Source organism: Pteronotus mesoamericanus, unplaced genomic scaffold (assembly GCF_021234165.1).
Source record: "Pteronotus mesoamericanus isolate MK-2021 breed Mesoamerican mustached bat unplaced genomic scaffold, CSHL_Meso_final contig_101, whole genome shotgun sequence".
NCBI classification, from domain to species: domain Eukaryota; kingdom Metazoa; phylum Chordata; class Mammalia; order Chiroptera; family Mormoopidae; genus Pteronotus; species Pteronotus mesoamericanus.
Window position 1 is genome coordinate 14,989,511 of NW_026555001.1, and position 116,144 is coordinate 15,105,654.

The 116,144-nt window shown below is 40.0% G+C and overlaps 5 protein-coding genes across 15 annotated transcripts; 1 reads left to right on the forward strand and 4 right to left on the reverse strand.

Moving 5' to 3' along the window:
• Positions 1-749: 749 nt before the first annotated feature.
• On the reverse strand, positions 750-25,219 carry SLC4A1AP (solute carrier family 4 member 1 adaptor protein). Of its 4 annotated transcripts, none has more exons than XR_008528714.1 (15): positions 24,433-25,175; positions 24,023-24,218; positions 22,331-22,453; positions 21,468-21,528; positions 20,737-20,876; positions 14,312-14,472; positions 13,197-13,266; positions 12,607-12,793; positions 10,788-10,899; positions 8,723-8,957; positions 6,903-6,989; positions 5,918-5,985; positions 4,460-4,529; positions 2,237-2,400; positions 750-1,511 (listed from the first exon to the last, which is right to left on the reverse strand). XR_008528714.1 is itself a non-coding variant. In XM_054568483.1 (14 exons), exons 1-14 carry the CDS (start codon positions 25,090-25,092, stop codon positions 2,351-2,353), a joined length of 2,220 nt encoding a protein of 739 aa, XP_054424458.1. In that variant the 5' UTR covers positions 25,093-25,175; the 3' UTR covers positions 2,074-2,350. The 4 variants fall into 4 exon arrangements, 2 of the variants coding, with proteins under 2 accessions (XP_054424458.1, XP_054424476.1); XR_008528715.1 differs by having other exon boundaries at positions 2,201-2,400; XM_054568483.1 differs by lacking the exon at positions 750-1,511 and having other exon boundaries at positions 2,074-2,400.
• A 123-nt stretch (positions 25,220-25,342) lies between these two features.
• Positions 25,343-34,461, forward strand: SUPT7L (SPT7 like, STAGA complex subunit gamma). 6 transcript variants are annotated; one of them, XM_054568531.1, is made up of 5 exons: positions 25,343-25,649; positions 27,095-27,706; positions 31,005-31,329; positions 32,023-32,260; positions 33,469-34,461. In XM_054568531.1, exons 2-5 carry the CDS (start codon positions 27,294-27,296, stop codon positions 33,729-33,731), a joined length of 1,239 nt encoding a protein of 412 aa, XP_054424506.1. In that variant the 5' UTR covers positions 25,343-25,649; positions 27,095-27,293; the 3' UTR covers positions 33,732-34,461. The 6 variants fall into 6 exon arrangements, with proteins under 6 accessions (XP_054424506.1, XP_054424497.1, XP_054424487.1 ...); XM_054568522.1 differs by having other exon boundaries at positions 25,343-25,644; positions 26,374-27,706; XM_054568512.1 differs by having other exon boundaries at positions 25,343-25,644.
• Positions 34,462-35,552: 1,091 nt separating this feature from the next.
• GPN1 (GPN-loop GTPase 1) lies at positions 35,553-53,196 on the reverse strand. Of its 2 annotated transcripts, none has more exons than XM_054568573.1 (14): positions 53,057-53,196; positions 51,562-51,655; positions 50,165-50,204; positions 49,320-49,386; positions 48,535-48,572; positions 46,133-46,211; positions 45,840-45,934; positions 44,893-44,938; positions 44,071-44,217; positions 42,057-42,139; positions 40,690-40,729; positions 39,957-40,047; positions 38,315-38,422; positions 35,553-37,076 (listed from the first exon to the last, which is right to left on the reverse strand). In XM_054568573.1, the coding sequence occupies exons 1-14, from the start codon at positions 53,165-53,167 to the stop codon at positions 36,991-36,993; spliced, it is 1,125 nt and encodes a 374-aa protein (XP_054424548.1). In that variant the 5' UTR covers positions 53,168-53,196; the 3' UTR covers positions 35,553-36,990. The 2 variants fall into 2 exon arrangements, with proteins under 2 accessions (XP_054424548.1, XP_054424553.1); XM_054568578.1 differs by having other exon boundaries at positions 44,131-44,217; positions 53,057-53,185.
• Positions 53,197-56,501: 3,305 nt separating this feature from the next.
• On the reverse strand, positions 56,502-83,354 carry ZNF512 (zinc finger protein 512). Of its 2 annotated transcripts, none has more exons than XM_054568592.1 (14): positions 83,248-83,354; positions 82,667-82,725; positions 71,813-71,994; positions 71,055-71,150; positions 70,676-70,759; positions 69,887-70,011; positions 69,322-69,408; positions 68,817-68,915; positions 68,059-68,226; positions 64,825-65,019; positions 61,485-61,586; positions 60,110-60,172; positions 58,890-58,988; positions 56,502-58,172 (listed from the first exon to the last, which is right to left on the reverse strand). In XM_054568592.1, the coding sequence occupies exons 1-14, from the start codon at positions 83,275-83,277 to the stop codon at positions 57,861-57,863; spliced, it is 1,701 nt and encodes a 566-aa protein (XP_054424567.1). In that variant the 5' UTR covers positions 83,278-83,354; the 3' UTR covers positions 56,502-57,860. The 2 variants fall into 2 exon arrangements, with proteins under 2 accessions (XP_054424567.1, XP_054424562.1); XM_054568587.1 differs by having other exon boundaries at positions 71,813-71,997.
• Positions 83,355-83,821: 467 nt separating this feature from the next.
• On the reverse strand, positions 83,822-106,420 carry SPATA31H1 (SPATA31 subfamily H member 1). Its single transcript, XM_054565705.1, has 7 exons — positions 106,277-106,420; positions 98,681-98,759; positions 98,021-98,075; positions 97,722-97,802; positions 95,518-97,313; positions 89,754-94,395; positions 83,822-89,669 (listed from the first exon to the last, which is right to left on the reverse strand). The coding sequence occupies exons 1-7, from the start codon at positions 106,418-106,420 to the stop codon at positions 83,822-83,824; spliced, it is 12,645 nt and encodes a 4,214-aa protein (XP_054421680.1).
• Positions 106,421-116,144: the final 9,724 nt, after the last annotated feature.

Here is a 116,144-nt window from a genome sequence, read left to right on the forward strand (position 1 = left end):
AACCATACATCTGTTTCTGAGAAAGGAGACTGAATTACCTTGATTTCTGGGAACCATAAACTGTGATCATTCAGAAGGGGATAATAAGTCTTTCAAACAAAAACTTTCCATGTTTCCATGGACAGCAATACACGTTACTTCCTGAAGATCCTGTAAGATACATCTTTAAGCAGATGAGACCTTGAAAAATTAGCCAGGAGCAGGGGTTGGCCAACTATGACCTGTGGGCCAAATCTGGCCTGCCATCTGTTCTCATAAATAAATATTTGCTGGAACACAGTCACACTCACTGTTTGTGGATTGTCTAGCCGCTGGTACTCCAATAGCAGAGTTGACTAGTTACAACAGAGACTGTATGGCTTGCAAAGCCTAAAGGACCTGGCCATTACCGGGAATGGTTAGTTGGCCATGTTCTAGAGGTTCTCTGCTACAGTCTGCACATTAAAACCGCCTCCAGTGCTTTTAAATGGGTTCACCTCAGAGATTCTGATTATCTGAGGTAGGATCCAAACACTGGAATTAAAAACTTAAAGTTCCCTAGGTGATTTGTCTCCTTTCTGTAATGAATACCAACTACTGATATCTACAAAGCCCTGTAGAGCACATCACACATTACCTTATTTGATCCTCAGAACAAATCTGAGGCTCAAAGAACAGGAAGCACTGTCGTCTCTGCTTCGCCCATGAAAGAACTGAGGCTCAGAGAACGTAAGTCATATCCCCAAAGTCTCCTATTTAGTAAAGGGGAGCTAAGACTCATGGGCAGGTCTTCTGAATCAAGTCCACTGACCACTGACATTAATTATACAAGTTACATAATCTATAATTTTGCCATATGGAGTACTATTTGCTTCGGCGTCTCTAGGCGTGGGACCATGCCTTCCTCCCCAGGATGCTTAGAAATCTGCCTTCCTGAAGCAGACGACACTCTGTGGAGCCCCCAGGATCCTTCAGGGTCACTGTGAGGAGGAGAGAATGTGCGCATGCGGTGTGTGCACACCCAATCTCCGTGCCCTTACTTCCACCATAGCGGGCATATTTTTACCTGTTCGAATATTAGGATCCCACATACAATTTTTTTTGGAATAAAGAGTTATACCTTTGAAGACCACTGATCTAGTTCAGACCCCTGTCCACTGCTTTCATACAAGATGGCGTGGTAAGTCTGTCCCAAAATTCCTGTTACTTCTTATATCATTAACAAGTTCTTCCCTGTTGCCCTAAATGAAGTTCAAAACAATATTTTTTTCACAATACCAATCTTGGTATTGTTTTTGGAGAAATGAAAGACACCACTTTGAGCAGACCAGACTTGCCACAGCTGTTGGGGTAACTGAAGTCTCTTACTACCGCTTCTTGCCTACCTCGTGCACGCCGCATAGTCCACAGTCCGCGGAAAGCACCATCCTGGTCCGCTCTCCTGCTGGGCCACAGCATTTCTCCTGCCTGCTCACTGCCTCCTGCCCAGGCCACGGGCTCTCTACCTGCTTCCGTGCTTAGGCTTTCCTTTCCTGCGGAAGTGAGGCATTAGTGATGGGGGTGGAATGGGCTGAGATAAGACATCTTCTTGTACCTCTTCATGCTTCCAGGGAGAAAGGAACTTCTATTCCCCTCTCCACAGAGGTGAAAAGCCCCACACTGGGCGAGACACATCCAGCTTTTCATTCTATGACCTATTTGCACCTCTCCACAGGAGAAGGAGTAACTAATCTGATTGGTCAGAGTCCAAGACATTCAAAGGGCTGAGTTTTTATCAGGGCTGTGTACAAGGCGCGCTATTGTCCTGAACTGGGTCCTGATAAGTCAGGGTCTGTCCTCAAACCTGCCAGGAGGATTACAGTGGGAAGGGTAGGAAACCCCCCGCCGTGCATCTACTTTTCAGTTCCAAGCATGACAGGGCCACCCAGGGTCACACCCGTGGCATGACCTTATATTTCAACACTATTTGAGGAGGCAATATCAGTGACTTCTAGAGCCTCCCTGCCGAAAGCACCCTATTGCTCAGGAAAGACACAGTCCCCAGAACTTAATGAAAGACACTGTGGCCTTAAACAAACATGAGACATCTTCAACTTCTCATTTTAACAGAGTCATGTCTATTACTTTACTAATTCTCAAAATATGTGGTTCCTTTTTACATACATACACAAACACTTTTAAACATAAATACCAAATTCAAGAGAATCGGATGGGTAGATACATTTAGGAAGCCAACAGCATAGAATAGGCCAGTCACCAGATTTCACAAATGATCATCTGAACTCCTTCTCGGGACATTCAACTTGATATGCTGTCCTAAATATCCCACGCCACATGGTCCTCCAGGTCTTCCTTCAGGATTCTGAAGCAATCAATAGCCATACTTGTCATTAAGGTGGGTCCTGCCATCTCCACTTTGACCTACATCAGAGTATAAAGAAAGAGAGAATGTAATACATTCAGTTTTCCAAAGTCAGGAGGGAAAAGACATCAGTGGGCCAAAGAGTGAAACAAATAAAGGTTTCTTCCATAATAAAAACTTGATTTTTTACATACAATTTCAAAATATAGCCCTCTCTTCAACTTCTACCCTAACACTTATTAGCAAAAAAACAAACATTTCTAATAATTAAATTTCTCTTAATATATTAGAAACCCAATCCACAGAAAAAGCAAACTGTGATGAGCATACGGGAAACAAGCATGTTCTCTATTGCCTTAAGGATATATGTATGAATGTAAACTGGTACAATGTGATTTAAAATATCTTTAAAATGTTCACAGCTTCTGATCGAACATGTTAACTTTCACGAATTTTTTTCTACATGTGTACCTCTACACTTGCAGAATTATATACGTTAGAGGTTACTGATTGCAGAGTTGTTTATAAAGGCAAGAGGAGAAACGCAGCGAACAGTCACTGAGGAATCTGGTTAAGTAAGTAGCGGTATATCCACACCATAAAAAAGAACTATGCGCGCGCGTGCACGCACACGCGCACACACACACACACACACAAATCTATAAATAACTATAAAAGGGTGTCCATATAATGTTAAATGCAAAATAGCAAGGCATAGAATATACTTCCAATTTTGCAAATGACACTGTTTGACTTATCTGGAATAAGAAAAACATTTATATGAATAAACATTCAAAGTGACATAATTAGAAAATATTTTATTGTAGAAAACCCTAGTAACACTCCTTTCTGCCTTTTTTGTAAAACATCTCAATATTTCCTACTATAAATTTTGTGTAGTGTGAAGAGAGGGTTGATTAATAGGATAAACTTATTTCTATGATATCCTAACTGAGAAACAACATAACTATTCTTATTTTGACTAGTATATACTTCTCTTAAATACCAGAACTAATTAAACTCTTAATTCAGTTAACAAAACAATTAACACAATCTAATTAACTGAAGTTGCAGTGCTATTCATCAAGGTGAATACTTGTACTAGGTACTTACTTGAACTTGGGAAATAATAAATAAATTTAAAAAGGCATGTCATGGGTTTCATTTGGTGTTGTCTGTAACAGAGCCTACTACTGTCATGAATTTAGTTATTCTGAATGACAGATGATGCTCTTAAATAAATCTACAGAGGAAAAAAGAACATGCTTCCATTTGTGTAAAAAAAGTGGTGAAATATTATGTATGTTATTGCTTCCATAGGCATTTTATACATTTTATGTAATATATATAAGAAGCCATAAGAAACTGGTATTTAGTTGCCTTTAGAGGAAATAAACTGAGTAACTGAGGCAGAGCCAGATTTTTTTTTTTTCAACTTTAAAGAAAATTGAAAATATGAAAGTAAAGAGAAGGATATAATGAACCTCCTTGAGCCCATCACCAAGCTTTAACAATTATCAAGATATGGCAAACTCTGTCTTATCTATCACCCCTCCCCACCTTCCCTCATGCTCCACCACTGGATTATTTTAAGGCAAATATCATTCCATCTGTGAACACTTCTGTACATATTCCTAGAATATAAGGACTTTTTCTTAAAAAAAATGGAACTCAACATCACTCACACTTTTAAAAAATTAGCAATAATTTCCTAATATCCTCAAATATCTAGGCTAGTGTTTAAAATTATCTGGCTTATAACTTTTTCTTTTTTAATAGTAGTTTGTCTGAATAAGGATCCAGAATCTACAAATTATATTTGATTGATGTGTCTCTTTAGATCTTTTAATTTACCTGTTCCCCCAGAAGGGAGATCATTCCACTATATACTCTTGTAATTTTCTTATTTTGAACCTTAAATATATAGAAGTTAGCAAAAGTAGATTTACAGTTGTGAATACATGTACTACAGAGTTTATTCTCATATTGATTATTGTATTGATTGTACTGTTTATTTGTATTACAACTGTAAACCGACTTTTGCCTACCCCTGTAAATTACATATTCATAAATATACATAACTAAATCTTAGAGTAAAAATAAGTAAAAACAATCTACCTTCAGGTGGGACCCACACACAGTAGTCTGGGTCATCTTCTGGATATTTGGAGGAAAGTGCTGGTGGAGGCTGCAAAGAAAAGATAAAATTATTTTAAATAAAATAACCTAACTCTAAGATTATTGTTCCTATGCCTGTCAGCAAACAAAAACTAAGAAAGAACAGTTTTCCATTAATGACCTCAACAAAGTAAACAAAAACGGGTGAGCATTCTCTCTCTAAACCTTGACTTTTTTTTTTTAAGCCTCAAAGAGTTGATTTCAGTCAGTGAGAGTGATGTTTTTTAAAGGGGCAGTTAACACAGGTCTGACTCCCTTCCCTCAGAGGGAAGTTCGGCACTGGCCTTTCGCTCAAGGTGCAGGAACACGTTCTGCATAGCAAGCCTGGCTGCTATCCTTCGAAAGGCCTGTTTGTGAGCTGGCCCTTAGCTGGCATCTGGGAACTTGGATTTTGGGAGGGTTCCCACTATCCTAACTGATAAGAGGGGCTCACCATGCCTAAACCATTAGTAAAAACAAAGTGATTTGTACTGAACACCTGCATCCCTTCCTGAGAGTGCAACTGGGTACATGCCAGGCAAGGGATGCACCTAGTGATTTCAGTCCTCAATAAAGGTCCGGGTCATGCATCTCTAATGAGCTTCCATGGTTAGCAACAATTCACAAATTGTCACAATTCCTTGTTAGAGGAATTAAGCATATCCTATGTGACTCCACTGGAAAAGGACCTTTGGAAGCTTGCGCCTGGTTTCCCCAGATTTCACCCAATGTGCCTTTTCCTTTTGCTGACTGTGCTTGGTACGTACTTTGCTGTAGCAAATCACTGCAGAGAATACAACGGACATGCTGAGTCCTGTGAGGTCTCTTGTGAATTACCTAGCCTGAGGGTAGTCTCAAAGGCCTCCTGGGGAGACAACCTAGCAATCCCATTTCTGGGAACTGACCATATGCATACAAAATCATGTATATACAAAGTTACTCATAACGCTGTTGTAATAAAAGACAACCCAACAACCCAAGGGACTATCTACAGGGAACTGCTAAATAGGGTACATCAACATAGTAGGAAGCTCTTGGTGTACTTATATACAATGATTTCCACAATAGGTTAAAAAAAAACACCCCAAGATGGAGAATGTAGTACATTACATTCTATCTTCTGAGTAATAGAAGGAGAAAAATAAGAACATACTACTCAAATATCTTGGTATGGCATACTAGAATGTGAAAATTCGCTAATTAATGAAAGAGGTATGTGAGCAGTTACTGAGTAGATGGAGACAAGAATACAGAATTCGAAAGAGAAAATTAAAAAATAAAAATAAAATACAGCCCAGAAGAGGGGGTACGAGGCAGCTGGGAACTCTGCTAAGACAATCCTTAAAGACTCACTCATCAGGATGTGAGGGGATTCATTTTTACCTCAAGAGAAGTGAAGGTTATAACTAAAGTACTTACTTTGCCTGGACCGGGAGCTTTCTTTTTCTTCAATTCATCTCTGCTTTTCTCATGTTCATTCTTTAATGCTAATTTAAGAAAAAGGGAAAAACAAGAGGCAATGGCTATTTCAGAATAAGTAAAATAGAAAAACATCTTAAGATAGCATTATAATTCTTGAAGAAAAAGTAACAATCAAATTCTCAAAAATTCTTTCTACTATTATAAAGACTGTATATTAGAAGAATTTTCCCTTCAGTAATCACCTGGTTTTCCAATCCTAAGGCTATTCTACAAGCTTGAATATAATCACACCACTTGAATAAGTGAAGGGAAATGGGGCTGACTTTACTATACTACCATTTACCCATGACAGTTAGAAGCAGTAGAAAATCAGAAAAAAAGCCCTTTGAAAAGGCCAAACTTTTTTTTTTTTTTTTTAAAAGGTTTTATTTATTGTTTAGAGAGAGGAGAGGAGGGAGAAAGAGAGGAAGAGAAACATCAGTGTACAAGAGATTACCCCTTGCGCACCCCCAGCCTGGAACCTGGCCAGAAACCCAGGCATGTTCCTCACCAGGAATTGATCTTTTGGTTGTGGGATGAGACTCAACCCACTGATCCACACCAGTCAGGGCTGAATAGGCCAAACTTCCAACCAATTTCTTTGAATAGTTTTGAAATGATTCCCATGATAGGCACATATTCAACTCTGGGAACTGTAAAATTGTGGAGGGGGCTCTGCGGGGCCAGAAGGAAGCCGAAAAGCATTAGGCCCTTTGTGGGCCAGGGAGAGGAAACCCCAGGAGGCAGAAGAGGAATGAAGAAAGGCAAGCACGATGGCACCGAACATACACCTCTCATCTATGCCAGTTCTCTCCAGGGCCCTGGCAGCAGCACCTGCCAGTGTCTTAAAGGCCATTCTCTGCTGCTTCAGGTCAGCTGCCGCCCCTCCTCTAGGACACCCTAAGGCTGCTTGTGTGTGGAGTTGCAAGGAGCCGTCACTTGCCTGAGGGTTCCCCCTGTGATGCAGCTGTTTCGCTAATTTCTTGGTAATCTTTATTCTGTTCCACTTGGCTGAGTTGAGACATGTTATCTATAAAACGCAGAGCCAAAGCGTATTGTTATGATTTCACTCATGGTGGGGAACCAGGCAAACAAAAACAAAAGCAAAAAAAAGCTAAGTACATACACAATCATCCAGGTTTACTATCTTTAGCTTCAACTAAAATTAAGTTTTCAATAAATGCACCTTCAGATGTCTAACAGAGAATTGCTAATTTTCCACTTGAAAACTGGCCACCTTGGAGATAAAACTTTTAGCAATATTTAGCAAAACCTTAAAAATGTACATATTCTTAGAAATTCTACTTCTAGGAACATATTAAAAAAATAATCAGAGCTGAGTACCAAGATTTATTATATACAACTATGTTTAAAATAGCCAAAATGAACAAATAACTTAGGTGTGTAACAACAGGAAGTTCATTAAATAAGTTATGGCACATGCATATGATAGGCCACAATGCCCCTTATTAAAACCACATTTTAAAAGAATATTTAAAACATATTTTTTAAAAAAATTATAAACAGCATATGCAGTATGACTCCAATATTCTAAAACAAACAAAATAGCCTGAAGTAATCCTAATCAACTGCAGATTTATTAACTAATGCATCTTATAAACCAATTTTAAAATCTGCTATTTTTACACATATATTTGTTTTGGTCCCTTAAACAAAACAAAACAAAACAAAAAAATACAATACTTACTGCTCCCTTTCCTGTTCTATGGATCTAATGTATGGATCAAAGACCAGATTCAGAAAAAGTACGTATAAGGACCTTTTTTAAAAAGGCCAACCATTTTGCCAATAACTAAACAAAGGAAAATGCAAAAAAAACCAAAAGATTTACCTCTCTTGGGGGAGGAAATGGTAATTTTTTAACAACTGAAGGTGATTCAAGAGAATGTCTACATACCACGCCTGGTGTTTCATGCAGACAAGCTTGGTGTGCCTTGGATGAAGACATGCACAGATTCCCACACACATTAAATGCCAGTTGTTCCCCGCCCCCCTTGCTCCCTATCTGCTTTGCAGACTTAACCTTGCTAAACAGTCTGGCCAACCTGCAGGAAAATAACCCCTGCGGTTGCCAAGGGATGAGAGGATTCTGAAAAGATAAACAGTTTATGTTTCGGGATGAGATTGTGGGAGATTTCTCGCTTCTTCTTCGGACTTTTATGTATGATTCAGTTTCTAAATAAACATATATTCCTTTATAATCAGAAGAAAATACATTTAAAAACCACTCAATTCCCCTTCTCATCAAACCCTCGCTGTGGTTGGTAAATACTATGTTCCAGGTTCTCTGCTAGGCACCATGGACAAAAAAAAGAATGTCATGATGCTTCTTCCTGAGAAGTATGTCCAATGTGTACAATTACGCACAGTGTCTGATTTAGGATGGGTGGGGAATGAGCCAGGGGAGGCTTATCCTGAGACCACCTAATCAGGCCTCACTGCCCACCATATTCCACTGCCCTCCAATCATACAATAGCACAGGACTGACCACAGTAGCTGGGGTTTCAGATTCCACAGCTTTCCATTTTCCATAATTCTGAAACAGACTGGAAATACGTGCCCTTATTTTGCAATGAGGATAAAAAATGACTGACAGTTGAAGTATGTTTACACAGAGCCAGCTGTATCACACATCACAAAGTATTCCGAAGTCAAAAAATGCACAGGCAAGAACTGGCTTTGCTTTTCAAAGCTATCCACAACGAATGCAAACGTATTATATAAATAAATAAAGACATCACCGTGCTGTTTTGCTTCTTTAGAACACGTCAGATCTGTGGGCAGACTCACTCCTTGCACTGCCTCTTCTGGCCCTCTCTCCTGCTGAAGCCCACTGCTTCCAGCCTCCGGTTTTTTGGTTTCCTCATCTTCCTTTTCTTTCTCCTCTTCTTCTTCCTCTTCTTCCTCTTCTACTTCAGGCTCATCCTTCATTCTCATTAGAGCTGGAGGGAGTTCAGGACGCTTGGGGGGTAACTTCTGTAAGGAAACAAAACCAGAAACAAGTAGTTTTACATAATGATAAAGAAACGTACCTCTCCCAGGGGGTTATGCTAAATGCATAGAATGTCTAACCTCTGTATGTTGATAAACCCTGCCAAAGTTTGCTGGAAGTAGGACTTACACATGAAATTTTATCCATCTATGGACCCTTAACAAGTATCTCTATTAGTGTATAGGGCCAAAGGGATATTAAGTATAAAACATTGGACAGTGCCTGTAAGGAATTTAAAAATCATTCCAGGTGAGTATCGGCTGCAGGAATTCTGTCCTGTTACCCCTTCATGATGTTAAAGGGTCTTAACTCATTACCAGATCTTCTAGAGAATAAATCGGACATACATTTCTAAGAAATAAATCATTTGTACAGCCTTTTCATTTTAGATTTAACACAACTTCAAGGAAATAAGACATGTAAGTAAGTAAAACAGATCCTGAGGAAAGAGAAGACATTTCTTGAAGAATAAGGCTAACTATTCTAATCAAGACCTTTCAATAAAATTATTAGAAAAAGTTGGTCACAGCTTAAAGAAGACAGAAAAGGTACCAAAGTATATTTTGGGTATATCATGTTTTAGTTATAGGATTTATTTCAGTAATCATCTAAGAAGAGCTTTTTAGTACAGAGGTTTTTCTTCTAACTAAAGCACAAGTAACCCCTGCTTCCCGCACCCTAACACACACAACACAGAAAAGCTTCCCCATCTCAGGTGAACCACCTACTTACTCAGAACAAATGGCTGGGACTTCAGAACTCTGCCACCAGAGGGCAGTTTACCCTGGCTCAGTAAAAATAAGGCTGTTAGGATGGAGCCCTAATGCAATGTGATTGGTGTCCTTAGAGGATCAAATGCACGAAAGGATGACCGTGTGCAGATGAAGCAAGAGTGCAGCCACCTACAAGCCAAGGAAGAAGGCCTCAGAGGAAACCAACCCTGCTCACTTGTTGATCATGGACTCCTAGCTCCAGAATTGTGAGAAAATAAATTTCTGTTGTTTAGGCCAACCCAGTCTGTGGTATTTTGTTATGGCAGCCCTAGCACACTGATACACAAGCTTCAGCTCTTTGGGGTGATGAAAACCTTTTAAAGGCTGAAACTACAAATAGGGATGTACCTAAAGCAAAGCATACATCCGTGAACTATTAGAGAACAGTAGAAAGGTCACAAAACTCAAGAGACAGAATACCTGGATTTGATGGCCAGTCTAATTACATACTGATGGTGTGGTGTCATCTTGTATTTAACCTCTCTGACTGTTTTCTCACCAGGGAGAGGTAATAATTTCCACACGTGACAAGGCATTAGAGGGATTAAATGAAGCAAGGAAGGACCACAAGGCAGAGCCAGGTGCATAGACTGTTACCGACAAATATTAGTTGAGTCTGAGTATTACAACACCTATCCACCAGGACAGAAGCATTTAATGTAGAAGAGCTGTTCTTAAATGTAACATTCACCACAAATTAATCAACTGGCATTCTAATTTATAAATCAGTTACATGCAAATTGATGGGCATAAATCAATTTATTCTTTTTGTTTTTTAATTTTCTTTTCTTTTTATTTTGTTGTATTTTTTTTGCCCCCTCCTCCTGCCCCCATTAATTCTTGATAACCCTAAACTGAAAAGAAAAATCCAAGAACCAAGACCTGACAAAGATGGGGTCATACCAAGTCCACAGCCCTTTTTCACATTACTATGAAAAAAATGACTCATAACATGAAATGAGTCATCTGAACTTTGAAAGGAGGAAAATTAGCTCAAATAACTCAAAAGCCAGAAGTTTAACACCCTGACCCACAACTTACCCCTACTGTTCCAGTTTTTAATTTGAACTTGCTTCCTCCTTTCATGGCACCAAAGAGAGGCAATGGAAGCTTTTTAGCTTTATTTTCAGCATCTACAGTGTGATTTTCAGTCCTAGGAAGAAAGAATAATCATATACATCTATTGCAGTGAGGACAAGAATTTACGTAAAAACACCATGACACTGACAAAGAAACTTTTATCAGAACAAAAATTTCTACAAAATGAATATTTAAGCACATACCAATATGAAAGAGGTATTCGGGCAAACAGAATTAGAGTGGACAATGACACTACAGATTGTCATGGACACAAGAGTTATTAAAGGCAACATGAGGCTCCTACCTTAAGTCTAGTAATTTACACCATGCCAAATGCTTTCACACTCATAAAATGATGCTTATAGGACAAAGGCCACTAGCAATGTGTAATCACTACCTCATCCCCCCCACTAAGCGGCAGGAGATGGATCCATGGTGAAAGCCCTATTTTCACCAACATCTCAAGAGGACTCAAAGTACCTTTCTTTCCTAGTGTCTACGCTTACAACCACACAAAACAGCTCTGAGCACAGAAGTGTAAAACAAAATGTGTGTCTGTCCGTGTGTATATGTGCGTCGGGGGCAGGAGGAAGGACACCCTGTGTAGTGAGTAATGACAAAGGCATAATGAGAGATTGTGCAATGATGAGTTTGTCAAAGTTCTCGTTGGCCAGACATAGTTACAAAGGCTAAGCCCACTATCCCTGGCTAGTGTGCTTCAGTGGATTGAGTGCCGGCCTGCAAACCAAAAGGTCACCAATTTGCTTCCCAGTCAGGGCACATGCCTGGGTTGTGAGCCAGGTCCCCATTTGGGGGTGAGCGAGAGGCAACTGATGGATGTATCTCTTGCACACTAATGTTTCTCTCTCTCTCTTTCCCCCTCTCTGTAAATAAATCAAAAAAGCTAAGCCAGGTAAAGCTGAGGAAAGTCAAAATGAACATCTTGTAGAAAGAGATTGCAGAAATTAGGAAAAAAAACAAAACAGAGCAGCCCTGACTAGCGTGGCAGTTGGTTGGGTGTCATCCTGCAAAGCAAAGGTCACCAGCTCAATTTCCAGTCAGGGCACATGCCTAGACTGCAGTTCAGTCCCTGGTCAGGACACGTGCAAGAGGCAACCAATCGATGTTTCTCTCTCACATCAATGTTTCTCCCCCTTCCTTCCTCTCTCTCAAAAAATCCTATAGCAATGTATATTTCACAAATGAAATAGGTTTTTAGTTACTCTATGAAACCACAGTCTTCTGTACTTTAAAGAATTTGTCATACAATATTTCTATTAAAAACTGATTATCTACAAAGATAAAAATATAATTCAAAATGTCATCTTTGCAAACATGCTTATTTAAAATTCCAAGTGCGTATTGCAGTGATCACTTCATAAATTATATAAATGTCTAATAAGCCCTTGCTGAGTACCTCAGTTGGTTGGAGCATTGTCCCTGATACACCAAGGTTATGGGTTCGATCCCCGGTCACGGCACATACAAGAGTCAACCACTGAATATATAAACAAGTGGAACAACAAATCGATGTCTCTCCCTCTCTCTCCCCCTACCCTTTCTCTCTCTAAAAAGTCAACAAAAAAAATTTTTAAAAATAAATAAATGTCTAACCACTGTGTTGTACACCTGAAACTAATATAATATTGCATGTTAACTGTAAGTGAAAAATTAAAAAAAAATTTAAAAACACAAATAGTGATTACACAGAAAAAAGATTTTTTTACAAAATTCCAAAAAACAATAAATAAATAAATAAAATACCAAGTATAAGACTTACTTTTTTAGTTCTGGAATCTCCGCTGGCTTTACAATTTTTATCAACCCTTTCAGTCTCTGTTGTTCTTTCCTCAGCTCAAAAGTTCTCAGATGAAGTTTCTTCCGGGACACACCATCTAACGCACTCCCTGATTTCATTTCCGACATGAACGCATCTAATGAGTCCTGAGACGGTGACTCTGATAGAGCTGTCAGGAGAGAGAGAATACATGTTTAGAAAGATGGCTGCAAATGTTTTAAAGTTCAGCCAAAGTTTCCATAGAAAAGTCACTAACATAGAGCTGGACAAAGGGCATTCCTGACATTAGGAATAAGGAAGCAGGTTATAGCTGGGAGACCATGGGACATCACCTTGCCTCAATGGGTTCACTCCCCTCATATACTGAATAAAGAGGTTGCACCAAATAAGTTATAATGTTCTTTCTACAAGTTCCAAAATGCTATGTTGTTCCAAAATGCTATGTTGTTCCTTAGAAAGGCTCCACATTCTGTATGATGTATCTTATTAACCAATGTAGCCCAGTGTCTAGCATAGTGCAAACTATATGGTAAGTGCTTGATAAATATTTAATGAGTCATTCATTGCCTTACCTTTGCTTGAGGCTTTCAGTCTCTCAGAAATTTCAGAGAGTTCCCTTTCAGCATCGTTTAACTTTGCAACCTATAACACAAATTAACAGGGTTAGCAAATGTTTTTCTTCTTTCAAAATACTGCAGCTTTCTCCTCATATTTCTGCTATTGTTATAAGTTTTAAGAGGATCAATTCAAAGTCTAGTTAAATCTGTTCCTTACGGAGTTAACATTTTTCATTTGTTTATTTAATGCTAATCAAATTAATTTCTGAATTAAAGAACTCAGAATTAAAGAGAATAAGTGTATAGAACACAGACTTTATTTTGCTCAAAAGAAAAAGCTTAAGATATTTGTTTTCAATGATAAATCAAAAGCATAGATGCTGGGTAGTGTTTTAAGCTCCAAATACTACTTAATATAGTGAAAACACCTACTACCTTATGATAATTTCATGAAGGATACACTGTTTAAGACTATTATCAAACTATACTACTCAAAATTCCTTTCATGTTTTTTGACTGCTAGAAGCCTAAAGTCAAATTCACCTCAGACTATCCCCATTTCTAACTTTTTCCTTTCTTTTTTGGCAGGGTAACATCATATCCTAAGAATGCTCACTAATGGACCACTATCCACCTAGAGGTGGATAGACTCGAGCAGCAAGCCAAACTTTTTTCCAACTTACTTAAGATTTGTTGTTACTATCAACTGCAGACCACAAAAGTTACACTTTAGTACCAGATTTTGATGCTACTGCTTTAAAAATTATAATTATAAATAAATTTAAATAGCCCTGGCCAGTGTGACTCAGATGGTTGGAGCATCATCCTGTAGACCAAAAAGTTACGGGTTCATTTCCCAGTCAGGGCACATACGCAGGCTGTGGGTTCAATCCCTGGTTGGGGTGTATATGAGAAGGCAACCAATTAATGTTTCTCTCTCTCTGTCCCCCTCCACCGCACCCCACCCCCCGCCCCCGGCTCCTGTCTCTCCAAAAAAGTGAGAAAATGTTCTTGGGTGAAGATAAAAAAAAATAAAATAAAATTTAAAAATAAATAAAAAGTTTAAACAATACATTATTTTACTTTTAAAAAATTAAACTACTACAGCTACTTCTATAAATAAAACTTGCCAATGATTCAAATGTCTCTGGCTTTTCATCGATCTTCCCAGCCTTCTTCATTCGGTTCAGACGCTTCTTCTCAACCAGGCCAGTTCGATCAAGAAATGTGTCATCATCACTATCATAAAAGTCTTCATCTTCCCAGTTCTTTGCTTTCCTTTTCCGAGATACTAGAGATAGACAAAATAAATGGTAATAAAATTAGTTTAAAGAAAAGAAAAAGAAAGCAAATCGCTTAAAATGTCACCATCGAGGCCAAGATGGAAGCATAGGTAGATATGCTTCACTTCCTCACACTTCCAAAAGAAGGATAACAACCAATTTAAAAACAAAAACAGAACTGCCGGAAAATCAAACTGTATGGAAGTCTGACAACAAAGAGGTTAAAAAAGATACATTCATCCAGGTGGGTAGGAGGGACAGAGACAGGCAGCCAGGGTGGAGAGAAAGCACAGCAAGGTGGCAGATGGCAGAACCCACATTTGCATGTGGATAAACCAGGAGGAAAAACTGGGGAGCAAGACAGACCATGCAACCCAGCTTTCCAGTATAGGAAAAGAAAGCCTCAAAACCTCTGGCTGTAAAAACCTGTGGGGGTTGCAGCAGTCAGAGGCACTCCCAGTCTCACAGGAGAGTCCACTGGAGGGACCCATGGGGTCCTAATATGTACACGAACCCACCCACCCAGGAATCAGCACCAGAAGGGCCCAATTCACTTATGGGTAGCGGGGTAAGTGACTGAAAGCAGGCAAGAGGCACTGTTCCCTCTCGGACCCTGCACCCACATACAGCACCACAAACACAGCAAAGTCGGTTGCACTGCCCGGGTGAATATCTAAGGCTCCACCCCTTACAATGTAACAGGTGTGCCAAGACAAAGAAATATGGCCCAGATGAAAGAACAGATCAAAACTCCAGAAAAAGAACTAAGCAACAAGGTGATAGCCAACCTATCAGATGCAGAGTTCATAACACTGGTAATCAGGGTGTTCACAGATATGATTGACTACAGATGCAAAATAAAGGAAGAAGTGAAGTCTATACAAAGTAAAATAAAGAAAAATAGAGAGAGAGCCAACAGTGAAGGGAAGGAAACTGGGGATCAAATCAACAATTTGGAGCAGAAAGAAGAAATAAACATTCAACCAGAACAGAAAGAAGAAACAAGAATTCAAAAAAATGAGGAGAGGCTTAGGAACCTCTGGGACAATTTAAACATTCAACATCCAAATCATAGGGGTGCCAGAAGGAGAGGAGGAAGAGCAAGAAGCTGAAAACATATCTGAAAAAATAATGAAGGGAAACTTCCCCAATCTGGTAAAGAAAGTGGACTTCAAGGAGATCTAGGAAGCTCAAAGAGTTCCAAAGAAGTTGGACCCAAGGAAGCACACACTAAGATATATAATAATTAAATTATACAAAATTAAAGATAAGGAGAGAATCTTAATAGCAGCAAGAGAAAAGGAGACAGTTACCTACAAAGGAATTCCCATAAGACTTATCGGCTGATGGCCCATAAAACTATCTTTCTTACAGGCAAGGAGGGGCTGGAAAGAAGTATTCAAAGTCATGAAAAGCAAAGATCTACATCCAAGATTACTCTATCCAGCAAAGCTATCATTTAGAATGGAAGGGCAGATAAAGTGCTTCCCAGATAATGTAAAGTTAAAGGAGTTCATCATTTCATATAATAAAGCCTTATTATATGAAAAATAAGGCTTTATTATATGAAATGTTAAAGGGGCTTATCTAAGAAAAAGATAAAAACTACGAAGAGTAAAATGACAACAAACTCACAACGATCAACAACTGAACCTAAAGAACAAAAACAAACTAAGCAAACAAACAATTAGAACAGGAACAGAATCACAGAAATGGAGATCACACGGAGGGTTATCAGTGGGGAGGGGGGAGAAGGGAGGAAAAGGTACAAGGAATAAGAAGGATAATTGGTAGGTACTAAAAAGAGGAAGGTTAAGAATAGTATAGGAAACGCAGAAGCCAAAGAACTTATGTGTACGACCCATGAACATGAACTAAGGGGTGGGAAACACTGGAGGGAGGGGGTATGTATGCAGGGAGGGCAGAAAGGGATAAAGGGGAAAAATAATATTTGGGACAACTGTAATAGCATAATCAATATAATATACTTAAAAAATAAAAATAATTTTGTAACTATTAATGACGACTTATTGTCATTTTGCAACATAGACACACATTGAATCATTACATTGTATACATGAAACTAATATGTTTTGTCAATTATTACTCAATAAAAATAGAGTATTTTTTAAAATGTCACCACTGATTATTAAAAGGCAAGATTCAACAAGGTACCAAACTATATGTGAAAACAAAAGACTACACCTGGGAGACACCATGCTAAGTGAAATAAACCAGATACAAAAGATATATATTGCATGATTCCACTCACAGGAGGTACCTAGAGTAGTTAAATTCATAGAGACAGAAAGTAGAACAGTGGTTACCAGGAACCAAAGGGGATGAAGAAGGGGAAGTTGGTGTTTAATGGGTACAAAGTTCTGAAGATGACCGTGGCCAGGTCGCTCAGTTGGTTAGAGCATCATCTAGATACACCAAGGTTGTGAGTATGATCCCCAGTCAAGGCAAATACAAGAACCAACCAATGAATATATAAATAAGTGCAATAACAAATCATGTCTCTTACTCTCTCTTCCTTCCTCTATGTCTAAAATCAATAAATTTTAAAAAAATTTTTTTAAAGTTCTGGAGATGGACAGCAGTGATGATTTCATAACAATATGAATGTATATGATGCCACTGACCTTTACATTTAAATATGCTTAAAATGATAAATTTTGTCATGTATATTTTACCACAATAAAAAATTAAAACAAAGGCTAATTTATTTAATAAGCAAAAGGCTCTTAAAAAATCAGCAAGTAAAAAAGGAAAAAGAAAAATGAGGAAAACGACAATAACCCAAAAGAAAATTTGAAAAAGAATAATAAAAGCAGTTTATATTTTAAGAAATACCAATGGTCAAAAAACATTCGAAAAAATGTTAAACTTTTAAAACTACAAATTAAAACAATGAGATACAACTTCTCACCTATCAGACTAGAAAAAATCATAAAAAGGTTAATAATAACCAATTTGGCAAGGGTATGGGGAAATGGACTCTCGAACAGTTGGTGGGAATGTACACTGATAGAATCTTTTTCACGTTCAATATTACAGCATCTGTCAACATTAAAATACAGTGATCCGGCACTTCTACTTCTAGGAGTTTATACTATAGATATAAAGGATCATTATTTACAAGAGCAAAAATCTGGAAAGTCCATCACCAGAGGACTATGATAGCTATTAGTTTTTTGTCTGCTCTTATATCATCATACTCTCCTTTGCTGTAATAAAAGTACCCCCTTTCCTCTAGAAAACTCCTTCCCCATTCCACTTTGATTAAGGCTGTCATGGGACCAAAGCTGCGCACTAAGAATTCTTCCCTCCCATTTATATTTAAATATAGGGCAAAAAGGCTCTCTTCCAATGAGGTTATTAAATTAAGAGGCTATAAATCCATGGCATAAGAATCTGTCTGCAAAATAAACTATGCACTCCTTAGACAGACCTGCTTACAGATAAACATACACATAGTTTCTATGTGTCCTGGTTTGGTCAGACTAAGTTCTGCTTCCAGAACTTAAGGTCCTGATTCATGGAGTTCTGCCTTCAGTCCTGTGAGCTGTTCTTCCCAGTTTCTGGAGCCAATAGCCTTTCCCCCTAAGCTTGTATAAATTAGGTTCCTATTATTTGCAACCAAAATAGTCCTTGTTAATATAAGTCTGATAATTTCCAGGTTAAGATGATACACTGAACCTAAGATACTAAATTTTACTTTCTACCCAAACCCCACTAAAATTGCAGTAAAGTGATCTTTTCTACAGGCACTAATCCATCAGACAGAGAAGAAAGGGGAAGAGGTAGCAACATCATATTTTTGGATATTAGAAAGCAAACAGATATGTGGAAACTAACTAAGCAGAACTGAAAAGACAAATCCTAAAGCAGCTGTGGGGAGAGCTGAGAGGCAATGTGGTTACAGCCCAGAATCCTCAAAAGGATCTGGAGTTGGTGATGGACAGAGTGCTGAAAAAGGAGGGCCAAGCACGGCGGGGTGAGAAACAGACCCTCCTCCCGCCTACTCATCTCCTTCCCATCCCCCGAAAACACTCAGAGGTTAATCTCTAGAAAGGGTAGGACAGAGGGTCTCTGGACTGTGAGTGGACTGCTACAGTTGAGGGCATGGGTGCTACACCCCAGAAGCAGCGCTGTCCTGAAAGCAGCTGAGTGCTGAGAAGCCCCTCAGCCAGCTCCTGCTACAGAGCTCGAGGCACGCTGGCAGCCAGGCCCTTCCTGTCATGCAGGAGCCTGGGAGAACTCCTCTTGGGGGAATCTTGCCAGAACAAAAGGAAAGACCTAGGGATACTTATATGAGAAGTTCCCACTTAAATACGCCAAGCTATCACTCACCTCTTTCATCCCAAAATAAGAATCTACAACAAGGGACTGCATGACACCTGAGAAAATCCTCTAAAATGCAGAATAGACATCAAACAAACAAAAAGAAAAAGCAACCCGGAGAAAACAGATTAGCGGAGAAATGAGATAATTCCAAGAAATAACAACCAGATATTATCTTTTAAAAATGAAAATTCAAAGATAATGAGCTTTGGGAACTAAGATCTTGAGAGCAAAACAGAGACTGAAATATAAAGGTGCAGAAATCTCCCACGAAAAACAAGAACACATAGAGAACGAAAAAAAGACAAGAAACTTAGATGGTTAGTACAAGAGGTTCAGTATCTAAATAACCGAATTCCAGAGAAACAAAGCAAACAGAGAAATGAACTAATCAATGGTACAATTCCAGAAATGTTCCTGAACTGCCAAGGTTTCCAGTTGTAAAGGACCCAATAAGCACCCAGGAAGTGGGCAAATAGACCCATAGAAAGTTATACCATGGATAGTGAAAGGTAGTGAAGTTTCGGAACCTTGAGAACAAAGGGAAACTCTTGCAAGCTTCTAGTGAGAGAGGAATAGTGCTCTTCAGGAGAAATGTTTCCCCCAAATATTAGAATTGATTGAATTCTAATCGCAAATTACTTAATGTGATTGACCATGTCAAAAAACATACTAAAAAAATCTTGAAAGATGTGGGAAGAATGAGCAAGAAGTACAAAAAAAAAATCAAACACATGAAAAACAAACACAATTATTAATTAAAATATAGTTAATATAAAATATTATATTAGTTTCAGGTATACAACATAGCTAGCTGTTCAACATTTATATACCTAATGAAGTGATAGCCAAGTTAAGTCTAGTAACCATCTGACCCCATACAAGGTTATTACGATAATGACTATAGTCCCCATGGTGTACATTTCATCCCCGTGGTTTATTAATTTTTTAACTGTAAATTGGTACCTCTTATTCCCCTTCATTATTTTGGCCCTTCCCCTCACACCCTTTCCCTTGGCAACCATCAGTGTGTTCTCTATGTCTATGAATCTGTTTGTTTTGTTTTGTTTGTTCATTTAAAACAAACACAATTATTAATTTTGGGAAAAATAAAAAGAATTAAAAACTACTCAGTTGTGACTAACACTTGCATAAGCACAATCACACAACTACTAACCCTAATTTAACAGAGACAACAGATGACTAGACGACTAGGGGTGAGGACGGAGGGACAGGGCAAGGAGCAGGTGTATTTTGTTATAAGCCTTTGGTAGTTTAAAACGATACATAAGCTACAATAATAAAAAAATAATTTTAGAATAAAATGTAAGCCTTATCAGTAAATGACTGTATAGCCAGTTTTTTAAAATGCAGTAAACAACGTAATGATGTGGATAATTTCCCTGATACACTCTTATTAAAAAAAATAAGTCACTAAAGAATATAAATAATGTAGCCGCATTTGTCTATAGGTGTTTTTTGTTTAAAGATCTAGTTCTGAACACACATCTGTGTGCACAGAAAATGTCTGGGAGAATATAAACAATGGCTATCTTAGGGTATTGAAATACAGAATTTTTCCTTTTCACTTCATAGAATTCTGTACAATATACATTTTCCTTCTAAAAAGAGGTACTAGCCCTGGCTGGTATGGCTCAGTGGATTGAGTGTCAGCCTGTGAACCAAAGAGTCACCGGTTTGATTCCCAGTCAGGACACATCCTGGGTTGCAGGCCAGGTCCCCAGTTGGGGACATGCAAGAGGCAACTGACTGATGTACCTCTCACACATCAATGTTTCTCTCCCTCTTTCTCCCTCCCTTCCCTCCCTCTAAAAATAAATAAATAAATTCTTTAAAATAAAATAAAATAAAATCCCCTCCTTTCTTCTTCTTTCTTTTAAAAAAAAAAAAGTTACCACACTCACCTGCCTCCTGCCGCAGCAATCCCAGAGTGTCAAGGATTCGACAAGCTTCCAGGGAGCACTGGATCATTGCTTCTTTTTTCTTTCCTGAGTGAATAGCCTCGGCCACCAGTTGTTTTCCAGTTGAATCATCCACAGGTAATCTGCATTGGTTTAGAGGGCATTATAGCACAGCACTTTAGGCTCCAATTCTAACATAAAAAATTAATGTTATGGTAATAGTCATTTTTTTGTGATGGCTTTTCAATCTCTTGGTTCATTTTGCTCTATCTTGCCAAGGTTAGATTTCAAATTTTTTCCTTCCAACTCTTATTCCTGTTCCACCCTACCCCCCAATAATATAAGTGTTATATGTTATATGTATATATAACATATACAACATATATAATATATAATATATATGTTATATGTCCCTGTTCCACCCCACCCCCCAATAATATAAGTATTACTAAACTATAAAGATCCCAAATCAGGAACAGCCTAAAATTAAAACTAAAGTTACTCTTTGGACTGTTTTGTTTTGTTTTTTTTTCTTTTTTCTTCTTTTCCTGTGTTGCCATCTCATCCTCTGGAGCTCAGGCAAGTAATGTCAGCTCCCCTTCAACTAGAGGCAAGGAGCCCCTGCCAGACACCGCCTGCTATCTGGGGAGCTCCTGGACTGTTGACTACTACCATAAATTAAACCAGAAATTGGCCACTTTCCAGAAATGGACATGAATGAGAAGAGAACATACCTCACCCTGCACAGCCAAGTGCTATGTCCCTGTTCATCAAATTCATATTCTAATTCTTCTCCTTTGAGAGGAAGAAAGACAAGGCAATTTTAATAGGATCTAAAAAAGTTGATACAAAGGGTAAAGAAAACGAAAGTTAAATAAAGAGTATCAAGATCCCCTACCACACTGAAAACTAAGTTTCAACCCATTTCAGTTCTTACTCCTATGGATTATTATGTGATAATAAAATTAGGATAAGCATGATGCAGGAAAAAAAGCAAACTCTAACCAAAACAATCAACTCTCCATATATAGCTTTGTCCACTGTACAGTAGCTTTCACATTTTTAATAAATTGTAGACATAAGTTATTAAATTGTAAAAACTGCCTGGTTTTTAGAAGCATCAATATTAAACAAAGAGTACAACCAATTCATCTTATTCATTGACTAAACACTCACACATCTATCCATACACATGCACACACACAGATGTTCCTTCAACACATCACTAATGAAACAATCCTCAGTGGAATTATTTTTTAAATCCTATAAAGTCAAAATCCATGCTAAGAATTACAAAATATCAGGTGAATTAGAAAGAGAAAATTACAAGAAGTTAGATCAATCTCCCGCCACCAAAGTCTAGGATTGTTTTAAAAAAATGAGGAGAGCCAAAAAAAAAATCCTTTTTTCCAAGATGAGAAAAACTAACAAAACTTTTAGTATTTTAAAAGTAAACCTGACACAACTGACCACAAAGGCAAGTACCTCAACCAGGAAGATAGCAGATAAAATATGGCATTTCTAAACACCTAAAGACCTAGAAAACAACACTGCTGAGGACATATTCCACCAGGAGGGTCAGAAAATGTTTACATACCTTCTCGGTCGAAAAAACCTTGCAGAGCCTTTTTTGGGTCCTTTATATAAAAGGCCTCCCTTTCCTGCTGAAACTCTAAAACAATGGGGTTCTCTTCAGCCTCATCCTCTACAGCATCTTCTCCTACAGGATATGAAAATGAAAGCAAAGACAGTCAAAGAAGAGACCATCTGAATGATACTCACTATCCTTTCAGCCTTCATAAAGATACAGGTATCAGTGATGAAAAGGAGAGGTGGTAGGGAGAACCACCAAAAACTACCACTAGAGACATCTTCAGGTTTTCTAAATTGTGTGAGAAGTTAAAACTTGTTTTTGTGCCACTTTTTTCCCCTCTATCACTCTATTTTATTTTTTTAAAGATTTTATTTATTTATTTTAAACAAAGGGGAAGGGAGGGACAATGAGAGGGAGAGAAATATCAATGTGTGGTTGCCTCTCATGTGCCCCCTACTGGGGACCTGGCCCACAACCCAGGCATGTGCCCTGACTGGGAATCGAACCAGCGATTCTTTGGTTCACAGGCTGGTGCTCAATCTACTGAACCACACCAGCCAGGACTATCACTGAATTTTAAAAGCAAAATTACCTACCACATTTTCTATGGAAAAAATATCTAAGCTCCAGGTCTCATATTTTGTCTCGAATATAATTTCCTAATGCTTCTTACATCTGCCAAATAAGACTAGTCTATTCATTCATTACTCCCTTAAAATCAAACCCTGCCCTGAACACCATTCCTTTCAGCTTCCTAAGGGCTACTTTTTATTTCCTTCAAGTCCCTGCTCAAAAACCTCCTGCTTATAAACTTTCCCAAAGATCTAAGTCAGTGCTGCCCAACAGAAATGAAATAAAAGCCATATATGTAATCTAACGTTTTCTTGTATCCATATTAAAAAAAGAGAACAGGTGAAATTATTATCAGGTTACCTATATTAAACATTACCAATGAGATAGTTCACATTCTTTTTTCACACTAAGTCTTCGATATCCAGGGTGTTTTTTACATTTACAGCACAGGTTGACTTGGACTAGCCACACTGTGAGTGTCCACTAACCACACGTGGTTAGTGGCTGCCAGACTGGACAGTGCAGGGCTAAGTCCTCAGTGATTGCTCCCTTCTCTGAACCCTCACTCTGGCATGGTTTCTAAATTTTGTTTGGCACTTACCACTGTAACTTCCTATTTATCCTGTCCTCCCAACAACATTTTAAGGACTTTTCTATCGTCTTATAGTCCTAGCTCCTCAATACCCATTCCTAGCTCCTCTGGCTAAGGGACCAGCTTTCTCTAATTAGGTATTTCACATTTCAGGATATTTACATAACATACCAAAAAATTCAAGGGACTATCCTACCCTGAATATTCCAATTTATTTGCTTAAGTGCAGTTCCAGCTTCTTCAGTGATAATCAAGGTCAGTACTTAATTTTAAAAAATATTTTGAAATGGTAGAAAGTACCAAAGGAAGCACTTTCCACAAAGGAGTGAACTGTAAATAAAACTTATTAAAAGAAATCCGTAGTGCCCATAATTCAATGTTTTGACTTCAGGAAAGTAAATGAAGTTTTGGTAACCTCTTGCGAAAATTTTATTTAGAGTCATTAAAACTTGCTTGATAAAAAACATCTGAGGGTACCCCTGGTAATAATTTTAAAATCTTAACCTCTTCCAGCAATTTTAATGCCTTACCCATTCCCCAGGTGCAGCCCATTTCGTCCTCCTGACTACTAGCATTTCTCTTCGTTTCAGGGGTATCCATTTCCTCATCTTCATCCGAGTCTTCTCCTAGCATCTTCTTTTCCAACATCACTTGCTGCTTCTTGCGCAATTCCTTCAACTGCGTTACTGTCAACTCGGATTCTGCCTCTTGGTCTTCCTCTGGTCCCTGATGAACCAAGCGAAAGAATTCTTTTAGCGTTCAGGAGGATTGAAGTCGCTTTCAGAAATACTGCAGCGTGTCCTGAAGCTTGGGGATGGGCCAGATTCCTCCGCTTTTTATCAGCGACTAGGAGGGCTTCCCTCCTCAGCGAAAGCTTACGGAGTTCCGGACCCCAGCCCGCGGCGCTCCAGAGATTCCATTCCTAGGTTTCTCTACTTACCTGAAGAAGGAAGAGCCTGGTGCTGCCGCCGAAGCGCAGAACGTGCCCGACGTGGACCCGGCAATAGGTGCGGGGTGGGATGCGGGTTTTGTTGAGAAAGGTGCCGTGGGTGCTTCCCAGGTCATACAGGTAGAAGCCGGGCCCGTGGCCGTCGCATTCGCCGTCGGGCCCAGACGGCCCGTGCTGCAGCACGGCGTGGTACCGAGACACCGAAGGGTGCTCCAGGCACACGTCGCAGCTCGACAGCCTCCCGAAGAGGCAGCAACTGGTCCCTTTCAAGCTACGGGTGCCAAGGATCGTGCCGCCCTTCAGGGTCTCTAAGCTGTAGGGGGCCGTGGCGGGGCCACCCCACGGCGGCTCCCGGTAAGGCGGAGCCCGGGCCGGGCCGCCAGGCGCGGGAGCCGCGGTGAGGGGCCGCGGCCGCGCCTCCCGGGGGCCCCTGGTCTCCGTGCCTTCCGGCCGGGGCGGAGGCACGTCAGGCTCCCCGGAATCCGGGTCCTGCAGGGCTGTGGGCCTCTCCTTCACTTCCTCGGGGTTTGCAGGACTGGCAGCCGGGAACTGGCCCCGCACCGGCGGGGGCACCGGCAGGGCTGGCTTTTTGAAGTCGCCATTGAGTTCTTGCGAAGCCGTTGGCTCGGACAGAGGGGCATTATCGGCCATCCTTAATCTGGTGCGGCCTCGAAATTCGGTCCTGGGAAACCTCACCTTGCGGTCTCTGCGTTCCCCTCCGCATCTGCCTCTCCCCGGCCCCCAGCGGCTCCTTTGGGCTGCGGTGGTGGAGTTGCGTGAAGAGGTGCGTGTGATCGCACGGTCTTGATAAGAGAAAAACCAAAAAAGTGGTCGGGATACTGTCAGAACAGGGACATGTTTAGAGGTTGCACACCGGGTTCTAAGGACTTCCTATGGCAGAGCCTGACTGCAAGAAGCGCTTCCGGCAGCCTCGGCCCACTAATCCACAGCCAGCCTTCCGGCCGCGATGTAATCCTCGCCTCAGGCCCTTCGGAGTGGATCCGTACCCCCAGCCCCGCTCCCGCGACGGCCGTGAATAGTGGCGCCTTCTCGCGTCGGTCCGGGCCCAGACCGCCTCGTCTCCTCGTTGCCTCGGGCGTCAGGCGACTCCAGGACCCTGTGATCTGTGCCTGCGCCTGCTGAAGAGCCCTCGAGGCCCCGGGCATTCCTTGGGCTTGGAGCCTGTTCTTCGTACTCCTTTCGGTGAAGTTAGGGAAGAGGGCAATTTTTTGATCCCTTCGTTCATTCATTAATTCGTTCATTCTTTTATTCTTTCCAGAACCAATTGTTGAGGCAGCATGTGTAGCAGTTAACAGTGCAGACTCTGGGGCCTGTCTCGATTTTTCCCCTTGGCCATTTGTGACAAGTGGGCAAGACAGTGGGTCTCAGCTTCCACATATGAAAAAGAGGATGATATCATTATCTACCTCATTGGGTAGTTGAGAAAGTGGAATTAAACAATTAAGGCAAAGTCTGGCATGTAGTAAGCACTCAGTAAATGCCAGATATTACTGTGAACCAGACACTGTACAAAGATCATGGTTTTGAGAGAGAGATGGGAGAATAAAATCAGTTGAGATAAGTATTAGTTTAAATCCAGGGATAAGTGCCTTGAGAATATGATGGAGGGAGATGTACTGGGAAGGTCACGGAGAGTGGCCTTAAGCTATAGGTAAGAATGAGTACAAGTCCACCAGGGATATGATGGGTGCTGGGGAAATTTCTGGCAGAAAAATTCTTTTAAAGAGTCAACTGTGGAAATGTGTGGCATTCTCAAGAAACTACTGGTATGATGTTGTTAGAACTGAGATGGTCATCTCCTCCAGGAAGCTCCTCTGGACTTCCACTGCACCATGTCTGTGCCTCCAGAACAGCGCTTTCCACACGGTTTCATATTGAAATTTTTTTTTATGGTTCTCTCCTTCACCTCAGGTCAGGAATCTTGCACTGGTCTTTGCCCCCTCCCCTAATGCCCGGCATTTGATAAATGTTTGTTGAATTTCAAGAGACATTATGAGCAATGAATCTGAAAAGGTGGGTTGAAGCCAGATTGTGAATTTTGTTGAGTGGTAGACCAAAGAATTCTGACTGGCTTTTTCCGATAGGCAATGGGAAGCCATTAACCTGAGTTTTTAAAAGAGTAAGCATAGCAGTGCTGGAGAGTAAATTAGACACGAGAAGAGATCGGAGGAAAGCAATACCAGTTAAAAGTCAGTAGAAGTCTCTCAGATTTTTCCTGTATGTATATCAGAAATTGAATGCATTAAGACCATTTAGATTACTGGTTAACACACTTTTCCAACCGGGACCAGTCTAAAGGTTCCCATACGCAACACACAGAATAAGAACCACCTCTTCCTATTTTAACTCTACTCTTTTTCCTCCTGCTGATCCAGGACATACGTGTCAGGATAAGAAATATTTCAGGTCTTAATTAAATGACTGGCTTTGCAGATTGTTCAGGATTGGGAATGATGATAGATCTCAGAGTGAGTTAGTAAAGTAAGAGGGAAAATAGAGTCCCAGACACTACTGCAGCTATTAGTCTCCTAACAACCCAAACTTCACTGTGTGGTTCAGTCCACTAGGAATTGTCATTGGGTATGATTTGATGACCATCATCTAAGACTTGTATTTCTCTCGATTTCTTCAGGGAGAACACCTTTGGTTCTACAGTGTGGCGGGCACTGATGTTTTTCTAAGTGGTCTTGAACGGCCTACTTTTTATGTAAATAACAGCTAGACTTCATATTTTTCACTTCAGAAACCTATAATCTACGGTTGGCAGAGATTTAAAACACTACTTTTAGGATATTCTCTACATTTGACTTGAAAACTCTTCTTGTTCCAAAATGTTGAGATACTGGGGAGAGATACCAATCTCATCAAGCCAGACCAACAGAAGTTCCTTCGATTTGCTGCCCCGGGAGTTCCGTCTGGTGGAAGTCCATGACCCGCCCCTGCACCAACCCTCAGCCAACAAGCCCAAGCCCCCCACCATGTTGGATGTCCCGTCAGAGCCATGCAGCCTCACCATCCATACCATCCAGCTTATCCAGCACAACCGACGCCTGCGCAACCTCATTGCTACAGCTCAGGCCCAGAATCAGCAGCAGACGGAAGGTGTAAAGACTGAAGAGAGTGAACCTCTTCCCTCGTGTCCTGGGTCACCTCCTCTTCCTGATGACCTCTTGCCTTTAGATTGTAAGAATCCCAATGCTCCATTCCAGATTCGGCACAGTGACCCAGAGAGTGACTTTTATCGGTAAGTCAAGTCTTTGCTGTATCTTACTTTTCTCAAAAAATTTTTTCCAACAACCTTCTTAAGCACATAATAACATTTCCATGAGGAAACTGAGAATAAGGGTCATGCACTTGGCCAAAGTTGCTCAGGTAATTAATGGGAAGTCTGAGACTTGAACCCTGATCTTCAAAACCCAAAGTCTGTATTTTTTTATTTTCTGATGCAATATTTATTGAGTTCCACTAGGTACCAAGCACTTTACTAGGAGCAGGATACTACACTGGTATGTAAAACAGGCCCTGGCCTCATAGTCCTCAGAATCTAGTCTGTCTCTCACTTAAAATGTGTATCATGGATTTAGCTCAGTGTCCTCAAGTTGAGATTCATAGACTTATTCTGGTATTATTAGGAACCCGCAAATTCTATACAAGAATTTTTTAATTGCATATTTTCATTTTGATAACATAGTTTAAGGAATAGCAGTATAAAAACATTCTTAATCCTTGCTACTCACAATCTGGTTGACCACTGGCAGCATCAACATCACCTGGGAGCTTGTTAGAAATGCAGTCTCAGGCCCCACCCAGACCCACAGGGTTAGAATCCCCACTGTGACAAATCTCCAGGAGATTCATGTGTGTATTTAAGTTGGAGAAGCCCTGCTCCAGATGCTTTGAATGACTGACATAACCTAGTGTTACTACTAGATTTCAGTTAAGTTTGCATTTGCTGCCAAATAACTACTTTTTTCTTTTCATTTTGAAATTTGTCAGACCTTCAGAAAAGTTTAAATAATAGTACAGTGAACTATTACCCTTAACATGGATTCACCAATAGTTAACATTCTGCCATATTTACTTACTCCCATATGTGTGTGTACACACAAATACGTATACACAAACATTTTTTTGGCAGAACGTTGCAGACATCACATTTCATGTCTAAATTTTTCACCTTATCCTAAGAATAAGGAAATTTTTCTACATAATCCCAATGTTATTATTACACCAAAGTAAATGAACACTAATTAAATTATATCATATAATAAGTCCATATTCAGGTTTCTCCATTTGTCCCCAAAATATCATTTGTAGATAAATTTTCCCCAATCCAGGACCTAACAAAGATTCATATATTGCATTTGGTTTATGCCATTTTAGTGTCTTTTAAGCCAGAATAGCATCCTCCTTTATATTATTATTTTTGTTTATTTATTTATTTGAGTTTATTGGGATGACATTAGTTAAGCTTCCTTCTTTTTAAAAAACATGATATTAATCTTAAGAGTTCAGGTCATTTCCCTTCTAGAATATCCCACTTACTGGATTTGCCAATATCTCAAGATTAGATTCAAGTTAAATATGGCAAAAATTCTGCATAAGTAATATTGTATATCACTTATTGCACTGGCCTATTGATGATAATAGTTAGTACTATTTTAATTGTCCCAAACTAATGAGAAAAGAACGAAATAGACTTAATATGTAAAAGTTGCAGTTGGGCCGATGAAGGCCAGATGTCACAGTGAAGTTGGAATCGTGAATAGGGCAGAAATAATTATGTTTGGCACATATTTTTATAGGTATGTCCAACTTAAAAATACTTGCTCTGTACAATCAGTACCATTTCAAGAGCAATTTAGTTGTAACAAAATAGTATTGTCCATCGTATTAAACTGATGCTGTTATTTAGAATTTTGTACTTCTGTGTTAAATTTCTAACTTTATTGTTAGGAAGAACTATAAACATCAAAGGTTCATACCTAGTTTGTTTTATACATATTTAAAAACTGTGTAACAAAAATAATTTACATCAGTCATGAGGGTGCCAAAAAATCATTTTCCTTTGAAAATAAATAGGTCCATGCCTTGACTGGTGTGGCTCAGTGGATTGAGCACCGGCCTGCGAACTGAAGATACACAGGTCCACATATTATTCAAGTAAAGCAATACTATTTAGCTCTCTGTTTTTTGGCACTTCTGAGGCCTAACACATTTGGCCCAGAAAGAACACCTAGGAAATGATGATGAAATAGTGAATGAAAAATTATTTCGCAATTGGTTTTCTTACATCCCAACTATTATGTGAATTGCAGTAGATGCTATGAGCAGATAAGAGTAGAGTGGGTGGGTCATTCCTCAGCACTAGTTGTACAGCAAGTGCTGGCCCATGCCAAGCATGGAGCAGGGAAGAGTAATTTTCTGTAGCCTATTTTAGTTTTATGTATTTTAACTGTTTACTTCCTTTGTCAAGAGGAAGCAGGAGATAGGAAATTTCAGGAAATAAGTACATTATTAGAAGCTGTTAGAAGTTATTTTTAGGAGATCAGACAGCTTTTTGAAATTTTTTGCTTGGAAAAATGAAGATTTCTGCAATAGTGATTAGATATACAATGATGTGTTATGAAGAACATGGGATCTGGAGTTAGAAGCTCCATGTGGCACTTATTAATAACACCTAAACAACCTTAGGCAAGTCAGCCCCCTGAACCTCAATTTCTTCACCTGCCAAATAGAAATAATAATATGGACCCTACCCATTTCACAGCACAGGAGAGGATTAAAAAGCTTTGGCCCTGGCTGGTGTGGTTCAGTGGATTGAGCGCCGGCCTGTGAACCAAAGCGTTGCTGGTTCGATTCCCAGTATAGGGCACATGCCTGAACTGCAGGCCAGGTCCCCAATAGGGGGTGCGGAAGATAACAACCACACATAGATGTTTCTCTCCCTCTCTTTCTCTCTCCCTTCCTTCTGTAAAAATAAATAAAATATATATTTTTAAAAAGCCTTTGTAAGCTGTGTATGTTCTAAATTGCTTTTGTAAAATTGAGCTGCTTTCCCAGTTTTACAAATGTTCTGTTGCAGTTACGTTACAGTCTCCTAATTGGGACTGTAAATTTTTGAAAGGCCATATGTTGCCCAGCACATGAGGAAACTGTTCTGGTTAAGTAAGTAGAGCACCACTGAGCATATCTGAGCTACACTGTTAAAATTAATCAGATCCTACAAGTGATCAAAATTGAGCAGTTTGTGTAAGAAGGATTCTTCCTTTTCACTAGGTACCCTTTTATACTCTCTCTTACAGGCATGTATTGCCTATTCAAACTTTAATATAATTGAAGGAGCTCAGAGATATGACTGTGGGTTGCTTACACCTGCTCTGACAGCAGCAAAGATGGACCTAGGTTATGTAACCTGCATAGAATTTTCCTGGAAAGCTGGGCCAGTGGTTTGATTCGCATTGTAAAACTTGTAGGGAGACAGGACAGGTCACACTTTAGCAAGAACACTAATAACACTACTACCATGTATTTGTTTTCAGTGGGAAAGGGGAGCCTGTGACCGAACTCAGCTGGCACTCCTGCCGGCAGCTCCTCTACCAGGCAGTGGCCACCATCCTGGCCCATGCAGGCTTTGAGTGTGCAAATGAAAGTGTCCTGGAGACCCTCACTGACGTAGCACACGAGTACTGCCTTAAGTTCACCAAGTTGCTGCGCTTTGCTGTGGATCGGGAGGCCCTGCTGGGGCAGACTCCTTTTCCTGATGTGATGGAGCAAGTGTTCCATGAAGTGGGCATTGGCAGTGTGCTCTCCCTCCAGAAGTTCTGGCAGCACCGCATCAAGGACTATCACAGTTACATGCTACAGGTGAGGCGACCCTGTGAAGGCAAACGTCAAAATGTGTAGCCCCGGGGTGTTCGGCAGGATCTTGCAACTGCTGTAGAATGCAGGGCACAGGATCTTGGAACAGAGTGAACATGCCTACTAGCTAAAGGTCACTAGCTGAGGTTCACTAGCTGAGATTCACTGGCTTCACCACTGACCTGGCCAAACAAATCTGCGAGATGATACTGTCCATGGGTGGGAAGGCGCCGGGGCGGGGGCACCATTTTGGATTGGAACCAGAAACATCTCATCTCTTCAACATGTGTGGCCTTAAGCAAGTCATTTGTTCACTGTTTCAGTTTCCTCAAATCTAAAATATCATAAGGGATTTTTAACACCCAACGAAAAAAGTCTTTGCTAAGTGATCCAGATTTCCTACACGATTCATTATCCACCTAGGGTACATATGCTGTTAGTTTTTATAGCAAAAAAGTGATCTTTTGTCCCATTCCTGATTTAGCTTTGTCTGTTTTTCACCTTTATGTAACTTTTAATTAATGACACACACAGACTCTCAGCAAACAAATTTTCTTTGCATGCCAACTCAACACCTTAAGCAAATTCCTTCCATTCTCAGTGAATGCTTTATTCATATTCATATTCTGTCAGCCTTTCCATGACTATCCAACTTGTTTCTAAGATTTCTTTGAAAAATTGTTCTCTGCTCACCAACAGATTAGTAAGCAACTTTCTGAAGAGTATGAGAGGATTGTCAATCCTGAGAAGGCCACAGAGGACACTAAACCTGTAAAGATCAAGGAGGAACCTGTGAGCGACATCACCTTCCCTGTCAGTGAGGAACTGGAGGCTGACCTTGCTCCTGGAGACCAGTCACTGCCCATGGGAGTCCTGGGGGCTCAGAGTGAGCGCTTCCCATCTAATCTGGAGGTCGAGGCTTCACCACAGGCTTCAAGTAAGAGAAATCAACTTACTTTGATTTGGGATATCCACCAATCTCAGTACTTCTTGCATTACGGCATCACACTCTGAAGACAGAATAACAAAAGTGGGAGTGGGCAGAAAAAGAAAAGTCTAAAAACAAATACAGCTTCACTGATCTAGAGACACCAACATTCTTCTCTTTGTAATTAGAGGACTAGTACAGCTTTATCAGCATTCTTTAAAATGATTCCTAGTTAGGATGTGAATGCAGTATGTGTTGATCTGTTGATTACAAGTTAATTCAGCTGTCCCAGCTAGGTAGGCAGCTGTCCCCTCTTTCCCTTAGTATCTGCATTAGTCCTTCCTGGTGCTTGTACTCAATTGATTAAGACAGCTTCCAGATGGACAGAGGAGTGTTAACTGCTCAAAGATATTTCAACAGTTGGACTTTCTTGCTAGAGTAACGCAACGAATTGGAGCTAAAAGCGATTGAAAAAGGGCTGCACAGAGACAGCTGGCCTTTTCTTCCAGACAGACTGCTACTACCTTACAAACCAGGATGACTTGATCCTTAAGTCAGTCTGATTGCACACTAGTCTAGACACTGATTCTTTACAAATATAAACTGCCATTTCATCAATGCACAAATGATGCAAATAGCAAATCTTCTAGCGTGGCCTAAACAGAATTAGACCATAGTTTTTAAACTTGTCACCATGGAAGAATAACCACAGGACAGTACTGCTGGAACACACAGAGAGGAGGGCCTTGTTGCAGAATTCGGGGCCATGTCTCTTTTTGGCAGTCTAGGAACTCCCAGCATTTTGGAACAATCATTAACTTTTCATTATGAGAGACAAGACTAGGGACCCAAACAAAAGGCAGAAAAACAAGACAGCCCCATTAGAAGGAGGAAGGACAGGCAAACAAGAGCCTGTAGTTGTACCTGCCCTTAGGCGATGAGACAGGGAATCTTTCCACATACATGCAGTTTTACTTTCCTGATTTAGAAAAAAGGGCATGGGTAAGGTTGGGTAAAGGAGGGTAGAAGAAATGGAAAGGAAGATATTCAGAGTCGGTCTAACTTTCTGAAGCAGAGAAATACAACCATATTCTCCAGACAAGTAGAGAGTCGGAACGTAAACTGAGCTCAAAATCCATCAGCCTGCACCAGATAGTATATTCGTTCCTTTGTTCCAGCCTGGGCTTACCAGTAGTTATTTGTTCTTCCATTTTTAGGTACAGAGGTAAATGCTTCCCCCCTTTGGAACCTGGCGCACGTGAAAATGGAGCCTCAAGAGAGCGAAGAAGGCAACGTCTCTGGGCACGGAGTGCTGGGCAGCGATGTCTTCGAGGAGCCCATGTCAGGCATGAGTGAAGCCGGGATCCCCCAGAGCCCTGAAGACTCAGACAGCAGCTACGGTTCCCACTCCACTGATAGCCTCATGGGGTCCTCGCCTGTTTTCAACCAGCGCTGCAAGAAGAGGATGAGGAAGATATAAAAAGAAGAGAGATTTTCTGTCTGAACCAGTAAACCCAACAGAAAACCTCATATATTCAAATATTTCATAGTGATTTGACTCTTAAACGCAGTGGATTTCCCTGATTTCAGTGGAACTGGACTTAACCAAACAAGTTGGCGTTTTACTTCTGCACCTGGTTTTTGTAGTTTTCCACAACCACCACACCACCATTCACAGATGTCGTGATACTGGGATGGTTATCAGACCAAAGCACTGTCTCTGACCGCTGTCCCTGCTATGTGACTAGTCACGTTGCTTAGCTTCTTCAGAACCATTTCTCCTGCACAGCTGAGAAGACTCACACCACTCTGACCTACGTCGCAGGGCTTTTGTGAATACTGAGATGTTATTAAACTTCAAAGCTGTGCTTTAACAGACTCACAAGTAAATGTACATTGGTATCAGATGTCAGTTTTTTCATTTAACTTGCTCCATTTTTGGTTCAGTCATTGGGAATCCAGTACCATTACCTAACAGGAAATAGCAAACTCTGCTTAACTTTTCCATCAGGAGTCTTTTTTTTAAACTTTTGTTGCCCATGGAGTCTCATAAAATCAGGTCTGTGGTAACAGACTTTTTGCTTAGTCAGACATTCCTCTCCTACCTCATCTGCCTATTTTCTTCGTGCTGCTTTAGATTTATTCCATCTATTCTCATCCTGTTTGTCTTTTCTTGGTTCCACTCAGATTTTTAAAATAGTCGTATCTCAGTACACACTGGCTTCAGAATTTGTCAAACCTTGTACTCGTCACATTTTGATGAGAAAAAAGTTTTGGCACTTGCTCTGGACTTTTCACACTTGCTAGAACCTCTATGAGTCACAACACGCCCCTGGCAAAAGGAAACGCTTCATGGTTGGTACTTGTCTTGTCGGTTTTGGCACTTGTCTCAAGTTCTGGAACGAATTAATGACGAGCGCTGACGTAACCCTTTATTTTCTCTGTACTTTTTCAGTTGTTTTTTTCATTCTCTCCTTTGTGAATGAAATAAACGAGACCTGTCCCAGGACAGGCTTGTGCTCATTTCATTTGTTGCATCTGCTTCGCCTTTAGAGGACAGCAGTCCACTCTTTTGCCAAAGGTCTACAACTGCACATTGTGCTTCTACTGGATGGGCCGCCTCTAAAACAGTAATAGGTACCTTTCTATTCTTCACCACATCCTAAACAACTTTACTGTTGTTACCCACCACAGTACTGCCTTGCTTGGCATCTGAGAGTCTCAATCGGTATTAAGTAAATAATGCAGCATTGGGATAAATTAGCAAATGTGTGCTTTATGCCTTGGTAATAGGTTCCACCATGTTAAATAATGATGAAGTTTGTTTTTTGGGTGCAGAATGCAAGTCCTGTGAAATTTAGAGCACTCCTTTAATAAAGACCAAAATCAAGGCACAGCTTAAATTAGTACATTCCTGAGTGCCTTAATGCAAAAGCAGCAGGGAAGGTTATCTAAACTGTTACCAGATCATTTATAAATTTGCTAATTGTACATTCTTAGCACATTATTTAAACACTTTCAGAACTTGAGATGAGTGCCAAAACCAACAAGTACCAACCATGAAGCATTTCCTTTTGCAGGGGCATGTTTCAGGTTTAGCTTAGTTTGCCTTTATGAAAGTGGACATCCATTTCCATAAAATAGCCATCTAATATTTGTTAGGAAATATTTTATTGAGTACCTATTATATGCAACACCCTTTGCAAGGGATACAAAGATGAGTAAGACTTTGTGCCTGCTCTTATGGAGCTGACAGCGTAGGCCATACATTTTTTATTTTTTAATGTATTTTTTCCATTACCATTTATCCTCCCATACCCTCTTCCACCTCCCCCATCCTCCTTCCCCCCACTATCCATACAAGTTACTCTTTAAAGAAAAAGCATTCAAAGGCACTAAGGGAAAAAACCAGGTATGTTCAGAGTTTTGCTATGTAAATGGTTTCCTCTTAAAGAAGAGGTTCAAATTTTTAGACCAGTGGTTCCCATTAGGTATAGAATGTTGGAATTAACTTTGGTAAAATAAAATACTTTTATTTTTAGAATGTTTCAATTGGAGAATAGGTACCAGGTGGTCAAAGTTGGGCACTCTTGACAAAGCAGGTCACAGGAGGACTGATAGCCAAGAGCCGAGGCTCACCAGGCCCGGAACTGTCACAGGCTCAGTTAGAGCGGTGGTTCCGCGTGCTGGGCCCACCCACCCCCACTTCTGGATTCAGGGCTTCAGTGTCCCGTTTCTACCGATTTCCCAGGCGATGCTTATGCTCCTGGTCCAGCAACCACACTTTCAGAACCAGTGGAATACAGACTGCGCAGGGATAAAATTCCTTAAGAGAAATGTACTACACTTTAAGATCCTGTGAAGAATGGAGGCAGGGTAAAACCCTTACCATGATCACTATATATGGAACATCCAACTGAACCAAATCCATGGCCCTTGAGTAAATCAAGGATACTCTGCATTAAGTTTAAAGTACAATATAACCAGGGCCTGACTCTACACCAGGTAGCTCGTGTGTGTATAGGGGAAACCAGTAAACATCACCTCACTGAGACAGGCTTGGACAGGTGGCTTTAAACCTCTGATGAACAGAAGTGATTATATGTTTCTTATTTGAAATTATGTCAGGTGGGCTTACAACAAAGTTAAAATTAAAACTATCCAAGTCACCAACAAAAACAGGATTCTTATTTATTAATTACATGTTCTGCCCACTTTCTTCAACAAACCTGGTGTCCTATAATGAGCTACCAAGCACGAGGCACATCTCATACCAACACTGACTGGCTGCCACTCTGTACAAGCTCATGCTTCCCCGCCCCATTCTACTGAAAGGAGGGGAATGCGTGGGTCAAGGGCCAGGTGCTAGGGAAACCGAGGCCACCGATCCAGCCTAAAAACGGACATCTGAAGTGAACAACAGGTTCTCTCTCTATTCCATCCGTCAGCAGCAGAAGTACTTGAGTTCAAATGAGAAAAGGTGAAGTTTTAGGCTTGAAGGAATACCAGCACCCAAGAACAAAATATCCTTCCTTGCAAACATCCAAGGAAAAGGCCAAGCAGAATTGGCATCTAACTGCCAGGTGCAAGTGTCTTCTAATCCTGGCTTCATCGAAGTCAGGAGATCTCCCTAATAAGAGAAACGCTGCTATTCTGAACAAAATTGTTCTTTATAGTAACCTCAATCAGAGGTAAGGATAGTTCCTGCACAGAGTTCCAAACTTTTCGACTTCTAGAAACTATTTGTTGTTTTTCTTCCAGTACTGTGCCATTGATTCTTGCATAAAATTCTGGAATGCTGGCTCTTCACGGCTTTCCTCTGTAACTGCAAGGAAAATAAGAAGGTCAAAAGGTCAATTATCTTACAACTTCCCATCAGACACATAGATCAGAGCTGCTGTCACCCATCCATCAGACACAGCACTCTCTTCCTAAGAAACTAAGTGTTCACTTTTCCCCGCGAGGAAAAATCTCTCAGAGCATGCTCTATTTACCAAGTTACCCAAAATGTACATTTCCTTTATCTGTGAGGAGAACACCTCCCTCATAAAGTAAAATGAGGTCCCACTCCTATGTATTTTTAACCAACAGAAATGAAAGCATATGCCCAAAGACTTATTCATGAAAGTTAATAGCAGCTTTATTTATAATAGCTAAAATCTGGAAACAACCCAAATGCCAATCAGGTGGTGAAGGCATAAAGAAATTGTGGTACATCCACATAATGGAATATTACTCAACAATTAAAATCCCTACTGATACATGCAACAACAATGGATGGATCACAAAAGCATTACACTGTGTGAAAACAGTCGAATGCAATTTAAATACTGTGATTCCAATTATATGACATTCTGGAAAAGCCAAAATTATAGCAACGGTTATCAATCAGTGATTGGCAGGAACTAGGTATGCGGGAAGAAACTGGAAAGAAACAGGCATGAGGGAACTTTTGGGGTAATGGAGCGCTCTGCAGCTTGATTATGATGGTGGCTACAAGTCTATATATACATGTGTTAAAATTCATCAACCTATGAACTTTTAAATGGTGGGTTTTACTCTGTAAATTATATTTCAATAAATCTGATTAAATGAGGCACTCTACATGTTGGCATAGAGCACACTGGAAAAAGGTTTGCTCTTGGTCATAGCTAGAACCTAAAAGGGTTGTTTCAAGACATAGATTCTGTCCACAGTCCGTAAAGCTATGCTAAATTGTCCCGTCTGTCCTCACGGTGTTACGGTCCTTCTGACTAGTTTAGCTCTGCTGAGGCCTCCTTATGTATTCCTAAAACAATTACAACAAACAAGACCCTAGCTTCCTCAAACGAAGTTAGGACCTAAAGATGGGAAGACAGGCAATAAAAGGCCTGTAATCAGCTCAGTGTTAGTCATTCAGCAGGAAAGCCACCCTTGGGACATGGAACCCTTTCCTGGTGCTGCGTCCTTCACCGTCTCCCCTCTCGCCTACTACTTCTCTCAACAGGAGGCTCCCGACCAAGCGATGTGAGGATAAGCGGCCAGTGTGCTTTCACGAACCCCCCGACCCCCGCCACCGCTCACCTCTATGGTCAATATCATCGGTGTCACTGTCTGCTTCCTCATCCTCTTCCTCCAAGGTTCCCCTCGTCAGAATCAGGTCCGAAGGGTCCCGCACAGTAGGCGAGCTGCCTGCAGAGAAAACACCAGCAGCATGTCATGAACACAGGCCTCCTCAATAAGGTGGTTCTGAATCAGGAAGGAACCGTGTTTTAAATTTGGTGGATGAAAGTGGTCATGACAAAGGCAGGACCCTACTTCTAAGTGCGACGGTTAATACCACTTAACATCTCTATAGTAGCTTAGCTCACAGAGTCCTTCCACTATCCCAATAACTCAAGATGTCTCATTTTAAACTGAGGAAAGTAATTTTCAAGTAGCTAGCCTTTGGTAGGAACATTGTTCGCTTTTAACAGCTCACAGCTTGGAAAAGACTATGGCTTTTCTTACGAAGGCTGAAGCCATTTGAGCAGATCCTAAGAGCTGGCGAGTCAAGGGTAAGTGTGGAGCACTGAGGAAGGTTCCTGGTGGAAACTAGGTTCAAAGAGGGTCTGGAGAGGACACAGCATGAAACGATCTAGCGTAGAGGAGCCAGGGTATTATTCACAAATAAGAGGGAGGGGAAAGGATACAGTAATAGAGGCAAATTCTCTACTCAGGGAGACTGAATAGGGCTGAGCTCCAATAATGAGGAAGAAGTCTCATCAGGTCATCCCTAGGCAGGGGATCAGCCTTTGGGGTTGGGGTCTATGAGAACCTACAACCTCGCAAGTAACCTGAAGCCACGGGAGAACACGACCACTTTCTCCTCAGGGACATAAGAGGTTAAGAGCAGTCAACTGGGGAAGGTGGTGGCAAAGAGCAGCGACATCAAGGGGCACAAACCTCAAGAAGCCTGTGGCCCTGAGAAAGGATGATGACAAGGTGATCTGACAGTCAATGCTTTATTATGTACCCAACTAAGAATTAAACAACTCTACTTGTGATTTTCCTCAAATAATTTACTGAAACTCCCCCAGCCTTTAACAGGCTATCTGAATACAGCAGACCCTTTGCAAAAGTAGAATTAACAGTTGCCACTCAGTGTATTCACGACTGATTCCAAAGACCACAGCACACAGAACTTGACGTGGCTGAGGTGTACAACAAGGGTGGCAGAGGCAAGTTCAGGTAACTGGTCAACACAGCCCACTTCCAGCATCTCCTCCTCCAAGCGGCTTTGCTGTTCTCTACTAGGTGTATAACAATAGCTTCCATGAATGAAATTTCAATCCTTTAAAGGCCAGTCCATCAATAAGTGTGGATGGGTGGGAGTATACACGTTTAACTGTGGGCACCGACCTAGAAATCCTTAGAGAACCAATAACAAAACTCAAATAATATAAAAACTCAGTGAAGTAGCGAACTAAAAATACTAATGTACAAAAAGCAAAAGTCTTCATATACACAAACATAACAAGTTAGAAGATAAAATGGTTCAGAAAAGCCCATTTTCAACACTAACAAAGAAAAAAAATCCTTGGAATAAATTTAACAAGAAATATGCAACTCTATATAAGGAAAACACCCCCCCTTTCTCTTTCCTCTCTTAAGTATAAATATCCTCCTGCTGAGTAGAAGTAATGTACCTCCTTTGAGTCCCTAACACTAAGAGACCTTCCAATACCTGTAGCAGTTCCTGTGTCCAAGGCTATGGAGCCCATATCTTTCCGAAGGCGATCCAGCTGTTCTTTCTGCTGCTGGCTCTGTGCGCTGGCCTGTATATACAGAGAAAAATATCATCAGATTCAAAAAGAAGCCCCTCTAACAGGCCAGACCTCTAACAGGAGACGACCAATTATACAAATGCCAGAGGCTACTGAAACTCTGGGGCAAGCAAGGGGCTGATACGGGGACAAAACACGGAGCAGCATGGGCCCAAGTTAGCAGTTCAGGCTGCAGGGCTCTGGAGACGGAATCAGGAGGTTTAGAAACTGGACACAAGATACATAAAAAGACCCCTCAAGCAGACGTAGGAGGAAGGCTCCGTGACAACAAGCTCAGCGTAGCAGATAGGAGCAGGACACCCCAGCAGGTGGAATAAGAGCTGGGAACCAACCCTCTGTTCCTAATAACATTCTACAGATAGCCTTCAAATAGACCTTGGAAAAGGGGCGGGACAGGGCACAACGAGGGCTTAGTACATATAACAGGAAAAATCTGATTTTTAAAACTTCAGATAAAGACAAGAAAAATAATTAAGGGGCCTTCTTGCATCCAGACAGCACTCACTAAATTTACAAATTTCAATTAATAAGTATCTAAAAGACACCCTAGTGGCCAAAACAAAAGTAGTAATAGCATGAGGTTTGAGGCTGTTTTTTCAGTGGACCTAAAATACCAAGGGCCTCCTCTCTTACCAGTGACTTCTTCAGACGTTCGTATTCAGGACGATACTCCCTGGAAGAGAAACACTTTCTAAATCCCCATGCTTAATGAGCTCTCCTGCACGCCCCACATCACCTCTATTTTCCTAGGACTCTGGCAACAAAAAAAATCTTACTTCACTAATGTCAGGCATAACAAGCGTTGCTGGAATCCTGCCCCTACGGAACTAAAAGCCAAGGCGCCTGTCCTCACCTTGAAACTAGAGAGAAGGAAAACATCTGACTGCTGAGCTGGAAAGACTAACTCTAGAGACCTGGAGAGATGAGCTTACCACTCATTTGGACAAAACATTGGAGATACTTAAGTAAGAGAAGCTTTTTTCAAGTCTGCTGGTTTCAGGAAGCCCAGTATAGAATTGTGGTTTATCAGGGCAACAATGAAGATGCAAAATAGTCTAACCTGAGGTTCTGATCTCTCTCTCTCTCTCTCTCTCTCTCACACACACACACACACACACACACACATAAAACCCTTATCTGATGAATCAAAATTAATATAATGTGCCCAAAAAGCACAATATGGTTGTTAGGATCATGCCGAGTATGAAGCCAAAAGAGCATGCTGGGAAACAGCCATTTAACAGGCTACAGGCCTATGGAAAGCATCCATGTGCGCTGACTCCACTTTCCCTTAGGTAAATGGAATTCCAATACTGATCACGACGACAGTTATGACAACCATTTATTATCAAATGTGTTTACTATGTGCCACCAATTGTGCTGGGTACTCCAGATGTTTTCTCAAATAATCCTCACAATGACCTTAGCAATAAATGCGATAATCTCTGCTCCAGAAATGAGGAAAACTTACTAGGGTGACTCACTTATTAAGTGGAGAAAGCAGAAATACAACTCATACCTGTCTGACTCCAAAGTCTATGCTCTTAATTGGGGGCGGGGCCGGGGTGTCAGCCAATGTGGCAAACAGGCCCAATCAAGCCCACTGACTATTTTTGTAAATAAAGTTTTACTGGAACACAGACATGCTCATTCATTTACAAACTGTCTACGGATGCTTTTGTGTTACAATGACAGCACTGAGCAGCTGCAACAGAGATCATATGGCCCACAAAGCCTAAAATAATTATTATCTGGCTTTTTACAAAAAATCTGGTAACTCCTACTCTTAATCATTCAATATAATGAAGACTTTACACTAATTTGTTTGAAAGTTAATGGAGACTTGTTACCCCTAAGTGTACACAGCCAGTACATATATTCATTTCAAGCATAATGCGTACACTATGAAAACCAAAACGCTTTGGCTGGCAAAACTGCTATCGTTACCAGAATTGCAGGTTACTAAGAACATCTTCAATAGAATTTTCCTTTGCTCTCACCTTTCATATTCTTCCGCAGCGCTGGCGACTTGCACAAAGAGTTCATCCAAGCCTGTACCCAGAACAGCAGACACACCTACCACCTGACAAAAGCAACATTAATGCCACTGGGAAAACAAATGTGTATTTTGCAACAGTGTACATTATTGTGTTCAAATCTCATAAAATCTTCATAAAAGAAGTTATTTCAAGAAGTCTCTGGCAACAAACAAGTACAAGGTCTGTCTAAAAGGTAGCCAGCCATGTTCAATAAAAAATAGAGACATTTACTGAAGAAGATACAAGATACAAGAAATGTTGCACATAGAACAATGACACCTCAGTCCCCTTCAAAGCAGCAGTTGGGACCTCACAGAGTTCTCCCAATCACCATCAACTGCTGTGTTGTATTTTCATGAACCTCACAACGGTCTGAAATCTCTTCCCTTTCAAAGGTGATTTTAGTTTTGGGAAAAGCCAGAACTTGCAGGTCACCAAATCTGGCCTGTAGGGGGGCTGAGTCACCTAAGTGATTTGAAGTTTTGCCAAAAAAGTGTATGAGGTGTGATGCATAAGCAGGTGCACTGTTGTAATGAAACTGCCAATCACCAGCTGCCCATAGCTGCGGCCTTCTGAATCATCTGAATAGTCTCCACAGAGGAATCTTCAAGCTTAACACAAAATTTGATGCAGATTTGTTGCTCTACTCACTCAGCCATTTTGCATGCAATGGCCACACAGTACACACACTCACTCAACAGCATCTACCACCCCCACTGACTAGTACAATGAAGTTGCCATTATTCATGCATGCACATTCCAGTCCACTCTCCTTGGCTGCCAGGTTACATCGATGTTGTGCAAACTGTTCTTGCTATATTAACAATGGCTGTACTTTTTCTGGACAGACCTCATAAAGCTAACCCTGGGTGGCCAAAATGTCCATTTGGTTTTTTACATAAGATGACTCTATTAGCGCTTAGATGTCTTTAACTTCATTCGAAACAATTTTGTTAGATTGCATTGTGACTATCTGTCATGTATCAGCGTGCATTTAAAGAAAAACATCAAAATTGGTGAATTTTGTGTAGCCATTTTAATGCTGAAGATGGAAGATAATATGCAACATTTTTGGCATATTATGCTTTATTATGTCAAGAAAGGTACAAACACAACTGAAATGCAAAAAAAGATTTGTGCAGTAGAGAGGGTGTTGTAACTGATCGAACATGTCAAAAGTAGACTGTGAAGTTTCGTGCTGGAGGTTTCTTGTTGGACAAAGCTCCATGGTTGGGTAGACCAGTTGAAGTGATAGCAATCAAATCGAGGCATTAACTGAGAACAATCAACATTCTACCACATGGGAGATAACCGACATACTAAAAATTTCCAAATCAATAAAGTTATTGGTAAAAATGAAAAATGTGTTTTTCATTTTACAGAAGAAACCATATGGACTTTTTGGCCAACCAAATGCAAAACAAAGCAGCATGCCTACTGAAAAGTCATGGAAATAAGTCTATGGAGAAGAGAGAACTGAACAACAAAGATAATGACAGCCAAATAAGTAGCAGGGCTCTTTATCTAGTCTCTATCAAATCAAACCACCGTCTATTCTCTAAGAAAATCAGTACCCCAGTGCCGTGGCTTGGGCCATTAACATGATCTCTGCCACCCATACCCACTCTTGCTCACACAAATCTCACCCTCCTTCAGAGCACACCTCCAGGGTTAGAGCCTCCAAAGTTTCTCATCTCAAAAGCGATCTGCCCTCTCACCTCCATCATCCCAACTTCCAATCTTTCTTAAGATACCACAATACATCGTTGTTCCAATTCTGTGCGCAGCCTTCTCTTCTAACTAAACCATAAACTGAAAGTAGGGCCTCTAATTTATCTTTTACACCTCCAGTTTTTAATAAGTAAATGCTTTAAAATTTACTTTCCAAAAGGTAATGAACTTCCCTCCTAAGATGGGTTCAAAGCCAGCTGTATGCGTTAAGAGGTTATCAGTACGAGTGGAAGAGAACGTTTACCCTGAGTGAGCTGTAAAATTCATCTAACACCAAGCTCATCGAACGAGTCAGGTTACTGACGTATGTAGTCTCTTGATTCAAGGCCTCTTGGAAAGCTTCAAAATCTTGCATCCATTCCACTGCAAAGCTGTGATCAATGATGTCAGTCTGTTCCAGAGAGAAGCCAACTATGAGCAACCAAAGTTGAGTTTAGACAGCAAACAATGCCCCCCACCCAATATTTTTAATTAAGTGGTGACAGCAAAAAGCAATTATTCATATTTTCTTTCTCTGCTTCCCCCAATTCCTTTCCTACTGTAACATGCCAACAACCAAGACTCTTGTATAGTGTAAATAATGAAATAAAGATATGTGTTCTCCTGGATGAAGCAGGCCCTTTATCCACTGCCACATGACCATGACCACAGGAGATGCCAGCACATTCTGGGCTCTGAAGTCAAGCAAGCAGTCTGCTGTATCCTAGCTATCGCCCAAGAGGGAAGTTTGCGGGTTTCTTTTATGTGTGTTTTAGTTTGCCACTTCTAGTAGACTTCCAGTCCCATCTCTCCTCCCACCCCCCGCAGTCTTGATTCTGAGGGATAATCTACACCCTGTGGTTGAGCGGCTGCTCTACCTAGGCTAAAATAACTGGATGAGAGTCATCACAAATATTCAATCTGGTTGCATTTTCTTCCTAGAAGTGCCTATGACGGTTTCAGTTTGGCTTAATCTCCTCTCCAGCATCTGAAATAATCCTTCCCACCTATTCAAATCTCCCAATAACACAAAGTTCTGATGAAAAAGAAATATAGTACTGAATCACAACAGTAAGGATCTACTTACTTTATTCATAACCACAATGAAAGGAAGCTTGGTTTTGTACAAGATGCTGAAAATCAAACATCAAGGCATTATTAGTAAAAACACTTCAGCTCTTGTTTACCCAGCCTGTTGGAACTGAGTAAAAAGAAGGGGAATGAGTTCAGACATAAGGTACCCATTCTTGCGAGGCACAGATTCTCCTCTCCCAAGAGGAAAACCACAACCACCATCAAACAAGCACCCCACACACATTCTCATTCTCTCTCTCTCTCTCTCTCTCTCTCTGAGTAATAATGCTTTGCTACTGATCCTGTTTCCTGTGTGTGTGTCGTTTTTTGTTTGGTTGTTTATTTTTCCAAATAATTGTCTTTTCATAATTAGTATAAAAATGGACTAGGATTTCTTGCATCTAATAAGACATTCCCAATCATATTAGAAGGGACAAATGTTGGTGATGGCTGTTGTGTACTCCCAAAATCAAACTCTCTCAGCTATAACAATGGCACGCCTCGCTCCCAGGCCTAATGCACTGACATATCCTAGTGAAGCGTGTTCTTCCTCTCCTAATGACACCGTACTCGGGGCAAACCAGTGTATTTTAGAATTATGGGTAACTCTCTTATTCATGATTTCTCCTCGTGTTTTAATTTCACTCTTCCTATCATAACACAGAAAGAAAGCTCTATTCTATTTAGACTTGGGTTTCACCAAACTGGGAGTAACTACGAGAGGATTCATATTCATACGCAACCTCTGTGTACAGCAAGGGAGGAAGATGAGAAGCTGCTGACAGAGAATGCCAACAGCACACGTGCCTCTCTTCTCTTCTGACCCTGCTCCAACTCACGACCACTAAACTGAGTGGCAAATCTGACTGTGCACAAACCTAGGGGTAAGCACTCAGGACTTAAAAGAAGAGGAGGCCTCATACCTTGATGTAATTATCATGCCCATCGATAATCAATTACCTGCAGGCATAGAGCATATTGGACATGAAGGTCACTGGGTTGGTACTTCTCGATGTGTCCATTACATAAATGACAATCGTTGGAAAGGAGGATGCCTAAAGCCACAAAATAATCAAAGCCTTAGCCAGAGGGCTCATGACCTGTCCCCAAACTTTTCCTACCTTCTTTAGCAAGGGAGAATCACTTGAGGCAGGGTTGCGAGAGCTTCTCTAACTCCCTCCCACATAAGGTCCCAGGCAATGAAAAGATGTTTGCCCAGCCTAGCTCTCAGTAACAAGTCCTACGGTACTCACCAGGGCCTCAGTGATGATTGTCCCAGAAGCGGACCAGGTGAACACTTCAATCTGCCCAGGTGTGTCAATCAAGACATATCTGTCACAAGAAAGACCATTAAAGAAGTATTATATTTGGCCAATGCTGAAAATATTCCACCCCACAAAACACCAATCATCTGGTTATACAAGATCTGAACAAATAACCTCTTCACGTTGCCAGGTCTACTTTCCTCCCATTGCCTTTAAAATGCATACCACATCCCCCCAGGCTCTGCTCAATGTCTAACATTCAGGCTAATGCGTAAGAACAGCAGTCCATAAATTGCTACAAATGATCACAGGGGACACCGCAATAGTTATAGAAACATACCATATTAAAAATGAGATCTAAGCATTAGCTCTGGCCAGTTAGCTCAGTTGATTAGAGCATCATCTCGATACACCAAGGTTGTGAGTTTGATCCCCCATCAGAGCACACACAAGAATCAACCAATGAATGCAAAAATAAGTGGAACAACGTATCAATCTCTCCCTCGTCTTTTCTAAAATCAATAAAAAAAAAAAATTAAAAATAAAAATAAATTTACAATCTAAAAAAAAAAAAAAGACGTTCTTTAAAAAATGAGATAAGCAAAACCAGAAAGTAAATCTCTTGGGAAACCATCTGGTTGCTTAGGGGTGAGGCTGGGAAAGGTGGAAGAGAGGGAGGAACAGAGGGGCAGGGGACTGACAGCTAAAACATACAGGGTTTCTTCTTAAGGTGGTGAAAATGATCTAAAATTGATTATGGTGGTGGCTGCACTATAAGAAATGTCACTGAGTTGTACACTTTTAAGTGGGTGAGTTGCATGATATGTGAGTTATATCTCAATAAAGCTGTTTTTAAAAATGAGCAAAAAATTTGAATGGACATTTCTCCAAATATATACCAATGGCCAATGGGTACATGCAATGATGCTCAACATCATTAATCACTGAGGGAATACAAATCAAAACAACAATACAATTCCACCTCACACCCACAAAGCAGGCTATAATCAGAAACAAAGGTGTATCAAGCACTGACATGGATAAAGAGAAATTGGAACCCTCATGCACTGCTGGTGAGAACGTAAAATGGTGCGGCCACCAGGAGCTGGCGAAAGGAAGAACAGAACGACTGCCAATGTGTATGGGGTTTCTTTTGGAATAGTAAAAATGTTCTGAAATTAAACAGTAGGGATCAATACACAATTTTATGAGTATACTAAAAACCACTAAATTGTATGAATTAAAGAAGTGTCCTCTGTGGTATCTGAATTTATATCTCAAGAAAGATATTTTTTAAAACTACCTCCAGTGTGATCCTATTTTTGTAAAATACCTTATCCATTTATCCTTCTGTGTACATACACATAGAAACATGTGGAATGATAGTCACTGACAGTAATAATAATGACAGTTATTTCTAGTGGGAATCTAGTGGGTGATCATTTCACCTTTTGAATACTACGTATTGTTTGAATTCTTTATAATGAGCATATATTCTCTTTTACAAAAATAATGAGTTATCTTTTTTAAAAAAGTGAACTTATTGCCTTGACTGACGTGCCTGAGTGAGTTGGGTATCCTCTTGCAAAGTGAAATGTCAGAGTGAAAATCCCTGGTCAGGACACAAGCCTGGGTTGCACATTCAGTCTCCAGTCCAGGTGCGTATGAGAGCAACTGATCTACGTTTCTCTCCCTCTCTTTCCCCTCCCTCCCCCTCTCTCTAAAAATAAATAAAATCTTTATTTTTTTTAAGCAAATCTTTTAAAAACCTATTAAGAGTTAACCATGGGTAATAATTTTATTTCATATTTTGATACTTTTAAAACTAAAAAACAATTATATTCTCTCTGATTTATGTAAATTATATTTATTTAAATAAGAGTTAGAAAGGTGTTTCAGAGACCTTAATGCCAGCAAGTATGGTTTCCCAAGAGAAAGCAGATAGACAACTGAACTTGGACAAAGTTTCAAAGTATCTCCTAAGAGGCCATGGGCACACACCAAAGTGACTGGGGGTGGAATACTATTTAAAAAAAAAAGATTTAATTTTTAGAGAGGGGGGAAGGGAGAATGAGAGGGAAACATCAATGTGTGATTGCCTCTCACATGCCCCCTACTGGGGATCTGGCCCACAACCCAGGGATCTGAGTGGGACTCGAACCAGCGACCCTTTGGTTCACAGACAGGCACTCAAACCACTGAGCCACACCAGGCAGGGTGGAGTGGAACACTATTAAAGTTCGTTCTAGAATGATTTTCTTGCCTACCCTTTTTCACTTATAACAGGTTCATCTCAATCTATACCTTTTCAAAACTTGATGCTATCCCAAAATCTTCCAAAAGAGCCTAGAAATGCGTTAACTACAGTGTACTAAACTGAAATCACTTACTTAGACATGTTCTGGGCTTTCTCAATAAATTTCATTACCTGAAAGAAAAAGATGCCAATTACAACAGGATCCAATTTCAGCATAAAACCACAGGGCCCTTTCCAGGTGGCCTGCCTCCAAGGTACCATCAACTATTGCTTCTCTGTGTTCTCAGTCTTAGGACACCAACTAATAACTCACTGGACCAAAGAAACAGAGCCACATCAGCGGCACTGCAACAACCTGGAGCGCAGTGCAAGGGTCAGAGAAGCCGAAGACATGATCTGTCACTGTCAACTCACTTCTCCTGATACTTCAGCAAAATGTTAATATAGCCTGCCTCACAGAATGACATCGGGGTAAAAACAAACACACAAACAACAACAACAAAAACAAACAAATAACAAAGCACTCTTAAAACACTCTTACAGAAGAAGATGACAGAGAAAACCTGTCAAAATGATGACAACTATCTGCCACAAGGTAAAAGCCCCATTATTTTCCCTTCCATGCCTGCTGGTCCACCTCACCCTTCATCCCCTTACTCCATCCTCAGAGTAACACTCCAACCCAAAAAGGGGCCCATGTCTCCTGGATTTGTTTTTTTTTGTTGTCAGAAATATGAAACATGAAGTGTTATGAACCTGATCATCCTCTCATAGCCTACTTCTGTCTACCAAAAAGCCTACTTATTTTCTGTATTTATACCCAGGTTTATTGCTCTTCTTTCCCAATGTTATCAAGCTGAGACATTAATAATCACAGGTTTTTACACACGTTATATAAGTGAAAACCAACAGACATACCTGATCAAATCTGGTAGCAAAGAGATTGAGGGAGGTCACTATGCCACCATTGGGCCCAAGTCCATATCTGGACACCAAGTTGAGGATTTAAATTGCTTACAGATGAATTCAGATGATAAAGTTCACACGTAGGATATCATTCACACAAACAACACTGTAGCATTAGTGGTCCACTATTGGGTATTGGCAAGCTAATCCTTGACTATGTATCATACAGCCTTAACTTCACAGGGAATGTTCACATCGAGGTCATCTTCATTTTTTATTGTTTTAGGGATGGCCAGGAAAAATGAAGAAACTAAAGGGACCAAAACATAATAGATGCATCAGACAGTGACAGCCTTTGGCATTAGCTGTGAAGACTACACAGCTCTTGTGCTCTGAACCTCATTAATCAGGCAACCTGCTGATTATAATTGGTCTTCCTACCTAGACTTACCTACAGGGAAAGTATATATTTCACACCACAATGTATGAAGAGTAGATCCTATCCAATCTACTCATTTCTGGGTTTCCCAATCAGAAGAGGTGGTGACCAATGGATGTAGCCTCCAAGGCAACACTATTTTCTGGGACCCAGGCACGCTACCAGCTGGACTCTCATTATCTATGCTCTCTAATTACAACAGTCTGTAGTCTGGAAAGACGGTAAGAAAACTGAAATCCTAAATTCAAAGAATATTTCCAGTCACCCGTAACACCTCTTCCCACACTCATCTTTCATCTTCGTAGTAAAATGACTTAAAAGCTATCAAATGCTTTTGCTAGTATATTTCACAAGGAAATGCAAAAATATTCTTTCAAAGCCACCAAGTGAACACCAAATAGGATGTGAAAAAGGATACTGTTTCATGACTTCTTTATACTTCACGGTGTCACGAATATCTGGGGGAAGGAGGGAAGAATTAATTAGAATTTAACACATAAGAAACAATATAACTTGAGGCTCTCCACCAATAATTCCTAAGCCAATAGGTTTCTCAAGTCATCTCTGCTTCCTCAGAGAGAGAAAAAAAATTAGCTTCTCTCTTGGCATGAGTTACTTTTCAAATTTGTTTTCTAAAATTTTAATACCACTTAACTGTGGTAGAAAAATAAGACTGTGAAGAAAACAGAAAGGCAAAAGGTGCTTTGTACTTTTCCTACCACAAAAACACTGAAACTAGCCTTTTAGGATTCTCTTGTCAGCATTCTCTTCTACTAATTTCTCCAGCTTTACATTGGTCTCTGTCCTTACAAAGGATAACTGTCAAGTAACCCATGAAGGATGTTAGGGTAGGAGCTCTCAAATTATGATAGAGATGGTCTGAGCTAAGAAGGAAAGTTTTATGCAACTTAAATACCTTGTCAGTTACCATATGCATAGAAAAAGGGAGCTAAATAAAGAAAAAAAGATTTAGTTCTTACTAACTGAATGTACGCAGAAAAGATTTTTAGAAAGGACTTAATATGTTCAGTAATATCTAACTAACCCTATTGACCAGTCTGTAAACCCACCCCATCAACTATTAGAATTCCATCATTCAAGTGAGAAGATAGGTGATTTTTTTCCCCCAAACTCTTCCCAAAATGATCTCTGCTTAATGCAAGGCCTTCCTTTATTAGTTTATTTGCGTTGCAAGCATCTTAATAGGATTAAGAAAAGATGAGAGGTTTAGCACACAGTGACAGTCTAGATTAGGAAACCTAGATTCTACCAAGAATTATGACACTGGATCACATCCATTCCTATCTTTTATAGTCTCAGATTCCTTTTATGATAACTGGGAACCTCTCCCCAAAACAATGCACATATGCATACATATGCACATTTTTCCAAGTAACTTTAGGAGTGGAAGCAAGGTTCCTATAAATCATTAAGTGAACTACCATACAAGAACCCTTATACTCCAACTAAACTTTGAGAAAAGAAACTAAATAAAAAGTTATCTATATCAGAGTCTGTTGAAGGGTTTATGACCTAGAGTGAGAAGACTGGCTTTCTGTCACTTCACTTTCCCAAATAACAATAGCCTGACAACCTAGGGTCAGAAAGGAGAAATAAAACTGAGTGGTAAAGAAAAGGAAAGAGAAAGAATAAACAAAAAGAACATATGAATAAGGCAGAAGCCTGTTTAGGGATTCTAGCAAATCCAAGAGAAATGAAAGTAGACAGTTTAGAAAGAATGACAGCATTGAAAACTGGCAGGCTGGAGGTTTTCCATCCTAAGGCACTTTACACAAAATGATACAGTTTACTCACCGATATTGGCAGGAAAAGGAACTTCATGCACAGCTGGGTCCAGATTGATCACATAAGGTGGAGAGCCTTTGCTATGTAGGTGTCCTGTGACCCTCTGCAGAGATATGGGGCACAGGATGGAGTGAGACAAAGAGGGCATGACAAGGGGACAAAGGACATTTCTCTCTATCTGAAATATTCACCTCCAACATTCAACTCTCAGTTGAAAGGCAACCTTTCTTTATTACCCACCAAACAGAGCCTCCCCTACTCTCCATGTCTTACTTGCTTTGTGTGGGGTTTTTTCTATCACCTCAAATAAAACAGTAGTTCAGAAAGCAGGAAACATGTCAATCTAATTTTCACTGTATTCCCAGTGCCCGCTGGAGTCAAACTGATGACAGCTACCAGGCAGCAAGACTTCAAATGCTCCAGAGAATGACATGTTTGAAGTTTCTTTTATGCATTTGGAATTTAAGAGATAAAGTAAGGAAGATTATGTAAAGTGGGAAAAAGAAAGGTGGGGACTGGATTACAGGATAGTTAATAGGATTATGTGTTCTCTTAAAAAAAAGAAGCGTTTCAAATGTGTGTTAACCTAGATGCATAAAAACAACAAACAGGGCTTGCTTAGAGAAAATATAAACCTCCTACTGAAGAAGTTATATGCCTGGGCGTGACTACCCACCAAGACCTGCCCAATTAAAAATTTGTGATCCATACGATTTTACTCACACGTGGACTCTAATGAACAAAATAAACAAAATAGAAACATATTCAGAGAAGAGACTAACAGATGTCAGAGGAGAGGAGGGTTGTGGCGCTGGGTAAAAAAGGTGAAGGGATTAAGCAAAAAACCAAAAACAAACAAACAAAAAAACCCCTGAGACACAAACAGTAGGGTGATTACCAGATGGAAAGGGTGCGGATAAAGGTGGAAGAGGGTAAAGGGGGATAAATGGTGATGGAGACTTGCCTTCGGGTGGTGAACAGGCTATGCAATATACAGACGGCGTATTATAGAACTGCACATTTGAAACCTATATAACTTTAATAACCAATGTCACCCCAATAAATTCAATTAAAAAAATGTATGACCCCATCACCCTGTGAGGTTACTTTCAGTTAGACTCATTACAGCACCCCTTTTTTGTCCATACTTTAGGTGTACAAGAAACACGTAATTCTTTAGCAATCTACATTAAAGCCTGTGTTGTAGCACCAGTTACTAGTATGCCTCTGCCTTCAAAAAGTCGGCAATTCTATCGGTAGGACAATTCCAGCACAAGGTGGTAAGCGATAGCAAATATGCACTCAGGGTGCGCAAAAGGGAGGCCTAATCACCCCATGCTAGAGTCCAAGAAGGTTTAGCCGAGTAAGGGGCCGGAGTTGCTAGCAGGTCCCCTAAAGCCACGCGCCGGCCACCTCCAACTCCTCAGAAAGATCTCCCTCCGCTTCTCCCTGGCCTTCCACAACCTCTCCCGCACATCTACTACGCCCGCGCCACGTACATCACCTGTACAAAGGTGGTTTTCCCAGATCCTGCCATTCCCAACACCAAGAGACACACTGGAGACCGAAGACCTCCAGAAGCCTGGGGCGCAGATACATCTGCGGGCGCCGCCATCTTCCCCCTGGTTCCGCCCACTCTACCATAGAGAGGTCACGTGGCTAGAGAGGCCTCCGCGACGCTGGGGGCTGTGAAAGAGAACGGAACTGCCTCCAACCTGTTGAGAAAGAAAAATGCGAGGAATGTCCGGGCTCTTCGTACCCCGCCCAGCTCGGGAGCCTATTGGGTACTCTGCCGGGGAAGTGGAGGGGCTGGGAGGCTGGAGAGGAACAGGAAAAGAGGAGCTCACCATAGCAATGCTGGGCCAGGGAAGGGTGGAGGTGTGTTACACAGGAGAACTAGATGGGACGCGATCCCTAGGGCAGGGCTCGCAGGATACGGAAACAGTGCAGCCCTTAGAATCAGAGCTTTTGAGTAAATTGAGAAGGGAAGACAAAGGGGACGTATGTTACGTCAGCTTTTACTTTTGAAAATGTTTTCTGTGAAATACTTCAAGAATTAATGAGGTGGCTGAATGCCTCCGCTTGTTTTAGGGAAATGTACCAAAAGGAAGTTTTTAAATATTTGATGACTTTTTAGTGTCTTCTGCCATCTTTCCCTAGCAACGCGCTCAAGATGATATGGTTATTTAATGCTATAGTAAATATTTTAGTTTTAGGCCACGTATTACATTTTCTTACTATGATATGCTTGTAATAGTAACGAAATGCTTTTGGTTATTAATACATGACATATTAATGCTTATTTAATAAAACTGGGAATAGTATTTTAAGTTAGTATAGCCTTTTAGGGTAGTTTCTCTTTTTTTTACACTTTATTGACATATTGATGGTTTAGATCAGTGATTTATTTGCTCAATCCTAATACACGAATATATATAACCCCATATTTTAACATTGCTCCTGTATGGGAAAATATAATCAACTTTATGTTTTCCAGAAATTGCCAGTAATGAAGAACTTAAAAATAATAATCATGAATTTAGTTTTATTTATATGTACAATTAAGCCTTTGGATTAAAAGGACTCTCCTTCATGTACCTTTAGCTTGAACAATTTTTCTGTTAAATATGTAGTTTATTAAACAAGTTTTTGTTAAAAAATAAAAATCTTCTTGGATTATAATTTATCCACTGACTTTATTATTGTTACAATGTGTTTTTCTCTATTCTGCATTTCTTACTCATACTAGTTATGCAAATACAACTGTAGTTTTAATGCAGAAAATAGAACTTTAGATCACATGCTGTTGCCTTAACCTGAATACTTCAAGTCACAGGCTGAAAATACAGAAACACATTATTTGAAAAGCATAGTATCCAAGACAAATTTGGAAGCCCTATTCTCTCTGGACGCAAAAACTCTAGGAAAATATATACCAAAGGCTGATAAAATCTTAGAAACTTACTCTTCCTCTATTAATTCCCCTACTGCCATTGCTGATCCAATTATCTAATTCAGGAATGGGTAACTTCCATCTCATCTCAGTTCAGTTTCAATTTCTGTCATCCCAGATAATGGATCTGTGTACTGATTATGGCTATTCCTTTCAGAGTGAGGCCTCTGAGAGCCTGAAGACTAAGAGATGAATCATCCGATAAAGGGACTTTGTCCCTGCAAGTGAGCAGCGGGTTGGCCAACTAAGATCTCAATCTACTTTGTCTGCTTTTAGCAGGTGAATGAGGTCTGATTTATAATTTTAAAAACTCATTACAAACTGTCATGTGGAGTGTATCCAAGCCAGTAAAAAGCAGAAGGAAACCAATCAGGAAGCTACTGTAGTCTAGGCCAGAGGTGAGATGGTTCCAACTGGGATGGTAGAAGTAGAAGTGCAGACATGGGGGAGAGTAAACTGTATGGTGAGGGGAAGATCAAAGGTTAAGATGAAGCAGAAGAAAAATTTCCAAAGTACTCCCTTTAAAGAAAGAGTTAAGCAGAATATATTGTTAACTGATTTTTTAAATATTTTAAAGATACAAAAAATATAAAACTATTAACAAATTCACTATACACTCTAAGAAGTAAGAACTTCTAAATTCATTTACAGTCCCAAGGTCCCAGAAGCACCATACTAAATTTGGTGTTTATGATTCCTGTGCATGTTTTCTTACAATGTTTATATTAAAATATAAACAAATATTTGTATATACTATATACTTATATATGCATCCATTGGTATAGAGCATTTTTGCATGTTTTTAAACCTTATACAAATGGTGCACGTGAATATATTCTATAATAACGTGCTTTCCCCAGACATTGAGATGTATTCATAATGAAAAAGGAGCCCTAGTTATTTTCACAGATGTATAGTTTCCCACTGTTCGACTGCGTCACAATTTATGCTTTCTCCTGATGATGGGCTACTAGGTTATATAAATTAGAGTGAGCTAACAAAGAGACCCAAAAATGTATGTCTCAAATAACAGACATTTATTTCTTGCTCATATATTCGTCTAATAGATGTCCTGGGTTGACAAGTAGTCCTTCACGGGGTGATTCAGAGAGCTGCTATCCTCCGTTTCGTGCGGACATCCACAGAGCCCCATCATCAGCTGCACCTGAGGAAGGGGGAAGCATCGAAGTACGCTCACATACCTCAAAGTTCTAGCCTGGAAGTGACACGATCACTTCCACTCACATTCCACTGGAGAGAAGTTGGCTACCCCTTCCCCACTGGGGAAGGGGAGTAAAGGGCTGGGAACAGTAGCCATTTGTTCTACGATCCTGTAATTTTGCAAGCTCAGAGCAGATTTTGGTGGATAATTGGTAGTCTCTATGATGTGGTGTTTCCAGCATCGACTATGAGCTATACTGCAATACTCATTATTGTTTACGTCTTCTCATACGCCTGGGCAAGAGGAATTTCCCTGTACATACCTGGGAGTGAAACTGCTGAGTCTTAGGGCCTGTCTTCAACTTTACTAGATACTGCCTAATCATTCCCAAAGTGATTATACAAATTCACATTCCAAATCATGCATCAGAGTTCATTGCTTCAAAACCTAACTGTATCTGATATTGTTAAACTTAAGTTTATGTTATTCTAATGAATTTAATAAAACTTAAAACCTCAAATAGCATGACCAGGGTAGTCTGTACTGAGTCCTGCTGCTGTCAGCCTCGAGAAGAAAAGAATAAAAGGAATGCCGATAGGGCTCTGTATGAGATTGGGCAAGTCTCCTATATCTGCTCACTTTACTCTCAAATTATCCATCTTAGCCAGCAGATTGTGGGGGCTAAACAACGACTGAGACAACTACATTTGGCACTTATTTCAAACTCATTACCATCTCTAGCCATCTTCTTACCCTCATATTCTGTATCAGCAAGGTGTCAAGTAGCAAGGTCAGAAGCAATGAAGAACTGGAAACATCAATCTGAGAGTCATTTATTTCTTTTGTCATTACCAAACATTTCCCAAGTCTTACTCACCAGAAATTAACATAGCTTCTTCATTTCTCCTCCCTGACAATCCTCATCTACTGAAAGGGCTCTAAATGCACAACTGCCAATGAAAATGTAGAGTGGATATACCATGTCCTTCACTTGTTTCAAAACAATTATCTAACAGCCCATTAGACATTATCAGGTAGGCATGAGGTACAGAAAAAGAATTTTTCTTTCCAACTCCAGGTAAATATCTACATCTGGTGTCAAAGTCTCAGGATTAAAGACGACAGGACACATATAAAAGAGGATAGAGAGCAATATTCTCAGAAAATTCAGACAGAGGTTGACTAAAGGGAGGGATGAGGACTCAGCAGGGTACAGACTCACAAGTGAGGTCAAGTCCAGGAGAGATGGAATGTGTGCCCTGGCTACCAATCTTAGTGGCATTACCGGGAACACGAATCCTGCATCAAAAAAAGCAGGGGTAATCAATCTGGTGTTTCTCAACTCTTAAAACTGAGGGGGCAAAACAAGCTTCAGGAGGGTGCTGATTTTAACAACAGATGAGGCCCCAAGGCCAAGGAACGTTGAGGCAGTAATTATTGCTTCTTCTACTTTCTCCTTTCCAGCCACTTTAATGTTCGGGGACACACTGCTCCCAAGGCAGCTTTTCATGCCTGTGGGTCTAGTCTGTCACTGCTACTTGGGACAAACATAGCATTTCCCAGTACAATTAGTATAGAGAAGATCTATCTTTTTTCATCCTAACCTCATTTTTTCTTTTAATCCTAAAACCATACTGTGAGAGAAAAAACACCCTCCATAAAGGTTGTTTCCCAAAGAGACAGGGTAACCTTATACATGAGTGACAACATTTCTAGCTTCTAGGTTTGTAATACCACAAATACAAAATGATTAATCAGTATCGTTTTAAGAAATTAATTTGGAATTGTTTCATAAACTTGGTGATGAGGACTACTAAACCAATAGAGCTTCCAAGAACATTCCACATCCCAAGAAGGAAAGGACAACCAGTTTTCTCGTTTTGAACAGGGCAACCAGGGCCTGGAGTTGGCCTTAGGAGGGAGCTCTGTGGGCAAGACAAGAAAAAAACAATGGACTCCAAAGAGGAATAGCAGGAAAACCTACCAAAAAGGGTTGGGGGAGAGGGATTGTCAACGTGAATAAGAAGGGAAAACAGTGAAATTTACACAGGAGGAAAGAGTAGAAAGTCAGAGCCTTACACGAACAGCTGAAAGAGCACACTTCTCTTCGTTCAGCCCATGGCTCAGTCCTCCCAGCCCAGGTCCCTGTGACTCTAGCATCCACTCTCCTAGGAGCGCGTTCACCCTGCCTGCCTATTTCCTTCCTCGTTTATGATTAGTCTTTGGGGGCTTTACTTTCTGGCACTGTGCTGGCACTGGCTCCTGCTCTGGGTCTTTACAGGAGGTCGACACTAGCAGTTCCTCGTTGCTCCTCCTCTGATCTTTCCCTCCTTTAGGACTGGGCTCTGCCTCCTCCGGAAGCTCGAGGCCGGCCTGCTGCCGCCTTCTTAGGGACCTTCTGCTCCTGTGCTGCTGCCTCCGCTTTTCTTCCTCTTGCTGCCGCTGCTTTATCTTCATCAGCTTTTCAAAGCTTTTGGTGGTGGTTGGGTTGACAACAAACCAGTCCTACAGAGGCAAAGTAGAAATACTATCCAGTCAAAACACAGTGGAAAGTACAAAGAAGGGGCGTGCGGAGAATTTAAAAAGGCATGATTAGGGCAGAACGCAGACTTTATTTTTTAACTTTGAAAATTTATAAACCTTCAGAAAAGTTACCATAGTTTAATGAACACATAGATTTACCATTATTCATCTCTCTCCTTCCCTTTTCCTTCCTTCCTTCCTTCCTTCCTTTTGCTGAGCCATCTGCACATTAATTGCAGACATCATGCTACTTCATCCCTAAATACTTCAGCATGCCCCTGCCTAAGAACAAAGGTTTTCTCCTGCTTACCTACAATGATCACATTTTGAAATATTAACATGGACACACTGTTGTTATTTGCTAGTTATTATTCAAATTTCCCCAACTGTCTCAATGTCCCTTATACTTGTTTCTATGCAGTATTTTAAATAGCATTGAAAACAGGTAGCTCAAAAACATTATATATTAAAAAACAGAAGTATAGAGATTGCTGTGAAATAAGAATTCCAAAGGGGTAAATTCAGCCTGGTTCACACATGCCTGATCTAATTGGGTTTAACGCCAATGTCTCTGGTAACCGCTTTACTTTCCTTGACAGTCCTAACCCATAAAAACAGACACAAAGCCCCACCTCTCCTGTGGTGTGCGTATGGGGTCCACAGAATTACCAAAACTCTGTGGGGAAGCAGGATCCTCACCTCAGCATGGACAGAGTTGATGTGATACTTGACGCCACTCTCTGATACAAATTCTTTTTGGCATAGAAGACACTTGTATTTTCCAGCCACAAAGTTTCCCTATTTTAAAGAAAAGAGAATTATTGATAAATTCAGGCACACACACCTGGGCCATGTGTAGGGATTGTTACTGATGAAAAGAAGGGATTCTATCTCATCAAAGGTGAGAAGAAAATCCAAAACAGCAATATATGCAGAAAAAACAGCTGGGGCAGACTATCATCACTATAAATCTGTCCTAATGCAATTCTATACCAAACCCTTCCCCCTTCAACACGACCCAAAATCCTACTTTTATTATGTGACATGTCACATTTTTCTACCTTCCCTTGTTTCTATCACGTCACTGGTTCCTCCCCTAAAATTATCAAACACCTGAAGTTCACAAGAAGCACCAATGTACCGTTCTTCCCACTATAATCCATTGCTGCAAAGAGCACCTTGGAAATCCAAAATTAGAAGAGTACCACCCATAATACAAAGTTTAAGGACTCAAACTAAGAGCAAGATGACAAACTCCTAAGCATTCCTGGACAGGTCTAATTTGGATGCCTACAACCCTCTTGTTGCCTTGAAATGAAACTCGTCTCCCCTCCTGAAGCTTCGGGTTTCCATGGTGCTCATTTTGGGTGAGGAGAGACTTCTGAAAGGGATTGGAAAGTGGCAGCAATGCCCATGGCTGGTGGGTTGTAGGGCACGTGGGTCAACATGGAAAAAATTCAGTGAGCTGAATGGCTGTTCTCCCCGACACCCAGGGACCCCTCCTCCCATCCCCAGAGGCCAGCTTAGCTCAGATGGGCTTGTTCAGAGGATCTTCACCAATCCAGATAAGTGCATGTAAGTTGGTTCTACAAAGTTTAAGGCCCAGAAAACAAAGCAGGTCCAGGGTAGGAGAAGCTCAGGTAGAAGTTACATCACTGGTAGGGATTCAGAACTAACACATTTTTCTCCAAAATCTTAACTTGACATGACTTAAGGCTATGTTGGCCTTTTCTGCATCTTGGACATACCCTGACATCCCACCCAGTAACAGACCAAGATTCTTTGGGACATCAAAAACTAAACCAGCCTCTGAAGATAACAGAAAATAGGACGACTAGCTGTTCACCTAAACTGAAGTCTCTTCTATGTCAGACTATTTTAAAAGTCATATTAAGATAATAGTTCAGAAAGGTACAAACCAAAGTACAAGAGCCCAGGTGAGCTTTAAGGCCAGATACACTACTGTAGACAGCCTCACAACCCTGAAAAATAAGAAGAAAAAAATAACATGAAGACTATACAGAAGAGCAGCCTTCTCTCAACAATTGGGTCATTGACATTGACCAACCCTACATTTGAGAAGTCCAATAAGTTATAACACAAACAACCGTGGCTGGTGTGGCTCAGTGGATTGAGCGCTGGCCTGTGAACCAAAAGGTCACCAGTTCAATTCCCAGTCAGGACACACATGACTGGATTGCAGGCCACGTCCCCAGCTGGGAGCATTTGAGAGGCAACCAATCAACGTATCTCTCACACATTGGTGTTTCTCTCCCTCTCTCCCTTCCCTTCTCTCTAAAAAAAAAAGTAAATAAAATCTTAAAAAAAACTATATCACAAACCAAACAAAAGAATTCACATGCAAGCCATAAAAGCAATAAGAAAAACCAAAGAAAGGTAAAAGAAAAAGAGGTAAACAAGTTTTTTCAAAATCTTAACATATTCCCTTTCCTAGCACTTTTTTTTATACTTAGAGAAACACAGCAAAGTACATGGTTAGAGTTGTTAAAAATTTGCTTTCTTTAGTACAAATATGTCTTCTATTTCTTGTATATCTATTCCTCCCCAAAGTACTGCATATACAGCTAGGTTAGATTAAAGATGGCTAGAGCCCTGGCCAGGTAGATCGGTTGGTTAGTGCAGCGTCCAGATATGTCAGGGGTGCAGGTTTGATCTGCAGTCAGGGCACATACAGGGAACCACCGATGAATGCAAATATAAATGTAACAACAAATAGATGTTTCTTTCCCTCCTTCTCTCTCCCTTCTTCTCTCTCTCTCTCTAAAAATATATATCTCTCTAAAAATATATATATTAAAAAAAAGATGGCTGGAAATTCTCTGCCACTCTTTCCATCAAGAAGAGTCTATTGAACCTCTGCTTAAATCTGGGTTGGTCCTGTGATTCCTTTAAACAATAGAATGCCACGGAAAGATGCTGAACAAATTCTGAAACTAGGCCTTAAGAGTTCTTCGGCTTCCACTTTCATGTTCTTGGAATACGCTCCGAAATGTCAGTCACCGTTTCTCTGCTGGTAATCCAATGGCCCTGCTAGAGGAAGAGGCCACATAGAAAGCCAAGCTTCCAGCTGAATTAGTGCATCTTGGACATTCCAGCTGAACGCAGCCAGCTGGTGCACTGTATAGCCTAACAAATTTACAGAATTGTGAATAAAATAATTGCTGTTTTAAAAGCTACTAAGTTCCGGGTGCTTTGTGACAAAGGAATAAATAACTGAAACAGCGGTAGATGCTTGACAAACATTTACTGAATAAGTGAATAAGAAAGAACCACCTGGTTAGGACACTGAATGCGATGATACTTCTTGATGTCTGACTTCCATTTATGCAGTACTTCCTGGCTGAAGGTCGGCAGCCCAGGGCGAGTATATTTTAACTACAAGACAAGAAAGATTTTATTGGAAGAATCCAGCTTCCAAAATACCCCAAACGTTTCACACCCAACTCTTCAGGTTATATAATTCTGAAGTTCCACAAGGATATTTTCACATACAAAAAACTGTAATATGTAAGACCCTTTTAAGTTCCTGAAACTGGTAGTTATAATTGTCTATTGTTTAGTCTTAGAATAGTTTGATTTTTTAACAGAAGGCAGGAGACTTTCAGGAATAATACTTCATCTACAGTTGAAAAAAAAAGCTAGTAACAGAGCACTATACAGTTAAAATATTTGTTACAAAAAAGGGGACTACAACAAAAAGTTCACTAAAAATAGAATATGTATGTATATATATTATGCAAACTACATATATATACATATATATTCAATAGAAATACATGTAGATGGGTAAGTGGCTAGAAGGCTATAAATACTAATGGGACTTTTCTCTGGGGGGTAGAATTTTGAGTGGGTTTACTGTGTTTTTACTCTGCTTATCTCCATGTCTCAATTTTCTTCAACAATATGTTAATTTTTGCTATTTTAGAAATTTTAACAAAAAAAATTAAGGTTCAACTTAAAACAAGGATGTGAGAGAACTGAGAAGAGAACACATAGTCTTTGTTTATACTGCAAAAGTAGAATTATTCCTAGCACTCCCTTTCACATGCTTTGACATAAGTTAGTCTCTTCTTACAACTGTAACTATGACCTCCAGAAAAGAGATAGCACTGTACTGTTTTTACAAAGCCCACCATGGGTAATAGTTGTATTTCTGGTGAGTAAATAATCCTCCTGTTTGAGAAATGGCAGTATCTGAAAAGAAGCTGATCCTCTGAGACAGAAAAACAGAACCAAAGCCCACAAAGGTAATGGCAGAAGTGAGGAAGGTAGACTAAAGAAACTCTGGTAAAGTTAAAAAAGAAATCAGAGCACAGAGCTGGCTTTACTTATAAGCATTTCCTCTCCTCTGCAGCTAGTATGTGTGGGTCCATTTAAAATCTTTTTGTGCTGATAGGGGAATATTTATATAAACTATTCATACCATAAACTATCATACTTATGAAGCTATAAAAAAAAAGTGAGGATAACCTTAGTGAACACATGCAGAGTGATTCCCAGGATATATTTTTAAGTGAAATAAAACAAAAATTTTTTAAAATATCTAGAGTAAGAAGGGAATGTAGGAAAATATTCATGTATCTGATCATCCATCCCATCAAAATACAGGAAGCATAAACCAAAAACTACCGTGTCTGGTTACCTTTGGGGACAGTGGGGTCCAAACGGGTGGCAATACAAGGGCACTTAGAGCAGGACAGTTGGGAAGGTGGGCAGCGGCGCTTCTCTGAGAAGACCTGCCTGCACAGGCCTGGCTTTTGGAACTACGGTAATGTTTCACATAACACAAAATGAACAAACAGTTTAAATTAAATAGGATACAGGGGAAACCCAAAATTAATGAGTGACATGTAAACCCAATTATTACAAGTGAGAAAAGGGAATGATGGGGATGGGTGACAAAAACTAACCTAAGTAACTAGAAAACAGTACTTTGTGTGCTGTGAGGCTAAAGATGAAAGTAACTATACATAAATATTTTGTTCTTCAGTTAGTAAATTTGTTTTTTAAAGACATATGGATTAACAGTTCTGAAACTATATTATTTGTACTAGGATTGAGCAAAGTAAATATATTGTAGACAACAAAAGTCAGGTTTCTCACTGCTGGAGAAAGGACTTAAAAATAAAGAAAGGAGGAGGTGAAAATGAAACTTGTATGTTGGACTGGGATTAATGGTATCATGGCTTTAAACATATAGATGGGGTGGACAAAAGCAGGTTTACAGTTGTAACACAAATAACAAAATAATTAATAAGTAATACAAGAATATACTCTGTTTTGCATACCCACAACTATAAACCTACCTTTGCCCACCCTGCACAGATAAACATAAAAATAAATACAAAATGTGTGTGTATGTATCCATGAATACACATACATACGTATCCTAGCTCTACCCGCCAAGAGGGCCCAGAAGCATGACATCCCAACCAAAATGAATACATCTAGCACTCAAATCTTGGTTTCTAAGTATATTTTCCAATAAAAGGAACCAAAATTCCTTAAAGATAATTGGTTCCAAGGGTAGGCCAGGGAAAACACAAGATGAGCCTACAGAATTTCACAGTGCCAGAGTAAAAAAGAGTTTAAAAAAAGTGACAGGGGATGTCAAAAAGATACAGGGGTTCACTTGAAAGAGCACTTGAGCTCTGGCTGGTGTGGCTCAGTGGACTGCAAACCTGAAGGTCACTGATTCAATTCCTGGTCAGGGCACATGCCTGGGGTGTGGGCCAGGTTCCCAGATGGGGGCGTATGAGAGGCAACCAGTTGATATTGATGTGTCTCTCCCTCTTTCTCCCATCTCTCTAAAAATAAATAAATAAAATCTTAAACAAAAGAAAAAAGAGGAAGGAAGGAAGGAAGGCAGGAAGGAAGGAAGGAAGGCAGGAAAGAAGGGCTCTTGATGCCCAAATCTGGGACAATTTGAGTAGCGAACACATTGGATCATAGGCGATAGGATAAAATAAATATCCATGAATCCATTCTAAAGAAAAGAATAGATCTTTCTCACAACAGAATTCCAATTAATAATTGTAGAAGAAATGATAGAAACAAAAAATTATCATTAAGCAAAAACTGCAGTAATAAATGCTGCAGGCATGAATCACTAATGGATGCTAAAGTAAGTGGGTAGAAGTATGATAAAACACAGGTTAGTTATGTAGTCTCAACCTTCTCACAAAATACTCGCTAACTGCAAAGGGTAAAATTGTAATTTTGCCATGGAAAAATACTGGACAACACACCCTAATCAAGTATTTGGCATCTAAGCTAAATATAAACTACTACATATAAACTAACAAAGTGGAAACATACTAGGCGAAGACTAAACAAAAATCTAATTTGGGACTTCAGGTGCTCTCTGGAAGTGGTCCAAAATTAAGAGGCTCCTTAAAGGAGCTTCTGAAACAGACTTTCTAAGACCGACATGAATTTAAATCCTGGAGCTGGATCAGATGTACTCCAACTCCAAGGATAAGCAAGCAAAATATTGTTTATCATGTACTCACTCTGTTTATCATGTACTCACTCAAGTGTATTTATTTTTCTGTATGTAATAAGCACAGTATTAGACATAATCCCTCAAAATTAATACAAGTTTCTACCTTACCTTCCGATCATCAGGCACCAGATCCTGGAGAACCTTTCTCTTGGGCCACTCCTTGGCCAGCTCAGCGGAGGCCAGCTCCTGCAGATGGTACACGGCTATCTTGGCGGAACGCCTCTGAACTCGGCCCCCACTCTTTGACTCCAGGTTCATCTCTTTTAAGCACTCTGGCTGTCCTGACTCTGGAAAGAAGGAGATCTGAAAAACGAAACACAGCCAAATGCAAGCCTGAGAAGTGCCTTCCATCAAAGCCTGTGATTAAGGTGTCCTTCATGCTCTAAATATCAAAAGAGCTATTAGCCTGCTAATAATCACTATCATAAAGCTCCACCATCTTAACGTACATTTTACTGGTAAGATTATTAGCAGGATAAAATCTATCCTGTTGTAGTAAGTGTTTTGAAGTCAGTACACATCCATATGCAAAGAAATGAATCTTAACCCACACCCCATGCTACAAACAAAAAGAATCTCAAAATGGATAATAGCCCTAAATGTGAGCAATAAAACTTCTAAAAGAAACCAAGGGAGAAAATTTTTGTTATCCTGGGTATACGAATAATTTTTTAATTTATTTTCCAGTTACAATTAACATACTGTACAACATCATGTTAGCGGTGTGATGGTTTTTTGATGTGTCAACTTGGCTAGGCTACAGTCATCGATTATTCAAACACTAATCTAGGTGCTGATGCAAAGATATTCTGTAGATCTAATTAAAGTCCATAATCAGTTGACTTTAAGGAAGAGAGATATGACAGAAGAAGGGACAGCAGAGATTCAAAGAATGAGACAGATTCAATACTGCTGACTTGAAGACAAAGTGGACTGTGAGCCAGGGAATGGAGGTGGCCTTTAGAGGCTGAGAACAACTCCTGGCCTATACAGCAAGCAAGGAATTGCATGGAACTGAATTTCTGAACAATCTTTTTTTTAAGATTTTATTTATGTATTTTTAGAGAGGGGGGAAGAGAGGGAGAGAAATAACAATGTGCGAGAGATATATCAATCAGTTGTTTCTCACAGCCCTCTACTGGGGACCTGGCCCACAACCCAGGCATGTGCCCTGACTGGGAAACAAACATGCAATCTTTCATTTTGCAGGCCAGCACTCAGTCCACTGAGCCGCACCAGCCAGGGCTGAATTCTTGAACAATTTTAAGGAGCCTAGAAGCAGATTCTCCCCTCAAACCTCCAGAAAGGAATGGCTCTAGTGAAATTTTGGTTCCAGCCTGGTGAGGCTCTATGCAGGGAGCCAGCTGAACCATTCTTACCTGGACTTCTGGCCTAATGAACTATGAGATAATAAAATTGTGGTGTTTAAGCCAATAGTTTTGTGATTTTCTTTTTTTACAGCAACAATAGGAAATTATACAATGGGTTGGGCAAAAATATCTTAGATACAATAAGAGCATTAAATAAAAGAAAAAATATATAAAGTGAACTTTATCAAAATTAAGAAATCTGCTCTTCGAAAAACACTATAAAAATGAAAAGACAGGGTATAGACTGGAAGGAAATATTTACAAAACATATCTGATAAAGGACTTGTGTCCAGAATACATAAAAAAAAAAAACAACAAAAAACTGAATATATTCAAAGCTTAAGAGTAAGACAACAAAAATTCCATAGTAAAATGAACAAATGATTTAATAGACACTTCACAAATGAAGACACTTCAGTAAAGACTGGCACTGATAATAAGCACAAAAAAGATGGTTAATATCACTAATCATGAGGGAAATGCACATTTAAACCACAGTAGCAGCCCTGTCTGGGTAGCTCAGTTGGTTAGGGAGAGCATCATCCTGATACGCCAAGGTTGCAGGTTTGATCTCTGGTCAGGGCTCATACAAGAAACCACCACTGAATGCATGAATAAGTGGAATACCAAATTGATAGTTCTCTCTTTCTCCCTCTCTCTCTCTCTCTCTCTCTCAAATCAATAAATTTTAAAAAAAAAAATTTTAATTTAAACCACAGTAAAATACCACTACATACCTAGCAGAATGAATTAAATGAAACTGACAATAGCAAATGCTGAGAAGAATGCAAAACGACTGGAATTCTCATCTTTTGCTGGTGAGAAGACAAAATGGCATAGCCACTTGGAAAACAGTTTGACAGTTTCTTATAAAGTTAAACAAGTTTATCATATGACCTAGCAATCCCACTCCTAAGTATTTACCCAAGAGAAATTAAAATTTATTTTCATATAAAAACTTTTAAGTGAATTGTATCATCTTCATTCATAATTGCCCCAAAATGGAAATGACCAAATGTTCTTCAATAGGTAAATGGATAAATTGTGAGACATTCATGTAAGGGAATCTTAGAGAGAAATTAAATGGTATAAACTAATGATACATGCCAACACATGAATGCATTATGCTAAGTGAAAGAAGCCAGACTCAAAAGTTTACATACTGTATGATTCCATTTATATGACATTCTAAAAAAGGCAAAACTAGCCCTGGCCAGGTGGCTCCGTTGGTTGGAGCAGCATCCTGTATACCAAAAGGTTGCAGGTTCAATCCCTGGTCAGGACACATACTTAGGCTGTAGGTTCCACCTCCAGTTGGAGGCGTGTACAGGAGGCAAGCAATCAATGTTTCTCTCTTTCTCTCTCTCTCTCCCCAACCCCTTCTCTCCTCTCCCTCCCTTCCTTTCTCTCTAAAATCTATAAACATATCCTCAGGTGGTGAACAAATAAATGGCAAAACTGTAAAGAGAGACAGATAGATAGATACATAGGCAGACAGACAGACAAATGGCAAAACTATAAACACAGAAAATAAATCAGTGGTTGCTAGGGGTCGGGAATAGTGAGAAGAGCTGACAACAAAGGGATCCAAAGGAATTTGAGGAGGGTTCTCAAATTGTTCAATATATTGTTTATGGTGATGGTTGCATTACAGTGTACAATTGTCAAAAGTTTTATAACTCTACACCAGAAAGGGTGAATATTAGTTACCACATATAAGTTATATCTAGAAACTTTAAAATAAATGAGGTGGGGAGAGTACAGAAATGTAATCAGGAAAAAAGTCATGACAAAAAAATTGAAATTCAAAAGGCAGAAATAAGAGGATAAAGGAAGAGCAAGTAAGAGAACAAAAGCATTCAAAGATTAAATGGCGATACAAATGAGGAACCAACAACGCATGGCAAGGTGCAGGGGTAAGCAGTTATCACAGGTGCATCCCAACAGGGTCTGGAAAGTAATCAGTACTCACAGGCCCATGCTCTGACCTCAGGTGATACGCCAGCCCAGCCTTCGATCTATATGGCTTTTCACAGTGGTGACACTTCAGGGTCATCTTCTCCAGCTCTGCAGCCCCTTTGCCACATTTTCTGACATGATAGAGATATCCCATGATGCTGGTGAAGCTACTGGAGCAACTCTGAACACAGGAGAGAGACCTAAACTATAATCTTAGATCTTTTGACGTGATCTCTACATTTCTAAACAGCCACAAGGCATTCCACACAAACAGACCCTCTGATATCACTAGACCCTCTCCAACACTTCCCATTGCACAACCCCTTCTGTCCTCGGCCCAGTGGCTTTCCTGTCTACCACCAAGCATCATGTTCAATGTTCAGTCAACATTCAATGAAATGGAGCTCTGCACCTCTTCTGTGTCAGAGCGTCCTCCTTAGTCTGTGATCCAATTCCACCCCAAAATCAAATGCCCAGCAATATCAAAGCTCCTCACAATGAGGTTACTTGGATACTTTTCATCACACCAAAGAAAGGCTGGTAAGGAAACCCCTTCAAACAAAGGATAAGGGGAGAAAAAAACTGGGGGACAAGAAAGAAAATAAAGACCTATTAATGAGTTCAGGAGACCTGGAAAAGCAGGAGCCACTCTTATGTTGGAAGATGATACAGAACCAGGTCTCCAAGGGAGGGGGAGGACAAACGGAAGAGAACAGAAAGACAGGGATCTAAGACTCCAGACAGATGGAGTTGCTGTCCTTGGTCTCTCACCTCACGCATGCACCTGAGCTTTCCCAGTCTCTTTAGAACTGTTCGGAGCCGTTCCCTCTCGCTTGGCTCATCTATTTCATCTCCGGTCTTCAAAATGGGCTAGAAAAAAAGAGAAGCAGATAATTCATGGAAAAGACAGATACAGAAAAAAACATTATAGAAGAATCAACGACTAGCAAGCACCTAAGCTCATGCCCATGAAGCCTAAGTTATCTGACTCCTGGCCTTTCCCATCTCCTAGACAGACAAGGAAGTAAAGATAATGGAAATTAGAGCTCTAAGTCTTTTCCTCCCAGGATATGAACCTTTGGGACTGACCTAAACACACAAACACCTATGCATCCACTGCAAGGGTTTCGTTGTACAAAAGTCTTCTATTAGAAGGGTTTTCTTACTTACACCCCTGTGAAGTCCCAAAGCCTTAGCCGTCTCCACTGAGTTACCTGTACTCATCTAAGGGAGCCGAACACCCCATAGGCTCACAGAGGACAGACGACACTCTTACCAAACTATTATGATTTGCCATGACGTGATACTTCATCCCTGCCAGTGAACGAAGTTGTTTCCCACAATGATGGCAAGTAAACATTTCCTACAGTGAAAAAACACTGCTCAGTGCCAGACTATTGGACACAGAAATGGAAGATCACAAAGTCCTATTCATATGCTCGTTTCTGGATAGCCTTTATTTCCCAAACTCAATAGGCAATGAATCTGAAAATCCCACAAGCTCAGTTTCACATCCTCAAGGGCAAAGAAGTAAAGGCAATTCATTTTTTAAAAAGTAGAAACGACCATTTACTGAGTGCCAATATTTGTCATTCAGCATGTATTATTTCTTATCCTGTTATGGACTACCTAAAGTAGTAATTATTTTACCTCTATTTTATAAATGAGGAAACCGAGGCTCACATACAAATAGCTAAATGAAACAACTAGTGAGTGACCGAGCAGAGATTCAAACCCAAGGCTGTCGCATTCCAAAGCCTATGTTTTCCCTATGACACAACAATGTCGCCTCTTCGCCATAGTAATGAGCATACCCAACACAGTGCCAGAACATGTCTAACCTGTTTGCAGTTTTCCATGTGTCTCTTTAAGCCCTCTATGGTCTTCCTCCCCACTGCCTGACAGGTAGGACAGGAGACACTGCCTTTATCCACAATTTCTAAGTACCATTGCTCCTCTAAACTGCCTACAAAGAAGAGAAAAGAACATGACATAACCTGTAGTATTCTCCAGAAACAAAAAGCACAATTCCAGAACTTAGGAAAAGTATCATAAAATGGTTTTTCGCCTCTGGGGGTAAGAGATTCCTGCTGTGTATAACTTCTAGAAATAATTTTTTTCACACAGTGAGGCGTTTCTACAACTTCTACTCAATTCCCCATGATAAAAACCACCTGAGAAACATGCAGATCCCAGTGACTTAAGGAACTAGGCAACATTTTTTCCCCCAGCTTGACTGAGGTATAGCTGACAATGGGCAACATTTTTCACAGCAGCGTATGATAATGGAATGCTGATATGTAACAGCCAGTTTGCTGAGTGTTTCCTGTGCGGCTGAGACTTTGTTAAATGTTTTTTATCCCATTTAATCTTCACAATTCTGACTGCCTTTATTATCCCAAGTTAGAGACAGGGAAACTGAAGCTTGCAGAAATTAAATAAACTGAGGCAGGTGAGAAAATTAATGAAGACCCAAAACTTGATCAAGGGTCTATGTGACCTCTGACCCAATGCTGTTAATAACTGTCTCTTTAGAGAAATGCTTTTGTACAGCATTCCTTTACCAGCAACAACAACAGAAATCAGAATAAGAGAACTAGATCCCACAAAGCTTCCAACAGAAAGCGTACCTGCTGCATAGGCTGGTGGCTCCTTCCGAACACGACGAGCCTGGGATTTGGGAGCAGGCTGAGTTTTAGGCCGTTGCTTCCTCCCTGACACAAGACAAAAACTTGAAGCCCAACATTTTGCCTTTGCTAAGCCCTCTCTAGTACCAAAATATCTTCCCTCCTCTTCTCATCACCCTATGTCCCGGCCCCTTAACCAGCTGACTCTCTTAAATCACGATAGAAGGAAAGAGTAAAATGAGGCAGAATGGAGGCCATGCCTTGCCAAAAAAATCCAAAGGGTTCAAAAGTGCTTCAAGGGCCAAACCCTAAGATCTCTCTCCCTCAAATAATAAGGCCCAGGCACCCGGGGAGAAAAGAGTTAGCAAAGTTCCTCCCTTACCATAAAGCTTATGCTTCTTCTGAGGAAATTCTCGATAATCTTCATCTTCTTCCTGCCTGGGTTTCCTTTTTCCTTTGGTTGATACTCCACCTGATCCTGAAATACCAGACAAAAACAGGAAAAAACCTAAGTATGGTATATAAATACACATCCGGGACTGCCTCCAAAACACCCCTCACAAGACCATCAAAGGGAAAGATCATCAGCAAGCAGAGGCCCCACAGAGGTGTTTGTGACATTGTTAGGGAACTTGGTATAACTTTTCATTTTCTGGCTCAACCTCCACTTTTCCCTTTGCAGTGGTCTCCACCACAAGAGGTCCGCAGTTGCCCGTGAAGAAGAAAAGAGTGCGCTTTGTTTCACTTTGGCTTGAGGCTAACACTGAAGCAGAATTGTTCAAAACAGAGGCTCCTAAGGACCTTTGAGACTATGACCACCAGGGAAATTTTACCCAAAATAATCCTTACACCAGCCGCTAAACCCTCAACAGAGGACCAAATCAGAACAAGAGGAATCAAATCATGAAGAGGAAAGGCTGATAGAACCTAAAGGAGTAAGATCAGCAGAATTTCACTCTAAAATAGAGGGACCATTCACAAGGCTACCAGTATGCGATAGCCTAACAGCTTAAAAAGATTAATCACTAATGAGAAACACATCTGTGGTACTTAATACTTAAAGAGCCACTTGCAACAGCTACCTTAAAATGTAACTTTAGAGAGTACTCTGTCTTTCGAATAAAATATTGAGAACGATACCTTCAACATGGGGAGTAGTAGCTGGCTTGATCCTTCTCATCTTCATCCAGGAGGTAGATTTTCGAAAGGATGCTGGAAAATCACTTACTGGTTCACATGAAGAGGCAGATGATGAGCCGCTTAAGGAATCATCGTGAGGAATAGTGTACTGGAAACTGTTATCCTTTATGGAGCACTTGGTCCTGCTATTAATATGACACAAAGATATGTGACACAAAGATAAATGCCACAAAGGAAGGTGTGAAATAAAGTTCCTATTAATTACTTTATATCATAAGAAGATAACCAATTTGCTTACCTTTGCAAAAACAAAGAAGTTTGATAATAAAAACAGAATTTAGATTTTAATTTTCAAACAATTACAATGGTTGATTTAATACAACACATACTACTAACATTAGACTTCATTATAATCAGAAAGAGTAAGCTGTTCACATAATGAATACTCTACAACCCAAGTAGGCATTCCTTCCTAGGTTCATCCAAGAAAAGGAAGTAGTCTAAGTGATAGGGTGTCCTGTGGCCAGTTGATCGCCTAGATCTATAACTATGGATGTCCAGATCTCCCCATTTCTCTGACAGAGGGACAGTAACTAAGAAATATCCCTGAGAATAAAGAAGGAAAACAACAGTTTGTAGGCCCTAGTCTGATCCATGTTCCTTCTCCCTTAGCCTTTTCCCTAAACCCTGATGTCAGAGCCTCCCTGTCTTACTTAGGCAACATGATACTTAGCTCCCATAGCTAAAGGAAGGGTGCTATCTTGTCTAAATTAAGCTGGCCGGAGAAATCTGGTATACAGTTGTTATACAAATTCCCAAACCCAAGACTAATCAGTATGTCATTAATAAACATTACTGAGTAACTACAAAACATCTTCTAGGTGGCTCAGGATGTGGTAGAGCAACAGTTGCCAAAGTGAGAGGCCACTTTAGATTTATGGTTTAGAAAGGTCACTCTGGAGGCTGAATGGAAGATGATACACGGAGGAAAAGTAAATGAAGTGTTTGCAGCTTGTTGCAACTGTTTGGATAGGAGATGATGAGGTCTAGACCTAAGATTTTGTAGAAAAGATAACCAGATAGACTCAAGATAACACCTTAGAGGTAAAATTGATAAAAATTACACAAAGAAGTTTTAGGAGAAGAGAGTTGGAAGAAATTCAGGTGACTACTCTTAGGAAACTACGTAAGTAAAATGTGACAGACGCCTACTACGGAATACTAGGTAGTTGTTAGAAGCAATAAACCATTTCTACACAGAGACAGGAACATAACTAAAAAGCATACTATTGACTGAAAAGAGAAACAGAACAAGATCTATAGTACAATGTCAATTCAGTAAATTAAAAACAAATACACATGTAAATAGCACTAGCTATTTTATAAGAATTCATAAATATAAGGATAGGCAAAAGTAGGTTTACAGTTTTATGGAAAATAATAATTAATAAATCATACAAGAATAAACTCTGTGTTTCATCCACTCACAACTGTATTACTTTTGCCCACCCCTGTATTGAAGGGTAAATATCAAACTTGTTAACAATGGCTCTCTGTGGGAGGAAGGGCATAGAAATGGGGATGAGAAAAAAATAACAGGGACTGTATGTTATGCATATGTCACTATGCTATGAGAAGGGAAGAATGATAGCTCTCTGCACATGAGGGCCAACATGACAAATTCAATACAACAACCCCCTGGTTCTGGCATGGTGGCATAAGCCCACCGCCTCTGTTGATGACAGCCAAAACCTCTGAACTCTGAGAAGTAAACAAAATCAGGTAGATTGCGAAGAAGAGTCAAAACTGGGAGAAGTACCCTGGCTGGTGTGGCTCAGTGGATTGAATGCCAGCCTGTGAACTGACAGGTCACTGGTTCAGTTGCTGGTCAAGCCACATGACTAAGGTGCAGGCCAGGCCCCCTGGTTGGGGGTGTGTGAGAGGCAACCAACTAATGTATCTCTTGCACATGGATAATTCTCTCCCTCTGTTTCTCCTTCCCTTCTCTAAAATAAATAAATAAATAAATAAGATCTTAAAAAATAAAAAACCTAGCAGTGACCCACATAGGGTTGTGTTTCCCAGTTTTCCCCCCTTTATATGTGGCTTTGCAACAAGGGTGGACCCCACCTGCAGAGCAGCATGGGGAGCCTAAATTCCAATAGAATCTACACCTTTCTGGCCAGAGAACCCAGGAAGAGCAATCCCTATAGACTAGAGAGTAGAGGGGAATAGTGAAGAAGAGATAGGCAAAGAAGAGATCCTATAATTTTGTGTCTGAATCCACACAAGTCACAGCTTAGCCTGAGTTACGTATGCATGGAGCAAACCCAAACCAGCTTTAGCAAAAAGGCTTTGAAAAGTGAAATAAGATTTGAACAAATGCACAAGTATCAGACTAACCCCTGAGCTACTAGTGTGTGACAGACCCAATCCAATGTAGCAAAAGCTTTGAGAGTAAAACAGGATTTGAAACACCAGATAAAAAATCTCAGACTAACCCATGAGCTACTTGTGTATCAGGCCTAAACCATCATGGCAAAGACTCAAACTGATATAGAACCAGTGCCCTCAGAAGGCAAAACAGAATTTACTGTCTGAGCTTAAACAGGTTACCTGTTAAAATAAAAACATTAACACTTCCCAGAAGATTCTTAAAGACCAGGGTTTACATATATAACAATCAAAATCTTGAGAATAAATTCCAAAATTATGCAATACACAAAGAACCAAGAAAATGGGAGCAATTCTCAGAGAAACAGATGATTAAGAAATGTTACCTCCAAGATAATCTAGATATTGGAGTTGACATAGACTTCACAAGCAGCTATTATAACTATGCTCCATGAAATAAAGGAAAACACATTTGAAGTAAAGAGAAAGGCAGGCATTTTCAGCAAAAATTAGAAACTATAAAAAAGACCAAATGAAAACTCACTGGATGGGCTCACTAATAGAATGGAGATGCCAGAAGAAAGAGTCTGTGAACTTGATGATAGATCAAGAGAAATGATCTAATATGAATGACTAAAAAAGACTGAAAAACAGTCAAATGAGCCCCAAAATCTGTGGGACAATATCTAAAGGTCTAACTTAAGGGTAGCTGTAATCCCAGAAAGAGAAGAAAAAGAGACCAAGGCAGAAAAATACATTGAAAAAAATGATGATGGGAAATCCCCCAAACTTAATGAGTTTAGATTCAAGGAGCTCAAAAAGCACTCAAAAGGATAAACTCAAAGAAAAAACTAGAGCTTTCAGTGGTTGAACACCTGGAGATCTGGGGAGGGTGGAGCACTGAGAGAGCATGACTTTCCCACACACCTTGCCTTATGCATCTCTTCTACCTGGCTATTCCTGAGTTACAATCTTTTATAAAAAAACTGGTAATCTAGTACATACAAAGAAAAATAAACAAAAACACACTTAGACACATCTTAATAAAACTGTTCAAAACCAAAGATTAAAAGAAAATCTAGAAAGCAGCTAAAAAAAAAATGACATATACAGGCAACAACAATTCAAATTATCACGGATTTCTCAACAGAAACCATAGAGGACAGAAGACAATGCAACAACATCTTTTAAATCCTGACAGAAAAGGTTCTGTGAAAATATCCTTTAGAAATATTTCTTCAAATACAGAAAAACTAAGAAAATTTGTCAACAGGGCTGCTTTATGAGAAATGTTACAGAAAATTATTCCAACTAAAAGAAAATGATACCAGAGAGAGAGTATGAGAATAAAGAAAGGAACAGAAATGGTATTGGGTAAACACACACACACACACACACACACACACACACACCCCCAAACACATAAAAATTTTAACATCTTCTCGGTAGGTTCTCAATAAATAACGAAGTCTGTCCAGAAAAAGTACAGCCATTGTTAATATAACAAGAACGGTTTGCACAACATCAATGTAACCTGGCAGCCAAGGAGAATAAACTAGAATGTGAATGCAAGAACAATGATGACTTCATTGTACTCACCAGTGGGGGTGGCAAATGCCACCGAATGAGCATGTGTACTGTGTGGCCATCACATTCAAAATGACAGAGTGAGTAGAGCAACAAATCTGCATCGAATTTTGTGTTAAGCTTGAACGTTCCTCCAAGGAAACCATCAGGATGATTCAGAAAGCCACAGCTATGGGCAACTGGTGGCTGGCAGCTTCATCACTACAATTGTACCTGCTCATGCATCACATTTCGTGCAGTTTGTTGGCAAAACATCGTATCACCCAGGTGATTCAACCCTGCTACAGCCCAGATTTGGCACCCTGCAACGTCTGGCTTTTCCCAAAACTAAAGTCACCTTTGAAAGCGAAGAGTTTTATGACCATCAGTGAGATTCAGGAAAATATAATGAGGCAATTGGTGGCAACTGGGAAAACTGTGTGAGTTCCCAAGGTGCCTACTCTGAAGGGGACTGAGGCGTCTTTGTCCTATGTACAATGTTTCTTGTATTTTGTATCTTCTTCAGTAAATGTGTCTATTTTTCATATTACATGGCTGGACACCTTCTAAACGGACCTTGTACATAACTATAATATATATGATGGCTATAACTTAATGGTCAGGCAGGGGTTAAAGGAATCTATACGGTTGTGAGGTTTCTACATTTAGGCAAAGTAGTGGGATGTTAACTCTAAGAAGACAGTGGAAGGATAGGTAGGTATATTGTAATTCCTAAAGCAACCACTATCAAAAGGGAGAAAGACAAAAATCAAACAGATAAAATGGGATACTAAATATTCAAAAAAGAAGGTATAGAAGAACAAAAAGCGGGGTACAAAGAACAGATAATAAAATGGGAGACCCAAATCCAACTATAATTTAAATGCTTACGGTCTAAACTCTCCAGTTAAAAATCAGACTGACAGAGTAAATAAAAAAGCAATACCCTAGAATATGATGCTTACAAGGTGCACATTTTAAATATAAAGACATATATAGACTGGAAGTAAATGGATGAAACAATTCTACGATGCAATCAGCAAACACAAGAAGACTGAACTGGCTATTTTAGTAACAGATGAACTAGACTTCAAGACAAAGAATATTGCCAGAGATAAAAAGGGACACTTCAAAATGATAAAAGTAACATCATCAGGAAGACATAATTACCCGTTGTATGTGTCTATAATAGAACCTCAAAGTACACAAAGCAAAACTGATAGAATTAAAAGGAAAAATAGACAACTCTTCACTTTTGGCAGAAAATTTTAAGACCCCCCCCCCCCCAGCAACTGATAGAACTACACAAAAATTCAGGGAAGACATAGGAGACTTGAACTGCACTATTAGCCACCTTGTTCATGTTGACATTTATGGAACACTATATTCAACAATCACAGGATATACATTCATGTCAAGTGCACATTGTGCATTCACCAAGACAGACCATAAGCTGGGCCATAAACTTCAAACTTAAAAAAATGAGAATTACACATGTATTCTCTGACCACACCAGAATTAAGTTAAAAATCAAGAATAGTAAGATATCTAAAGTTAAAAAAAAGAAGAATCTGGAAATTAAATGTTCCACTTCTAAATAATTCATGGGTCAAAAATGAAATCACAAGGGAAATTTGTAAATATTTTGAAGTGATTAACACAAAAATGCACATATCAAAACTTGTGGAGTACAACTACAGCAGTACTTAGAAGGAAACTTACATATTAGAAAAGATCTAAATGCTTATATTAGAAAACTAGTGACTTAAGATTTCCTCTTAAAAAACCTTAAGCAGAAGAGCAAAGTAAATAGAAACAAAAACATAATAAAGAGGAGAAATTCACCAATCATAAAACAGACAATAGAGGAAATCCGGTTCTCTGAAAAGACAACAAAATTGACAACCCTATAGCTAAACTGATAAAAAAAGAAAAGATACCATAAAAACAAATGTCAGGAATGAAAGAGGGGTCATTAGCACAGCTCATACAGACATTAAAACAATAAGATAGTAATTTGAAAAATTTATGCCAATAAATTGACAAGAAGAACAAATTTCTTGAAAACCATAACTTACCAAAACTGACATAAGAAAGAGAAAATCTGAAAAGCTCTATATCTATTAAAGAAATTGAATTTGTTATCAAAACCTCTCAAAAAGAAAACTCCAGGCCCAGAAGGTGCCATGGTTAAATGCCATTGCAATAAGGCTTTTATAAAGGGTGGGGGGGCGGTATGAGGATCAAAAAAAGAAAAGTAAAACTGTCCCTTACTTGTAGATGAGATGTTTGATTACAAAGAAAATTCCAGGCACTATACAAAACAATCACTAGAACTAAAAATAAATTTAGCAAGTGGTAGGATACAAGGTTAACACACAAAAATTAATTGTATTCTTAGATAATATCAACAAGCAACTAACAAATGAATTTATAAAAATAATACAATTACAATAACAAACCAACAAAAAAAAACACGTAAAATACCTAAGAACAATTCTAACAAAAAATATTCAAGACTTTTACAATGAAAACTACAATACGCTGGTGAGAGACATTAAAGATCTAAATAAATGGGAAAATATAGCATGCTCATAAATCAGAAAACTCAATTTTGTTAAAATGGCAGTTCTCCTCAAATTGACCTACACGTTCAAAGTAATACCAATCAATACTACAGCATGTTTTTTAGATGTTGACTGATTCTACAATTCATATAATCTAAAATAGCCAAGACAATTTTGAAAAGGAACAGCAAAGTTAGATGACTTACCCTATCTAATTTTAAGACTTATTCTAATGCTACAGTATCAAGACACTTTCATTTTGGCAAAAAGACTGATATATGCATTATATGCATCAATGGAACAGAGTAAGGAGAGTTCAGAAACACACACACACACACACACACACACACACACACACACACACAAGTTTTGACCTTTGTCAAAAATCAACAGAATAGGGAAAAGAAGTCAATTGGATATACAAATGAAATTAACACTGACCCTTAAGACACACCACACACAAAAATTAACTTTATCCTCAGTTGAAGATTAAAAAAAAAATTAGCCCTGGCTGGTGTGGCTCAGTGTATTGAGTGCTGGCCTGCAAACCAAAGGGTCACTGCTTTGATTCCAAGTCAGGGCACATGCCTGGGTTGCGGGCCAGGTCCCCAGTAGGGGGAGCACGAGAGGCAACCACACATTGATGTTTCCCTCTGTTTCTCCCTTCCTCTCTCTCTAAAAATAAATAAATAAAATCTTTTTTTAAAAAAAAGTAACTCTAAATGAGTCACAGGCCTAAACGGAAAAGCTGTAACACTTCTAGAGGAAAACAGTAGAAAATCATTTAGGAATGGCAAAGTTTTCTTAAATAGAATACAAAAAGCATGAAACAAAGAAAAAATAACATTTTTATCATTTTTAAAACCTTTAAAGTTTAAAGTTTAAAACCTTTGCTCTTCAAAAGACACAATGAAGCAAATGAAATGCAAATTATGAACTGGAAGGTAGTATTCAGGAAACATGTATCAGCCCTGGCCAGATTGCTCAGTTGGTTGGAGCGTTGTCCAGTACATCACAAGGTTTCGGGTTTGATCCCCAGATAGGAAGCCTACAGGAGGCAACCAATCATTGTTTCTCTCTTGCATGGATTTTTTCCCCCCTCTCGCTCTCTCCCTTCCTCCTTGTAAACATATCCTCAGATGAGGGTTTAAAAATAAAAAAGGAAACATATATCAGACGAAGGGATTGTATTCAGTATATATATGTGTGTGTGTGTGTGCACGCACGCGCGTGTGTGTGTATTTTTTTTAATGCTACAATTCAGTCCTGGCCAGGTAGCTCAGTTGTCTAGAGCATCGTCTTGATACGCCGAGGTTGAACGTTCAATCCCTGATCCCTAGTCAGGGCACATATAAGAATCAACCAATGAATGTGCTAATAAGTGGAACGACAAACCCCCACCCTCTCTATCTCTCCCTCCCTCCCTTTCTTTCTCTTCCTCTCACTCTAAAAGCAATTTAAAAAAAGAAAGAAATCTTGCCATCCCCAACAACATGAATGGACCTAGAAATTATGCTAAGTGACATAAGTCAGACAGAGCAAGACAAATACCATATGATTTCACTTATATATGGAATCTAAAAAACAAAATAAACAAGAGAACTCATAGATACAGAACATATTTTGATGGTTGCCAGATGGGAGGGGGTTGGGAAGATGGTGAAAAAGGAGAAAGGATTAAGAGCTACAAATGTTTAGTTAAAAAATAGTCATGGGAATGTAAAGTACAGCATAGGGAATACAGTCAATGATATTGTAGTACTAGGTATGGTGTCAGATGGGTACTAGATTTATCAGGGTTATGACTTCATAAATTATATAAATGTTTAAGCACTATGTTATATACCTGAAACTAAAAATACACAGAATAAAAAATTATTTTAGAAAAACCCCCAAAACACCACTACACACCCTTTAAATTAGTTAAAATTAAAGACTTACTCTTATACACTACTGACAGGAACATAAAATACCACCACCATTTTGGAAAACAAGCAATGTCTTATAAACACACTCCTGACATATGACCCAACCATCTTAAATGCTAAATTCCATCTTAGTAAATAAATACCATCTTGAATATTTTTCAAGCAAAATAAAAATATTTCTCCACAGAGAGACTTGTAGTACATGAATGTTCATAGCAGCTTTATTGTAATACCCCCAACTTGAAAATAACCCAAATATTCATCAAGGTAGTGGCTAGACAAATTATGATATATCCATAATGAAATTTTATTCAGTAAAAAAAACAATTTCACTCAAAATCATTATTCTGAGTGAAAGAAATCATGCAAAAAGACAACATACTACATAATTTCATTTATTTCAAATCCTAGACTATGCAAACCACTGTACAGTGACATAAAAACAGGTCAGTGGTCTCTGAGGACAGTTGAAGGAAGAACAGATCACAAAGGGACATGAAAAAACCTTTGAGAGATTGAAATATTATCTTGATTGTGTTGACAGTTTCACAGGTACTACCATATGTCAAAGCTGATAATACTGCATACTTTAAATACCATCTTTTGTACTTCACTTACACCTCAATAAAAGTATTAAAAATTTTTTTACATGGGAATTGGCCATCCTCTAGGGCCAAAACCTAACATCCCAAACAGTCGGAACAATCTTTACTTAGAAAGACTTGATAGTATCCACAGGCCATTAAGAGTCAAGTCCCATGTGACTCCTCTCAGGAAATTGTCCTCATAGAAATTTCTTAACTGTCAGTGTAGGGCTCCGATAGAGCCATACCCCCTCTCGTGAATAAGCAGGAGCATAGTAAAAAAAAAAATCAATAGTTTATATGATCAGCATGATTAATATCTTGGGTATTAAGTCAACATGGTTTGGAAATCCCTCCAGGTCTCTGTCTTTTATTTTTAAAGGACCCAACAAAAACATTTCTTAAGTATTTTATACTTATACTACCTATTAAATCAGAGCATTTCATTATTTAAGAACCAGATTAACCTCAAACTTCCCTTTCCATAAATATGACCAAAAAAAAAAAAAAAAAAGCTTTTGGTTCAAACAATGACTATAATAATTATAGTGACTTTATAATTCATTGTCTGTGCCACTACTTTTCAATCTCTGCTTCTGATGGCAAAGATGAAAAGTTTAACCTTATTTCCAGCTGCTTTCTGACATAGCAAGAATTTTTAAGAACCCCTAGTTCATTCTCTAGGCATAAATATTTAGATTTCACCAGCAAAGTATTTTAGTTCATCTCAGTATCATTTGCAAACTTTTATTCTACCCAATCCTTAAATGCTGATGTTCTCCATGGTTTCATCCTCCACTCACTTCCAGTCTCAATTCTCACCAATGGTTCTCAGATTTCACAATCTCCTAGGGAGCCAGTTAAAAATACAAATACCAATGCCCTAACCCCAATGATTCTGATTTAGATTAATAAATGAGGGCCGATGAACCTTTATATTTTTTAACAACTACTCACTTGGTATCTCATTAAATTATTTACCTGTTCACCTCCTGTTCTCTCTTCTGAAAAAAGTTTTTCCCTTTTGGCTAACTGCATTATTCCTTAGCTTTCAAGTCTCACTCTGGCAACCCTTCCCTTCTAAACTGTCACTCCCTTTTCCCAAAGGCTATATTAAATTCCTGTTTAAAAATATTGAATTACACTGTATTGTGTTGATCTGCTTGTCCATCTCCCCCATTTAGACTGCTAGTTCTGTGTTTTTCATGTCTGTATATCTAAGCTACTACACAGGTGGAACACAGCAGATATTTAGTAAATGTTATCTGAATAAATTAATCCCTTCCCATGAGTACCTAGTTAACAACAATCTTTTTTGTCTTAACAAGCATGGAAAAGCTTAGCACATTCAATATACAAAATAATACACAAGTCTGGAAGCCAAGTAGTTTGAAAATACAAGGATTTCTTATGGTCATTTTTATCAGTCCTTTCCATGTTCATCAATGCATCCATGAGTACATAAATGCAAAGCTACACCGAGTCATACATTCCATTTTTATTATAATTCATACTTTTCTTCTTCTCTTTTTTTTTTTCAAGCTAAGTTTTTCCTCTAGGTTTAGCCCCGTACTGTCCAGTAAGGTAGACGTTAGCTACAGGTGGCTATTTAAATTTAAGTGAATTAAAATTAAATACAATTTAAAAGTCAGTTTCTCATACTAGCCACATTTCAAGGGCTCAAAAGCCATAAGTGGCTAGTAGCGACAGTATTGGACAGTGCGGAAACAGAAAATTTTTATCATCACAGATACTTCGAATGGACAGCGCTGGCGACACAAGTTATAAAAATGGACCTCAGAAAACCTCACTTACTTCTTAGCTCCCACGATCCTCGCGCTCCTCTGCTGCTTAAAGGATGTGGGTCCCGGAGTCTAGCAAACGCAAGCACATGAGTGAATGCTAGAGACCTCTGAACCTTGACCACAAAGAGACAATCCCCCTGTGCCCAGAAGAAATAAAGCTCTCCCGGGGCAACCACCTCAAACTGGAAGGAGGCAGGACCTTCTAAGGAAAAGTGTGTGGTCCTATCTTCCTACAGAGTCACGGAAGGTGACAACAGCAGAGCCTTCATCTCCCCCATTCTTAAAGCCCTGTCTGGATAGAGGCTCCAAAGGGAGGAGAAAAGAAGAGGACAACGGATATGGGAGGCCCTGTATATATAAAAAGAATAGAAATTAATGGCAATCTAGCGACGAACTGAGTCCAAGGAGGTGGGGAACAGACAGCGAAAAGTGAGGGGAAAAGAGGGGGACAGGTAGATCTGACCTAGAAGGGTGGGGCCTACGATGGGCTCTGATAAAACCAATTGTGAGCTTGGGACAAAAGCGAGGACCGCGTGTTGCAGGCTCGACAGCGCTACCTCTGAAGCATAACGGTCAAACCGAGAAACTCACGGCGGGTACTGCACCGAGTCTGGAAGACATCACTCCCTCTCCACGCCTAACAAATTCACCCAAGGGCTCCGGCCAGACCAACGCCACTTCCGCTCTCCTCTCCTCTCCCGGATGTGGAGTCCGTGCCGCCCAACCCCGTTCTGAACGTCTACTTCCGCCTAGCGGCTTTGGAGGGGGCTGCAGGCGGAGTGGGTCACGTGACGAGCCACCCTCCGATTCCTCTGAGACCCCGCGCCCCGATTAGGTTGTGGGACCCAAGGTCTGCAAACTGGGGGTGGAGCCTTAATCTGACGTCCAGACCCCCGCCTTTACTGTCCCTCCGCCCTCCTTTCTCCACCCAGCACGACGAATGGTCTTTCTAGGTGCACAAGGAAATCAGTTGTTGCCCCTTTATTTATCTTAGAGAAATTGCAGCCCACTCCCGCTGTCCCAGCCCCCAGGTGGAGAGACATAAGCTCTTTCATTGCTGAGGATGCAAGAATTGGAGCCAGTGGCTGAGCAGGAAAGAAGCCAGGAATGGCAAGCTTGGTGAAGACTTGAGCGAGCGAATAAATGAATAATGGGGGCGGAAATCTCATCTACTGGTTTCGAGACTCCAAACTTGCCCTGCTTTGGGGTTTTTTGTGTGGTCCCTAGGAGATGTATTTGAGTGACACTTGAAACCTTTAGACAAATTATGTCTGGGCCTCTCATTAGGGACGCTGTGATGAGTTCTCTCAGAGGGACTTCCATGGGTTTTCTGAGATGGACTGTGTTGGTTCCTATTAGAGTGACTGTGTCTGCGACTCTCAGAATGACTATGCCCTCTCCTTTTAGATGGACTGCCATGGCTCTTCTCACAGGGCCTGGGCTGTCTGCTCTCAGGAAGACTGTATCCTCTCCTCTTAGAGGAACTGCGACATCTCCTCTCAGATGGTCTCCGACATCTCCTCTCAGACGATCTGCAACATCTCCTCTCAGAGGGACTGCGACATCTCCTCTCAGACAATCTGCGACATCTCCTCTCAGAGGGACTGCGACATCTCCTCTCAGACAGTCTGTGACCCCTCCTCTGAGAGGGACTGCGATGGATCCTCTGAAAGGGACTGTGACAGCTCCTCTCAGATGTACTGAGATGGCTTCTCTGAGATGGACTGCGATGGCTCCTCTGAGAGGGACTGCGATGGCTCCTCTCAGATGAACTGCAATGACTCCTCTGAGAAGGACTGCGGTGGCTACTCTGAGAGGGACTGCGACGGCTTCTCTGAGATGGTCTGCGACGGCTCCTCTGAGAGGGACTGCGATGGCTCCTCTCAGATGAACTGCGATGACTCCTCTGAGAATGACTGCGGTGGCTACTCTGAGAGGGACTGCGACGGCTTCTCTGAGAGGGACTGCGATGGCTCCTTTCAGACGGACTGTGATGGCTCCTCTGAGAGGGACTGTGACGGCTTCTCTGAGAGGAACCGTGATGGCTTCTCTGGGAGAAATTACATGGGGTTCTTTCCTTAGGGAAGCTGTAGTGGTTTGGTTTGTTATGTGTGAGTTTCTCTTTAAGGTGACTGTGTGAGGTTCTCTTCACAGTGGTATCATGTAGGATTCTCCCTTGGGCCCAAACTCTGATACTTGTTCTGGAGTTCTTGGACTCTGGGCTAGAGATTTCTTTTCTGTAGAAGTTTTTCTTAAGTCTGCTGCCACTGTCACTTCGAATGGTATCCAAAGGATATCTGATTGTGGTGGTTTCAGAAGTGGTACTTCCTTGGGAAACTCTACATCTGGGCAGTGGGAAAAGTATGGGTTGGAAAGAGCTATCTGTTTTTGATTGTTGAGCTGATCTGAATTGGTCGGTTCCTTCCCACAGCATGCTCTTCTGTTCAATGGCTGACTCTGTTGGCTTTAGTTTCATAGCCGACATCCTCTCTTTTTTGGTATCTCTTAGTAAGCAGTAGTCTCTGGCTTTTTGTTTTGTTTGGTAGTTTTTGCTTGACCACAAATGGCCTTCCCTTGTTCTGTCTTCAGGCTTCTGTCCAACAAATGCCATAATTCTGTGTGCTGTTTGGAATGCCTTCCTTAGTCCCTGAAAAACCATTTGAATAAATTTGGGTTGGGAGGATTTCTTAGGTTGTCTTTTAAAAGAGGCAGTAGTTGTCCGAGGTGCTCCATTCCTTTTCATTTTTAATTGGGCTGGTAATTCCTTAGAAAGATTGTTTTTTAAGGTCCTACTGTTCATGTAGAACTTTTTGTTTTGTGTTCTAACTCCCTTGGTTATTTTTTTTGTTGGATATTTTGAATCATGGGTGTATTCTGTGCTCACTTCAGCCCATTTTTCATCCTGATCGCTTTTAGAGTCACTCTCTGGTAAAGAACGAACTTCAGTGAATTCATAGTGCCCAGGCTCTCCACCATCTGTCTTTCCTATAAGGTCAGGGCTGCCACATTGCTTTTGTCTAATGTGGACTTGTACAGGAGCAGGAGACTGGGAAGACTGAGACAGGAAATCTAGTGTGGAAGTAGGACTCCTGGGAGCTCGAGTACACATTTTAGCTTTCCTTGGTGATAGTGATGTCGGATTCCTTGGTGTGATGGGTCTGTCTCTTCTATGATACTTTGGGACTTGGGACCTTTTCCCAGTTCGCAACCTAAAGCCAAGATGCAATCTAATCTCTCCATGACCTTCAGGAGTGCTCACAAGGTGGAGCTGTGGATAGATAATAAGATAAGACCCCAAAGTGTCTTGTAATTTATGACAGCAATTAAAACCTGAACATCGACCACACTGTAGGCAGATAGGGTATTTTAGGACCAGTCCTGAAGCTAGCGGAGGAGGTACATTGTGGGGTATTTGACTTCTTAACAGTTTTGCTGCTATTTTTAGCTGCAGATCTTGTAGCAACTGGAGCTGTTCTGAGAAGTCAGCCTTGTCCTGGGAAAGATAATTTGGCTTGAGGGGGTATTGGGACTCAAAAATCCTTGTCTGTGAATCACTCTGTAAGTTCTCACTCTCTTTCACTGGAACAGGGTCTTTCACAGTGAAAAATATATTGAGGGAAGATTCTGACTTTACTGGGTCAAGAAGCTGGTCCCCTGTATATGAAACAGGAATGTGCTGAATGACTTCCTGAGATATATCACTGAAGTTTGTTTTCTTTATTCTCACTCTAGTTCCAGAGTATTGCTGTATTATGGAGGACATAGAACCACGTGTCCACATCCTTAAGGCCATTCTTTTCTCATGACCATGACATGAAGTATGTCTCTGAATGTAGTTTTTGACCACTGAAGCCGGAGAAACAGTACCTTGACCTGTCTCTACCAGACTCTGGGAAAATTCCATCAGTTCAGCTGGAACCCCAAATAAATTCTGAATAGATTGAGTATCTGCAGTGGCTCTTGCTGTTAAAGATATTTGAGAACAAAGCTTCCTTTCCATAGTGGTTCCCAAGACATTCCCCAGCATTAGCATATTGGAGAGATATTTTCTAGGTAGTTTCTGCTTCCAGGAGTGACTCTCCCAGACATTCTGTTGTCTTCCTAGGACAGACCAGGTAAGGTCTCTTCTAGGCCCTGATCCTGTCTGGAAGGTCCTAGCTGGTGATCTCCAGCTTTGTGGAGGATGTGGGAAGAAGCCCTGGAGTGAATTCTCTATCTCTGCCATCTGTCCCTTCAGAATCCTCTCCTTAGATATGACATTCACTCCTGGGATCTCAGAATGGGTGGTTCCTACAGTATTAGCTGCCTTATCTGAGGGTTGATTATGAAGGGACAAGGGAAAGGTTGAAGCAGGGTCTATAAAGGACCCTTCAGGCAGCAAAATATCTGTCCAAAGGCTTTTTATATCCAAGACTCTTGATACTTTAGTCATCTCAGAATCCCAAGGGCCTCCTAATTCAGAGGTTGTTTTGACAGAGCTTGAGATGACTGAGTTTGAAGAGTTGTGTGGAAACCTAGAGGAATAATTCTCCATTTGTAACTCTTCTTCTGATGTCAACTCCTCAGATTCCCTATTCTGATATACCTGTCTTAGATTCAAATCCTCAGATTGCATAACTTGAGGAGGCCTTGTTTTTATCCCTATAGATTTCACAGCCTGAAGCTCTTGTTCATGAGTTAACACTGTGGGATCCTCAAATGGAGATGTTGGCTGTGAGGTTAATTCTGCAGATTTCAATTCAATATTTGACCCTGGACTTAACTCTACAGATTTCACTTTTGTAAAACATGACTCCAGTGCAAACGTCTCATATTTTAAGTCCTGCAGCTCAGAGTCTGGAATCCATTGCACAAAATTCGCACCACAAAGCAATGACTCTTTGTTCATTGTCACAGACTTTACATCTTCAAGCAACGGCTCTGGTAAAAATAACACAGATTTTGCACCATCTAACTGAGGACCCAAAACAGAGTGCCCAACTTGTTGCTGTGACCCAAGGTGGTTCTCCAAAACTTGGACTTCTGGAAACTTTGTCCCTGGAGTTAACTTAGAAGATTTTACACCTTGCAAATGTGATCTAGGATTAAACAAAATAGACTTTGTGCCTTGAGATTCTGGCTCAGGGTTCAATTCACAAGGTTTCATGCCTTGTATTTGTGGCCCTAGAAGTTCTGACCCTGAATTTAATTCAGAAGAATTCATACCTTGCAGTTTTGAGTCAGGGTTGAACTCTGTTGTCATTATACCTTGAAATTTTGTCCCCGAAGTCAACTCAAAAGATTTTACACCTTCCAAGAGTGGCCCACGGTTGCATCCAGTAGAATTTACACATTGTACTTTTGGCCCTGGAGTCAACACACAAGAATTTTCACACTGCATCTGTGGCCTGGGGTTGCATTCCATAGGTGCTACACCTAGAAACTTTGATTCTGGAGTCATTTTAGATTTCAGACCTTGCCAGTGTGGTCCAGCGTTGAACACCATTGATATCTCACTTTGAATCTCTGTCCCTGGATTCAGTTCAGAAGGCTTCATACCTTGAAGTTTTGAAACTAAAGTTAATTCAGAAGGGTTCACACCTTGCAAATGTGGCACAGTGTTGCATCCAGTGGAATTTATAGGCTGAAGTTTTGGTTCTGAAGTGCATGAGGAAGAATTCATACTTTGCAAATATGGCTCAAAGCAGAACACCTTAGATTCTATACCTTGAAGCCCTGGCCCAGGGTCCAACTCAGAAGATTCTAGACCTTGCAACTGGGGCCCAGTGTTGAATGCCATAAAATTTATACATTGACACTGTGGCCCTGGGTTCAGTTCAGAAGATTTCCCACTTTGCAATTTAGGTTCATGCTTGAATTCCAGAAATGGCTCATCTGGAAGCTTCATCGTGGTGCTCAGCTCAGATCTTATCCCTTGCCATTGCTTTCCAGCATTGAACTCAGAAGATACTACATTGTGAACCTTTGATTCCAAGGCCAACTCAGAGGGTTTTGCAACCTGAAATTTGGGACCATCATTGATCTCTGTAGAGGTTTCTATTTGAAGCTTTATCAATTCAGATTCTGCACCTTGCAAATTTGCCCCCAGGTTGAATTCCACACATTTCACACTTGGTAGGTGTGTGCCTTGTGTCAACATGGACAATTTCCTATCTTGTGGGGCTGAGCTAAACCCCAAAGTTTTAACGTGGTGTTCCTTTGTGCGTAGAGTTGATTCAAAAGACTTTGTATCTTGACACATTGGCCTGGTGATGAACTCCACAGATTCTTCACTTTGAAGCTTTGTCTCTGGTATTAACTCAGATGTCACAGCTTGTAAATGTGGAACAGGTTTTAACTCAACAGATTTCAAATCTTGAAGCTTCCATTCTAGTGTCAAATCAGATTTCTCATCTTGTCTCTGTTGTCCAGGGTTGAACTCCATAGATTTCATATCCTGAAGCTTCTTCCTCTGAGTTAAATCAGAAGATTTTCCACCTTGTAACGTTGAACCATGGTTAGACCTTAAGGAGTTCAAAACTTGAAGCTTTGTTGCTTGAATTAACTGAGATTTTTTACTTTGTATCTGTGGTTTGGAATTGAAGAATGATTTCATTTCTTGAAATTTTGCCCCTGGGGTCACTTCAGAAGATTTCATACCTTTAAAGTGTGGTCTAGAGTTGAACCCCATAGATTTTACATCTTGAAGCTTTATACCCATGATCAAATCAGAACATTTTATGTCTTGTAATTTTGGACCTGAGTCCATCTCTACAGATTTTGCCCCTGGAAACTTCCTCCCCAGGGTCAAACCTGATTTCTCATCTTGTAACTCTGGACTAGGTTTCCGTTCTACAGATTTCACACCTTGGAGCTTTTCCTTTGGGGTCACTTCAGAAGATTTCATACTCTGCAAGTGTGGTTCAGATCTGAAATTCATAGATTCTACATCTTGAAGCTCTATATCCATGATCATCCTAGACGTTTTTATACCTTGCAATTGTGGGTCTGACTCGAATTCTCTTGATTTCACTCTTTCAAGATTTGTCCCCAGTATTGGCTGAGAAGATTTCATAACTTGCGACTGGGGGCTGAAGCTGAATTTTTTGTCTCTTATATCTTGAAGCTTTGTCTTTGAAGTCCCTTCAGAAGATTTCATACCTTGTAACAATGACCCAGAGTTGAAATCTGTACAATTGACACCTTGAATCTTTGTCCCTATAGTAGATTTAGAAAATGTTGTACCCTGCAACTGTGAGCTGGGATTTAACTCAGTAAATTTCTTATCTTGGGACTTTATATCAGGTGGTAACTTAGAAGATTTCAGACCTTGCCACTGTGACCCAGAGTTGAAATCCTCAGATTTCACATCTTGAAGCTTTGTTTGAAGAGCGAACTCAAATGAGTTCATACTTTTCAAGTGTAGTGGGGAGCTCGACTCTATAGTTTTATCACTTTGTAATTGTGACCCTTGACTTAATACCCCAGATTTTACACCTGGAAGCTGTGGTTCTTGTGTAAGCACCAGAGACTTTACACCTTGAAGCTGTGTTCCTGGGGATGACTGTAAGGGTTTCACTTTTTGAAGCTGAAGTCCTGCGGTCAATTTAGATTTCCTGTCATGCAAGTGAAGCCTAGATTTGAACATCATAGGTTTTACATCACAAGGCTTTGACCTTGAAGTCAGGTCACATGATTTCATACTTCTAAACTGTAGATGAGGTTTCAAATCAAAACCTTCAGGCTGATGTTCCTGGGGTGATGCTAAAAATTGTATACCTTGGAGCTCTGGCTTTGGAGTCAACTTGGATGATGTTGTATTTCTTAACTGTATCAAAGGTTTCAACTCTGCTGGTTTGACACATTGAGATTGTAACCCAAGATTTAGCAGAGATTTCATACATTGGAACTCTAGTGCAGGTATCCACTGAACAGATTTCGTATTTCCAAACTGTGGCTCTTGGTTTAACTCCACCCTTTTTGTGCCTTGAAGCTGTGGCTCTAATGTTGATGCCAAAAATTTCCCTTTTTGCAGTTGTCTTGGGGGCAACTCAGAGGCTTTCACACTCCGCAACTGTGGCCCATGATTGAACTCCATATATGTTGTACCTTGAGTTTTTGGCTCTAGAGTCAATTTAGATGACTTCACATCTCTTGAATATAACAACGATCTCAACTGTGCAGCTTTGACACGTTGAGATCGTGACCCAAGTTTTAATCCTACAGATTTCACACCTTGGAACTCAGGTCCTGGTATCCACTGAATACATTTCATACTTCCAAGCTGTGGCTCTTGTTTCAGATCAACAGTTTTTGCCCCTTGAAGCTGTGGCTCTGAAATTGACACTAAGGGTTTTACTTGGTGCAACTGTGGCCCTAGGGTCAATTTGGGAGATTTTATGCTTTGCAACTGTGGTTCAGGTTTAAACTCTTTAGATTTTACACCTTGAATATCTGATTCTGGAGTCAATTCAAATGATTTCATATCATTCAACTGTAACTCAAAGTTGAGGTCTACTGATTTTCTATCTTTAAATTTTAGCTCTGGAATTAACTCCAAAGACATCCCATCTTCTGACTTAGACCCTCTCTTCAATTGCTCTGAATTCATACATTGCTGCTCTGGTAAGATTACAGATACCTCTCCATTCTGTTCTGGCCTAGGAGTTAAATTCACAAGTGCCATCCCTTGAAACTCTTGCTTTTGAGCTAAATCCACAGATTTTACTCCTTGAAACTCTTGTATTCTGATTACATTCATGTGTTTTTCTGCCTGCTTCTTTAGCCTTGGGATCAACTTCACAGGTTTTACATATTGCAGTGGATCTGGAGTCTCCTCTAACAAGTTTAAACTTTGAAGCTTTAAACATGGGGTAATCTCCACAAATTTCATGTCTTGCATTTGTGGCTCTAAAGTCAATTCCTCAGGTTTCATACCTTGCAACTGAGGCCCTTGGAGCAATGGCTCTGGTGCAGAAGGCACAGAATTCTCCCCTTGCATCTTTGGCCCGAGTTTTAATTCCTCAGCTTTCACATCTTGCATTTGTGCCCTGGGGGCCAACTCTACAGTTCTGAATTCTTCAACTCTTGAATGTGGAGACAACTGAACAGACTTCACACCTTGAGGCTTGGAATCTGGGATGGTTTTCACAGATTTGACATCTATCTGTGGCCCTAAATTAATCTCCACAGATTTCTCGGCTTCCAACTGAGGACTTGGGCATCTTAGGCATTGTTCTGCACTTAAGATCACAGTTTTCACATCTTTCAGCTCTGATTCTGAGATCAACAATCCAGACTTCAAACCTTGACGTTTTGAGCCTGGAGTCAACCCCACTTGTTGCGTACCTCCTACCTGTGGCCCAGGGGTTACTACCATAGATTTCGCACCTCCCAAATGTGACCATGGGGTTAAATCCACAGATTTCACATCTTCCAGCTGTGGCCCTGGGATTGCTGCCTCAGATTTTAAACCTTGAAATGCTGAGATTGGGGTCCACTCCACAGGTTTTACATCTTCTAATTGTGGTCCTTGGGTCAATTCAAGAGATTTCATACCTTGTAACTGTGGTCTTCTGGTCAACTCAGAAAAGTTTACACTAGGCAACTCTTGCTCAGGAGTCAACTCCATCAATTTTGCATCTGCAATCTGTGTCTCCAAGACTAATTTATGTGAAATGTCACTGTCAAAGCTTAACATTTGACCTACCTCTACACATTTTACACCTTGAAACAGTGGCTCTTTAACTAACATCTCAGGCTTAACCCCTTGTTGTTCACGTCCTGGGGTCAACTCCATAGATCTTCCTCTTTGCTTCTTTGGCTCTGGAGTCAACTCAAATAATTTTGCACATTGTAGTTGTGGCCCTGATTTTAACTCTGAAGATATCACACTTTGAGATTGAGTTCCTGATGCCAGATCACAAAATTTCACATCTTCTAGCCATGGCTCTGGGTTAAGCCCGACCTCTTTTGTAAGTTGAAACCCTTGAGACATTTTTGCTAATTTAGAATCTTGAAGCCCTAACTCTGAAATCATCTCCACAGAATTCATACCATGAAACAGTGATCCTGGGGTTTGTTCCACAAATGTGACACTGTGAAGCTTTGGCCCTGAAGTCAATTCAGAAAATTCGACATCTTGCTGCCTTGGCCCTGCTTTCAGTTCCTCAGATTTCGCACCTTGATATTGTATTTCTGAGGTCAATTTCACAGATTTCATGCTGTGAAATTGTGATCCTTCAATAGACAAAACAGATTTCATATTTTCACCTGGGAGCCCTTTGCTTAACTGCAAAGTTGATTCTGCTACAAACCCTACAGACTTTATATCTTGAATCTGTGTTCCTGGTATAAACTGCACAGGTTTGAAACCTTTGTGCTTTGATTCCGGGTCTAAATCAGAAAGTTTAACATCTTCCAAGCATAGTTCTGAGTTTCGTTCCACAAATTTCATACCTTGAGGTTGCAGTTCAGAAGTTGACTGTACAGATGTAACACTTTGATGCTTTGGCTGTAGGGGGAAATCTGACAGTTTGGTTTCTTGCACTGGGAAAGCTGGGGTCAATTCATCAAATTTTATAACATGGTGTGGGGGCCCTGCAATTAAATCTACAAATTTTTCTCCTTGAAGAAGTGGCCCTGGTGATAACTTTGAAAATCTGACACTTTGTGACTGTGGCCCTACAGTCAAGTCCTCTGAAACCATGCTTTGTAGCACTGGCTCTTGTATCAGCTTCTCAGATTCTGGCACTCTGGTAGTAGTTGACTGTTGGACTAAATTAACATATTTCACATCCTGTAATTGTGGCTCTGGATCCAACTGCCTGTACATTACTTCCTTGGGCTGCGGCTTTGGAGACAACACCATTACATGTGGTTTTTGTCCTGTAATAAACTCTTTAGATCCTACCACTAGTGGGACTAACTCAAGTTTTATATTTTGGTGCCGTGATACTGAGGTCAATGGCACAGATTTTTGAAACTGTGGTTCTGAGATCAGCTCCTCATAGTCCATAACTTCTGAATGTAGTCCTAGATTCAGGACAAACTTAGTATGTTGGGAGTCTGGGATCATCACCTCTGATTTCAAACCTTGCATCTCTGATCCTGGTACCACCTTCAGAGATTGTTGTATTGTATGTTGTGAAACCGGAGTCACCCCCATGGCTTTTACACTTTGGAGATTTGTGTCAAGAGTACCTTGAAATGACATTGAGTTCATCTGCCTAGATTTTGAAGCATGTCCCAATGGCCCTGGGGTATTTCCTAAAGATGATGGTGTCAACCCAACAGATTCTTTCTCATGGTAACAAGTGTCACAGATCAACATTGGTTCTGTTTCTTGATGTGCTGGCTCTGAAATCATCCCTAAAGATTCTGAAGCTTGATGCCATGGGGTCAATTCTTCAAGTTCTGTGGCTTGATGATTTGGTTTGGGTAACAATTGTACAGATTTTACTGCTGGAATGTGTATGCTTGGGGTCAGCTCCTCATATTTCATACCTTCTACCTGTCTCTCAGGAATCAGCCTTCTACATTCTACCACTTGAGGAGTTTTTATATCTTTAAGCAATAGTACTTGGGCTATCTCCTCAGGTCTTATATCTTGTAAACATGACTTTGGGGCCCACTCCACAGATTGCGTATGTTCCTGTTGTGGTCTTGGGGTCAACTCCACAATTTTTGTACCTGGCAACTCTGGTGGTAGGCTCAAATGAACACATTCCATACCTTGCAACTGTGAACTGGAGGTCAAATCTATAGATTTCCTACTTTGCAACTGTGGTGCTGGGGCTAACTCAGCATATTTTTTACCTTGCTCTTGTGGCCCTAGGTTCAACTTGATAGATCTCTCACATTGAAGCTGAGGTCCTAGGTATGACTGCACAGATTCTCCACTTCGCAGCTGTGGTATGGGGGTCAACTCATCAGATTTTACACTCTGCTGTTGAAGTTCTATGGTTGATTCTGTAGAGTTCACAGTTGGGATCAGCTGTCTACATATTACTAGTTGTGGGACTGAACCTGTGGTTATATCTACAGATTTTATGCTTTTCAACCCTGGTCCCATGGTCTCTTTCTCAGATTTTACATTTGGCGATCCTGGTGATAACTTCATAGAATCCATAACCTTAAGTTGTGGCTTTGGCTTTGTCCCCATATTTTTCACATCTTGAAGCAATAATGTAGTAGTCATTACTGAGGATTCTGTAACTTGATGCAGTGGTCTTTGGCTCACTCCCATAGATTTTGTACCTTGACCCAGTGACTTTGGGATTGTCCCTAAGGATTCCATTATTTGATCATGTGACTGTGTCAACTCTACTGAATTCTTCATTTGTAGGCATGTGTCAGAGGTCAATCCCACAGTTTCTATAACTTGATGACTTTGCCTGAAGCTCATCTCTGAATATTCTGGGATTTGATGCCATGGAGTCAACCTTAAAGATTCCATGTCTTGAGGTGGCACAGGGGTTAATGCCATAGATTCTGTACTTTGATGATATGGTTGTCCAGTCATCCCCAGAGGGTCTAGCACTTGAATCCATGGCCTAGGAGTCAACTCCAAGGATTTCTTGACTTGAGATATCGGCCTTGGGGTCAAATCCTGAGTTTCTACAACTTGGGACTGAGGTTCTGTGATCATTCCATTGGATGACCCCAGTGTTATTGGGGTTACCTTTAGAGAATGTACGGATTGATGTGATGGCATCCCTATTGATTCCATGACTTTAGGTAGTGGCTTTGTAGGCACATCCTTAGCCTTTCTAATCCCAGGTGGACCAACAGTAGTAGGAAAATCAGAAGATGTCAAATCATTTGGTTGAGTTGCCCTTGGGGTCAAATTCGAAATATGAGTCTGTGAATCTGCGGTTAAACTCCCAGATTCTATACCATCTGGCTGTGCTGGTGGAATTATTCCCATGAAATCCATAGCTTGTAATAGTGCCTCTGGAGTTACTTTCATGATATCCATGACTTGATGCAATGATCTAGGCATCATATTCAATGATTTTGTGTTTTGACACATAGACCCTGGAATAATTTTAAGTGGTTCCGTGACTTGATTTTGCAGCTTTGAAGCCACTGATTCAATAACTTTATGTTGTGGACCTGGAGTCATTTCCACAGTTTCTGTGACTGCATGCTGTGGCCTCAGACTCATTTTTTCTGGTTGTATGATTTGATGGTCCAACAATGTGCTCATCTTCACTGGCTCCTTGACTTGATATTGTGACCTTGGGGTCATTCCCATTGATTCTGGGATGTGTGGATGTGATTTTTTAATCATCCCCATAGAATTCATGACTTGAAGCAATGCTACAGGAGTTACCTTTACATTATCTGTAACTTGATTCAGTGGTTTTGAGATAATCTTCTTTGATTCTGTAACTTGGTGCTGGGGCCTTGAGGTTACCTCCACTGATTCAATGACTTGATATGTTGGTTTTGAGCTTACACTCACTGTTTCCATTGGTTTCACAGCTTCATTTGGCTGCGGAAACAAACCCACAAATTCTGTCACTTCTGAATGTGATTCTGGGATCATCCCCATTGAATCCATGGCTTGAAGTAATGCCAATGGAGTTACCTTTATGCTATCTGTGACTTGATATGGTAGCCTTGGAGTCAACTCCACACTAGTCACGTGGGTCTCATGCTTCTGTTTGCTTTTTTCTGGAAGACCTATTACCCTCTGCTTTATCTTAAGCTCTGACTCATGTTTTGGATCCTTCTCCAGTAAGGTGGTTTCTTTTTGGATTATGTCAACTCCTAAACTTTTGGGAGGTGGAGTGCCCATTGATGTAACTAACAGCTTGGATCCAAGGATTTGAGGGCCACTCCTAGGTTGTGACTGCTTACCTGGGATAAGTGATTGTGAAATTTTTGTTTCTGTTCTATTTAATTCAGGTTCCACCCCAATGTTCACATGGCGCTGAAATGATGGAAGGTCTGGGGATTCATTGTTGATATTTTGCTCAGTATTTTGATGAATGGGAATAGATAACTGGATTTGGGATCTCTCTAGTTCAGGGATGTTTCCTTGTACCTCAATTAAATAATTTAACCTTGCCCATGATTCCCTCACAGGCAGAGGTACTGCATGTTTCTGCAAAGTACAAACCTTCCAAGCCATATGTCCCTCTAACTCCCACCTAGTCAAAGGAGGGATCTGGATTGGAGCCTGATCTGGGAATCGTGGTCTGCCCTTAAAAATAGAATTTGGCCAATGATCTGAAGTCAGATGGTTCTTGCTCCTTCTCCCATCTTTTGTTTTCACTTGTTTGCAGAAAGTAGAGTTGGTGAAAGAGCTTTGAGGTCTTAAGGCTGAAAGAGTTGCCAAATTCTGAAGGAGTTTTGATTTCCCAAGCTCTGAGAGCTGCAAAGGAGGCAGGGATATGCCTTGGTTCTTGAACACAGATGGTTGCTTTTTAGATAAAATAGGTAAACTATGGCTCCAGAATTTCCAGGTTGTTCCTTCAGAAAAGACAGGAAAGTGAGACAAACTGAAGTTGTTGCTTGATGATCCAGAGGAAGTGGTGTGCGTAGTAGAATATTTTGCTGTCTTACAGTCACAAGAGGGTAGAATAGGCTCCTGATCCACAAAATCAGAGGAAGTAGAGGAAGAAATCGTGTACTGTGGTTCCAGCAAACATGATTCCATAAGAGCTGATCTAAGGAATAAAGAGAAAAGTTTCATTTTGCTTTGAAAAAGGGAAAAGGTAGCAGAAGTAGAAAAATGGAAAAAATAATAGCCATTTCAAATGTAAAATATTTTGGGCTGAGGGAGAAGAGCAAGTTGCTTTAGCCAACATCAATTAATTATGGAAAGAATTCCTCCATCAGGACAAAGGAAGGCATTTATCCCATTCTAATAAAAAAAAATGATCAATAAACCAGTGGTTCTTAAACTTCCTTTCAACCTACACCTTCCTCTACTGCCAAATTTAACTAACTAACTAATGCTCTTTTCCCTCTGCCTCCCTCCTTCCTCATATTCCTTCCTCTTTCCTTCACTCCCTGCCTCCTCCCTCAAAAGCTCTACCACCTTCAATTCCCACTCAGAAACTACATTTCCTGACCTTGCATTTTCCAGATGTTGGAAGATCTGTTGAAGACAAAGTATACATTCTTGGGTCCATCCCCTAGGGAGCTCTGAAAAGCTAGATGAAAAAGAATATGTCAGTGTAACTGAAGCGATACTAAAAGTACTGATAAGGAAACCAATAAGAAGAGAGATTTAACTCAGAAAGAAACAGCTATGATAATGTGGGAAGTAAAACAGAGTCCCAGGTATCTTACTCCTAACTTTTTACAGTTTATCAGTAGAATAGGCTAAGAAGAGAAAAAATAGACAACAGTGCAGATTGATTTTACTCACGATGTCAGGTTAGTTTTAATGCAACCCATCCTGAGATTTTCTTCCCACCGTTGAGCTGGGAGCAGAGGTGAAGAATCTATTAGTATCATGATTATGGACATCACCTAGTCCAAACCCTATTTTTCAAATAAGGAAACAAATATGAAGCCATGTCCAAGATCATAAAGCTAATTAGTGGTAAAGCTCAGATTTAACCTACGTCTCACGTTTGTGTTTTAAACTATACTATGCTGCCTTCACCATGTCGCATAGATATAAGTGATTAGAAAGAGCAGGAATAATCACAGTAGCAGGGAGTTGGAGAGGGGAAAACAGAGGTCATAATACATATTTTTTTCCTCCAAAGGAGGCTATCTGGTGGCTATGGTAGAAAAAAAAGGTACTGAAACTTTCCGCATCAAACTCTTGGTAGTTACCTCTTCTCCATTCTCCAATTTCACCAAGTTTATTTCCTGATATTTTGAGCTTTACACAAAATAAGATAAGGAAAGGAAGCATGGAAACATCTATGTGTGAGAGCCAACAATCCAGGCACATACCCTGGCTGGAAACTAAACCAGCAACCTTTCAGTCGGCAGGCTGGCACTCAATCCACTGAGCCATACCAGCCAGGGCCAAAGGATAGAGTCTTAAAGCAACCCACAGTTGGTCTGTCATTACCCTTCAGCTGAAAATAAAACATAGGATCTTCCTGACCTGTGAATTTCTGGATCTTTTTCAATCGATGTTGCTTTGAAGTCTAGAGAGGCACAAAAAGAGAAAAAAATAGGTAATGTTCTAAATTAGAGAATTTATTGACAGTGTATTTCATCGTATAGACACAAATATCAATACAATTGGCATCTATATCCATAGGAACAAGTACCGCCCCATTCTTCTATTCATGAATCATATATTGAGTACAAAGTTTTTGGTATTTTGTGAGGTGCCAGAACTACAGAGATAAGCATGATCCCTGTATTCTAGGAACTTATACTAATAGGAAAAATGTATCTCTAAACAGATAAATTGCAATACTGTGAGGTAAATGCTGTAACAGAAATATAAGTGCCAGGGAATGCAGAATACAGTCACTTACTGCTTGAGAAGGAAAAATAACTCAAGAAGCTGCCATTTGTATTGGAGTTCGGAGAATCAGCAGAAGGTTTTTAGGTAGAGAAAGAGAATTTCAGGCAAGTGGGAACATCACAGAGATTAGAAAGTCATGATTGTCAAGTGCACTTCTGCTAAGTAGTGAGAGACGAAGCTGAAAAGGTAGGTAAAAGCCAGATTACACCAACTGTAGCATTTTTATTTTTGGACTGTAGGAAAAGATTTCCCAACCAGTAGTTATCAAACTGCTGGGTTTTTGCAAGTGTGCTCCAGGTCACTTGAAAAGCAAAAATGACATTTATTACAATTTTTTATTTCTTCCCTTTAAACTATAACATCAGTCTCCGAGAGTATATTAAAAGAGTCTTCACAACAGTTACTGAGGAATTCAAGAAAGTCTACGTGATTCAGTCACTCAGTTTATCATTTAGTTGAATACCCATAGCACAGTGGTAGTTTTAACTTTTAAACAGTTTTAAATTGATTTTATCCTTAGTCATATATTATTTATGTCCATAATAGACCATTGACTAGAAACATCAAACAAAAGGAAAACTGATATTGAAATACAGGTTAATATATTTACAAATGATCTTTCTATATATTTATCTCAAAATGACCTCTACATATCACAGACCTAAATAATTCCCCACTACAAAAAACCTGGAAGTGCTGAATAAAATTTAATAAATATCCTTTAAAAAGCAGAGCTTAGCTCTTTACAAGAGAATAAGGGAAATATCCAGGCCAAAAATAGAAAACTGAAAAACAAGAATGGAAAGTCAGCTGATACTTCACTGTCCTAGGTGATTTGCAGTGTTAGTCATTAAAGGACTTTGGATAACAACAAGAAAGGGACAAAAGACAAGGCTCATGTGAAGTGCGTATTTGGAATTGAGACTCCACGGAAAAAGAGCCAGGGTTTTCAAATTGCTACACACTCGGTAAAAAGGTGACTAGAAAAAAATTTTCCCACCTGACAATAAAGCTTGGGCTCTGGGTGGAAGGTGGAGGTGGGGGAGGACCAGGCTTCTCTGAGAATTTTAACCAAGAGTCTACCCCGATGCTGGTTTGGAATACTAATTTACACTCATTGCGTAGTCAGGGACCCTCCAAAGAAAAATAAAAGTGGTTCTGGGCTGGCGATGTCCCTAGGGTAAAAGTGGAAGGGGAATATAAAATCCCTTTCAAAACTGAAATAAAGGAAGAAGGAAAAGGAAAAGAGTTTGAATAACTATACCTTAGTAAATGGGAAATACTTGATGAAATGGTTAAATTCTTAGAAAAAAATGTAAAATATCAAAAGCAGGCAAAAAGAAATATACAATTTGAATAGACCAATAAGTACGAAAACAATCAAAATGATAATCAAAGACATTCTCCAACAAATCTAATAAAATAATTCAAGGTTTCTAATTATCAGAACTTATAAATATCAATAGCATTTCTCTACTGCAACAAAAATAACTAGAAAAACATAATTTTAAATAATAAAAGATATACCCTTCACAATAGCAATAAAAGTGATAGAGTATCAAGGTATTAAGTTAACCAAGAATATAGAAGACCTTCATGTAGAAAACTATGGAATTCTAATAAAGGACATAAAAAATGATCTGAATAAATGGAGAGGCATTCAAGGCTTTTGTTGGAATAATTTGAAATTATAAAGGTATCCATATTCCCCAGATTAAATTATACTTTAATGCATTCCCAATCTAAATTTCAGTCGGAATATTTCAAGAACTTGTTAAAATCTCTAAAATTGTATGGCAAAAAAAAAGGTCCACTAATAGTCTACTAAGTCAACCTTAAAAAGAAGGGCAAAGGAGAGACCTGCTGAACCAAACACTAGAATGCATTACAAATCTATGACAATAAATACAGGAACAAACAAACCAATGGAACAGAGTAGAAAATTAAAAAATGAACTCATGTATATGATAAAAGGAGTTCTACAAATCAATGCGGAAAAGATTCTTTAGCAAACAGTGATGAGAACATTGACTCAATATAAAGGGGAAAATAAAATGGGATCATTTCTTAATACTATATAAAGATGTGGGTTCCAAGTGTATTAAAAATTAAAATGTGAAAAGTAAGACTGAAGCATTGTAAAAATATAAGAGAAAATCTTTGTCATCTAGAGCACAGAAGAACTTTTTAAAGAAAACAGCCCTGGCCTGCGAACTGAAAGGCTGCCAGTTCGATTCCCAGTGAGGGCACATGCCTGGGTTGCAGGCCAGGTTCCAGTCAGGAGCATGTGAGAGGCGACCAATTGATTTGATGTTTCTCTCTTTCTCCCTCCCTTCCCCTCTCTCTAAAAATAAATAAAATCTTTTTTTAAAAAAAGAAAACTTCAAAAATAAAAATCGTAAGGAAAAAAGCAATCCAGTAGAAGACCCTGCCATGTTCAGCTGGAACCTCATGACACTGAGAAGTTCAGGGGACTAAAAGAGAAGTCTCTGGGAAGTTGTAACCACAGGTTGACTTTTGTGTAATTTGCAGCTTAAATTCACAGAAAACCCTCAAGCTATGAATTTAAAGTAGTCCTAGACTGATGGTGCCACAGTCAAAAAACAAAACAAAAAAAAACCTCTCTGAGGAAGATCTTTACCCTGGGCTTCAAAAAGTACCTATGAATACTGTATTTTATTATTAAATAGATTATTTCTTCAGAAACAAACCTACAGAGATGCCAGGTATTGGAATCATCAGATCTAGATTAGAAAACAACAATGCATATTACATTTAAAGAAATAAAAGGCAGGCTGAAATATATTTTTAAGGAACAGAAAACCATAAAAAATTATCTAGCAGATTTGAAAGAGAACCAATTACTTCTAGAAATTAAGAATATAGTACTGAAATTAAAACCTCACTGGATGAGTTTGCAGCATTAATAAAATACTTCTGAACAGACAATTAGATAAGTATGCATATTGACATTCCTGGAGTAACCACGGGAAGAATAGGGAAAGAGGTGCATAAATGTCAAGCTAGTAGAAGGGGAAAACTGGAAAGAGAAAAATTCAATCCAGGATTTCTGTTTATAATAATTGTTTGAATCCTCTAAGTGAAAACAACTAAAAAAACTGGACCAAAAAAAAAAATATAACATCTATTTGAAGACATTGAAGGGCCATCAAGGCATCAAGGACCAGAGGAGCCAAGATCCCAGAGGAAAAAGGAAGTGTAGAGAAGTGAGCCCAGATTTCCCCCCTCAAAGCATTTGTCAATGCTCAAGCTATGGCTGAAAAGCTAAGCAAAATGTTTAGCAGTTTTATGGGGCTAGATGGATGAAAAAATGACTTTAGGAACCAAGGACGCGGGCCCCTAGTAAATATCCCAGGCTTTCGGTTGAGACACCCACCAAAGGGTATGCCTAGGAATAGAAATAAACCTGAAATAAACTAGGCTCAAATACTGAAGCTCATATGGTGTCAGGTCGGTACTAAACTTATCCAGGGTATCACTTCATAAGAGATATAAATGTGTTATCACTATGTTGTATACCTGACACTAATATTGAATGTCACTTCCAGTCAAGATGGAGGCGTAGGTAAACATGCTTCACCTCCTCACACAACTACAGAAAAAATTACAACAAAACAACAAAAATAAATATCACCCAGAACCATCAGAAAATCGAGCTGCATGGAAGTCCAACAACAAAGGATTTAAAAATGCCACATTCATCCAGACAGGTATGTTTTTCTACAATAGGCCATGCTTCTAAGAGAGTGAGTCAAAGCATCGCTTCCTGATACCCAGAAACAAACACAGTGAGGCTGCCAAATTGAGGAGACAAAGAAATATGGGCCAGACAAAAGAACAAAACTCCAGGAAAAGAATGAAACAAAACTGAGATAACAAAACGATCAGATGCAGAGTTCAAAACAGAGGTTATCAGGATGCTCAAAGAACTCACTGAGTACAACAACAGAATAAAGACCCAGGCAGAAATGAAGATTACATTAAGTGAAATAAAGAAAAATCTAAGGGAAGCAACAGTGGAGGGGATGAAGCGTGAATCAAATCAATGATTTGGAACATAAGGCAGGAAAAAAGCATTCAATCAGAACAACAAGAAATAAAAAGAATATTTTCAAAAAATGAGGATATACTAAGGAGACTCTGGGACATCTCCAAATGTACCAACATCCGAATGACAGGGATGCCAGAAGAAGAGGAAGAACAAGAAACTGAAAACTTACTTGAAAAAATAATGAAAGAAAACTTCTCTAATTTGGTGAAGGAAATAAACATACAGGTCCAGGAAGCACAGAGAGTCCCAAACAAGTTGGACCCAAAGAAGACCACACCAAGACACAACATAATTAAAATGCCAAAGGTTAAAAATAAAGAGAGAATCTTAAAAGCAGCAAAAGAAAAGCAGAGTGTTATCTAGAAAGGAGTACCCATAAGACTATCAGCTGATTTCTCAAAAGAAACTTTGCAGGCTAGAAAGCACTGGCAAGGAATATTCAAAGTGATGAAAAGCAAGGACCTACAACCTACATTACTCTATCCAGCAAAGTTATCATTTAGTATGGAAGGGCAGATAAAACGTTTCCCAGACAAGGTAAAGCTAAAGGAGTTCATCATTACCAAGCCATTATGACATGAAATGGTAAAGGTACTTATTTTTTAAAAAAAAGATCAAAACTATGAACAATAAAATGGCAATAAATTTGCAACTATCAATAACTGAATCTAAAAATACAAACTAAGCAAACAACCAGAACAGGAACAGAAACATAGCTATTGGAGATCCCTTGGAGGGTTATCAGCAAGGAGGGGGAAGGGAGGCAATGGGGGAAAAGGTGCAGGGATTAAGAATAGATTGGGAGGTACAAAATAGACACGGGATATTAAGAATAGTATAGGAAATGGAGAAGCCAAAGAACTTACATGCATGGCTCATGAACATGACCTACGGGGAGGAGTGTTGCTGGAGGGAATGGGGGTATGGGGGGCGGGGGGTAAGGGGGGAAAATTGGGACAACTGTAATAGTATAGTCAATAAAATATATTTTTAAAATATTGAATGTCAATTATAATTGACAAAAGGTTTAAAAATTTTTTAAAGTTGAAGCTTAGTCTTTGATGAGTTCAATCCCAGATGGGACTAAGATGAGTTTCTCCACTCTAAATAACTTCTGGAAGCAAAAATATCTCTAATGTCTGGAGAGAAGTAACTTTACATATAACATGCCTGGTATTCAAGAAAAAAAACTGCCATGTATACTAGAAGACAATTTGGTAATATAAATGAACTCACAGTCAATACAGATATTGTTAAAAGACGTGTATTTTAAAATGCATATGATTTATGTATTTAAAAAATTAGATGACAGATCAGAGCACCTGACTTAGTGCCATGGGACCATGCAGACTTTGCAGCCCAAAGAGGTGCATAATGGGCAGGAATGGTTGCACAGGGGTACAGGCAGCCTGTGGGTGCTGCTAGAGGTCCAGTGTCTCCAGGTGACTTCTAAAAATGTCTCACTATTCACTTGACCCAGACAACACCACAAAGTCATGCAAATCAAGAGGTTCAAATCTTTGTGTTCACTTTAAAAACACTCGTGAAACTGCCCAGGCCATCAGCATATGCCTATCCAAAAAGGCACCAAATAGCTGAAGGATGTCACTTTACAGAAGCAATGTATGCCATTCTATCATTACAATGGTGGGGCTGGTAGGTGTACCCAGGCCAAGTAGTGGGGCTGGACTCACCACTTCTATATAATGTTTTCTATTGTTTGAAAGGCCATCATCTTGTCACTCATTCAGGATTAACATTGAGAAGTCGTCATTCATTACGCAGACCTTTATGGAGACTTACTCCTTACTCCAGGCAGTGTGCCAGGCACGGGGGATACAAAGATGAATCTAGTCCTCGTGGGAAACTGATGATAATGTTTATAATTAACTCTTTGTATTTGAGGCTCAGTCAGGAAAAGACTCAGCTCCTTCCCTCTTTTTCTGCCTCTCTCCCCACATCCAAACTTTCACCTCAGTATACCCACCTCTTTCACACCTCTAAGGGGCTGAGTGTTTTGTCTCTGCTTTGCTACTGTATCCATACTGCCTAGAGGAATGCCTTGCACACTGTGGTGGTGATGGGCGATAAACATTTGGAGAATAAATTCATGTCCTCTTTTCCACCTTACTGCTCTGATTCTTTCATTTTCTTTGCCCTCCTTTACACTAAGTCTTTAATGTAGCCTCCCATCGGCTTATCTATGCCAGAGAACTATCATATACACTTACTGGAGTTATTCTCAAGGTTCACTCAACAATAGGAGCATCACCTGAGAGCTTGTTAGAAATGCAGAATTTCAGTGCCTAGCCACACCTAAATCAGAATTCTCCTTTAAAAAAGACCCCCAGGTGATTTGTATTAAATTTTGAGAAGCACTGCTTTAAGACACAGATCTAAACACATTTTTACCTGGTTTTAAATTTACTGATGGCTTTTAGTTGTATGCAGAATAACATTTATACTACAAAATAGTCAGCCTGTATTCCCAGACCTCTGCAATGTGACCTCTGTTAATTTTCCAACCTTTTCTCTCGCTGAGTTCCCTGCACTTCTACATTGTATTCAGGTGGGCATCTTCAGCTCTCCTCAAATACATCCAACACTCTTCTGCTTTCCCCACTTTTCCCCAATATATTCCTTCTGTCTGGAGAATCTTCCACTACTCGCCTCCACCTACTCTACCCACCTTCAAAATCCTACCCTTTCTGAAACACAATTCAAACTGAGCTCTCCCAGAAGGCGTTTTATAGATCAAAATACTCGTTGCCTCCCATCTCTTTAGCAATATTTATCTATGAAATCTTATCACTTTCTCTTTTCCTGAGTTATGTATTCAATATATATCTGTCTGCCTGTTTCCCCCTCTTCATCTCAAGCTCCCAGAAGGTCGGAATGGTGTTTTATTTTTCTTCAATGTCTAGTACACTGTCCAAATGAATTAAAGAGAAAAGGATTGAGAATGACTTATACATAGGAAGACATCCAAAAGCGCTATCCCCACTCCCCTCTTTCCCCCATCTAATTTCCCCCATGGCCCAAGATGTAGGAGTTTCTATGGCTTCAGGGGCAGGGGCAGGGAACAGTGAGTTTCAAGCGAGCGTTGCATCACATACCTCTGAGTCTGTCTCTGCCACCACCTGCTCCCTGCTCTGCTTCCCAGAAAACAGCCCCCAAAGCCCCCAAACAAGGAGACCAAATAATAGTAGAAGACTGACATGTGTTGGCAGTGGGAGGGCTGGCCCCCATGTCAGCGCCATCACTCAACCCCATCCCCTCTCAGTCAAACTGTTTTTTCTCTCAAGGCTGTGACTCCGTGTGACATCACAATGAGCGTTCCAAGGTAAACCTGACAGGGTCCAGCCACTGTGCATGGTGCTGAGGCTCTTCTCTGAGCCCTGCGGCTCTGCTGTTCCTTCCAAAGGCCACCCATGGCCTTTGCTCTGACAGGCAACGCTTTGACGACTCTTCTAGGAGCAGGCTGAACACTTGGCATAAAGCAGCGAGTATGGAGGTAAGGTTTCACAGGAGCAGGACTTCCAAATGGCCTGTCCTGACCTATAAGCATCTTCTCCGGAGCCAGTTATTCCCTAGAAGTCCAGGTATGGTGTCATATGTTCCAAGTCACAAATTACAATGGGTCAAATACATTTAAGAAAGCTGGGATACTTTAAGTAGGTACTCTCGGAAAATGTGATAGATGTGCTTTCCTAACTCTAAGGCGTGACGCGTTTCCTAGTTGCTGTTGTGTTGAGACAAAGGCGATGTGTCACACAGGGAAATTAAATGATCTTACTCCAGAACGCATGGTCTAATTTTCCAAGTCTAGAATGCTTACTTTGTCATTACACCCAGCCGAATAGGTTCTCTAGGGTTAACTCACTGTAAACAAAATTTGCAAGGTATTTTCCTGGCCAGGTGACTCGGTTGGAGCATCCCCTACACCAAAAGGATACAGGCTCAATTCCAAGTCAGGGCAAGTACCTAGGTTGTAGATTTGGTCCCCGGTCAAGGTGTATGTGGGAGGCAACTGGTCAATGTCTGTCTGCTTCTCTGTCTCTGTCTCTTTGTCTCTGTCTGTCTCTCTGTACACACACATACACACACACACACACACACACACACACACACACACGGTCTGGCACAAATAATGCCCCTTTTTATAAAAAAATCTTTTATTACAAAATAATAAGCATGTGATTCTGTAACATAACACTATCACCCTCAAGCACACCATATGACATTTTCCGTGAAATGTTCAAATTAAAATTATAAATTATTATACCCATATTATTAACCTACCAACCACACTCAAGAAAGCATTACTTCTGCTGGACACTGTATACCTCCCTCTCTCCCTTCCTCTCTCTCTAAAATCAATAAACATATCTGGTGAGGATTTAAAAAATTTGCAAGGGAATCAATTTATGTGCTAACAAAGATAAATAAAACTGGCCAGGGCATTTTTTTTCTTATAGGAAATTTAATCTGGAAAATCAGTTCAATTACATACCTACTGAATAGGGAGGCACTGTCTTAGATGAAAGCAGACACAGTCTCTCACCTCTCAGAGTTTTCAGACTATTGGGGCAGCCAAAGAAATATTCTTGAAAAGCCCACTGACAAGGAAGTGGTTAAATATATGGTGTATCCATATTATGAAATACCCTGCATTCACTATAAAGATTATAATTATAAAGAATGAGACCTGTCATACTGAACACACATCATGTGGCAGGTACTAGTTATATGCCAGTCCAGAGTTCTAAGAAGAGATTAGGGCTGAAGGTACAGTTTTTGTTCTTAAAATATATAGGTACAGTTTGACAAGAACATTTTTCTATACGTATAGAAAAATGTATTCTTTGTGTCTTAAATATTTTCTCACCATTGTGTTTGAGAGTCATTTATGCTATCTTGTATAGCATTATTTCATTGCATTATATAACATTGCCATAACTTACTTGTCCATTATATTGATGAACATTTGGCTTGTTTTCTGTATCTGGCTATTATAAACAATGCTGTTAAAAATATTCTTGTTCATGTACTTTGGTGGACTTATATTCCTGTTTCTCCGTGGCACTATTTCTTGTGCATCAGAATCACCTGGGGGACTTGTTAAAACACAGGTTGCTGGACCCTAGAGTTGCTGATTGAGTATCTTTCAAGTGGACCCAGGAATTTGGCATTTCAAATAAGTTTCCAGATGATGCTGATGCTGTTGGTCCAGGAACCACACTTTGAAGATCCCTGCACTATGGTATCTACCTAGAGTATACATAACTTAAAGGTTAGTAAGCAGTGCCAAACTCCTTTTTCCCAAGTGGTTATCTTGATACTTCCACCAGTGGTGAATGGCAGGCAGTCCTGGCTCCATTCTTGTGCCAAAATGCAGTATTGTCAGGCTGTTTAATTTTAGCCAATCTGGTATATACATACGGTGATGGTATTTCTTTGTGATTTTAACCTAAATGTTTCTGATTACTAATAATTACTAACCTGTGGACACATTCGCATAAGTTAATTGGGCATTTGTCTTTAAATATATTGCTACATTCTAGTTGCTAATAGTTTGTTTAGGATTTTTGTTACATATTTTCATGAGTGAGACCAGCTTGTAATTGTCCTCTCTTGTTCTGTCCTTCAGTTTTTTTGGTGTCAAGATTATGCTAGACTTGTGAGTTGAAGAATGTTTTCTTTTTTTGTGCTCTGAAAGGCTTTGTATAAAATGGGAACAATTTGATCCTTCAACGTTTAGTACAACTTGTCAGCAAAGCCATACAAGTCTGAAGTTTTCTTTGAGTGATGGTTTTTGACTACAGATTTCAATTTACTTGGAGGTTACAATGCTGTTGAGAGTTTGTACATTTTTTTTTTTTTTAGTCAGTTTGGGAGAGTTATATTTTCTAACATTTTTCCCTTTAATCTATATTTTAAAATGTATTGACAAAAAGCTATCCAAATGCAGTACTGTCTCCTTTGTTTTCATGATATTGATTTTTTGTGTCTTTTTTTTTTTTCCCTTTCCCTGGATCTATTTTGCTAGAGACTTGTCAATTTTAATTAATCCTTTCAAAGAGCCAACTTTCTGTGTTTGTTTTCTTTTTTTTAAAGCTTCATTCTTTGCGTGTGTGTGTGTGTGTGTGTGTGTGTGTGTGTGTGTGGTTTTATTTATTTATTTTTAGAGAGAGGGAGAGAAACATCCTGTGTGGTTGCTTCTCGTGCGCCCCCTACTGGGGACCTGGACCACAACCCAGGCATGTGCCCTGACTGGGAATCAACCAGCAACCCTTTGGTTCGCAGGCCGGCCCTCAAGCCACTGAGCCACACAAGCCAGGGCCTGTGTGTTTTCTATATCAATACTTTGTGCTTTTGTCCTTATTTGCTTACTCCTACTTTCTTCTCACTGTATCCTCTCCCCAGCTTTACTGAAATATACTTGACCTTTAACTACTTCTATTTTCTTCGGATTTATTTTGCTGGGTTTTTTCCTAACCTCTGGAGATAAATGCCTATATCATTCACTTCTGGTTCTTTTTCCTGATATAGGCACTTGAGGATGTAAATTTCCTCCTTGGTACTACTTTAGCCTTCATTCCACAAGTTATGATATGTAGAATTCTTGTTATCCTCTTGTGCCAACTGCTTTCTAATTTCCATGATTTCTTGCTTGGTTTGAGGATTATTTAGTAATTCATTTTTGAAATTTCTAGAGATATGGAGAGTTTCTAGTTATATAACAAAGGTCATATTGTGGTCATAATATATACTTTAATTTTAATCCTTTGAAATGTTTTAAGACTTTATTCCCAGTTTATGATAAATTGAAAATATTCTATGTGTGCTTAAAAATAAGGTATATTCTTCAGGTGTTAAATATAGCATCTTTTCAGAGCTTCCTCTTCTGCCTCTGCGTGTGCTGGGGTGAGGGTGGGGGGCAGAAATAGTGTCTCCCTAGGTCCATTTGGTCAATTCTTCTATCTTGATGTGCAAATCTATATTATTCCAAAGTTTTTTTTCTGTTTTATCCCAAACAATTATTAAGACAAATGTGTAAATTTCCCATTATGGTTGTGGATTTGTTTATTTCTCCTTTGAGTACGGCAGATTTTTGCTTTATATATTTTAATTGTTATTTAACATCATGACTTACTCCTAGTGAATTAAATTTTTTATCATTATGAAGATCCTCTTTAACCTAGTAATGCTTTTTTACTTATTTTGTCTGATATTAATATTACTATAGCAATTTTCTTTCAGTTGGTATTTGCATAGCGTATCTTTTCCCATTTTTTTATTTTCAGCCTTTCTATATCCGTTTGTTTTAATATTGGCTACAAAATAAACCAAATCTAAATATATCCTATTTGCAAGAGACATCTAAAACAAATAGATTTTAACTGGAATATATATCCATTTATATTGAATTTAATTGCTAAAGTATTTGGATCAAAATCTACCCATTTTCTTTGTACTTTCTCCTTTTTAAAATATAGTTGAAGCTGACATTTTACCTTTTTTTAAAGATTTTATTTACTTATTTTTAGAGAGAGGGTAAGAGAGAGAAACAGAGAGGAAGAAAAATATCAATGTGTGGTTGCCTCTCACGTGCCCTCAATGGGGGACCTGGCCCACAACCCAGGCTTGTGCCCTGACTGGGAATTGAACCAGCGACCCTTTGGTTTGCAGGCTGGCACTCAATCCACTGAGCCACGCCAACCAGGGTGACAGGTTTTTTTTTTTTTAGATTTTAATTATTTGTTTTTAGAGAGAGGGGTAAGGGAGGGAAAAAAAGAGGAAGAGAAATATTGATTGATATGAAAGAAACAGCAATCGGTTACCTCTCGAATGCCCCCATCTGGGGACCTGGCCTGTAACCCCGGCATGTGTCCCAACCAGGAATCAGACTGGTGGCCCTTCAGTTCACAGGCCAGCGCTCAACCTACTGAGACATACCAGCCAGGGCTCTTTGTACTTTCTATGTTGTCCTGTTTTATATTTTTTTCTCTCCTTTCCTGCTTTTTATTTAGATAACTAATTAATTACTCATTTTTCCCTTTCTACTAATTGAAAGTTATACTCTGTTTTTGTGCTTTTACTGCCTGTGGGCCACACATACCTTGCTACCTGTTTCTGTGAATGAAGATTTATTGGCACACAGCTACACCCTTTTTACATATTGTCTATGCTTTCGTGCTACAACAGTATAGTCGAGTAGTTACAGTAAAACCATAGGAGACCTGCAAAAATGAAAATATTTGCTATATATCCCTTTTCAAAAAAAGTTAGCCAACCCCATTTTTAGTGGATCGCTTTTAAAATGCAATATTCACATTTCACCTATCAAATTCTCAAATGAATCAAAACTATCCTCTTTATGGATAAATCATGGTCCTTAGAATATTTTAGCTCTGTTTACCCCTCCCTAGGCACATGGGAGAGAATTATGGGGAAAGAGACGCAGAGATCCTTTGGAGGACCCTTTCCTAACTTACTCATCTCAAGTTGTAGAGTTAGGCAGAGGTGTTTGCAAGAGAATGAAAACCACGGATGACACGCAGAAGGCACCACGGGAGCAGTGCTGGTGGTTGAAGAGAGGACATCGGTTGATGATTTAACGTGAATGCGGGTAGAAAAAGGAAAAGGGAGCTCAGGTAGCAGCTGGAGGCCCAGCGATACACTGAGGGCCTTTAAAAGGGTGACCGCTCTACCCTCATAAAACCAAAATCTGTTTAACTACTTAGCAGTCACCTTCCTGCCTAAACGTTCGAGTGAGCTTCCGGAGGTTTTATCCCAGACTTCCTGGGTGTCTATTAGTTAGTATTTCTCAGGCACAAGGGGGAGCCAGCTCTCTACTATCAGAATAAGACATCAAAGGCACCAAAGGGCTGGATGGTTCTGGGATCAGAGAGGGTGAAGTTCATTTGTCAAAACAGGTGACACCCAAGGTCTAAAATGTACAGGCTGGGGTTTCTAGTGTTTGTTGGGTCCAGCAGCAAAGCGTCTTCCCTTTATATGTTCCTCATGTTCCTCTTACACATACTGGGCAGGGGCTACAGCTCTCGCTTCATGGTCTAATGTGTGGATACAGCACTCATTCTAGTGATAAGGATCCTATCATGCCTAAGTGGGATTGTCTTTTTCTGGGTGTCCTGTGTTGGGGACACAAATTTATCCCTCCTCCCCTGGAAATATCTAAGTGCTCACCTCCCCTTGTTTGTGTTAGTCTGGAGTGGAGTGTGTGCGTGTGTGCACGGGTGCTCCTGCATGTTGGAGATGAGACCTATACAGATGCTGAAATAGGTTTGAGTCAGTGGCCAATAAAATGGGATTGGAGGTCAAAGAGAAATAAAGAAACAAACCTGATGTTGGGAAAAACCCATGCCACCCATCTTGTCCTACCTCTGAGCTATTGATTCTGATCTACTAAATTTGCAAAGTATCCAAAACAAGACATTTAGTTTTTTACCTGAGATCAAAATATGCCAGTGAAAGTGGAGGCCACTGGGTCAAGAGCACAAACTTCCCCCAAAGTAGAGAGACTCTTTCTCCCCACCCTGGGCTGCTGGTGCCCCTGAAGCCTGGGCCTCTCCTCCCACTACATGTCCTTCTGGCCCAACAAACCCCCATGGACTTCACTGGGTTTCAAGGCCCAGAAACACCAGTTCACTGCAGGGCATGTTCTAGGGCCTCCAGGGGGGTCATGCTGGCTTCCAACCTGGCCCAGTGAGAGCGCTCCTGACAGTCTCAGAGAGAGAGCTGCTGCCTGCCTGGGCCCCAGGGATGGAGCCCCAAATTAGGAGGCTCAGCAAGGTTACCATGTCACTTGTGGGGGAATAGGCAGGGAGAACCAGAGCCTGAAAATGTGAGGTCATCTGAGGAAGAACCCTGGAGGAACTAGAGCATTCAGTGTGGAAGTCAGGAGCAGAAATAGAAAGGAGTTACCAGACCAGAAACTGTGAAGCAGAGAGAAGCCTTCAGCCCAACCCAGAAAACTCCTATTCATCCTTCAAGGCCCAGTTCAAAGACCCCTTCTCCCTCTCTTTCCTGACTCTCCTCTCAGGCAGAACAGAAGACCCCTTCCTGCACGTCTGTAGTACCCTTTTCCTACCTTTTCATCCTTGTCACAATCATGCCCCGCCCCCCAAGAACAGAAAGCTCCTTGGATGAGTGTTACTGAGTTTTGTAAACCTAGTGCCAAGCAAAGTTCCTGACACACTGAATGTGCTCATTAAGTGTTTGCTGAGTGACTAGCAGCTGGCAGGATACCTGTTCCTTTCCATGGGCCACCTGGCTGTGGAAGGAGATGGGAGCAGGCCAAATACCATCTGACAGTGGCTGAGGGAACTGAATCACCTGGAGGTGGCTCTTGATGCCTTGAGCCTTGAGATGCCCAGAAAACCTCTGTGGAAGAAGGAAGAAGGTCAGTGTTGGGCCAGAAGTCGAATGGAGCTAAGAATGGAGTCAAGTGAGGAGAAAGAAGCAGGAGAAGGAGAGGCTGGGCTCCTGAAGGCTGTCTGTAGAGGCTCTAGAGAGTTGGTCTGTAGAGGCAATCCTACACTCATAATCCCCAAGTATAAAGAAAAACTGGGGTAAAAGGGTTGGTGGTGAGTCTTGACGAGTTAGGTTAAACTGGAGAATTAATGGCAAATTTCCAACCATGACCCAATTTTCAAGCTTTCCAACATTCGCATCTAAGGGGTGCCAGGAGAAGAGGAAGAGTAAGATGTTGGAAATTGACTTGAAAAAATAATGAAAGAAAACTTCCCTAATTTGGTGAAGGAAATGGACATGCAAGTCCAGGAAGCACAAAGAGTCCCAAACAAGATGGATGCAAAGAGGCCCACTCCAAGTCTCATCATAATTAAAATGTCAAAGGTTAAAGATGAAGAGAGAATCTTAAAAGCAGCAAAAGAAAAACAGTTAGTTACCTACAGGGGAGTTCTCATAAGACTGTCAGCTGATTTCTCAAAGGAAACTGCAGGCTAGAGGGATTGGCAAGAAATATTCAAAGTCATGAAAAGCAGGCACCTACAGCCAAGATTGCCCTACCCAACAAAGATATCATTTAGAGTCTAAGGGCAGATAAAGAGCTTACCAGACAAGAAAAAACTACAGGAGTTCATCATCACCAAACCATTATTATATGAAATGTTAAAGAGACTTATTTAGGAAAAAGAAGAAGATCAAAATTATGAACAAAATGGCAATAAATACATATCTATCAGCAACTGAATCTAAAAAACAAACTAAGCAAATGAAAGGACAGAAACAGAATCATCGATATGGAGAGTGTTTTGATGGTTGCCAGATAGGTGGGGGATATGGGGGTATGGGTGAGGAGGTGAGGAGATTAAGAAATACAAATTGGTAGTTACAAAATAGCCATTGGGATGTAAAGTGCAGTATAGGAAATGGAGTAGCCAAAGAACTTACACACATGACCCATGGACAGGAACAACGGTGGGGGGATTGCCTGAGGGAGTGGGGGGTGCTGGGTGGAGGAGGGCAAAAGAGGAAAAAATTAGAACAACTCTAATAACATAATCAGTAAAATATAATTTAAAAAATAAAATAAAATTACATAAATAAAAAAATTAAAAAATAAAAATCCAAAAATCCTCACATTTAACGACAACAAAAAAAATGCCTAAGTCCATACTGATACTAAACAAATGTAGATGGGATGGGGAGGGAAGAGAAAGGTTATCTTTACAAAAGAATGCCAACTAAAGTAGATGAGAGAATAAAAACAGAAAAATCACCATTTGAAAACAACCAGAGTGAGGACTGATTCAACCAAGAATCATCAGTGCATGCTAAAACCATTGTATGAAAGACTGCTGAAGGAATCTAACAAACATTATCTTGACCAAATGATCAAATATAGCAAATATAGCATCACCAATAAAGGGCCACACTGATACCAGACACCTCCTGGTGGGATACACTGATAAAGGCACAGCCTCTTCTATGCAGTACTGCTGCCAAAGAGTTTAACCTGAAAATAATGAAGAAAAAATCAGGCAAATCCAAAGTGAGGCACATTCTAGATAACAACTGGTCTAGACTTCTAAAATATCAATATCCTGAAGGACATGAACAGCTGAGGAACTCATCTAAGTTAAAGGAAACTAAAGAAACCTGATAACTAAATGCAATGTATTATCCTTGATTGGATCCCGGATCTGGAAAATGAAAACAATATTGAGATAACTTGGGAAATTTGATACAGTCTGTATATTAGATAATTATATTATCTTAGTTGTCATTTCCCTGAGCGTGATAATCATAGTTATGTAGGCAAATGCCCTTGTTCGTAGGGGACACAGTAATTTGTGTCAAATGTCATCATATCTCCAATTATCTCTCAAACGAGTCAATGGGAAAAGAGAGATGAAGCAGATGTGGGGAAATGCCAGTGGTTGGTGAATCTAGGGAAAGCGTGTGGGTGTTCATTGTCTGATTCTTGCAATTTTTCTGTAGGTTTGAAATTTTTCAACATGAAAGTGTGGGGGAGTTTCATCAAAAATATTTCTACAACTAAAGATTTATAAACCCTAATGGAAGCCTACTTATTTCAAACAATTTCAATACATTTACTTAGAAAGATAAAAACTTTAATCAAACAAAAGACCAAAACCACCAAAAAACACCCATGGTTTTATGTGGCAAAAAACGCCACACAAGCCATGGAAAGAGGGTATTTTTTAAAACTAATTTGTAAAAGGGAGTGTATATAACAACAGTAGCCTTTTTATACTGTTCCATATTTTCCCCAGTTTATTATTATTTTTTATTTCAGTTTTGTAGATGTTTTCTATGTAGAGATATTTACATTTTTATGCAGTCAAATCCATCAATCTTTTTTTTGGTGGTTTTGGTCTTTTGTTTGATTAAAGTTTTTATCTTTCTAAGTAAATGTATTGAAATTGTTTGAAATAAGCAGGCTTCCATTAGGGTTTATAAATCTTTAGTTGT

Coding starts and splice junctions, on each gene's coding strand:
- SLC4A1AP (XM_054568483.1), bottom strand. CDS start 25,092: ATGGCCGATAATGCCCCTCTGTCCGAGCCAACGGCTTCGCAAGAACTC. Junction 22,454..24,022: donor GGGCTGCACCTGGGGAATGG/GTAAGGCATTAA, acceptor CATATCCTGTAG/GAGAAGATGCTGTAGAGGAT. Junction 4,530..5,917: donor AAGCTCCCGGTCCAGGCAAA/GTAAGTACTTTA, acceptor TTTTCTTTGCAG/CCTCCACCAGCACTTTCCTC.
- SUPT7L (XM_054568531.1), top strand. CDS start 27,294: ATGTTGAGATACTGGGGAGAGATACCAATCTCATCAAGCCAGACCAAC. Junction 27,707..31,004: donor CCAGAGAGTGACTTTTATCG/GTAAGTCAAGTC, acceptor ATTTGTTTTCAG/TGGGAAAGGGGAGCCTGTGA. Junction 31,330..32,022: donor ATCACAGTTACATGCTACAG/GTGAGGCGACCC, acceptor GCTCACCAACAG/ATTAGTAAGCAACTTTCTGA.
- GPN1 (XM_054568573.1), bottom strand. CDS start 53,167: ATGGCGGCGCCCGCAGATGTATCTGCGCCCCAGGCTTCTGGAGGTCTT. Junction 51,656..53,056: donor GGAAAACCACCTTTGTACAG/GTGATGTACGTG, acceptor ATATCTCTGCAG/AGGGTCACAGGACACCTACA. Junction 46,212..48,534: donor AAAGCCCAGAACATGTCTAA/GTAAGTGATTTC, acceptor TTCTTGTGACAG/ATATGTCTTGATTGACACAC.
- ZNF512 (XM_054568587.1), bottom strand. CDS start 83,277: ATGTCTTCCAGACTCGGTGCAGTACCCGCC. Junction 71,998..82,666: donor AGGATCGTGGGAGCTAAGAA/GTAAGTGAGGTT, acceptor TCATATTAATAG/CAGGACCAAGTGCTCCATAA. Junction 61,587..64,824: donor TGGTGCCTGATGATCGGAAG/GTAAGGTAGAAA, acceptor CTTGTCTTGTAG/TTAAAATATACTCGCCCTGG.
- SPATA31H1 (XM_054565705.1), bottom strand. CDS start 106,420: ATGGCGCTGACATGGGGGCCAGCCCTCCCACTGCCAACACATGTCAGT. Junction 97,803..98,020: donor ATTAAAACTAACCTGACATC/GTGAGTAAAATC, acceptor TTTTTCATCTAG/CTTTTCAGAGCTCCCTAGGG. Junction 97,314..97,721: donor CAACATCTGGAAAATGCAAG/GTCAGGAAATGT, acceptor TTTATTCCTTAG/ATCAGCTCTTATGGAATCAT.